The sequence below is a fragment of the Mustela erminea genome, chromosome 1, assembly GCF_009829155.1.
Source record: "Mustela erminea isolate mMusErm1 chromosome 1, mMusErm1.Pri, whole genome shotgun sequence".
In the NCBI taxonomy this organism is placed as follows: domain Eukaryota; kingdom Metazoa; phylum Chordata; class Mammalia; order Carnivora; family Mustelidae; genus Mustela; species Mustela erminea.
This window is the reverse complement of record NC_045614.1, coordinates 56,559,944-56,681,839: the sequence shown is the minus strand read 5'-3', so window position 1 is coordinate 56,681,839 and position 121,896 is coordinate 56,559,944. Positions and strand designations below refer to the sequence as shown.

Here is a 121,896-nt window from a genome sequence, read left to right as displayed (position 1 = left end):
GCGGGCAGCGCCAGAATTTGCTTGTGTGTTTCGAGGATGGGCTTTTGAGCCCTGGCCAGGACCTGGGAGGTAGCCGCTTGCCAGCTGCCTGCTCTGAGAAGGGTCTCCTAGCAGTCAGTCATAGACTCTAAGTTGGATACCCCCATTCTGCCTCAGCTGTGGGGATGACAGTCTCAGTAATTAAGAGTTTAGTTTACATTTGGCAGAGTGTTCACTATGTCTTGGGGCCTGTGCTGTGGGTAGGACGCCAGATTCTCCTTGGCTTCCCATTACCCATAGGGGTTAATCCATTCAAGACACGAGGAGGCTGGACTCACAGAGTTCAAGGGTTTTGGGTGAGGTCATACAGGGGTCACAGGCAACTAGCTGTATGCGCTGAGGAAAAGGACAAGCTTAGATTGCCCCAAAACTGGGGGCTGGGATCAGTCTGTCCAAGGACCAGTAGTAGCCCTGTGGGGCGCCAGAACGTCAGGTGGGGTGTGGGAGCCCCCAGGGTAGAAAGCAAGGGGGATGGAGAAGTCTGCCCTCTGATCCTGTCACACCGCCTGTCCCTTGGCACTGCGGTATGCAGACCCCTCGGGCCGTGCCCAGGGTTGTCGAGCCCAACTTTCAGGTGGGGACACTGAGGCCCGGGCTGGTCGAGGTGGCAGGCCCAGAGGCCCTGAGGCTGAAGGCAGCAGCGCGGGATCTGGAACTGAGTTTAGGCTGGGCGGGGCACGAGGGGTGCTGGACGGGTGAGGTGCTGGGGACTCCGCTGAGGACGCGCCTGGCGGCCGTCTCTGGGCGTCGGTTCTCGCAGCTCCGCTGGCGGCTAGAGGCGCGGGCTCGGTCCCCTCCCCCGCCTGCGGCGAGACCCCGCCCCGGAGGCGGAGTTAGGAGAGGGGGCCGGGGGCGGGCTAATGGCCGCCCCTCCGTGCCTTCGCCCCGCCCCGCGCCGCGCCGCGCCGCGCACAGCAGGGGCTCGGGGCTCGCGACTGTCGACGCGCGACGGACCGGCGGACTGAGCGACAGGCGGCTGGACGTGAGGAGCGCCCCGCGGTGAGTGCGCACTGATCCCCTTCCCGCGCGGGGTCCCCATCTCTCCTCCCGCGCCGCGCCCCTCCCGGGCCGCCGTTGCTAAGCTCGGCGTGGGGGCCCTCGGACGCCCCGACGGTTCGGCGGCCCCGCGGATGCACGCCCCAAGCCGCCGGGTGCCCACACCGCCGCGCAGCTGCGGGCTCGCCCTCCCGGCCTCGGTCCCATTGGACGGATACGGGCACTGAAGCCGGCGCGAGGGAGCGGGGGGGCCTCGGGGTCTGCAGGCGGGTCCCCCCACCCGCCGGCTCGAGCGCCCCCCATCGTCGAGCCCCCCATCGCCGGTGCTGCCGCCCTCTCCCTCCGCTGCATCCAACCGGTCACCGCCCCACCCCAGCCTTGCTGCACTCCTTCCCTACGCCCCCTTACCCCCCTCCCGCTGCCCCTCAGCTCCCTCCCCACCATCAAGCTCACATTCTCAGTTTCCCCCTCCTGCCACACTACCACACAGGCACACCAGTAGCCAAAAGAAGTTCCTGCACCCTCTCTGCTTGGGCGCACCCACCAACCCCTTACCCCATCCCCCATGCCCCCCAGTTGCAAAGTCCCATGCTCAGCGCTCCCCCCCTCAATCTCTCACACACATGCCTGGATCCCTTTTGCACACACGTGCCTCACACATGGGCGTGTCCCAGACAGGCACGCCTCTCTCTCAAACAGTTGTGTCTGTGTTACACGCGTGTGCCTCTGGCACGCATGCATGTCTGCCACACGTGTGTCTATCACACATGCATTTCTATCTCACATGTGTCACACACGTGTCTCTCGCATAACTGCAGTAACAGTGCCTCACACATTGAATCTTTCACCCAGAGTCACATCCACCAACTTCATAGTCCCATGCACCCCTGACCCTCCATCTCTATGGGCATAGCCCTGCCTGCCGTCCTGAGTTAGCTGGGAGCCAGAGGAGGGCTGTGGCAGGGGAAGCCTCCTGGCTGAGGCTCTCTTACTTACCATTGGCACTGGGAGGTTGTAGGAGCACAGGGAGGGGCATTCAGAGCTGGGCCTGACTCCGCCAGCCTCTCCACTCCTCATCACCCCTTGCATCCTCTCCCCTCCCCCCACTCTACTCTCCCAAGCAGCATTGCCATGTCTTGGCCCAATTACCAGCCCTGTTAGAAGGTGACTACACTAGGACACTGGTGTGAGCCAAAGCTGGTGTGAGCCAGCAGGTGTCACTATGACAGGCCAGAAAAAGAAAAAAAAAAAAGATTGGGGTGCTGATCATCACGCAGAGCCCCTTGGATAGCCCCTCTCAGAGCAAGCCCCCAAGAGCCGGCCAGGCTAGTGTTTGTAGCTGAATGACTGGGGCTTTGAGCTTCACCTTCCTCATGTGCAAAGGAGGGTGAAGATCCCCACCAGGAGGAGGGAGGGACCTGTAATTGTTGCTTCCTTGACTTCCACCCTCCCTTCCTGGATCCAGAGCTGTGAAACGGGGGAAGCGGGCAGGGGATGGGCGAAATCAAAGAATCTTACGCTGGCTATGCAAACCTGCCAGCCCTGGCTTTGACTGGCTCTGTGTGTTTTGCTTGGCTCTTACCATGTTGTTATTATTTTTAAATATTTAATTAGCTGCCAGCATTTGCAAATTGGCAAGTTTCACAGAAAAGTCCAGATTTTCACCTTTTACCTGAAAAATCATAAGACCTGAAAGCCCAGGATCCACGTTCCTTTGTGGTACCAACTGTCTAGTGCTGTCTGCCTCTGCCCCCCCGGGGATGGGACAGGAGCATCATTTGGCTATAGTCTCCACCCGGGACTCAGCTCCTACCTGGCCTGCATAGACCTCTATTGTTGACTGTGCCTGCCATATAAACTGGGCTCTTTTTGCACCTTGCCTACCCCAAAGGGGCCCAGGCTAGTCCCCCCACCCAGGACTGGGAAAGCCTTGAGGGAGCCTTACACCTCTTCACAGCACTTGGGCACACCAGAGGCCTGGACCACAAGGCATCTTTGTGATGATGGCAGGCGCTTTCTGCTGGACTGTGGGAACAGTGGCCTGGGAGCCCCATGGGAGGAAGGCCATGATATCAGAGCCAGCTTTGACAGTCAAATTTCTTACCAGATCCCATCAATGATTCTGCAAGGTCACATTCTTACCTTATTTGACAGATGGGGAAACTGAGGCTTGGAAAGAGTTTTCTAGCAAGCAAGTGGTAGAGCTGAAATTTCAACCCAGAGTTTGTTGGCCCTAAAGCCAAGCTCTTTGCCCTCTTTTAATGAATCCATGAGTGGAGGGACTTGGTTTCATCAACCCTGGGTGAAGTCCCTGAGCCAGGTCCATACCTGGCACACAGTAGGTGCTTAATAAATGCTTGTGGAATGACCAGGGAAGTGAAGTTGCATTCTCTACAGGGGTCAGGGTAGAGCTAAATTCAGGACCTAAAATGAAGATTTCACAATAAAGTGAAGATTTAAATGACCACCCAGGTTCCTTTTTTTTTTTTTTTTAAATTAAAGATTTCTTTAAATTTCTAAGTAATCTTTATACTCAACATGGGGCTTGAACTCACTGCCCTGAGATCAAGAGTCACAGGCTCCACCAGCCAAGCCAGCCAGGCCGTTTTCATCAGCCTGAAAGCTCAGCATGGTTTTCTGTTCGTCTTACAGTCATACCCACAATGACCCCTTGACCACCAGGATAAAGACTGCTGAGTCTCAAGTCTGTCTGGCCTCAGGAGCATCACAGTGTGCCCAGCTGGACCTCAGGTTTCATGCTAACCTTGCATTTTCCCTGTAAGTCCCTGGTCAGCCTTGGTGGACGAGATGCCTTACAAGGAGGGACTCAGGTGGAGAACAGGCTCCCAGGTCCCAGCTCGCATTCCCTTGGGTGGCCTCTCCATGGGTGGCAGAGGGTGGGGCAGTTGCTGTATTACTTTAAGTCCCAGCTTCTGTGACTCTGCTCTCTCTTGTGAGCACACTTCTGTGGCTGATGTCAGTGAAGTGCCCCCTGGTATGTGCAACATCCTGGAAGTTTGTTGTCTGACTGAATGAGGGCCAGCCCTTCTGTAGTGACTGGGGATGGTGGGCAGCCCTGACCTCTTCCTCAAGCTTCCTGGGGGTTTTCTTTTCCACTGGGGAGGAAGGTGCTGGGCTGTGTAAGATGGTGCAGAGGGCCCATCCATCCCTTCTCAGGTCCTCAGTCTTCCCTTCTGTAAAATGGGTACTGTGCTCTTGAGCTTTCTAGGGCTCATGGATCTGAAGGGGAGGGGAGAGGATGGAATCCTTGGGACCACTGTCGGGAGGCAGTTGGGTGTAGCCCTGCTCCCAGGCTTCTTGAATTCTGAAAGGCCTCCCCTAGCCGAAGACCTTGGCCTGGGATGCAGTTCCAGCTCGTGGCAGGATTCTGGGTGCTGGACTCCCACAGTCCCATAAGCTTTGTGAGGGCTGCCAGGAATAATTCTACCAGGTGGGAGCTGCTGCGGGAGCTTGGCTTTCCTGGGCTGGAGTGTGGGAGTCACATCCTAGAAGAGGCACTGTCCAGGTAGGTACTCAGGGTGAGCAATGCAGACACTCTCTTTGTTCCCATGCAGTCTATATTCTAGTTAGATAGGTGAGGTGGTATGATTCAGGGAACAAAGAAATTAATGACATTAATTATTCACGTTGATTTCAGATGCTGTAAAGGAGCTTAAGTCAACAGAACAGCTAAACAGAAAGGGCAGGGAGGGCCCCTTTGAGGAGGGAACTTCTGAGCTGAGACCAGAGTGGTGAGGGAGAATGCCAAGCAGGGGGCACAGCTAGTGCAAAGGGCCTGAGGTAGGATCCTGTTTGGTATGTGTGAGGAATGGAAAAGGAGGAGGCTGGAGTGAGTCAGGGAGAGGTGAGAGGGTGCCAAGGAAGTGAAGGAGGGTCAGCATAGGGAGTTTGAAAGCTACTGAAAGGTTTTGGTGGAAGAAGCAAGGAGATCGGATTTCCGTTTTATGACACCCTCTTGAGGAAGATTGGGAGGCTTGTGCTAGGCCCCATGCTGGGGTGCAGTTCTCACCCTTGAGAAGCTACTGGCAGAGGAGGGAGATAGGTCTGTGACTGGACATTTGAGATCCGGGGTGACAGATGCTGGGATGGCCTCACCTTGGAATATTATGCAGCTTTAAAAAATGAGGACACTCTTTGTGGAAAGGTCTTTCAAGATCTATTAAGAGAAGAAAATAGGTGCCACATTGCCGAATGGCTTGTAAACCGTGCTGCCTTTTGTGTCCAATAAGAAATCCAACTTCCTGTTAGCTTGTGTAAACATAAACAAGGCCTGGGAGGAAACACAAGGAACAAGTTGCAGTGTTCACCTGTGGTCACCTCGGGGTGGGTTGGGGTGGGCAGGAGGGGGACAAGGGTGCAAGGGTGAGGTGACATGTCCTAGTGCCTTTTTAAAAATTTTTTTTAATATTTTCTGCTTTTTTGAACCACACGACTGCATTGCCTGTTCAAAACATTAAATTAAAAAGCAGTTGGGCTGTTGGTGGGTGACCGTTCATTTGTGAGTTTTAAGTGGAAGTGTTTAAGGGTGGTTTTTAAATTCCCTGCTTCACTGACCTTGTTGTTGAACGGACTAACTTCTTCCTGGCATGGTACATAGAAGTTTCCACTGAGATTAAATTAGATGGTAACAAAGTCACTTTTTGCAAAGTTTGGCAAATGGACAAAAGAAAAAACCCACCCTTTCTCTCTCTCACTCCGTTTCTTACCCCTTTTTCCTGTGGGTGTTGTTTCCTTCTGGTGATTTGACCGCTGACTCCTCCTGGCTTGGGCACCCACAGCACTTACGGTTTTGCCCTGAGATTGTTTCCCCAGTCAGCCCTGCCAGCTGGTTGGGAGATGAGCTGCAGGTCCAGAGCCAGGGGAAGCCAGGGGTAAGAAATCCTTGCTTTGGCATCCTACAAGGTTTGGATTCCCGGCTCTGCCGCTCGCAGGCTGTGATCCCATCAGGCCAGTGACTTACACCTCTGAGCCTCAGTTTTTTTTAATCTGTAAAATGGGTGTCCTGTCTCTGTTAGGGTTAACTGAAGGAGGAAATGAGATCACTCGTTCCATTTATTGAGCATCTACTGGGTCCTGGATGCTGTTCTGAGTGCTGGGCATAGGACAGTGACCAAGGCAACATCCTCTGCCCCCACAGAGCCTGCTTTCTGGTGGGAGACACACACACAGGGGATGTGTGGGTGCTCACTGTGATGTCCTATGCTGGCTGTGGTTGCGATAAAGAGATGGCAGACCTGGTCTGGGGCTGGGAGTTGGGTCTGGATATTTTAGGTTGAGCATGAGAGGTGTCAATGGAGCAGACGCCTGGGTGGAGTAGGGCTGTTCAGGCAGAGGTCATGGCAGGTGCAAATGACCTGGGGCAGCTAGAAATCAGGACCCCTATGAGCAAGGAGAGCCACTGGAGGGTGGGCCACATCTGGGCGGCACAGGAGGGCTTTCATTTTTATTCTGGGTGGATACAGATTCAGTTCAGGGAGGGGCCAGCCCTGATTGAGATTTTAAAGTACCCCTATTCCTGAGCTGCTGGGGGAGAGCCACAGGGGCCTGGAACTGGGCCGTATGGGAGGCTGAGCATTGCTGGGAACACCTTACTTGCAGAGTCAGGGTTCCTGGACAGTGGCTCCCTGGACATCCATGCCAGGGATGTGTGCCCAAGGTTTTGGGGTGCTCACAGTAGCCTCTGGTGTGGGATGGCCTGTTGTCCCTTCCATGCCAATTCAGGGGCTCCAGGGAGGCACATAGGCAGTTCTGACCTGCTTCAGTCAGGGCTGTCCTGAAGGAGAGAGCACAGTGGTTCTGATAGCCAAGGAAGCATCTAGCTGAGTCTGGTGGTGGACAGGGTAGACCTCCCAGAGGAGGTGTACAGGCTCTGTGATGTGAAGGTAAAAAGGTGAGGGAGACACGAACAGGAGAAAACCCAATTTCTCTTGGAGAGGTGGGTTGGAGGAGAGGTGGGCCATAAAGTTGTGCTGGTGGACTGAACCCTGACAATGGAGAACCTCAAATCCTGGCCTGTGACCTGGAGATGGGCAGTCTTGGGGCATTTCTTAGAAGAGGATGGACATGGCCAGAGGGTTGGAGGGTCTGTCTGGCAATCAGTCCAGGCATGAGGGACTAGAGGGAGGCTTGTGAGAGTGACAGGGCAGGGAAACTGAGGCTGCGAGAGGGTCGTGTCTGCCTGTGGTCACATGGCAAGTCTGGAGGAAGAACTGGGGCAGGAGCCAGGTCTGTCTACCTTCAGGTCCTGCTCCGGATGGGCTGCCCCTTGATCACGGGCACCACTGGCACGCACGCCCTGCTAATTTACCTCCTCCGGCCTGGTCCCTTCCCAGGGCCCCTCTCAGGTCAAGCCCTGCGTCATTTTGCACCATTGTCCTCACGTTTATTGGAACTTGGAAGCATTGCAAAAATGCCTCTGTCTTCTCATATATGGAGATTGTTGCAAAGAAAGTGCTGGTTTGGGGAAAGGTTATTTCCTTCCTCCAGGGTGGGGAGCCTAGCTTTTCTGGTGGGGGGATGCTGCATTGTAGGCCAGAGTGACCCCGCCCAGGTCACATGCTGGTGAGGAAGTGGGGCTGCCTGCCTGCCCCGGGCTAGGAGACTTGGCCTGGCTGAGAGGGTGGGGGGCAGTGAGCACCCACATTCCAGGGGACTGGGATGGCTGCCTCTGACCACCAGAGGCCTTTCTGGCTGCAGGCAGGCCCTGACCTGCAAGAGCTTCAATCTTTCAATTTCCTCATTGCAAACTTGGGACAGCCCTCCTGGCTCTGCTATGGTTTGATGGCCAGGAATGGCCTGAAATGTGAGAAGAAGGCCTGGCCTGTGGAGTGCCAGTAGGGTGAGGACCCAGCCAGGCCAGGGAAGCCTGGAGGATGCTGGCACGCCTGCCTGGCCTGAGTCCTGGGAGCCCGCATAATGAGGGCTTTGTGTCCCAGCCTCAGCTTCTCCATCTGTAAAGTGGGCCTGGTGGTAGTGGCCTGCCTGCAGGGTTGGTGTGCAGGCTACAGGGGGCCCAGAGCACCATTTTTGACAGCTACACCGTGCTTCACTAACCTATGCGAGTTGGGTTTTTTCCGCTCTCCTGTCCTCCTTCTCATCATTGAGATGCCATCGTAGGGGCCAGCCCTTGGCCTTGTGGGCAGGACACACCATTTTTTAAAAAGATTTTTTATGTATTTATCAGAGAGAGAGCAGAACACAAGCAAGGGGGAGCATCGGGCAGGGGGAGAAGCAGGCTTCCCGCTGAGCAGGGACCCGATGCAGGACACGATCCCAGGACCCTGGGATCATGACTGAGCCACCCAGGTACCCCAGGTCACACTGGGTTTGATAAGCCTCCCAGAGTTCTTCTTTCCTCAGCCTGGGTCTCCCATCCTAGCCCTGAATTCCCAGCTGTGTCTTTGGTCACAAAGTGAGCATTCAGTGATCCAGATAATTCTGTTCTCGATGACTCCTTAAAATGAGAGCACAACATTAAAAACATTCTGGTAGAGAACTGTCAGGACCCCGGAGAAGAGCTCCCAAACCCCCAGCAAGTCTGTGGCCTCTTGTCTGAGCCAGAGGGAGCCAGGAAAGGGTTCTGAGCCCATTTGGGAATGAGTGGGACAGGCAGAGTGGGGCTGGACCTCTGTGGATCAGGGCCACCTCAGGGGATCTGGGCCCCTGGTGGTCTTCACACATGCCAACTCCTCAAAGGCGGTGGTTCAGAACTGTTATCTTCTTGACTCCCAGCACTCACAGGCATGTGTGTACACACATGCCCACAGACACACGGCCATAGCTCTTCCCTGTGGTTTCCGTGTCAGCCTCCTAGTTCTCGGGAGCTGAGAGATTAGCTGTCCTTGTGGTGGTTTGGTGCTGATCGAGCATCTCAGTGTTCATTATCTGTCCCCTGGCGTGTCCTCTAAGCAGAATAATTCAAATGTTGTCTGACCATGGACATCTCATGGTTTCTGCTGCTGGTCCCTGCCTATGGGGCTGATGAAGGGAGGCCCCATAGGGGTACTTGTGTCCTCTCTTGGGGAAAAAGCCAGTGGGTATCGGCTTCCTCTTCTGATAAAGTAATGCTTAGCATTACACCGTCACGTTTTCCGCCAGACCTCACGACCTGCCATGCCTTTACGTGACACATAGTATATTTTAAAAAATCCCTTTTCTGTTTTACTTGTCCTTATTTAAAAGGAGGCCTTTTGTCAGAGCTGTAGATAAAAATCAGATTTGCCCTAAATCAGCAATACCCATGAAAAAATAAAGATTAACAACAGCCAAGCAGGGCTTTGAACCCTCATGACTTCTTTTCCCTGCCTCAGCCTTGAGCCGAGGGACCTGCTCTCTCTTTGCTACAAAGGTTGGCAAGCAGCAGGGAGACGTGCAAGGCACACGAGTTTTCCACAGGGAGTTCTCTGTGATCCTGAGTGGTGGAAAGAGACTGGATGGGGCGGGGGGGAATTACTCTCCATGGGCTTCTGTTGCTTCTGCCTTGTCTCTGAGATCTGAGCTCATCCTGCACGGTCCTCTGTAGTCCCACTTGGGCAGACCCCTCTGGCTGGTCCTCCCACACCTCCCAGCTTCTTGAGAATCCCCCTTTCCATCTTTCTGGGCCCTCACTGGCATGTTTCCTGCTGGGCAGGGATGTAACAGGAGGCTGCAGTCCCTCCAGCAGGGATGTCTCCTCTGAGGCCAAGTCCCTGGTTCTCAGGCCAGGGGTTTGAGGCATTCTCTGAGGTGTCCGGTGCCCTGGGACCCATGCTAGGGGGTCGTGGGCCAGGGGCTTAGGACCAGGGCTCTAGTGCTGAGGAAGGAAGTTGATGGTAGCTGGCGAGGTGAGGCTGGGCCCAGTCTCTGGATGACATGGGGAATCTAGGCCTGGCTAGATGGGAAAGTGCCGTGTAAGCTATGAAGTCTGGTGAGCAGAGGTCATTAATGATACGTCTCATGGGTAATTCCAATCACACTCATGATAATGGCTGCTTGGGCCCTTAATTAACGACATGCCCCAGTGTGAGGAAAAGTTTGCCCTACTCCCATCACCCCTCATAACTCGTTTCCTTGAACTGAATGGCTGACCTTGCACTCTGACGAGTGAGAGAGACTCATGTAATGGAGTGCTGGCCGGGGAAAGGATATGGTGACGTCAGTTGCCTGTCCCTGAAATGCCCCACTGTGATCCCAAGGCAGGACGTGCCTGGGCCAGGTACGCCCCTTGGAATGGCTGTGGCTTCCTGTGCGTGGGGTAGGACTAGTGACCCTCCCTCTTGGCTCCAGATCTCAGGGGTCTCACGGGGAGGGTAGGGCCTCAGCATAGGGCACGGTGGCCCACCCATGCCCTGGGCTCTGTCCCACAGGGGATTTCCCCTGTGCTGGGCTTCAGATGGGGCCTGTCCACTGTGGGGTGAGTGATTTCTCCTTCACACGGGCTTCATTGGATGTCACTCAGGAGAAGCAGGGGGCTCCACTGCATCGTCAGGGGAGACTAGGCCCCGCTGGCCCAGAGAAAACTACAGTGAGGGTTTCTGATGCAGCCAAGACTGGCTTACACCCCGTCTTTATTTTGTCTCTGGTTTTCTCTGCAAGCTCTGCGATTTTCTCAAAATGACTTAAATGTGCCTTCAGCTTGGAGGCTGCCTGGCTCATAGTTCTTCCCCCCGGAGATGCTCTGTATGTTCTTTTAGGTCCAGTGCAGAATCCTGGGGAAGAGCTCTGTTTGGCCCATCGTGGGTGAAATGTCCATGCCGGGCCAATGGGCTGTGGCCGGGGGCAGGGTTGTGATAGTGACAGGGGCTCTGTAAGCTCTCCCCAGCTGGTCCCTGAGAATGGGCTCTACATAAAGCAGACTAGCAGTGCAGGAGGTCCTTGCTGCAGGGACCAAGTTTATGAACTCCAGAGACCAACAGTCTCAGAGTCGAATCAGCAACCAACACAACACAGTTGGCTACTCTTACTTTCATCACAAGTGTCAGGATTCTTTTGATCACAGGTTGAGAGAAAGTGTAACTTCAACAAAAAAGTCATGGAACGAAAAAGTACAGGGTGCAGTTTCAGGCATGGCTTTATCCAGGGGCTCTAAAGATGCCCTTGGGTCTGTGTCTCCATCAGGCAGTCACATGGCCCGGCAGCTCTGGGCTCACTCCTTTGAGCTCAGAAGCTGCAGTGTGGGCCCATGTGGTGGTCCCTATGGATGGGGGATGGCCATCCTGTGGTCCATGTAACCCAAGAGAGGGTGGCTCCCCAGAGGATGATTGGGTTTCTCTTGCTAGGAGAAGGAGGTGGAGATCCCCAGAGCATCACTGAGTTGCTCTGTATAATTGGTCTGCAGTTTCTTCCCTGTTCCCAGGTCACATGGTAAACCCATCCCAAAGGGAATGTTAGCATGTTCCAGGATGAAGAACAGCGGCTCTTCACCATCTGGGGTAGCCCTTACCCCTTCTCTTGACTCCCTATTGAGTCAAGAGAAGGGGTAGGGGCTCTGGGGTCTTGACCTCCACCCCAACCACACTTGCCCCAAGTGGCGAGGGTGTGGGCAGAATCTGTTACTCTGTGGGTTTGGTCTAACCCTCTTGCTTTTATATCTTTCTTGTCTGCAAACCCTGTGCAGAATCGGGGGCTCTGTGTACAGAGTGCAGGGAGATCGAGAGAGGCAGCTGTGAACTCTGAAGAAAGGTTTCTCAGAGGAGGAGATACTGAGCTGGGCTTTGAGGGATGAATAGGAGTTTGATAAGGGGAGACCATTTGGGCCTGGCAGAGGGAATCAAGGAACAGGTGGAGTCGAGGAGCTGTGAAAGATTTAGAGTAGCTGGGAATAGCAATTTCTTAAAATGTTGAACATGTATTGAGTGCCTTTTGTTTGCTAGGTGACATGCTAGGGTCTCTGCATCATCTCCTTGAGTCCCTACCTGGGTGTGGCTGGGAGGCTGCTCTGATTGGGCCCATAAGCCAATGGAACAGGCCTTCTCAGAACGTCATATGCTGGAGTGGCCCAGCAGCCTGGGGAGTCCAGAGCTTCGTCCTGATTACTGTCTGTCTCTGCTCTGGCAGGGGCGGGTTATGGCCTGGCGGGGGGTGGGGGGAGGTGGCGTTGGGGATGCCATAGCTGGGGCGAGACCTGGTAGGGTCTGCTGCACACAGGCCTCCCCACTGGAAGCCCTGAGAAAGTCCCTTTCTGCTCCACCCTTGCCCCCTGTGGAGCTGTGAGGCTAAATGGTGACACATGAGAAAAGGCTTCTGAGCACCTGTGTGCTTGGGGCTCCCAGCTCAGTCGGTGACTTGCCAGGTGACCTTAGGCAAGTTTTTGCTGATCTCAAAGGCCCTTCTGGGATGAGTGTAGGTGGCACTTACATTTATAATTCATCCCATGTCCTGTATTAGGACTTGCTGGGGCCATGCACACTAATTCATTCACCCACCCACCCAAAGCATTCTGAGTGCCCGCTGTGGCCCAGACCCCAGGTCAAGGCTGAGCAGGAGGGCAGAGTCCTTGCCTCAGAATCAAATGCAGCTGGGGAGACAAGCAGGCGGAGACATCAGTGTACGATGTTGGCTCCTAAGTGTAGGACATGACCCTGCCTGTCCTGGTCCCTGAGGGCCATCCCATCTGGCCAGGCAGAGGATGGGATCTCTGAGATGTGGTTGATGGCAGAAAGAGCCTCCCCAGGGCACTGACTGTGCCCCGAGTGTGGTGATGTCCGCGGGGCTGTTGACACAGGCTGGAGTGGTGGGGTGCCGGACGGGATGGCCTGTGTTGGAGCTCTGAGTGAGGTGGGGCTGAGGCGGGGAGCAGGACACCAGTCATGGGGGCATCAAGGAGAGAGCGTGGTCAGGGAAGAGGGGAAGGGACACAGGTAGAGAGAGGGGAAAGCTCAGGAGATTGGCAAGCAGTAACCCACTGGCTGGGGCTGCAGGAGGGGTGGGACCTGCCAGTGGGGGATGGCCTGGCATGTGTACATGCACACACATGTTTGTGTTATGTGCATATTCACACCTCCTCACACAGAATCATACACACTTAAATTTGCACACACCCCTACCAAAGGCACTCACATTATACACCCTTAAAAGTTCACAGACATGTGAATATGTTCACTCTCCCTCACATCAGAGTGTACACGTGGACACATTCATACATCTGACTTCCGTTCCCATGAACACTCGGGTGAGTCCATTTCCATAGAAGCCTGGAAGGTGGTCCTCTCTACCAAGAGGAGCTGACTTCTCTCCGAGATTTTGTTTTATTTTTTTAAATATTTTTATTTATTTATTTGACAGGGAGAGATCACAAGTAGGCAGAGAGGCAGGCAGAGAGAAAGGGGGAACCAGGCTCCCTTCTGAGCAGAGAGCCCAATGTGGGGCTTGATCCCAGGACCCTGGGATCATGACCTGAGCGGAGGACAGATGCTTAACCCACTGAGCTACCCAGCGCCCCTCTCTCTGAAATTTTAATCAGGATGTCATATTTTATGGAATTTTTTTTCCCCAGCATCTAGTGAGGTGACCCCTTCGATTTTTCTTTTTGGTGAATTGCATTGATTTTTTAAAATATTGAACTACCCTTGAATTCCTGAAGTAATGCTATTGTACAGAATGTATTATCCCCTTAACAGGCTGCTGGGTTCAATTTTCTGGTATTTTATTTAGGACCTGGCAGCTAGGATTTGTAAATGAAACTGGCCTCTACTTCTGTCTGCTTAGAGTATCCATGTCTGCTTTTGGCGTCAGGATTTTCCTTGTCTTACAAAATGTGAGGTGGCTGCCCTTTTCTTTTTCTAGGCCCCAGAACAATTTTTTTTTTTAATAGGATGGAAATTATTGTCAGCTCTGACTGTCCCATGTCTTGGGCTAGCCTCTGCAGAGAATTCTTTATTTCATCCCACAGTACCTTGTGAGGAAACCGTGATGGTTCCCATTTAACAGATGGGGAAAATGAGGCTCAGAGAGCCAGTCCCTGGTCTGTGGTCAAATAGTGGGAGTCTACTCTGTTGGGCTGTGAATGCAGGCCAGTGTGACTTGATGGCCATGCTTGAAGCTATTCAATGTGAATAGCCAAGAATTGTTTGGCCAAGAATTGTTTGAGATAATCAAGATAATAATAATAATAAGAGCCTTTGGCCTTATTCTAGGGCTTTCCAGGGGGTCTGGGAAGAGTCCTGATTGAGCACCAAGAGAACTTCCCTAGCTCCACCTGCCCATCTGCTGCTCACGCACCTATGTACCCACCTGCTATGCCTGCGTCCTTTTGTCCACTGACCCATTTCCTGCCTGGTCATTGAACTTCTCCTCAGCCATTCATTCCTGCAGTGATATGCCCACCCATTAACCCGCCTTCCCATCCATCCATCTTCTACCCTCTCACTTATGTACCCACCCATCTGCCCATCCATTGGACAGGCATCCACATGCTGGTTGCCCTTTCATCCACTGACCCACTTTCCCATCCATCTGTCCTCTATCTGCCATTTGTTCACTCACCCGTTTATCGTTTGCTCACCATCTGTCTATTCCTCTATCCTTCTCTTCATCAACTGTCCATCTGTATACCAGCTCACTTACTCATTGACCTTCTGCCTTCTCGGCCAGCCATCTTCCACCTGCTAACTGCTCATCCGCCACTAATCTATGCATCCATCCATCCATCCACTTGCCCATCCATCTACCCTTGGAGCTTAGCCTTAAAGTAGGAGCTGGGATTTGGGTCTTCAGAGATTCAGAAGGGAGGACTCTGGTTTGGGCTAGCAATATGAAGAAAACGGGGGTTGGGAATCTTCCAGTTTATCAGGAATTGGGTAAATGGAAGGCAGCGGAGAGAAAAGCGTTTGGGAAGATAGGTGGGAGTTAGGTAGTGATAGACTTTGAATGCCTCTTTTGGAGTTTCCACTATGTCCCTGGGCCAGGAGTCTTCAACCAGGGGTGTGTGAGTGAGCTCTAGGGAGTCTGTGAGACTCCTAAAATGATACACAACAGATTTTGGTGTATGCCCTTATCTCTGTTAAGATTCTCAATTGCAAGTGACAGAAAATCTGGTCCACGTTAGTTTAACACACTGTGGGTTCGTGTCATTGCAAAATTCAGTTTTGGATCCAGGAATAGGAAACACTGATGGTGGGGGTGGGGGGCAGATGGGTTGTGTGGACCCCAGAAGGAAGCTCCCGGGCTGCTCCTGAAAGGCAGGTAAATATATAATGTGATGGCCAGAAACCACCCCATATCCATTACCCTGCTTTGCTTGCATTTTCCCTTTTTTGATGGAGGGGTATATTACCCATAGCTTTTCTTGGATTCTCTAAGGCACCATTCAGGATTTTGAGCAGGAGTGAGAGATCAGCCAAAAAACCTCCTGTGGGTGGGACCAGGGCAGGCTGGATGGAGATGCCTGGCTCTTTAGAGAGACAGGGAGAGGTCAGGGGTGTGACGCTGCTCATCCGCCCCTCCATCTGGGGCCGGGTGGAGGCCCCTGGACGCCAGGTGGGGAGAGCAGTGAGCTCAGCGTGGCTGTGGGCAGGCCCGTTTCTCATCACTACTCCCTGGGAGTGTTTCCTCTTTCCAGAGTTTTGACTTGTGGGGAAGGAAAATAGCAGCTCCCTCCTGGTGCCAAAAGCAACATTTTCTTTGCTTAAAGGTTGATTATAAGTCATGGACATTCATCTTTGTAATTTTTCACCTGCTTATGCTGGTAATGAGATTAATGGTTATATACATGGGGTCAACTCTCACCCAAGCTTTAAGGAGCTTTTTACTCATTTCATTTTTTTTTTTCTTTTCTTCTGAGGGAGGAGAGGGCAGGGAGGGAAAAATACCCTGGCTGTTCTACTTGAAGAATGATTTTGCAAGTGTTTTCATGAGCTCACGCCTTTGGCAGTCCCCAGGGGCCAGTGAGCCTGTGAGGACACAAGGCTCCCAGCCCCTCTGTGTGTCCCACCTGGGTCCCCATGCTTGTTAGCACTCTGCACCCAGGATTGGCTCAGAGCCCCAGTGTCCCCCTGTACTTTGGACCCAGCTTCTCTCCTCCCCTTGGGGGTCTCAAGCCATCTACTTGTGCCTTCAGCCTTGCCTGGCTCTCCCAGCACCAAGGACCCAGACCCCATCTCCTAACACATCCCTGGTCTCCTAACCCTTCTCCTCATGGCCAGCCCTGTCTTCTTACAAACCATGCCAGCGATTACATAGACTTCTGCCTCAAGGAAATGAAGGGAAATAAGACTTTAAAGACAGAAGCCAAACGTGACCACTTTCTTTCAGTAATTTGTGACTATTTCTCTCATCCTTCCCCTCCTTCCCATTTCTTCGGCCAACACCATTTCTTGCTCTTGTTTTCTTTTCCTGGACGACTATAATTGGCTTTTCTTTTCTTTGTTCTTTAGAGAAATCTCTTTTATTGTGAAAAAGCACACATAAAAGAAAGTCTATAAACATCAGCATACCCTTGAGTGACCACTCCCTGGGGGTATCAGGAGGACAGCGCCCACACCCAGGAGCTCCCATCGAACTTACCTGTGTCCCTCCTCCCACCAGGTACTCATCACCAGACCTCTATGGTGGCCATTCCAGCTTGGCTTTTTAGTTCTGTCTCCTACATTTGTGATCCCTATATGATGTTGTTTAGGTTTTACCTGGTTCAGACTTTATGGACTGGAATCTTCCGTAGACTCCTTGGAAAGGATGTCTATAGTTCCTTCTTTTTTTCTTTTCTTTTTCTTTTTGGAGAGGGGTTGGGGGAGAGAGTGTGAGTTGGGGGAGGGGCAGAGAGAGTGGAAGAGAGAGAATGTCCAAATGCTGGGCCAGATCCCAGGACCCTGAGGTCATGGCCTGGGCTGAAATCAAGAATTGGATGCTCAACTGACTGAGCCACCTGGGCCCCATTTGTAGTTCCTTCTTGAATTCCCAGTGTGCTGGACCTTGTGGTGACCCCTACTACCCTGCTGGAACAGTTTATGCTAAATGTACTGGATGCTTTGTGGAGTTCCCTGGGGCACTGCACATGGGGGGACTGATGGACCTCCTCTTTGGAGCTTCTCTCTCTCCTTGATTTTCACATCTCTTCTTTCATTTTTTTCTCCTTTTGCTTCTCACCTCACCATCTTCTGCTCGCTTTGTTCCCTGCATACCAGCCACAATGTGTCAAGCTGGTCCCTGCCTCCGGGCCTTTGCACATGATCTTACCGCTGCCTGGATGCCACTCCCCAAATCTTCGCATGGCCACCACATTTTTCCCTGACAAGTATCAGCTGAGATGTCACCTGTTCCATGTGGTTGCTCTGACCATTCCTTTTTTTTTTTTTTTAAAGATTTATTGATTTATCTTAGAAGGAGAGAGCGCACAAGCAGGAAGGACAGAGGAAGTAGGAAAGAGAATCTCAAACAGACTTGCACTGAACATGGAACCTGCTGCAGGGCTCGATCCTAGGACCCTGAGATTGTGTCCTGAGCCGAAACCAGGAGTCAGATGCTTCACTGACGGCACCACCAAGGTGCCCTGCTCTGACCATTCTTGACAAAGAAGTGCTCCAATCCCCCTTATTCACAACATCTGTATTACCTTCTTATTCATTTGTTCCCTGTCTCTTCCCTCCACCAGTGTTGGCCCCATTGCCCCTTTGTTGGTTTTGTTCCCTGCCACATCCCAGCACCTATAAAAAGAGGTGTTAGGTAGCAGGTGTGTGATGAATATCTAGAAGCTGAAGGACTCTGGCTGTACTCCCTTGGCTAGACAGACCTGGGTTCAAATCTCCATGCCTCCTCTTACTGGTGATATGCCCTCTGTCTGGGCCTGAGGTTCCCTATCTGCAGACCATGGTTTATAAAATAAACCTTGGGATGTCTGGGTAGCTCAGTTGGTTAGGTGTCTGCCTTTGGCGTAGGTCATGATCTCAGGGTCCTGGGATCGAGCCCCACATCAGGCTCTCTGCTCAGTACGGAGCCTGCTTCTCCCTCTGCCTCTGCCGCTCACCTCTGCTTTTGTCCTCTTTCTCTCTCAAATAAATAAAATTGTAAAAAGAAAATAAACCTTCCTGGAAAGCCTGGGTCTGGTGTTTGGCATTCCCTTGGCACCAAGGAAGTGATCATTGAGCATGAACCTAACTAACAGCTAAAATTCCCACTCACATTTTGTGCCAAGAACAAGTTTATTTTTCCTGATGAACTAGATGACTTCCTCCGATCAGACAAGGAGTTCTGGGTCATCCTCTAATTTCCCTTCTGACTTTGGCTGCCAGGAAGCTTACGACCTAGGGGGAAGTATCTGGGGCAGCCCTTGTTTCCTGTGGAGCTTTCAGTGTGGGTCCTTCTTTCCTCCCCTCTCTGTGCTCTTCCTAGTATTCACTTCCGGCTCCGCAGTGCATGTGTTTTTACTCATTATTGTAGTAAAATACATGAAATAGAAGATGGACCATCTTGGCCACTTTTAAGTGGACAGTTTGGTGCCATCAAGCACATTCACGCTGTGGTACAGTCTTCCCCGCCGCCCATCTCCAGTACTTCCTCATCTTCCCAAACTTGAAACTCTCCCCAGGAAACAGCTCCCCACCTCCCAGCCCTTGGCACCCACCACCCTCCTTTCTGTCTCTATGAACTTGATGACTCCAAGGACCTCATGTAAGTGAGACCTACAGGATTTGTCCTGTGGTGCCTGCCTCGTGGCACTTAGTACATTGTCTGCAGTATCTGTCCACGCTGTAGCCTGTGTCAGAACTTCCTTTCTAAGGCTGAAGAATATTCCAGTGTAGGTATAGACTGTATTTTATTCATCTCCTCATTGCTGGGGGGAACACCTGGGTTGTTTCTGCCATTTGGCTATTGAGAATAATGCTGCCATGAGCATGGCTGTACAAATATTATTTTTAGTATATACTTTGTTACCTTTCTGAGCCTGGGGTGGTCTCAGACTGAATTATAAATTAAAGGTAGGTTTGGGGACATTTTTTAGGACTATACTGTTTCATTGGCTTCTGCATTTTGTATGTGTGCGTGTGTGTGTGCGCGCGCCTGTGTGGGAGAGACACTGTGGCCACTGCTGGTGTCCCATCTGGACCCTCTCATCCCCCAGATGCTCCAGGTGTTGGCTTCTAATGGCTCCCACCTGTGTCCTTCTGCAGCCGCTTGCCCTTGGCCAACAGGCATTGCCTCCCACTACATGCCTGGAAAGTAATCCTTACCTCTTCACCCCACTGTGGTCCTTGGCCAGTGACTGACGGAGGTCCCTAAGTGGGACAAGTCCTGGGGTACTGGTCACCCTGCAGGGCTCCCCAGGAATCAGGCCAATGCTGGGCTCTAGCCAATACCACCTCTTTGCCAAGTTTTGTCCCCCACTAAGTCACATATACGAGAACCCATGTCAGGTTCTGCTTCTGGGCATCACCATCTATGACAGTATGTAACTCCCATATTCCCTCCTGTGTTGTGTATCTTGTATGACTGTGGGATGCAGTTGGAATCGGATAGGACCAATACACTGTTGTCTACTAGGCCACTTGGGTAGTAGCAGGCACTTGCAGGGGGACAAAATTCCCACTGTCTGCCACTTAGAGAAAAGAGGGATCCTAACCCAGGAGACTAGGACATTCAGGAGGGGACGCGGGGCAGGAGGGAGCAGAAACTCCCACCTCCTCTGGGCCTCCCTCCTTTGGGCGTAGATAAGAGAAACCCAAGGCGCAAGTGGGTCCAAGGAGACAGTGAACCAGTGATGCCAGTGGGGAGTGAACGTGGACTCTCACCATGGACCAGAGGGGCTCTGCTGGCAGGCCCTATCCTCTGGTTTTCCTTGAGATGATGGGGTCTATTCAGTGCAAAGTGTTCAGATTTTAAATGTTACACCACTAAACTGATGCTACATTAATGACATTGGAAGGTTAGAATATCAGCAACTGATTTCAAGAGGACACGTGACCCCCAGATGTGCCCTGTGAGCAGCCTCTGGTTGGACTTGGGAACAGGGGGCAGCTGTTCTGGGCAGGCTTCTGGGAGGAGCAGGGCCCAGGTGGTCCTGATGACTCACATGTTTGTGACTGGTGTGTCTACAAGTGCCTTGTATGTTTATTTCTTCTTTCCTTCCCCTGCTGCTTGAAAGTCCCAGTGTTTTGTTATAGATGTGACTTGTTTAAAAGAGAGATCCCCTGCAAATATTTAGAAAGTATTGAAGTCATACCAGCATCAACCTGAGCTTTTCCTCTTGTCTGGGGTTGCCCTGTAAAAAATGTAGGATGCCCAGTTAAATTGGAATCTCAGATACATGATGTCTAAGTACATCCCCTGTATTGTGCAAGACGTACTTATGCTAAACATTTGCACATTGCTTATCTGAAGTTCCCCCATAACTGCGTGTCTTGTCTTTTTATTTGCTCTCTTTGGCAAGCCTGTTCTTGTCGGGATCAGAAGGATCAGAGGACTGGGGAAGGGAAGCATTTCCTTATCTTGTGGCTTGATGCTATGTGAAGCCAGACCCCACTTTCGATAACAGCACTGGTGATGAATCAGGGTCTCCTGGGGCCATGTGGGGAGGGGTTGCAGCATGGCCTTGCCAACCCAGAAAGTTCTCATCCTGCTCTGCTCTGGATGGCAGCTGTGGGAGGTGGTGGCACCTTCCTGTGGGGATACGTGTTTGAGTTTTGGGGCGGCAGTCCTGAGGGCGGTGGAGAGAGGAGCTTGTAGCCAGAGCAAGGGAGGGTCATTGAGGTTCGAGCAGCACCCCAAAGCACCTCTGACTTTGCTATGCCAGAGATCTCCTTACCTGACGAGGTCCACACCCCGCACCCTGGGGTGGGGAGTGGGGAGGAGAGTAGGCCCTGTCTCTGGGGGGATGCTTCCTGGGAAGAGACCCTTCCTGAGTGTGCACCCACCCCCACCCATGAGAACCTGAGCCCAGGCTACCACAGAATCCCCACTGCCCCCGCCCACAGCAGGTGTCCCATTAACAAAAGACCAAAGCTATTAGCAGCCTGGACGGTGACCTTGACCAGCCTGCTGGTCCTGCCTGGAGCCTGCTCCAGGACCTCCAGTTCTGGAATTCAGGGACTCACTCCATGGATCTGGATGCACTCCCAGATATGAGTGTCGGTGGCTCCCTGGCCTTCAGTCCCACCTCCACACCCGTAGTGGCTGCTTATTGTGAGGAGTGGCAGACGGAAACCCAGAATACCAGAAAGGACATCAGGCAGCCATCATCTAGATTCGACAGTTGCGAACATTTGGATGTTTTGCTTTTGACTGCTATCCATGCTGAAATATGTCAGGGCATCTCATAGGCATGATGGCTAAATAAAGGATTAATAAAAAAATGTGGAAGTATTCATCTTGAAAACACGCCAGCATTTGGTGGCCATCACACCTCACAGAATGATCGACTGGTCCTCAGGCCATCCTGGAACCCTTCAGTGAGCAGAGACAGCTAGCTGGCTTATTGGTTTGTTCACACTGGGGCCGATTAGGAGCCCCGCACGAACTGGGCTATTCTATCTCAGACCTGTGTGGGTCTAGAGCAGCCTCTCCTCTGTCTGCTTTTCCTATGTGCTGAAGCTGTGGGTGACATGTGTCCTGTGGAATGTCCCCCAGCCAGATTGTCTGTATTTCACTGCTTAGATCCCAGTGGTTTTGGTTACCTATCGCTCTGTGACCAACATCCCCGACCCCTGGCAGCTGAGAGCAACAACAGTCACAACAGTCAACAGAAGTTGGTCAGAAATTTAGGCAGGCCTTGGCTCCTTCAGTGGTGTTCACCTGGCCTTCCGGGTGGATGGGGGCCTCCAGAATGGACTCACAGGCCCAGGGTTGCAACCAGGAGGAATGGATGCTGGGCTCCTGTGGTCCCACCATCAGGGTGCTTACATGCCTTTCCTGGTGACTCTGTGCCCTCAGAGACCCAGGTGGAAGTTGCCAGGCCTCGTACAGGCAGCTCAGTATCCCCACTGCCAAATTCCGCTACTTGGAGCAGTTGGGAGTTCTGAGTCTCACTGGTTACATGACTCCCCAGGCCCATCCCTCAACCAGTTGCAGTGAAGGGGGGATGAGCTTTGTGGATGGGCTGGGAGTGGTCATGTGGCCATGCCCCCCTCACCATGGAGCTGGGTGCAGGAAGAACCCCCGCCCCGAATCCTCCCTCAGGCTGCTGGGGTTCCTGTTTCTAGAAGGGCCCTGTTAGGACATGGGATTCTTTTTTTCCTTCAGCTAGACCTCAGGCACTCATAGTTGAGTTAATTATACTCCTCAGCTAATAACACACTATTATCTTGGTCTCTGCGGGGTCCTGCTTTTATTTTATTGGTCGGTTTATTCCCATTATCTCTGTTCCCCGTGCCATTCCATTTGCCCACTATGGCAGACTTCCAGCTCTGCTCAGTGTGTATCTGTTTCCCTGTGTTTTGCAAATGGTGTGTTTTACTTTGGGCATGTGTATTTTTACTCCACATGAATGGTATTGGGCTAGCTTTTTCTATTTCTTACCTGTTCCACTTCGTGTTCTAGTTTCAAGGCCCATCCGTGTTGCTTTGTGCACAGCACATCATGGACTTAGCATTCTCTGGGGTCCTCACAGGGATGTGTCTGGCAGAGTCCCAGCAGGAAAGGGGATCGAGAGGAGTGGTTAATGAAGATACCTAGAAAAGAGATATGGGCAGAGTTGGGGGGAACTAGGGGACATGTTTGGAGTCATGGTTGTGGGTGGGGAGCCCTTAGCACCCTGGGCCTGCAGGGGCGGGGATGAAATCCTGAACACAGTAGGGTCATCCTACTGGAGTCCTAGCCATCGCTGGAGGGGGCAGCCATCACCAACCCCTGCCCTCGGGGGAAGGGGAGTGGGAGGCGGGGAATAGATACCACACCCTTTGATCTCCTATCAGTGGCTGGCATTGAGGGGTGCAGGATCCTCCGGGATGCAGGCTGGAGAGGTCAGCCTCCCAGGTGCAGAGCAGGGTGGAGGAGGAGGGCGGGGAGTGGATCTAGGACAGGGAACAGCATCAGGGCCTGCGCCTGCTAGGTCCCCACCTACCACTGGACGAGTACCCAGTGACCATTGTGGGCATGTGGATCTCTGTAGATTTCTTTGGATAGCTCACTTGGCAGGGGGGACGCAGCATGTGTGCATGGCATATGCTTGTGGACCTGCCTGTAGCCCTCTCCAAGGTGTCCACTCCCGTGGTCACATGGGGCAGTTGGCCTTGTCATAATCACAGTTTTGTTATTGTGAATGTACATACATTATTAGCCAGCTTGCCAGTGGGATGGGTGCAAGGCAGAAGCTGTGCAGGTTTAACTACCTTTCCCTGTTCCCTGGAAAGTTCCCACCTTGGGAATGTGTGACCCAGCCTGCCAGCACTGGGCAGCCTGGCAGGAGGTTCTTTGTTTGTGACCAGAGTCTGGCTGCTGGGGTTCCCCCCTGCAGGGAGGTCAGCCTCCATTTCTCAGCCCCTCCCCTTTGTGGCTCCTCTTTTTAGATTGCAAGGGGGGGATGTCTGCAGAAGCCAGATGTGAAGGGGGCCGCTTGCTGTGGGGGCCATGGGAAAATAGCAGCTGGAGTCTGAGAACCAGCGATGTTGAGATTGGGCCCTCCAACTTCTCACCTGTGTGTTTCCAGCCCCACTTGCTTATGTCCAATGACAGGGAGCTCACCTCTTCCCCCTAGCAGCCTGGTCTAATGCTTGACCTGGAGAGAGCTTTGCCCTTATGGAGCTCTGTGGAGATCTGTTCCCCTCAACCCTTCATACACACCTGTGGGTCCTGCCCTGCCCCGAGTGGCCATGGAGATGGACCCGGGCTTTCTGAATTGCTTTTCTCCAGGTGAGCCACCCTCAGAGGCCCAGGACCCTCCCCAGTGGGCCACCTTCTCTGAATATATCTGCGTTTGTCCCACCCTTCAGACAGCACCAGAAGGCTCTGGTGCAGTGTGTCATGCACCCTAGACTTCCATTTTTCTAGCTGGAGACCACAGTGGAGCTGGGGGGACCCTGAATTCAAGCACACCCAACCATGTGTAAGTCAGCGATAAGGCTACATAGGCTCTTGGGAGAGCAGGAGCCCATACCCCGTGTGATTATCTCAGTGTGGCTCAGGCTTGGTGGTTTTCAAGAGGAGTGAGAAATTTTCTCTTCTTTTTTAGAAACCTGAATTTTCATGTGAACATTTCCAGTTTGTAAAGGCTGGTTAACTAATTTAAGACTAAAACCCACTGTGTGGGACAAGCAAAACACAAGAGTTGGCTGACAAAACTCCAGAACCCGTAGGCCCTCTGTTGTGATCCGAGGTGTACCGGAGCCACTCCGTTGTACGCAAATGCAGAAACGAGGCTCAGAGAGGACAAGAGCCTTGTTCAGGGTTGCACAGCAGATGAGTACACAAAGCCAGGGCCCGATATTCTTTATGTTCCCCTGGGCCTCGGGTTAGGGTGATGGGTGAACCCAAGATCTAGAATCACCTAGATGCAGGCAGAATGTGATGCTTGGGGTGGGGAAGGTCCAAGGCCAGGGCACCCAGGGGGTTGAGAGGAACTAGGGGACCAACTTGTGGGAGAATGTGAGGTGGAATGGAGTGTGGCAGGGCTGACTGGGAACAAAGTTCCTCTGGGAGAAGGCTGCCAGCCTGTGGTGGGCATATTTGCATCTTGGGGATGCATTGTTAAAGGTTTGGCTCTTGGTTTGTAAAGGTTTCTTTTTCTTAAATGACACTATTTAGAGTGGACTCGGGCTGCTTTCGGGCCTTCATGTCCCACCATCTCCAAGTAGAGGGTCGTTGACCTGGTCAAGGGGGATCACAGGCCCCAATTCTCCTAGATGCCCACCAACCTACCTCCTGAGATGGCTTCTTAGCTGGGGGATGGGGAGGGTGTCCTTCCACATCTTTACGAAATTCATTTGGACTTTGCTTGGGCTTCTCAAATTTGACGTGTCCCAAACTGGGCTGCACATCCCTCTGATGAGGGAGCAGGAGGCTGACTGAGGACAAAGCAAAAGCTGGCACCTTGCACCCCCTCTCCACCCACTCCCCTCAGTAATATGTGTGACATTCCTCAGCCACCCCTGGCTGCCCTAAAGGAAAAGCAAATAGTTAACTTGCAGAGATCACAACCCTGCAAGCCAGGAGTCTCCCTTGGTTTACCAGTGTCCTAGAGATTTACAACAAAGAAGCTATCTAACAATAGCACAATTTCCAGAGGCAAATAACTCAAGCCCTAAATAAAGTTAAATTTCTTCTAAACCCAAATCTCACTAAAAAAGACGCTTGATAGCAGAAATGTGAATGGCTTGCCAAAAGACAACATTGATCTAGCAGCAAGACCTCCCGTCTCCCTGCACCTTGTAGGCCCTCTTTAGCATATGAAAGCTCCGTTGAAACCTCCCTTTTTCCTCACCTTCCCCCAACCGCAGGGTACATAACCTGCCATCCCTCACAACCCCGGGCAGCAGCTCTTTCTGCCCACGGGTCCTGTCCCTGTGCTTTAATAGACCACCATTTTGCACCAAAGATCTCTCAAGAATTCTTTCTTGGTCATCGGCTCTGGACCTTACCCCACCGAACCTCACCTAGGTTCTAGAACTTTAGCACCTCTGCAGGCCTTCCTTTGGCAGCCTCCCCTGCCTTGGGAAGCCAGAGCTCCATCCTTCCAGGTCCCTCGGCTCTCCCAGACTATGGTAGCCTTCTGCTGTTCCTCATCTCCCACCTGCTCATCCTGCCTCAGGCCTTTTACACTTGCTGTTCAGTGGCCTACAGATGGGCCTTTACCTCTAGATATTCACGTGGTTGTCTCCTTTGATTCACTCAGGTCTCAGATGAAGTGGCAGTTCCTTAGAGAAGCCTTGCTTGACCATCCTGGCTAAAATGGGCTTTCCCGCAGCCCTAGTCACTTCCTATTCCACTTCCTTGCTTTCTGTCATTTATTTCTCCATTGTCCTTGTTACTGCCGGGTATTCGTCATCTGCTGCTTTGCTGTGGGTGTATTACTTGCTTCCCCACATCAGAAACTCTGCACTGGTGGAATGGCCATGGAGCTGTCTTATTTTTGGAGGACCCCCCAATTCTAGAGGTGCATGGCACATAGGACCTGTTCAGTCCGTTCTGGTTGACTGGCTGGCAGAGGCCGACCTCCTTGTCTCGCTGTGCTGGGTGCTGAGTCACTGTCACTGCCCTCCTCGACTCAGGTCCCTTGCACTCCACTCCAGTCCTGTCTGCTAGCCCTGTCTGGGGCATTGCTTGGGCGAGGGGGTCGGGGCGGGGTGGATGCTTGAGCCTGAAGCCGCTTTCCTCTTGACACAGTGGTGACTCTGCTCCCTGCTCCCTCTCTCCTCTTCTCAGAAACTTTTATGAAGTTATTGTTACATTGTTTGAATGTTGAAATGTTTGAAATTATAATATTTATAGGTTTAAAATGACAAGTACTTAAAATGCTAGAGAAGCCACTTTATTGTTTTTTCTCCCCACCCCCACCCCCCTTTTTAGAAAGCCAGACAATTTTAGCAAAGCCACTGCAAACAATAGCTCAGCCTCACTGCGGTGGGTGGAGAAGTAGCCCGTGTCTGGGAAGGGAGGGCAGGGTGAGGGCGGTTCTCACTGGGATTGGGGCCCTTTCCCTGCTGGAGCAGGGAAGCCTCCACGGGGCTCGGGGCCATGGCGTGTTGGGGTCAGCTGCTCTCAGGTCCCATGGGCTTTGCAAAGGAAGAGCTGAGTGGGGTTGTGGAGGGCAGGGAGGGCATCTCCCAGGGCAGATGGGAGGTGAGGCTGGGTCTGGGGTGGGCCCAAAGAAACAAAGAGAAGGGGTAGAGAGTGGAGAGCTATTCCTGAGGGAGAGTGGACAGAACATGGGGGTGGGGTGTTAAGGAGAGCAGGTATCTAGAAAAGTTCTGGGAATGGTGGTAATGTTCATGGAGGGAGCTGAGGACATTAGCAGGAAGCCCCTTTGAGGCTAAGCTTGTAGTCCAAGGACGGGGGGTGTCTCCTGTCGGGCGGTGTTCCTGAGCCTTGCGGTCTGAGGGCTCCGGTGGGGGGCTTGGCTGGCTGCGCCGTGGCCTCAGATGGGGTTTGTTCCTGCCTATCATCTACCTGACCATATCCTCTGGCTGGCCGCCCAGCCTCTCAGTGGATGGCTGGGGATTGAGTGGGACTTCTGTGGGGAGAGAAATCGTTTGGGCGATCATGTGTGTGTGTGTGTGTGTGTGTGTGTGTGTGACTTCCTGTGGCGTCCTGGCATGTGGATGAGCCTATGTGTGAGACAGCGTGAGTAGCTGTGTATATGAGGGACCACGGTGTCTGTCACCAAGGGTGTGAGAGACCAGACATATGCCCTGAATGAGTGTGACTGAGTGAGGGTGCAAGGGTGCGTTTGGGGGTGCTGTGGGGCCGTGGGCAGGAGGCTTCCACTCAAAGGGCCTATGTCACAAGGCGGGGGGGTGGAGGGGTCAGCATCCCCAAGTTGGGGTCACATTAATGACTGTGCGCCAACACCTGGGGCACGTGAGCGATGGCGGTGCATCTGAGTGGACATATCCAGGAGCGTGCGCACGTACCGTCCAGTTGGGGGGGGCACTATCCTGCCACATGCGTGTGCTGTACTGGGGGCACTGTCCAGCTATGTGTGTGTACTGTACTGGGGGGGCTGTCCAGCCGCGTGTGTGGTGGCCCAGGGGCGCTGACAGCTGTTCTTTCCTGTTCCCGCAGAGCCTCGCAGCAGAGGAGGCGGTTCAACTGAAGGCAGCCCTTGAGCCGGCTGTGGGAGCATGGCGTGGCCCCGGGAGCCCGTGTTGGCCTGGCTGGCTGTGGTCTTGGCCATGGCCCTGGCCCTGGGCCCAAGGGCTGGCGCGGCGGCCCCGAGGCAGGACTGCACGGGCGTCGAGTGCCCACCGCTGGAGAACTGCATCGAGGAGGCACTGGAGCCGGGCGCCTGCTGCGCAGTGTGCGTGCAGCAGGGCTGTGCATGCGAGGGCTACCAGTACTATGACTGCCTGCAGGGTGGCTTCGTGCGCGGCCGCGTGCCCGCCGGCCAGTCCTACTTCGTGGACTTCGGCAGCACCGAGTGCTCCTGCCCACCGGGCGGTGGCAAGATTAGCTGCCAGTTCATGCTGTGTCCGGAGCTGCCCCCCAACTGCATTGAAGCTGTGGTGGCGGCCGACAGCTGCCCGCAGTGCGGCCAGGTGGGCTGCGTCCACGCTGGACGCAAGTATGCTGCCGGCCACACTGTCCACCTGCCGCCCTGCCGGGCCTGCCACTGTCCTGACACAGGAGGCGAGCTCATCTGCTACCAGCTCCCTGGCTGCCGTGGGGATGCTGGAGCTGTGCCTGCGGCTGCTGTGGGAAACTTCTCCGACACAGAAGAGGGGGACCCCGAGCGACACTATGAAGACCCCTACAGCTACGACCAGGAGGTGGTCGAGGCAGAAGCTGCAGCAGCCCTGGCGGCCGAGCTCCAGGCAGGTGCCGGGGGCCCGGCCGCTCTGGGAGGTGGCAGTCAGCCATCCTCTGCCCTCCAGGCCACCCCCTGGCCGGCCGCCCTCCCTAGGCCCACGGCAGCTGCTGCCCTAGGTCCCCCGGCCCCCATGCAAGCCAGGAGAGTGACAGAGGACAGCCATGGCGAAGGGCCGGAGAAGACCGAGGAATTGGTCATCAGGGAGCAGCCGGCAGCAAGTGGCCCCAGGGGGCTGGATGAACCACCCATTCCAGGCCCAACTGGGCCTGGTCTCCCTGTCCAAGAGGACAAGGCAGAGGCGAGGGCAGGGCCTGAAGAGAACTTAATCCCAGAAGCCCAGGCCACCCCTGACAGTGCTGGGCAGGAGGGAGCCGTGCCTGTTCTGGGGTCAAGCACGGCCAGTGTCCCCCCATCACAGGGCACACCGAACTCTCCTGGGGGCACGACGAAGCCCAGCATCCACACCATGCTGACCCTATCTCCCCAAGAGGCAGCCTGGGTCCCACCCACACAGGAAGTGCCCAAGCAGCCACCGGTTCTGCCCCATTCTCAGCCAGAGGAGGACACAGACCCCAACTCTGTTCATTCTATCCCCAGAGGTGACCATGAAGGTAAGAACCCATTCTAGTTCCTCCAGGGGCACTTAGCCCAGGGAAAGACAGCCGCAGGGCCCTGTTAGGGCCCCCAGCTCTGCAAAGTTGCCTGGGGCCAGGGAAGCTGGGTCTGTGGGGCCAGGCTACCCATGGTCAGCCCAACCCCCACACTATAAGGCAGAGGGCACTGAGATGGCGCTTTCTTCCCAGCTGCACTCCTGGGGACAGAACGGTGGGTAAGGGTGAGGTCCCTGTTGTGGTAGGTGCTGGGCTACCTGGTGGGGCTATGGTTGAAGGGCTCTTAGGTATACCTTCTCAGGGCTAGAGTTCCTCAAGGAAGGTTCCAGCTCGGGTATAGGTGGGGCCCACTGGGGTCCATGGGTGCCCTGGAAGGAAGTGAAAAGTTTCACAGACCTGGTCCAGCTCCATCCACCCCCTCCTGACAGTAGCCTCGGGTCATGGCTGTGTTCTTGGTCTCTGAGCTGATAGCAGAAGGGACATGGTCTCTCCTGGGGGCTCCCTGTGAGAGCCTAGGACCAGGGCTGCTATGCACGCCAGCCAGGGTTCCTGTTAACACACACGTCGTTCTTGTCCCTGCTCTGTGCTGCACCTGCCGGGGCTCCTACCTACTCAGAATAGAAGCCAAAGCTCTCTCCAGGATCACAGGCTCTGCCCTGGTCAGCCCGTGACCTCCTGGATCACCTCTCCATCACCCTTTTCTTAGTCTCTTCTGGCTTCTGTTAGAAAAATGCCAAAGACTGGGGGGCTTACCCCACAAGCATTTATTTCTTAAAGTTCTGGTGGCTGGGAAGGCCAAGATCAAGGTGCCGGCAGACCTGGTATCTGGTGAGAGCCCGCTTCCTGGTTTGCAGGTGGCCATCTGCTCATTGTGTCCTTGCATGAGAGATGAGGGCGCATCTCACTGAGATACACAGAGAGGGAGCAAGTTTTCTTGTGTCTCTGCTTGGAAGGGCACTGATCCCATCATGAGGGATCCACCCTCATGGCCTAATTATATCCCCAAAGGTTCATCTCCACATACCATCCCTATCAGGTTTTTTTTTTTTTTTTTTTAATTTTGTTTATTTATTTGAGAGAGAGCGCATGAGCAGGGCTGGGAGGGGCAGAAGGAGAGGGAGAAGATGAGTCTCCATTGAGCAGGGAGCCTGGTGCGGAGTTCCATCGCAGGTCCCCGGGATCATGACCTGAGCCAAAGGCAGATGCTTAACTGACTGCCTCCTGCCAATTTGGGTTTTAACATACAAAGTTGGAAGTGGGGCCTAAACACTCAGTCCCTATTGACCTGCTTAGCACTGGCTTCCTAGCCCCTTTCAGGTACCCTGAAGCTCCGGGGCCTTTGCACTTTACACCTCCTCTTGAAATGCTCTCTGAGGTGTCCATGTGGCTCATTCCTTCCCTCTATAAGCTCTCATTTCCAGGTCACCTCCCCAGAGAGTCCTTCTCTGAGCACCCAGTTAAAAGAGCACTCCACCTTCCTCTTATCCTGCTTTAATTCCTCCTAGCAATACCTCCTATGATAGCATGTAGTTGACTTGTTTAATGTTGTCACCCCTAGTAGAATGGTAGTGCCATGAATGGAGGGACCACATCTGTCATCTTCTCTGCTATACCTAAGGGCCTCTGGCAGGGCCTAGCAACACAGTTGGTGCTTGGTAAATAACAGGTAAATAAACGAGTGAATCAATGGGGGCTTATCCTTGGTCATCCTAGCTTCCTTGCCATCCTATGAACACCTTACACCGACATATCCCTTTTCTCCCACCTATTTGCTCACACTGTTCCCAGCCAGCTCAGGCAGCACCTCCTCTAGGAAGCCTTCCCTGAATCTTTATGCCTTGTCTGATGCCCTCACCACTAACCTTCTCCAGCTCCCTGCCTCACCTCTGAGGTACCCTAAGCAGTTGTCTGGTCGTCTAGACATCCCTCCCCATAGCTGAGAGTCTGTGTCTTGTTCAAGCTAATACCTAAACCTTCACTATAAACCTTCATTAGGCACTAACTGTGACTGGGCCCTAGTGGGCCCTGGGGAGGCAGAATTGGACCCCCATGGCCCATGTCTACAGACTGGGGGCTGTGAGGGAGGGATGTCTGGGTGGTGGGTGGGGAGGAGGGGATATGAGGGGGGTCCGGGATTTCTGCAGCATTCCCATATACCTACCTTGCTGCTGCCCACAGCTCTGTGGCCTTGGTCTCTTAACTGTCCTGGGCCCCGTTTTTCCCATCAGTCAAGTACTCCAGCCCTCATTGGACATAGACTGTGTGCAAAGCCTATACACATGTAGGGAGGGGTGAGACTGCAGGCTCCTCCCGACCTGGTGGGAGGATCAGCTCCCCCGACCCAGCCCAGGTGGTTCTCCTTCCAGCCCCATCATGGAGAGTGGGGCGCAGAACTCACCTTTGCCGAGTGAGCACCTCCTAGGTGCCAGACCCCATTTCTGATCCTTCCTACAAGCTGTGGAGGTGGGGGTTCTTCTTGAAAACCGAGCACATCAAGGTCAGAGAGGTGTGGCTTGTGTCCCCAGGTCACACAATGGGAGTTGGTGGGCTGGATCCAGGGCAGTGGGCTTCAGTGGAATCCTCCTTACCCAGCACTGAGCCTACAGGATGTGGGGAGGCTGCATGGGGTGTGGGGGGGTTAATGAAGTACATGTGTGCCCGGGGAGAGCTTGCAGGCCTGGCTTTGGAGTATGGCGCACGTAGTGTGTTTGGGTTGCTGCCTCTGAGGGGTTCCAAAATAGACACAACCCCCACCCCCCACCCCCGCCTCTCGCTCCAGAGGCCTCTCTGTGGTTCCAGGCCTTTGGAATCTTGGAGACTTACTTTGTTCTCAGGAGCCCTAGGTTTTTCTGTTTTGTTTTTGTTTTTTTCCCTCCTCTGCCCTGTGCTTTCTCAAATGGATCTTGGGGTGTGGCCTTTGATGAGGGCTGCCTTGGGGCAGGGGCCTCTGATGGGGTGTCCCCTCTCCCATCCAAGGGCTGTCCTGGCAGAGGGCCCAGCCCACGCAAATCCCGGAGATAATTAGCAGGGCACGGACAGGCAGCTGCATTTTTTGGTGTGCGAGGAAAGGAAGGTGTGGGAAGTTGGGAGCAGGGGGAACATGTCCTAGCCAGATAAACAAGGGCTGGCCTGCCACTGACCACCCCCGTCCATCTTTCCTCCCCTCCTCACCCTGGGACCAGCCATCCCCTGCCAGCTCATGAGCTCTGCTCCACTCCCTGCACAACTCAGGCTAGTGGCTTACCGTTCTGTGCCTCCTTTCCTCCATCCATCAGCAACGGGGAGGCTCCTGCTTCGTGGGGATGTCTTGAAGAGAGGAGCTGATTCATGTCCAGTGCTCGGCAGGAAGCTTAGCCCTTGCTGAGTAATTAAAAATGTTAGCTACTGGTTGTCACCCTCCACTCTTCATTCTACCTATTTATTTCCTCAACAGATGTCTGTGGCCTACCCTCTCTGCACTGGGGGCTGTGCCTGTGAATGAGGCCAGCACAGCCTCTCCCTTCCTGAGGTCTCCTGGGGGCAGGAGGGTGTTCAGTGGATAGGCACACACACACAGATTTCTTCGTGGCCATAAAGTAGTACACGCTGCCCAGGAAGTGTGGGTGGTGGGAAGCCTGATGGGTGGGGGCCAGGGGCCTGATGGAGCATCCTTTGGGAAGTGGGGACCTTCTGGGGGGGAGGGCAGGGGCATCTCAAGTGATAGAGGGGCCCTCAGTGCAGAGGAGCTGGGGAGGTAGCTCTGCCCTGCTTGCCAGTGGGGCCGGCGGAGAGGAGGACCGTGGAGCCGGAAATGACCCCCAGCTATGTTGCCATGGCAGCCCTGGGGCCTGAAGAAGGAGGTTTCCAGCCATTGCCCAGGACCGGCTGGGGTGGGGGTCTTGTCTCTGAGCCGGAGCTGTGCCAGGGATCCTGGCTGCCTCTGAGCATGTCCAGATGTGGCCTAATGGAAGCCATATGCCCGGCTCCCTGGGCTGGGGAGAAGGGGTCTGAAGTCTGTTGTCACTCGGGGGGCTTTGTGAGCATGCCCACCCCTTTTGCCACTGGACTGGCATGACCGAGGGAACCAGGGGACTGCTGGGCCCCAAGGGAGGGAGCCCTGGGGCAGGGTTGGCCCTCTGGAAGGCGGATTTTCTCCTTCCTGGGAAAGGCTCCAGCTGACCTCTGTGGGCCCCCCAGACCATGTGGCAGGTAAGGGGCCCCCTTCCTTGGGACCCATGTAACCAGGTTCTGCAGGGCAGGGGTCCTTGGATCCTCTGACATTCTGGCTAACAGAGAAACTTTAAAACTCAAGTAACTCTACCAAGTGCAGACATTGTCGTGCTTGCGTCTTGCGCGGGCACCATTATAAGCGTGCTGTGATAATTAACCCCTTTAATCCTCACCACCACCTCCTTGGTTTACAGCAGAGGAATCAGATCCTTTGTCTGAGAACACACGTGCGGGGAGTGGTGGATCCAGGTTTCCCTCGTATTTCTTCGTGTCTTCATCCCTGTCATTTCTGAGTGCCTGGTGTGTGTGGGCTATGACAGTGGCTGAATGTGCAGTGTGGAACAAAGCCTAGCCCAGTCCCTGCCCTCGGGGAGCTCACGGGTTAGTGGGGGACATAGCCCGGAGTCACGTGGGTGTGATGTTCTGAGCTGTGACCAGGGCTGAGAAAGGAGGTGGGTATGCTATCTAAACCTATCTCTCAGGGATCTGACTTCTGGGGATCAGGGAAGGCTTACTGGGGGAGGTGATGTTTGAGCATGAGGTCTTGTTGACTCCACGGCAGGTGGCAAGCAGAGAGGGAACAGTGCTCCGGGCAGAGGACACAGCACATGCAAGGGCCCTGTAGCTGGAGGGAGCGAATTAGATTGAAAGGAGGCTGTGCGGTTGGTATGAGGCTGGGGAGGGTATAGGGGCCACAGTGGTGTTGATCCTCAAGATGAAGATTTGGGTCTTTGTCCCAAAAGCAGTGGGGAGCCATTGAAGTTGTAAGGCAGGAGGCCAGTATGATCTTATCTGGTGACTCCCAGAGGGAGTGCTGCAGGAGAACAAAGGACTAGCAGTGGGCCTCTCCAACATCTGTGGGTTTCCAGCACCACTCCCAGTGCCTCCACCCCCCTTCCCAGAATCACCAGGCTGTGGCTGCTGGGACACAGGAGAGAGGGACTTGCCCAGATTCTCCTGTCCTCATTCCCCAGAGGATCCTTGCTCATCCTGCCCTCTCTTTTCCAGTCTTGGCCTGTGGGAGATTTTAACTTGTGTGGGGCCTAAGGGAACCAGGCTGGGATTCTGGACACCTGAGCCCCCAACCCATGCAACAGAATCACCTCCTACTAGAGCCCCAGGCTCCTGGAGCAGGCAGGGGATGGAGGCAGCCTGTGGAGGCTGTGGCAGGAGAGCTCACAGGAGGGCCTGGCCAGCCCTTCCTGGGCTCAACCCTAACCACAGGGGCTGGAAATGGGGTCTGTGACTGTTTCGGGCTGGGTGGGTCCTGTGGAGAGCAATAAGACAGGCAAACCGGGGGCCCTGGCTCCCCACATCCACAGTAAGACCCTGGTCTGAAGCCCCCCACTTGCTCGTTGTATGATCTGGGGCCCAGGACGTCACCCCTCTGAGCCTTCATTTCCTTCTTGGCCAGATGGCATGGTTGTGAGTGCCCAAGGCTGTAGTGCGAAGGAGCGTGTCAGGAGCGAGGCCTGCGTGGAGCGAGGACATGGGCCAGTGTCGCTTGCACTTGGGCCTGCTGTCCTGTTACGGCACACGTGGCTCTCCTCCTCCACCTGCGAGCTTCTTTCTGCAGAGCAGCGTTGTAAGCCGTAGAATTTTGCTGTGACTATTTTGAAATTAGAAGATTTCATGTAAATTTCAGCTCTCTGTCTTTCCTGGAAAATTGGCAGTTGTGGGCACAGCTGGCCCATGTGCTGCTGGCCATCGAGGTTGTTGAGCGGAGGCTCCCTGCCCTTTGGACTGCGTAGGTGCTCCGTGTTCTGTGGGGTTGGCTGTCCTCGGTTTCATCAGCGGTCTGGCCCTGGTTGGCAGCTGGGTTGGGTCCTATACTGGGGGTACCTGTCGGTGCATAGAGTTTTTACCCTGTGGTCTGTGTGGTCATTCTATTTTATGGAAGAGAAACTGGCTTTTCTGGAGGTCATCGGAGAGCCAGGCAGGGGGATGCAGGCTCCCAGTGGAGGGGTGGGCTCATGGCTCTCACAGGGGACCTGGAGCCATGAGTGGGTCTGAGTGGCCCTAGCTGGGCCCTCCCTGTGTTTACCTGCCCCAGACCATAGAGCACTTGGAAGAAATGGGGCAGGGGTCAAGGCTAGGCCTGTGGTAGTTTCTCTAAAACTATGTTATCTTTTTATTTTTCTTCTTCTCTTTTCTTTTCCCTCCCTCCCTCGCTGCTTCCCTCCTTCCCTTCCCTTCCGTCCGTCCGTCCTCCCTCCCTCCCTCTCTTTCCCTTTCAGAACAGGTGTACTGAGATACAGTCACCTACCATAAAGCCCCCCTTAAAGTGTATAATTCAGTAGCTTTTATCAGAGTTGTACCGACATCACTTGTGCCCAAGTTTAGAACGTTGTCATCACTCCCCAAAGAAACCCCACACCTGGTAGCAGCCACTTCCCCTTTCCTCCTTCTCCAGCCCCCAGCCACCACCAAGCTCCTCACTGTCTCTGTGGAGTCACATATTCTGGACATTCCCGGACACGAAGTCATGTAAGAGGTCGTCTTCAGGGACTGTCTTCTGTCACTTAGCATAATGCTTCCAAGGTTCGTCCGCATTGTGGCAGGCGTCACTACTTTGTGCCTTTCTCTGACTGAGTAGCTTTCCGTGTGGTGGTCGCACTTTGTTTTTCACCCATTCATCCACTGACGATTGAAGTGTTCGCACCTTCTGGCCCTCATGAGGACTGCTGACACTGACACTTGTGTACGTGCTTTCGTGCGGACAGAGGTTTCTGTTGCTCTTGGTAATATTCCCGGGAGTAGAGCTGCTGGGTCACCTGGTGACTGTATGTTTAATCACCAGATGAGCTGCCAGCCGGTTTCCCCAGCACCATTTGGCACTCCTGTCGACAGTGCATGAGGGTTCCGACTTTTCCACATCCTTGCCAACACTTGTTACTGTCTGCCTTTATGTTTTTTTTCCCCCCCAGGGGAGGGGAGGCGCAGAGGGCGAGAGTGAAGAGAATCGTAAGCAGACTCCATGCTTAGAGCTCCAGGGCAGAGCCCCATGCCTGGCTCCATCTCATGACCCTGAGATCCCGACCTGAGCCAAAATCAAGTCGGACGCTTAGCAGACTGAACCACTCAGGCACCCCTTGCTGCTGAGCCTTTTTGAGTATAGCCATCCTAGTGTCTGCGAAGTGGTTGGTATCCGACTTCAGTTCTGATTTGCATTTTTCTGACTTGTGATGTTGATCATCTGTCATGAGCTTCCTTTAAAAAATTCTAGAAAACACAAAACACACAAGCACACATTCCATTAGCCATTAAAGTGATGACATCGCCACAATGTCATGTTGTTTCTGGAAGATGCTGCCATATGCTCATGGGAGAAAAAGCATGAAGAAGGCAACTGATGTTGTTGTGTTGTTCTGAAAATAGTGCTGATCTCCTGGATGCCTGGAAAGACCTCAGGGATCCTCCAGGGCCTGGGACCACACTTGAGAACCACCAGTCAGTCCATAAATACTAGCATTTTATGCACACTATTCTGCCCTGTGCTTTTTTTCTCTGACAACATATCTTGGGACTCCTCCTTATCTTTATGCGGAGAGTTCCCTTACCAGCCAGCATGTCACTGTCCCCGTGTTCCGGCTTTTCTTTTTGGTCCCTACTGACAGATGTTCTAGTTGTTACTAGCCTTTTGCTGTTAAAAAGCAGTGTTCTAAGTGAATATCTTTATGCTGTGCCCTGGTACAGAGTGCTGGGTCAGTATGCATATGCATTTCTTTGTGTATTTTTTGTGAACTCATTGAAGTAAAATCAATAGAACTTACCAGAAGCATACGACTCAGTAACACATTTTCACAAATGGAACACACCCATGGGGCAGCCACTCGGATCACAAGCCAGGTCACCCCCTCAGTGCCTGTCCTGGGGAACCACTGCCCTGACTTCTAACAGCAGATGTTAGTTTTCTGTTCCTGGAGTTTTCTGAAGGGAACCAGAGGAGTCTGTTCTCTTTCACATCTGGCTTCTGAGGTTGGCCATGTTACCCACACTGGGGCTGGTCCTTTTGATTGCCAAGAGGTGCTCCGTCATATGGATGGACTCCAGTTTTGTTGTTTATTCTCCTGTGAAGGGGTGCTGGTGTTGTTTCCAGTCTAGGACCATCAGGAAGCATGTTTCTGTGCACCTGCTAGAACCAAGCTTTGGACGATCGCTGGCTCCAGTGTGCTCAGTGCTCAGCATGTTTATCCTCTCTGCAGACATCAGCTTGTCCTTTGAAAGCTGTGCCAGATTTTGGCCCATACCCGTAATACATGAGAATGCATTTCCTCATTATTGAACAAGTATTTATTGCATTATTCCAAGTGCTGGGGACAGAGCACCGTATCCAAAACCCATGGAATTCCCATCCCTTGTGGAGGGTCCACTCTGGCAGGCTTGGGAAGCACGCAGTCAGTCCCACGAATGTGTAAAATCTACGTGAGATGGTGCTGGGCGCTAAGGAGAAATTGAAGCAGGGTGCTATAAAATGTTCTCAGCATGGCGAGCCTTGGAGGGGGAAGATGGTGTCTCAGGGTGGTTTTTGTTAACACATGTGTTTAATTCTCCCCATCCCCGATTTTGGCCAAGGGTTCCCCAGCAAGTCTGGCCATGCTCCCACCAACACAGCATGGAGCTGCCACCTGGTCTTTCCGGCTCTCTTGCCAAACCTGTGCCAGTCCTTGTGCTTGGGACCCAACTTGGTCATGGCATGAATGATCTATTGCCATGGTAACATGAGCAGCAAGCCATCCCACAGTAAACTCTCATCACTGCCAAGTGCACGGGGCAGACAGGCTCTACTGTCCCGAGCTGGGATTGGGGGATGGCAGCTGGGCTCTTGCTTGTGAGTGTCTGTGGTCGGCTGGCAGCTCTGCCGGGGCTGGTGTGTGTGGGGCGGCCTCTTCCAGGATGGCTTATCTCTGCTCTCTGCTCTCTGACCTCTTCAAGCTGGTTTGCCCTGGCTTGTTCTCGCCCCAGAAACGGGGCTCTAGGTGAACGAAAAGAAGCACACAGGGTTCTTAGGCCTGGGTCCAGAACAACTAGCACTGTTTCTAATGCCCCATTTTGTAGCCGGACATTTGGGAGACCAGCCCAGGTTCAGAGGCTCCTCTTGCTGGGATTTGCTGGGAACTCATGTTGAAGGGTGTGCGTACAGGACGGGAGGAGAATTGGGACTGAGTCTGCTTCTGGTCCTGGGCTGGGTGCTCCATGGACCTCATTTCACTTAGGCCCCACACGACTTTACAGTGAGTCCCTTCCCACTGGGGTTGGGGGGTGGCTGAAATGCTGGCCTGGTCCGTGGCCCAGCAGCAAATAAGTGGTCTGAACCCGGGTCCGCTGATGCTTAGGGCATGTCTGGATTTCCTTCTTGCCTCCTTTGGTAGGCCTGGTACAGAACTCCCAAGGTTTGCACTGGCTCTGCCCCTCGATAGCTATGTAACCTTAGGCAAATCACGCTGTTGCTTGAGCCTCCGTTTTCTTGTCTGTAAAATGGGCTTTCTGAGGGCTCTTTTCTATAGCTCTGTTCTCAGTTTGAAGAAGGCTGGTGTTGGGCACCGGGTGCTGGGGTCTGTCTCCCAGCAAGTTTTGCTCACAGCTGGTGCCCTGGGTGCTGATTCCAGGCCTCGGGTCTCTGTCAGGAAGGCAATGGCCTTTGCGCTCTGGGCTGCCTCCTGTTTATACACTGAGCCCGAGACAGCAGATGAGACTGGCCTGAGGCCTAACCAAGCCCTTTGGCCTCCTGAGCCTTCCAGAATCCTTGGTGCCTCAGCGAACTGGAGCTGAGAGGTCTGTGCTCAGGGCTCTCCTGAGAGCAGTGTCAGCTTGTCTGCCTGCCAGTGCCTCCCCCAAGCCCGGCCAGGAGTTTGTGTCCTCTGTGTCCTTTGTCCCGCAGCATCTGGGGCCTTACAGAGGAAGCCTCTGTAGACCAAGGTTAGCATTATGTGGGCTGAGGTTCTTCTACAGGGCCCTCCTTGGGTCTACATACTGGGAAAATGGGCTCAGGGCCAGTGGCACTGAGGATAATAAGCCAGCTCAGTCCTCAGAGGGAAAATCCTTGGTGTGAATCCTGCCCCTCTATGTTGGCTGCGTGACCTCAGGCGGTTGACTCACTGAGCCTCAGTGTCCACATCTGTAAGATGGGAGAGTGACCTTACCACCGCAGGATTACGGAGAGGAGCAGCACTAGGAAGGTCAGCCACTTGGGACTGAGTTCCTGTCTTCCTGATGTCAGAGGGCCACTGCACCCTGGGGGCTGGGCCTGCAGACTTGCCTTTGTGCTTCAGTGAACAGATTGTGTCTTTTCTGTGGCCAGGAGCTGTCTCTGCTCGTGAAAAAGCCGAGGGGCCAGGCCTAGTTGGGTTGGGTGGGGGAATTCACATCCTGTGCCCCACCCCCGGCTGTCACTCTTAGCTGCCTCCAGATGGGCAGGACAGGGGTCCTCCCTGGCCCTTCCCTCCCCACTCCACACTTCTCTCCCAACACCTGCCAGCTGAGTCAGCAGACGCCCTGATCCTAAGGTCTTGTCTTCAGGGGCACAGCCTGACCGGGTGGCCGATATCCCAGAGACGGGGAGGAGGCGCCCTCCCTGGGTCTGCACATGGTCTCGTCTTTCACCCTCACGGGACTGGCCTGCGTCAGGAAGCGGTCATGATAAGGCAGTTGCTGTGCTGGTCACTTGACCTGTGTTGGTGTGTTGAGCCTCATGACACCCCCTCCCCGTCACTACAAGGGAGGTAACTGAGGCAGAGGGAAGTGAAGCGACTTGTCCAGGGTCACTGAGGGCGCTGATGAAGCCAGCAGACATTTGCCGACCACTGACTCTCAGCCTTTTGCTCTGACCACCCCGCTGGGTCTGCCCAGTTGCCTGGCATGAGCGTGTAGCTCCTGTGGCCAGCAGTCAGGGACTCCAGCACTGCCCGTGTCACAGATCCACATGGGGCACCAAGGACCCAGGGTGGGGTCTGCAGGCCCAAGCTCTGCCTGTGCCCTCAGCCCCAGGCACAGAGTTTTTGGAATCTCGGGTTCCCTGGGATACATGTGGGGAGGGTGGAGGAGGCTGAAGAGTGGAATCTGGTTGCAGGGAACTGCCCACCTGGGCGCAGAGAGCCCCTGGCTCCTGAGAGGGGGGTAGGAAGGGGGTGGAGAGTGACAGAAGATGTCTTGTTTCACTGGCAACCCCCCCCCCCCGCCATCTGCCCCACTCAGCCCCAACATGCTAATGGGCCCCGTGCTCGGAACCAGGAAGCAGAACACTCCCCATCCCCCAGCGTGGAGTGTGTGTACCTGCTGTCACAAGCAGACTTGTGGAACACACAGGATGGGGGAGCAAAGTCAGACGCTGGCAGTGGGGTAGCTGGAGGATAGGAGCCGCCGGCTGACGGGGCCACACAGGGGCTGTGCAGACCGTGGGACCAGGAAGGCGCCTGGAATGTGGGGGCAGCTGCTCCCCAGCTCTGATTGGTGCCCTGGGGCAGGGAGGCCCAGTGTGGCCTATAACTTCGGGTTTTCTAAAAGAAGCCAGGGATCTGGAATTTTCTATGAAATCTCCCAATTTGTAAATGTTGGCAGCTCATTCAGATACACTGAAGTACCAGTAAAGGAGGCAGGGAGTGCCAGTTCGCTGCCACAGTTCAGTCTCCCTACTCCTTCCCACCCCTAATTACCCAGCTGGGACCCGGAGGCCCAGAGGTGGGTGAGGGGCTGGCCAAAACCCCCGTGAGCTCAGAACATGGGCCCCCAGCCCTGACCTCCAGCCCAGTGTGCTTTTTTCCCAGACCTCCCTGCCCAGTGGAGTCAAAGCATCGGGAACAGATGGTCCTTGCAAAGGGTGACTGAAGAGTGTGTCGTGAAGAGGCCACAAGCACAGGTGTGGGCGGGGCTGGGGACCTGCAGAGACTGGTGTGGCGCTTGTGCTGGCAGCCATGGAAGGTGTTGCTCCTGGGCCTGGAGAGGAGCCTGGCAAGAGCTGGGGTTCAGGGGCTGTGGACTTTGGTCGAGGTGGCCACGCCTGCCTGGGGATCTGTGCTGCTGCCCCTTCTGCTCAGCTTCTGCCAGCAGAGAGCAGTGGGACGCAGGTGTGGGACAGATGGGGACAGGAGCAGGTTTTGTGGATGATGGCCATGTAGACTGTGGCTGGGGAGGGATTAGGATCTCTCCAGGATGCCTCACCTCCCAGGTTTGGTTTGGGGCTGTGCTTCCTGAGGGGGTGACCCCAAGTCTGTGGGCCAGGGCTACTCATGGTCTTTTTCTGGAGGGTTTGGAGCCGGTGGCTGATACTCAGGTAGAGACACAGCCTTGACAGTGACCATGAGCATCTGGCATGCCAGAGAGAGGTCTGGGCCAGAGGTGGAAACCTGATTAGAGGTCTGCTGGGTTTCTGTTTCTTCGCCCATTGAGTTTGCCCTGCTCAGCAGGTGGGCAGCAGGTGGGTGGGTGGGGAGGTGCCCAAGGAAGGCCTCATGATTCCCTGTCTGTCACCACATGACCCCTAAAGCCTGGATGTGGGACCAGATGGGCCAAGGGACTTGCCTGAGGTTGCTCTCCCATTGGAAGGACAGCAGGGTTCTGGTGGGGTTTTCTGGCTGGTACAGAGTGGCGGTGTCAGCCCACCTCTCTTGGGCCCCCGGGATGTGCTCATTGCCCACTGAATATTGAGTTATGGTGCAGGCTGCAGGGGACCAAGGACCAAGCTACTTGGGGGTTGGGGATAAATGTGGTAAAGGTCTGTGTGGGGTTGGGATCTGATGGGGCTGCAGTCCCACGTCACTTAAGAGAAATGCAAAGTCGCTGGGTGAAGTCACTGGAATTTGGCTCTGGAAGGGCCCCAGCCTGGTCCTGTGGTATCCCCCTTGGGAAAACTGAGAGCCTGAGGTCTCAGATTCCTGGCCCCTCCCCCTTGTCTGGTGACCCATCCCTGGGTACTCCCTGTCTCTTCCCTAGGCTGGACCTCTGTGTCAGCGTCACCACCTGGGGCTTTGCAGAAAACCTTGCTGGTGCCCTGTTCCTGTTTGCCTCAAAGAGGAGGAGGAAAAAAAAAATCCAATTTTTATGTGATGTTTTAATTTCTATAATTCTTTTTTTTTTTTAAGATTTTATTTATTTATTTGACAGAGAGAGATCACAAGTAGATGGAGAGGCAGGCAGAGAGAGAGAGAGGGAAGCAGGCTCCCTGCTGGGCAGAGAACCCGATGCGGGACTCGATCCCATGACCCTGAGATCATGACCTGAGCCGAAGGCGTGGTTTAACCCACTGAGCCACCCAGGCGCCCCTAATTTCTGTAATTCTTTAACCAATCCCTCTTTATTAAGGTGAAAAATAAATGTTTACATTTCTCTGGCCTGGGGAAACTAAAACTGCCTTATAGTTAAACATCTTCTCTTACTAAACTGTACATATATACGATAATTACTGGTAATTAAATTGAACTATCCAGAAAGACCAGGGAAGTAGAATGAAGTCACTGATAAGAATCATCTATAAAACAAAATGTTTTCCTGAGAACCAGAATTCCATCAAACCTCTTTTTGAGCAAAAAGTACAGTCTTGTAGGTGGCAGCAAGTTTCTTCAACTCATAATGAGGGAGTTACAATTCACAGTTCTTTTGAGGCAGAACAGAGCATGTCCCAAAGTGTCTTGATGAAGTTCTGATAGTCGGTGCCTTTGGATTGAGATTTGAGCGATACTGGAAGACCGCACTGGGCTTGGGGGCTGGGAGAGGCCCCCTCCCAGAGCACAGGGAGGGAGGAGTCTTGCTCAGGGACTGGGTGCCATCGTGAGCTTCAGCTGGCGGTGGACGTGGCCAGTAGCCTGGGGTGAGCCTGAGTGGAGGGAGGGACAACCCTCCTTTTAGATGAAGGTCACCTGTGGGTGAGGGGCCCTCATGGGCATCCGCTCTTGGTCACGGGCCCTGTTTTAGAAAGCTGTAGGCCATGATCTAACTCTGGAGTGATCTTCCAGGGACTGGTTCATTCTTAGAATGTGAGCTGTCCACTCTTGGGTTCCAGCGTTTGGATCTTGGTCCTGTCCTTTTTCTGGGAAGGGGGATGGTCCCGTTCAGTTTTTCAGAGTTTGCGTCCGGTTTCTGTGTGTCTGGTGACTCTCCCTAGGGTGGTTTCCTCTAAAAGTGAGGCCAGTTCCACACACTCTCTCTGAACAGAACTGAGCTTGTCAAGAGTTTTTGTGCTGTTCTTGATCAGGGCAGCCTGTTCTACTTTTCTCCTTTTTTCCATGGAGTCAACTTGTCATCAGCTGGAAAATTCTAAGCGGAAAAGTCTAGTTAAAATGCAGAGCACAGGTACACCCCCCCATCCGACCCTGGCTCCCTGGGAAACTGGGGACGGTAGGGCCCTCCTTTGCACGGGTTATCCTGCTGCTCACCTACCACCCCCCCAGAGCTTCCCAAAGATGATGCTGCAGCCACGTGCATGGGGCCTCGTAGCCCCTCTGTGTCGACTAAGCCCACCAGAGAGTCCCCATACCTGTGGCTCCACCAACCACAACACCCCCACACCCCAGGATTCCACCGGAACCCAGCACACTCCGGGCAGCCGGGATGGACCCTCGGTGGGGCTGCTGTAAGGGGCAGGGGCTCAGGGCCCATGACTGTTCAGGTCTTGCTCTTCTTTCTCATTCGAGATGCGGTGTGAGTGTGCGTGCACACGCGTGTGTGTGTGATGGAGACCTTTCAATCTTGACACTATATATATGGTACAACTCTAAAAAATAAAGGCCTTCTCTCATATTAGTACATACTGGGACTCTGCACTTAATACAGTTAGTAATCCCTAATGCCATCTGATTCTCAGACCATAGTCCTATTTATTTCCCCACCTGCCCCCAGAGTGCATTGCAGAGCTCGTTTTGTAAAGTCCCCTCTAATCAAGGCCGGTTAGACGTTATCTAGCTTATCTGTGTTGTTACATCGCCTGAGTTTTCTTCTCTCTAAAACTTTGTGCTGACGTATGCTGTAGATGCCATTTAAATCTTGATTAGTCTAACAGTACTCCCCTGACAACTTCTTATTTTTGTATTTTTATTTATTATACTCTTTATGGAGTGTAATTGATGTGAATCACATGGATCTTAATAGAACAGCTCAGTGGATTTTCACATATGAAGACGCCTAGGCAGCTCCACTGAGATCAAGATCTAAAACTCTTCAAGCATTCCAGAGTTTTCCTGGTGCCCCTTCTTAGCCATTTCTGCTCTCCCTCCCTCATGGAAACCATGATGCTGACTTTTTCCACCTTCTTGCCTACGCTTGAGGGCTTTTTTGTTTTGTTTTGTTTTTTGTTTGTTTGTTGTAAAATGGGAGCCATGTGGTATTTTGCATTTAACTTCTTTAGCTCAAGATAATATGTTTGACACCCATGCTGTTGCCTACAGTTGTTGCAGTGGTTCATTTAAAAAGACTGCTCTGTATTATTCCATTGTCAGAATAAATCATGGTGTATTAATCTATTCTAGCATGAGAGGACACTTGGGCTATTTTCAGTTTTTGGCTGTGATGAGGACAGTTGCTGTGAACGTTCTTAATGGAGTCTTTTGGATGATGTAGGCATTCATGTTGGGTATATACATGGGAGTGGAACGTGACATGGCCATTTTTCCAAAGTATACCACCAGTTTGCATCCCCACAGCAGTGAGTGAGTGTTCCAGTTGCCCCGCATCTTTGCCAACTGGATGTGGTTGTTCCTTTTCATTTTAGCCAATCTGGTGGATAGGTAGTGGTGTCTTGTTCTGATTTTAATTTGCATTTTCTCTTAACTTAGGATGTTGAGCACATTTTTTGTATTACTGTTGGACATTCCATTGTCATTTGCTCATTTTTAAATTGCCTTTCTTTGTCTAACTGGTTCTAGGAGTTCTTTATGTATTCCGTGTGTCTTTTGTTGGATCACACATTATCTTGTTTTATTGCATAACTTTTCTTCCCATTTTAAAACATTTTATTTTTTATTTTTTTTAAAGATTTCTTTTTTGAGAGAGAGACAGTGAGAGAGAGAGTATGAGCAGGGGAAAGGGTGGAGAGAGAAGCTGATGCCCTGCTGATCAAGGAGCCTGATGTGGACTTCGATACCAAGACCCTGGGATCATGATCTGAGCCCGGAGGCAGATGCTTAACCAACTGAGCCACCCAGGCAAACTTTTTATTTTAGAGAGAGAGAAAGAAAGAGAAAAAACACGTGCAAGTTGGGATGGGGGGCAGGGGAAGAAGGGGAAAAGAGTCTTAAGCAGACTGCTCTGAGCACAGAGGCCCACTCAGAGCTCGAACGCACGACCCTGAGATCATGACCTGAGCTGAAACAGAGAGCCGAAGCCTAACCAACAGAGCCACCCAGGCACCCCATCTTTCCACTTTCTTAATGATGATATGTGATGAGTACATTGCAAATGCTCTCTTGTGAGGAGCACAGAAATCCTTAATTTTAATGAAATGTAATTTCTTGATCTTTAATTTTATGTATTTTGTGTCCTTTTACAGAAATTTTTGTCTTCTCCAGATTCATGAAGTTATTTTCCTCTTTTAATGTGTTTCACCTTTCACATTCGATCGTATTTAGATCTGTTTCTTTAGCAGTGTGGATAGGAATCAAAATTCAGTCTTTTTTTCAAATGCATATTCAGCTCACCTAGCACCAGGTGTTGCAAAAGCCATCTTTCCCGCCACAGCCTTGTTGGCTTTGTCAGGAAGCAGGGGCTTTTGTGCCCATGGTGAGGATGGGAAAGGAGCCCTAGGAGTGGGGGGGCCCTGCTTCCCCTGGAGTAGCTGCTGCAGAGGAACTTGAACTCCCCCCTGCCTCCCTCCTCCTCACCCTCTCCTTTGCTTGCTTCGGTGCGCTGCTCAGGGGCTTGCCCTCTGGAGTGTGCGGCTGCCCCTGGCTGGGCTTGTGGTCTGGGGCAAGTGGGGCCTCCTCTTTGGGTGGCTGCCTGCTCATCTGTAAAATGGGGATGCATGTGGGACCCTCTTTCTGGAGCTGGAGGGGAGATGAAGTGGCTGCAAGCTGGGGTCCCCAGGGGGCTCGGCCAGGGCAGAGACCCAGCCTCCAGCCCGTCAACAAGAGCAGCCCAGCGCCACTGCCATTGGGCAGTGGTGGGCAGGGAGTAGACACCACCCCACGAGGAAACCAGGTGATGGGAGGTGCTGGAAAGAGCAACGGAGACTAGGGACTGCCCTTTCCGGTTGGGGTTGGGAGGAGAAAGGCATCTTGAAGGGGCTGAGTTGGGGGGCCGTGGTGGGTGGGCTCAGCCCAGGTTGGTTGTCACTATTGTGCCTGTGATCCTGGCTCAGGAAGATGAAGCTCGGGAACTCTTCTTGTTTGTCCACTTTACAGTCCCTGAAGGAGGACTCCAGGTGCTCCCAGGGCCTGCAGGTACCCACTCCCCGCCCCCAAGAACGCCAGGCTGCCGGGAGCAGAGAGCTGCAGCTCTGGGCTGTTTGCTCAGGCCTCTCAAACATCCTGACCAAACAGGGCGCTGGCGGAGATGGCCCACTCATCACCCTCCTGCCAGGTGCCCAGGTTTTTCTGCAGCATTTCCAAAGCCAACATTCTTTAGGACTTTGATGTCCAGGGAGAGGGGACTGTCCAAAGGGGTCGTGACCTCTGAGCTGGATTGTTTAGGGCACCCATTGTTCTGTGATCAAAGGTGACTACAATCTCTAGAATCTCAGAATCTTTTTATAACAGAATGTGTCTTGAATGGGCAATACCTGCATACGATAAGAAACGCATAAAAAATACAAAAGGGGCGAACAGTGAAATGTTAGTGGGCTTCCTCCCTCCCACGGTCAGGTCCTGCCCTGAGCCAACCACTGTTACCAGGGTCTTGGCTGTCCTTCCAGAAATAGTCCATGTATGTCCGTGTATCCCTTTAAAATGAAAAGGGATAACTTTTTTTAAAAAAATATTTTATTTATTTATTTATTTATTTATTTATTTTGTCAGAGAGGGAGCAAAAGAGCGAGCACAAGCAGGGGGAGTGGCAGGCAGAGGGAGAAGCAGGCTCCCTGCTTGGGAACCCGCCGTGGGGCTGGATCCCAGGACTCTGGGATCATGACCTGAGCCAAAGGCAGACCCTTACCTCACCGAGCCACCCAGGCGCCCCTGTTCTCAATTCTTCATAGTACATTCAGAAATCAGACCATATAAGTGCAGGAAGATCTACCTAATTCTTTTTAACATCTACATAAGAGTGGACAGAAATACATCAGATTATTTAATCACTGCCCTGTTGATGAGATTTTGGTTGTTCCTCACCTTTGCTCTCACAAATTCAGGGGTAGCAAACATTACTGTCCAACTTGTTTATGTCTGTGGGCGAGATTAGATTTCTGGATGGAGAAGTGCTGGGTCACTTTTTTTTTTTTTTTTTTTTTTTTTTACAATGCAATGCATTATTATTAGTTTTTTAAATTGCAGTGATATACACATAACATGATATTGGCCACGTTAACTAGTTGTAAGTCAGTGAGATATGTTCACATTGTGCAAGTATATTAATCCATCTCCAGAACTTAATTTTTGAGCTTTTATTTATCTATTTGATGAAGAGAGCACAAGCAGGGGGAGCAGCAGCGGGAGAGGGAGAAGCAGATCTCCCCTCCCCCTGCCCCGGGCAGGGAGACTGATGCAATGCCGGGCTTGATCATAAGACCCTGGGGTCATGACCTGAGCCAAAGGTAGATGCTTAACTGACTGAGCCGCCCAGGTGCCCCATTCCAGAACTTTTTCATCTTCCTGAACTGAAATCCTGTGCCCATCCAAGCTGACTTCCCATCCGTCCTCCTCCAGCCTCTGGTAACCTCTTTGCTACTAAGGAGCGTTTGAAGTGGGCCGCTGTTGGAGGTACCAGCTGTGGGGACAGAGGCTGTGGCCCGACTACCCTGCCCATCTCCTGCTCCATCATTCTGACCATCCTGACTTCCATGCACATGAGCTCCTTCCTTTTCTTTAGAGCTATACAGTTGTTTTGCTTTTCCCCATTTTTGAACTTCTTCTAAAAGGCAGTCTGCGGTCTTCTTCTGTGACTTGCTTCTCCCCCTGCCCAAGATCCTGTCTGTGATTCATCTGTGTTGTTGTGTATGGTTGTAATGAATTTGTGCACATCATGTGGTCCTGCCAGGGCCCATTTCCACCCTTTCCCTTGTTGAGGCGTCCTTGAGTTTTCTGCATTTTGGGGCTTATGTTTGTGGGGGTCCAGGTGGAGACCACGGACACCTGTTTCTCCTGGGCGTGTACCTGAAAATGAGATCACAGTGTCATTGGCTCTGGGTATTGTCCACCTTCCCAGACGAAGTTAATGGTTTCCCAGAGTGGGTCTGTTCTCCCTCTGTTGCTCAGGGATGTCGGAGGCGGCTTCCTGCCAGAGTCTGTGAGGCAGACGGCTGGCAGAGCCTTCGGAAGCCAGAGTGATGGGGGCCGTCCCATGTCACTGGAGGCCAGAGAGAGGGTCATGGCTGCAGCTGTCACAGCGGGAGAGGCCCCTCCCCTTCAGCCCTCACTTGCAAATAATCAGCAGGCGAGGGACACTGCACGCCCTCTGGCCCAGGGCTCAGGCCAGGTGGCAAAGTGGCCAGAAATGGGGGAGTCCGCGGAAACCCAGAGGCAAGCAGAAAAGGCCGGGGAAGGGATTGCCGAGAGCCCCGCCAGCTTCCTGCGCTCAGGGGGTTATTGTTTTGTCCATCCATTTACCGGTCAGTTCCTTTGTTCCTTGACTAATTCACTGGTGAGCATTCCACAAACACATGTGTGCCAGGGCCAGGGAGGTACTGGTTCCCAAGTGCCTGTTGTTGGCCAGGCACTGAATCGTCTCACTGCCCCATTTTGTGAAGCATGGCAGAGAGAGGTCATTTGCCCATTTTACAAGCAAGGAAATGGAGGCTCAGAGGGTGAGTGACATGTCTGTGTCCCCTTAGCCCGTGCTCCCCTCTGGCCCCCTTGCTGGAGAGGCGGTCTGGGCCAGGTGGATGGGCCACACTTGCATTCTTTTCCCGCATTTTCTAAGTCTGTGCACTGGGCTGTATATCTTAAACTCTATTTACACATCTGGAAAATCAAAATAATCATCCAACATCATGTTGTTGATGTAAGCTTTTCGTGAGATGGTCTACACTGAGGGCCTGGGCTGCTTGATTCAGCCCCAGGCCTTGGGAGCCTTAAGAGGACTCAGATCCATTCTTGATTCCTGAGACCTTCTGAGTCTGGTGGTTAAGACAAGCATGTCACCTGATAGCAGGGACATCACAGTGGAAGCCTGTATCAAGTGCTGGTGTGAATGAAGCCAGAAGTGGGAGCTTTTGGTCCCCCCAGTTTGGAGGTGGGTGCCAGTGGGAGCCCTGCAGATGGAGAGGCAGGGAGTCCCACGTGGATTGGCTGGTGAGTGGGACAACGCAGAGATAGGCGTTCCCAACCTGGACCAGCGTGCAGAGACAGAGTGGCAAAGAGAAGCATATAGGGCTAGGATTGAGGGTCAGAACTGGACGTGACTCTGGGCTGTGACTGTCCAACCAGGGAGGGGTGTTTCGTCCTGGAGGGCAGTGGCCTTCCGGTAGGGGTTTGTGGACCACAGGTTCCCTGAGCCGATTGGGACCAGGGAAGGCCGGGGAAGTAGGATGTGTGATGAGGGTTGGCATAGAGGTGAGTTTAGATCCAGAAGTCAGAGAGCTTCTCTCTGAGGAGGTGAGAACCCTGAAGGAGAAGGGCCAGCCATGTTGACAGTGCTGGTGGGAAAGGGCACAGGAAAAAGGCAGAGGATTCCAGGCAGAAAGCAGAGTCCACGGAAAGGATCTGGGGCAGGATTGAGCCCAGGGAGTTCAAGGAGTGGAGAGAATGTGTGGGAAAGAGGATCAGAGAAAGGAGATGAAGTGGAGCAGTCAACAGGTCTTTGTAAAGAAAGGGGAACTCTTGGGGGCCTATAGGCCAAGGAGAGACACAGTCTGATTTATTATGTGTGAACTCATTCTGGCGCCCTCTGGACAAGGGCCTGGAAGAGGACACCTGAAGGAACAGGGACCATGTTGGACCAAGAGGTGGTGGTGGAGTGAAGGGCCCGGTGGGTGGACTGGGATGCACTTTGGAGATGGCCTGCTGAGTGACGGAGGGAGATGGGAAATGGGGAATGGGTGCAGGAGGGTTCTGAGGTTGCCAGGGGCCCTTCACTGATGCAGGGGAGACCTTGGGAAGAGGTGGTTTGAGGGAAATCAGTTGCTGAATAGTTCTGGCAGTGAGAGCACTACGGAGCACCGTTGGTGGTTCCTTAGCCAGCTGTGGTGTGTGTGCACGAAACTACAGCTGAGACAAATGTGTGTGTGTGGGGGGGGGCGCGAGGTAGAGCAGGTACTTGGAGCTTGGCGCTGGATGAGATCAGCCAGGGCCAGGGTGGAGATGGAGAAGGGAAGAATCCTGGGACTGGACATCTGAATGGTGGTGCTTGGGAACTTAAAAAGAACCAGAGAGAAAGACAGAGGCTGGGGACCTCAGAGGGGCTGATCAAGGAAGGAGACCTGGAAGAGAGGGCCTTTGGGCTGAGTCTTCCAGCACTGGGATGGGGAAGGAAGGTGTGTCTTCTGGATGAGGAGACGGGGGTACACATCTTATGCAGCTTTGCCTGGCCCTTCCTCCCACATCTTGGACAGTACCAAGCAGCGCCAGGCTTGGTCCCTCCTGTTCCAAGTGGGTGGCCCTCCCAGCATATGGGTTCATGGCCTCTTGAGTTCCTTTGTCTGAAACAGAGGGAAGCCAGGGTGGGAAAGGCCAGTGGAGAATGGTGGGATGTCTGCCAAACGCAGGCTGAAACCTGGCTTCTGATCAAGGAGGGGGCAGGAAGAGAACACCATTCAATCCACAGGGAAGCAGAACCCGCTCTCAGGCTGATGCTGGTCAGATACTCAGACAGGGCCTTCAGGATCAGCTATATCAAGTCATCCATGCCATGGATGTGGGAAAGCTGAGGCCTGGAGAGGGGAAACTGAGGTTTGGGACTTCTGACTCACCACCTTATCTGTGAAGTGGGGAGACAAGAGTACTCACTCATCATAACTGTAAGGATGAAAGTGCTTGGACCCAAGGCTGGCACTAGCCTGTACTTCATTTCTGCTCTTACAGTTATTTCAGTAGGGCACCTATCTCAAGTCACTTGGCTAAGACCCAGGGATCCACTGTAATCTCCTGATCTCACTCAATAAGGCAGTCTTGGAGAAGGCTTATGGAGTAAGAGTTCAGTCCAGTACAAGAAAGACACGAACTATGCAGAGAAAGGACAAACTGCTGAGGTAGCTTGAGCTCCCCATCCACAGAAGTATTCAAGTGAGGCATGACTCCCACATGCCCAGAGTGTAATGAGAAAGGATTAAGCATGGAATAGTGGCATCACTTTTAGTGGCCACAGAGACTCTAGTGTCTTTGTAGAGAAAGAAGTGGGTTAAGGAGTAATTTCATAAATAATCAAGATTTCACACAGTGATAAATGCTATGAGGAGTCTTAAAAATGAGTGATGTGATGACAGTAACTGGGGCTGGTTGGATATGCTGTCTCTTGCCGTATAGGGATTTTACACTTTTATTGTATTTAGTTTTCTTTTTTACTTGTGGACACTCTGTTTAGTGTTGTCCTAGAGATACTAGCAGATGCAATAATTCAAGGAAAAAAAGAGACAGTTATGATGAGTGTGTATATATATGTATACACACACACATAGACTTATGTGTATGTATATGTATGCGTGTATATGTATATGTATGTATATATGTATATGTACACATAGGTATGTATGTATATGTACATATAGGTGTGTGTATGTATATATGCATACATATGTATATACATAATGGAATATTACTCAGCCATAAAAAGGGAGATCTTGCCATTTTTCAAGAACATGGATGGATCTAACAGGTATTATGCTAAGTGAACTTAGTCAGCCAGAGAAAGACACACACAGTATGATCTCACTTACATGTGGAATCAAAAAAGAGCCAAACTCAAAGAAACAGGAGTTGTTTGGGGGCTGCCAGGGAATTGGGGGGAAGTTCTGGGAAGATGGAGAGATGTTGGGCAAAGGGTACAAGCTTGCAACCAGTTATAAGATGACTAAATTCTGGTGATCTATGGCACAGGACGGTGACTAGTTACCAATACTGTATTGTGTACTTGAAAGTTGCTGTGAGACTAGATCTTAGCACGTTCTCACCACAAACAACAACAACAAAAAGGAAACTCTATGCGATGGTGGTTGTATCCCCTCACATTAGTGTAGCAATCCCCTCACATTGGTGTAGCAATCCCCTCTCAGTATTTATCTGTGTCTGTAGGCATTTTTATTACATTTCTGACTTTGGTGGGACAGGTGTCTAGTGTTTCATCGCTGAGCGTGACATTTGCCATTTGTTTCTGGTAGATAATTCTTTTCATTCCTCCTGGTACAGATCTCAGGTTGTTACTGAAACTTATTTCCCCTCTTCTACAGAAGGGCCTTGAAACCTAGAAAAGTTTAATAATTTGAAATGCCCACTCTGCAGATGAAGCTGGCGATTCTTACTAAGCTGTCACTCTTTTCCTGGAACCTTGCAGTCTGCTGACATCCACCGGCACATTTGTTCCTTGCTAGATGACGTGTACTGCTCAGGGATATTTAGAGTTCTTTCTAGGCTTTAGCACTTGTGCAGCTAAAGGTCCTCAAAGTAGAGGAGGACACTAAGACTTCAGAGAAAGGAAATAGCTATCCATGGTAGCATTAAGATGTGGGCTCAGGCTCAAAGTTATTCCGTTACACCCCTGTTGTTGCCCTAGCACGGATATAGGTATTCTAGATGGGCTTTACCTTTTGGTTTAAAATTTTTTATTTTAAATTTTATTTTAAATTTTAAAAGGATAATGGCATGCAATGTATTAGTTTCAGGTGTACTAGATCAATTTAACAATACAGTACATCGTTCAGTGCTCATCACAATGAATGTAGTCATCATATAATGTTAATTACAACATTATTGACTATATTCTCTAAGCTGTACTTTTCATCTCCATTTATTTCATAACTGGACGTGCTTCTATCTCGTAATCCTCTTTATCATTTCACCCATCCCCCCACCACCTCCCCTCTGGCAACCACCAGTCTGCTCTCTGTATTTAAGATTCTGTTTTCTTTCTTTCTTTCTTTTTATTTGCGGATTTGCTTTGTTTATTACTTTCCCCATGTAAATGAAATCATATGGTATTTGTTTTCCTCTGTCTGGCTTATTCCATTTAGCATAATACCCTCTAGCTCCACCCATGTTGTTGCAGATGGCAAGCTCTCATTCTTTTTTAGGGCTGAGTCATATTCCATTGTCTATCTGTACCACATCTTCTTTATCCATTCATCCACAGATGTACATTTTGGATGCTTCCCTATATTTTGGATGTTATAAATAATGTTGCAACAACAGAGGGGTGCAGTTATCTTTCAAATTAGTGTCTTGTTTCCTTTGGGTAAATACCCAGTAGTGGGATTACTGGATCATGGGGTATTTCTATTTTTAATTTTTAGAGGAATCTGCATACCTGTAATCTGACTGTATCAGTTTACATTCCCACCAGCATGCCCAAGGGTTTCCTTTTTGCCACATCCTTGTTTTTTGTTTCTGACAGGTGTAGGTGATATCTCATTATGGTTTTAATTTGCATTTGCCTCATCATTAGTGATGTTGAGCACCTTTTTAATGTATCTTTTGGCTTAGATGTGCTTTATCTTGGCATGTCATTTATTTTTAGACCTCAGAAGCAAATGGTTGCATTATTTATACTTATCCTCTGGCACCTCACACATTATTGTCTCTTTAACACTCTCCCTTGTTTTATTTATGTATTTATTCCCTTTTATCCCTTTTCCCCATTGCTGACTTCTGCCCCACCAGAGGCAACTGGTCCCCTCTGTTTAATTTGCACGTGTGTGTGTTTTTAATTAATGTGCAAAATGTGTGTTTTAATTTTGTTCTCAGTATTTTTCATTTGTGTAACAGATCTCACTTGGTTTCTTCCTTCCCCCCACCCCAGTGCTTTTTTTGGTACCACTCCATATTTTGTGGGTACATCTAATCTGTTATTCCTGACAGCTGTGGGGTCCTCCATGGAGGACATCCGTAAATTCTATCCAGCCACTCCTCCACTGATGAACACCCACTTCCACAAATGACACCAACATCTCGCATCCTTGTAGTGGTCACATTTTGGGTCTGGCTGAGGACTTCCCTGGAGTGCACAGCCACGAGTAGAACCTCTGGGTCCAGGATGATATGTGTACTTAATTGTGTCTGCGGTGCCTTATCTCCTTCCAGACTCGCCGCGCCAGGGTCCACTTCTACCCCCGGGCATGAGGGTTCTTACCTGTGCCTGGCATGTGGCACGCTTTCTGATTTTTCCATTTTTTTTTTAAAGATTTTATTTATTTATTTGACAGAGAGATAGAGAGACCACAAGTAGGCAGCACAGCAGGCAGAGGGAGAGGGAGAAGCAGGCTTCTCACTGAGCAAGGAGCCTGATGCAGGACTCAATCCCAGGACCCCGGGATCATGACCCGAGTTGAAGGCAGATGCTTAAGGACTGAGCCACCCAGATGCCCCTGTGCCTTTCAGTTTTAAGACATTTCCCTGCCCCTGCCTCCTCCTGCTCTCCTAGCTACACAAATATTTTCGCCACTAACTTCCCTAGATGAGGTGTTTTTTTTTGTTTTGTTTTTTTTTTTGTTTTTTTTTTTTAGAGAGCAAGCGTAAGTGTGGGGGGAGGGCAAAAGAAGAGAGAGAACCTTTTTTTTTTTTTTTAAGATTTTATTTATTTATTTGACAGACAGAGATCACAAGTAGGCAGAGAAGCAGGCAGAGAGAGAGAGAGAGGAGGAAGCAGGCTCCCCGCTGAGCAGAGAGCCCGATGCGGGGCTCCTTCCCAGGACCCTGGGACCATGACCTGAGCCAAAGGCAGAGGCTTTAACCCACTGAGCCACCCAGGTGCCCCGAAGAGAGAGAATCTTGAGCACACTCCCTGCTCAGCTGGATCTTGCTACCCTGAGATTATGACCTGATTGAAATCAAGAGTTGGATGCTCAGCCCACTGGGCCAACAGGCGGCCCTCCTAGATGAGTTTTGATCTTCTCTCGCTGCTGCTATTTCTTCTTATGCCTTATCCTATCTTGGTGTCTTAGGTCAGGTTCCTTAGAAGCAGATCCTGAGTGGCGGCTGGGTGGCTCAGTCATTTAGGCGGCTGCCTTCAGCTGAAGATCATGATTCTGGGGTCCTGGGATGGAGCCGTGTTGGGCTCCCTGCTCAGCAGGGGGTCGTCTTCTCCTTCTCCCTGTGCCCATACTTCCTGCTCGTGTGCCCTCTCTCTCTCCCTCTCTCTCTCAAAAGTAAATAAATAAAATCTTAAAAAAAAAAAAAAAAAGCCAACAGAGCCTGATTTGAGGGTTTTGTGCATGTAGTTGTTCATTTGGAGAACCGGCCTGGGGAGGGGGCAGGGAAGGAGCTAGCTGATGCCCTCCCGATCCCTTTGGGAGCTCTGGAGTGTGAGTGGCCCCCAACACTGTCCCCTTTGAGGCAGGGCTGGGTTTTTGTCAGTAGTAGTCAGTAGTCACTGATTGGCCATAGCTCTGCCAACCTCCTCCCCCGTCGGGGGTACTTAACCTCGCAGGCAGCTCTCCGAAGCAGGTTGTCCTTGGGAACTACCAGTGGCCACCAAGCAGAGCAGCCTTAGGGGGTGGGGGACAGAGTGAGTTACCTTCCCTGGGAATGGGGGTCCAGACAGCACCAGCAGCATCTCTGAACATCTTGGAACCAGGTGCCTCCTCTAGAGTGGTGACCTTGCCTGTGTTGCCCCTCCACTCCAGTGTCCACAAAGGATCTGATCGAGACGTGCTGTGCCGCTGGACAGCAGTGGGCCATCGACAATGACGAGTGCCTGGAAATCCCCGAGAGTGGCGCGGAGGGTGATGCCTGCAGGTAAGGTGGGCACCCCGGAACAGGCAGAGCTGCCCGTTTACCTTTTCCAGATTCTAGCTTGCTTCGGCCTGTGGGCCCTGGCAGTACAAGGGGAGCGCAGTCTCCACGTGTCTCCACGTGCATGTTGTGGCTGCTGTGAGCCCACCGGCCAGGCTTACCCCAGGAAAGAGAGCCTAAAGGCTGGCTGCGGGAATATACCAGCCACGCACATTTGTAGCCTGCCTGACAAGTGGGGTTAAGAAGGTATGCTTTGGAGCCCGTGTTCAAGGACTGGTACCACCTGGGAGTGGGGAGGGGCCTCACTCACTGTGTACTGCTCAGACCCCATGAGATTTTCTTCCTCAGCTTTGAACCGGGAGCCTTCAGCCCTCTTTTTTCCCCCCACTCTGCTATCCTGGGGTCTCCAGAAGTCTGGCCCCTCACTGTCCTCTGCTGTCTGTGTGGATTGTTTTTACTGACTCTCATGTTCTCCGCAAAGGAATAATTTGTACCTTTGCCCCTTTGGCACTAAGTGTGGAAAACGTCTCGTTCAGCCATTCACCTCTCCCTTTTTCCTAGGGAGGACTTCTTTCCCAGCCTACTTATTTTTCTCAATAAGGACAAGGTCCAGAGAGGTGATGTGATTCACCCAAAGCCGCACTGCTCCCTGGGAGCATGGCCAGAGTCAGAGCCCCTGTTTTCCCAATGTCTAGCCCTCTGTGCCTCTTTTAGAGACATTTAAATTCTAACCTTGTCCTTTTCCCTTCCCTTTTGTCATCCTACCAGTTTGGGGACGACTTAGGAGTTAGAGCGTGCCTTATCAAAGAATTTGGAGCTTAGCGGCCCTGACTTCTGCTTGTATTCCTCTTGTGATGGGAAGCTCACTACTTCATAGATAGGCATTTCTGTCACTGAATAGCTCCCACTGGGACATGTCCTTTCTCGATTGAGACTAAACTCCACCTCCCAGTGACCCCCATCTTTTTGTGCTGGCTCCCCAGAGCAGCCCTACAGATATGGGGCGTCATGGCCGGGGGACCTGGAGGCTGCTGTCTTCCAGACTGAGCTGCCCTGTGCTTCCTGGGGTTGAGTCTGCCTATCCTTCTCAGCCCTGTGGGGACCTGGAATGCTGACCCTTCCCACACTGGTCGGGGATAGACATCGTGGAGTCCCCTGGGCCCCAGGCCTGAGTGTTGTTGATGGACCTCAGACACAGAACCCTCGTTCTTTGGTGGGGGTAGGGGAAGTGCCACCAGCACAGGCCTTGCTTGCTGTGGACCTCTGGCAGGGGCTGCCTTCTCTGAGCTTCATTTTATTTTCTGGGAAATGGACCCGGTCATTCCTCCTGGAAGGGTCACTAGGAGGATGGGGTCCGGTGCTTCGGCAGAGCTGAGGGACCCCTCTGTTGCAGGACAGCCCAGAAGCACTGCTGCGTGTCCTACTTGAAGGAGAAGAGCTGCATGGCTGGCGTCATGGGGGCCAAGGAGGGCGAGGCCTGTGGGGCTGAGGACAATGACACGTGCGGCATCTCCTTGTACAAGGCAAGCCCGACCTGTGCATCTGTAGCCTGGGCCTGAGGCTCTTGCGGGCTGGGGTTCGGCTCCCTGTGGGACTCCTCCGTAGGAGGTTTGGGGGGGCCTCTTCATCTGGAGAGAAGCCGTCCTCAGCTCTCACTGTGGCCAGCTCACTCAGGAGCTACTCGTCAAACACCAGCCTGTCCTGGGCCGCGTTCGGCATTAAGGATATAGAAACGAACAGCCCATGACAAGTCCTGTCCTCACAGGGCTTTCTCTTTCTGTTTCTTCTTTTTGTATCCGACTTATTTCACTCTGCTTCACGTCCTCAAGGTCACCATGTTGTAGCGTGTGTTAGGCGCTTTTTCTCTTTCAAGGCTAGGTAACCATCCATTGCATGGCTGTGACATGTTCCTCTGACGGCTGTTGGGTTGCTTCTGCCTCTTGCCTCCTGTGAATAACGCTGCCCTGACTGTGGCGCTGAGAAGAGCCTTTCTCCTGAGGACAGACAGTGCTCCCCTTCCACCATTCTGGCTAGAACTTAGTCCGGGGTCTGCACTGCGCTTCTAGAGAGGCTGGGGAATACAGTCTTTCTTCTGGAGAGTTCACATGCGGCCCCAGGCTGCCTCCTGGGGACCCTGAGGGAGTCCCTTGGGCTTACAGTCCATGGGAAAGGCGGATGGGCTCTGAGGGGCCGGTGGGCTGTGGGCAGTGATGCGTGTCTCTCTCCAGCAATGCTGTGACTGCTGTGGCCTAGGACTCCGTGTGCGGGCCGAGGGCCACTCATGTGAGTCTAACCCCAACCTGGGCTACCCCTGCAACCACGTCATGCTCTCCTGCTGTGAAGGGGAAGACCCCCTCATTGTGCCCGAGGTGCGCCGGCCCCCAGAGCCCGAAGCCATTCCACGGAGAGGTGAGTGAGGGGCAGAGATAGCCGTTGGGGCTTCCAGCTAAGGCTGGGTGTCCTCTTGTTTTCTGGGGGACCCTGGGGTCTATTATCACCTGTGGCTGAAGTCCAGGCTCTGCTCTGGCTGGAGTTCTTCTGTGGCCTCCAATGGTGGCCTCTGCCCTGTTACTTCTGAGACGGTGGTCCCATCCAGCTAAGTACGTACCATCCGCTCCACCCCCCAAAACGCCAGCTTCCGGCCACCCTTCCCCTCCTCCCTCCCCTGCCCTCCCATGTCCACCAGCACCTCCACACATCTTCCTCTTTTACTCTTCTACCCATTTCGTGCTCTTCCAGCCACTCTTCTACCTATTTCCTGCTCACTGGCACGTCCTCCTTACCCTGGTTCATTTCTCCACCCATTCATCCTGCTACACTGTCTATTCCCGTACCCTCATCTGGCCACTCACACGTCCTTCCTTCTGTTCGTGTATCTACCCAGCCACCCATTCATCCACCCGTCCACTCACCCAGCCACTTACCCTTCTGCCCGTCCATCTGTCTGTCCATCCATCCATCCGTCCGTCCTTTATCTGTCTGCTCATGTATTCACCCACCCAGCCAGCAGAAACCTTTCACTTATTCATTTACCTTCATCCATCTGCCGTCTGTCCTTGTCAGCTAGGCCATCCCGTGTCTTCAGGGTACAGGACAGAACCCGTACAGAGAAGGCAGTCAGAAACTACCCCACCCACCTGATCAGCCCCTTCCGGGATAGCACTGTCGTTCTCCCTGAATCTTCAGCGCTTGGCCCTTTAAGTCACTAGCAAATGACTGATGAATGATGGGTTTGTTTGATGGCCTCCCCTTCACCACCATGAGCCCTTTGAGGGCTCCGTGGACCTGTGTCCTCTTCCTCTGTGCCCCTGCCCAGGGCCTGCCCCCACACCACCATTGACTGTGTGCATGGGAGCTTGGGTGACAGGGCAGAGCCTGGAGCCAGAGCCGTCTCAGACCTTCCAGCCTTCCGTGTCTCTGGGGTCTCCCTTTTCCTCTGACTTCCATGTGCTATGGTCCCTCTTATAGCCACCATGTCCAGCTTCTGTCACCCTAGCCAGGGATGTCAACTGGACTTGTGACTGTGAGCCAGCAGGAGCCTGATGAGGATGTCCCAGGGAACCCACAAGGACTCTCCTAAGAGGGACTGGGCAGCCTTACCAGTCTAGCGTGGACACAGATCCACATCCAGTCCTAGGAAATACCACTTGCCGGGGTTGGCTGTAGGGGCCTGGTTGAATGGGGCTGTGAAGGTCTGGTTAGTACCCAGAAGGGTTGGGTTCGAGGTCAAGTTTGGGAGGAAGTTTGGCCTTGAGAGTAACAGGATGGGGAAAGGGCCAGCCAGGGTCCAGAGTCAGAGGTGCATGTTCCTCTTGTCCAGTGGAGAACTGGTGGATAACCTAGGTCTCAGGAGACACAGATGGTAGGGTCAAACTGACCTGGGTTCCCATCCTGCTCAGGTGACCTTGGGCAAATCATTTTGCTCCTCTGAGCCTCAGTTTCCCTTCTGCCAGGAGCATTGTATGAAGAGCATGCTGGTGAGGGTGGGCTGAGTGTGAACCCTAGAAATGCTGCCTAGCCTGTGGCATGCTCGGCAGAGTCCTGAGCCCAGACCTGTCTGCTGCCTACCTGCAGTGCCTGATCTCTGGGCTGGACCACCAGCTGCCACAGCCCTGTCTGCATGCACCAGGCCAGGGCTGATTGGCCCGGAGCACAGTGTAAACACGCTCAATATGAAACATGTTTCTTAGACGTGACCTCATGGCAGTTGGTTTCTTGGATGGCTTGGCTGCCTGGGGCCAGGGAGCAAGGCTAAAGGCCCGTGCCTATTGGGGACATGGAGGCCTGTGGGTTCTGTTCCCTATTCTGCTACTGGCATATGAAGAGCCTTCAAGGCAGCTCAGCCCCAGGAGCCTTCTCTGCCACTCCCACCTGCTCCCCACTGCAGAGGGGACAGGAGAGACCAAGCACTGCCCAAGGGGACATGGCTGCGGAGTGCCCAAGTGAGAGTTCAGATCCCCATCTGACAGAACACATGTTTGGGTCCTTTCTGTTGCTAGGGGTGGGCCTCCCAGATGTCACTGAGATCAAGGATCTGGATCCAGTTCAACACTTTAGCCAAAGCTTTCTGGGGACTGTTATGGGCCTGGTCCTGTCATACTGCAGGCAATAAAGACTTGGATGTGGCTCTGATGGGTTTATTCTTCTTGCTAGAGGTCTGTTTCTTTGTCCATCCATCCATCCATCATTCACTCACCCCTCCTTCACCATCTGTCATCATCATCATGTATCCATGCTTTGTCCATCTGCGCTATCTTAGCTGGGCACACAGAAGATCCTCAGGAGGACCTACACTGATTTCCCAGGGGCCTATAGTGTCAGCCACCTGCTAGGGCCAACCTGTGTTCCATCACAAGGACTCACCCCCAGTCTGGTTGCAGAAGCAGAGCTGGCGAGCCGGGAGGCCCTGTCCCTGGGCACAGAAACTGAGCTGCCCAACAGCCTGCCTGGCGATGACCAGGATGAGTGCCTGCTCCTCCCAGGGGAGCTGTGCCAGCATCTCTGCATCAATACCGTGGGTTCCTACCACTGTGCCTGCTTTCCTGGCTTCTCACTGCAGGACGACGGCCGCACCTGCCGCCCAGGTAAGGGCCCAGACAGCTGGGGCAGGGCTTGACCTTGCCCATGGAACGTGGTGTTCCTGGGATGGGCACAAGGCTCCTTCCCCACCTGTCACCCTACACATTGGAACCCATGGGAACTGGAGGCCCCTAGCAAGGGGATTTGTAAGGCCACTTGGACAGGTTGAAACTCTCTGCTCCATCTGACGCTCCATTTGCATGGGCGGCCCCAGCGCCCCACCCTAGATCCCAGTGCAGGGCCAGGACCCAGACCACAGAGCCTCCCAGCAACCCAACTCAAGCTATGTCCCCAGTACTGGGCCTGAGGTGGTCAGGCTTCAATAGGAAGCCTCGAAGCCTGCCTCAGTCCCTGGTCTGGGGAGCTTTCTGCCTGTCGGCTCTCCAAGAATAGACGCATTTTTAGTCTAAAAACTCACTCCCCTCCTTCCTCTCCTCCTCTGCCTCAAATAGCTGTGAGATCCATCTTGCCTGGGGTACGTTGCTTTCTGAGCCTCAGTTTCCTCTCCTGTGAAATGACTAGGAGAAGATTAAACAAGGCAGTCTCTGTCCAATGCCTGGTGTGGTGCCCTGGTTGTGAGAAGAGCCTGAGGCCAGGCTGAAGGCATGAGCTGCCCCTTCCTGTCCCCCTTGCCCCTGACAGACGGTGACCCCCCAAAGCAAGAGGCCTCAGAGGAGTCTGCACCGAAACCAGATTCCTCCCAGCTGGCCTCCAACACCATCCTGCTACCAGTGCCACAACCTAACACCTGCAAAGGTAACCTGGGCCATGGAGTGGATCTGGGCCGTGCAGGGGGCAAGCTCCCCAGTGCCAGGCATGCGCAAGATGGTCTCTTGCCAAAGGGGGGTTTCTGCTTTGGGGCTTTGGTTGGTCTCGCCTGTCTGAGGTCCGGAGTTGAGAGTGAAGCCGAGGAGGTGAGGGTGGGTAGGGGTAGAGCGTCGGGCCAGGATGTGACCCTAAGCAAGTCAGTTAGTGACTTTTTGCCTCAGGTCCTATAATACGGAAAGAATAGAATCCTTGCTTGAAAAACTGTCTTGGAGACTGTTGTGGTACTGTGTGGAAAGTTCTCTTTGTTCTTCCTCTCTTCCCCTCTTCTTGATCCTTCTATCTCCACATCCTTTCTCTCCTTCCTTCCCTGTCTTCTCTGTCCCCTCCTCTCTGGCAGCATCATGACGCCAGGGAGGGGTTTGGTATCTGAGTGCCGGTGGTGATGGGAGATCCCAAACATCGTCCCCAGTACCACCCGGCGTACGAACCCGTTTACCAGGGGACCTCGTGGAGAGGACCGGAGTTGGGATTCCCTGGCTCCCAGGCCCTCCTTGAGCTGGAGGTGACAAGCCCGGTGGTCTCTGATCTGTTTGGTTTTTCCTCAGACAACGGGCCCTGTAAGCAGGTGTGCAGCGTCATTGGGGACACAGCCATGTGCTCCTGCTTTCCTGGCTATGCCATCATGGCGGATGGTGTGTCCTGTGAAGGTGAGTACACCCAGGGCCGCTCTCCTATGCACACCTGAGCTGGCCTGTGGCAGGGGCCCCAGAGTGAGGACAGGGCAAACGGCATGAGATGGAGGTGTTTTGGAGGTGAAACTCTCTGACTTAGTAAGGGAATAGGTCTGGCTGCTCTGACGGGAGCCCCAGATGGAGAAGCTGAAACAGCTCTTATCTCTCCTGTCACCATGCCCAGGTGTGTGCATGCCATCCAGGTGTAGGCACAGGTGTGTGCATGCCATCCAGGTGTAGGCACAGGTGTGCACACGATGTCCGGTGTATGCATAGGTATGCACATGCTGTCCAGGTGTAAGCACAGGTGTGCACCTACCATCCAGGTGTATGCACAGGTGTGTACCTGACGTCCAGGTGTAGGCAGAGGTGCGTGCCTGCCATCCACGTTATGCACAGGTGTGTACCTGACGTCCAGGTGTAGGCACAGGTGTGTTCTTGCCGTCCAGGTGTGCTCACTGGCTGGCCAGGGCTTCTGGCCTCTTCCACCTTGTTCTGCCATTCTCTAGAGCAGTGCTTCTCAAACTTCAGCATGCCACAGAGTCACCTGGAGGCCTGGTAACAGCACAGATCCTGAGAATTACACAGAGTCCCCAGACACCGTCACCCAGTAGGACTGGGTGGGTTCTGAGAGTTTGTGTTTCTGGACAAGGTCACTGGATAGCACTCTGATGAGCCTGGTCTGCTCTGCCGAGGTTGGATTGTGACCTCCTTGTCCTTTTTCCAGCCATGTGCGGAGAAAGAGAAGGAGGGGAACACGTGCTCCCCACTGTTGTAATGCAGGACTCAGAGGTGATGCTTGTCACCCCCTACTTGTCTCTCGGGGAGTTGGAGCCCCAGTGGATCTTGGTAACTCTGCATTCACCAAAGGGCCAAAGAGAGACCAAAATCATGTCCTGCTAGGACCAGGACCGGTGGGACTCTGGAAGACAAAGACCACCTGGTGTGAAACGGGGGCATTGGAACTGGCACCTGCTGGGATGCTCCCCACAGTGAATGACACCTTGAGAGTAACCCAAGAGATCTCGAGACGACACCTCTTCATGTCTGGAGGCAGTACAAGCAGGGAGCTTGGAGATAGTCTAGGAAATGCTTTCTTTAGTTCAGGGTCAAGTTTAGGAGATGTGACTTTGGTGGGTGTCCACCAGTGCCCATGTCCCTGTCAGAAGCTAAAACCTCACAACTAGCCCTTTGGTGTTGAGACTATTCTGATGTCGATGAAAACCATCCATGTGCCCAGAGAGGGCAGGAGGCTGGTCCAGGGTGCACAGCATTGGCAGTGACTGGCAGACCTTTCTCTCAGGTGGTGGGGAGCAGATCTCAGGTGGCTTCTGGGTTTCCGTCCCAATCCCTCAGGGTCCTGAAGACGTGAGGAATGCATCACTCCTGGGTCAGGACTCCTTTGGTCCCTGTCAGGCCTCAGGCCAGTGTCCGTGTCTGCAGGACCCCTGGCAGTAAAAGCTGCAGGGTCAAGGCCAGATGTTGTAGATGGCATTCTAAGGGGGCAGCCCGCCTGGCGGGGAGAGCCTGCTGGGCTCCACCCTGTTTAAAATAATCAAATAAGAGTTACCAACCATGAAAACCCAAGAATTTTTTTTTTTTTTTAATGACCAGATTTATGGTTTCTCGTCAAACTTCTGCCCACAAGGGGCTCACAGTCCTGGTCTCCCCATACACAGAGCACAGGGCCCAAAGTGCCCCAATGAGCTCCCCTTGTCCCCCAACCCCTTTTCCTATATGTGTCACCAGCTTGGTCCACTAGGCACTTAAGTTCCAAACCCCTGCCGTTGTGTGGCTCCCTTGGCTGCTGTAGAGGTGGAAAGTCTCCAGAGCTGGTTGGGAGACAGCCTCTACCTACTACCCCCCCACAGTGCTGTGTGCTCATGGGCAGGCTGCCTAGCCTCTCTGAGCCTCACCTTGCAACCTGTCCTCACTGGGGTTCTGGCTCTGAAGGCCTTTTTGACCGTACAATCTCAGACTTGGGCCCAAAGTCCAGGGGGAGGACTAATGCTCTAGGAGGCCCTGGGCGGGTCCTTGCCCCTATCTGGGTCTCAGTTTCCCCTTTCTGTCATGGAAAGCTCCGTGACAGGCCACATCCCTCTAATGGCCCTTCTGTTTTTCCTCCTGCGGCCGTCACTAGACCAAGACGAGTGCCTGATGGGCACTCATGATTGTAGCCTGCGACAGTTCTGTGTGAACACCTTGGGATCCTTCTACTGTGTCAGCCACACGGTGCTCTGTGCCGAGGGCTTTATCCTCAACATGCACAGGAAATGCGTGGGTAAGCGAGAGCACCCGCCTGCCGCCACCGTCACGGCTCTCTGCTCTGCACCACGCCACGCCGCCACACCGTGGCCACATGCTAAAGGGCCTGCCCTTTGCATATGAGCTCTCAGCACCGCCGGCACCCCCCTTCCCCTGCTCCGTGTCATGCCCTACGTGTCCTGGTGTCCTGTCCTGCTGCTTCACCGACGCCCCTGGGAGGCTGCTTTACCTAGGGACATGCGTGCCCGAGAGTCAGAAAACAAATTCATGTGTGATGTGACTGGGTCATTGGAACAAGGAGACCCCATGTGCAGGCAGCAGGATGGAGTCCATGGGTCTGGAGGTAGAGAGGCCCGAGTTTGAAGCAGGACCCCCCAGGAGCTCTGTGGCCTTGGACGATGTCTAGATCTCAGTTGCATTACCTGTAAAAAAGAAGGCATTGATCCTCCTTTGGAGATGATGGGACATGTGTGCAGCCTAGCACAGAGCTGGGGGCACAGTGAGCACTTGATATCAGCTGCTCCCTTGGGCAGGTGCCACTAGAATCCCCTCCAGAGGTGAATGGATGGAGTTGGGGTTGGGCAGACCTCGTACCTCAACTCAGTATTCATTTGCTGTGTGACACTGAGCAGAGGTTCTCCCTCTCTGATCCTGTTTTCCTCGTCTCTAACTTTGGGGCCAGAGAACGGGGCAAGGGCTGTTACCCATCGGTACCCAGCTCCTGGCCTGAGCGTGGATATGGCCGGTGCTCCAAATGGTCCTTCCCTCCTGCCTCTTGGTGTATGTGTGGGCCAGGGGCTGGGGCTTCAGATGTGCCCCTGGGGGCAGTGAGGAGAGCGGACTTGATGCTCTCCCATGGCTCAGGGGTCTGATGTTTTCATGGAGGAAACATGATGGCCCTTAACACAGAGTTAGACCCAAAGCAGTAGGGACTTGGGGCAGATGGTTGGAAATGCTCCAGCAGAGACGCAAGCAAAGGGAGAGGTCACTCTCACTTGTGGTATCGGGACATACTCTCATAGAAGGTGGCATTTGCACTGGTCTCCGAGGATGGATGGGACTTGGGACTCGGGAAGAGCATGCAGGGTGGAAGGGACAGCTTGAATAAAAGCACGGAGATAGACGCAGTGCAGAGTGTGTCCAGAGCACGCGATCAGAGCCCCGTCTGTCTTCTCTGTGCTTGGGGACCATGTCCAGCCCGGACATGTTCTCTTCCTCACCCTCTGCCGCTGGGCAGATGGGCCCACGGCACTGGGCTGAGGGGCGGCTGCAGACATATTTGCCCCTGGCCTCCCGCTGATGGCACAACATGCACCCTTCCGAACCCGCTTCTCAGTGGCTGGGCATCTCTTCCTGTCTGGGTCATGTCTGTGTGTGGATGTCTGGGAAGGTGGATCCTGCCCGGGCCTGCAAGCACCCTTCACAGGGTGCCCTGGTCATGCCCGGGGGTGTGGGCTCCCCCAGTGGCCTGGACAGAAGACCTCGTACTAGAAGGGGTCATTGGGGTGCTAGAAAACAGATTCTGGGATTAAAAGAGCAAAGGTATATTTCATTCAGCAAAATTTATGAGCTCATATTCTCGTTCTTTCCTGTCTCCCTCCTTGTTCATTCTGCCCTGACGCCCCAGTGTCCCCTTCCTTCCTCCAGCTCCGTTGACATGCTCACTTCAGCATCTGTTGCCAGTGTTCTCCCCATCTCTTCATGCTCAGACGAGTACCGATGTCTTCTGCAGTTCACCTGTTAGCTCCAGGCATCAGCTGGTGTGATGGGAGACCCACACCGGGGTGAAGCGTGTGCCCTCTGCGGCCAGACTGCCTGGATTCAAATCTTGGCTCTGCTGCTTTCTAGTTGCAAGAGCTCAGACGAGTCCATTAACCTCTCAGCCTCAGTTTCCCAGTCTGTGAAATGACATCACACCTGCCTTTGACATCACGGAGATTGAGTTAGTCCACTTAAAGAATAGTACTTGGAAAAAAAAAAAAGAATAGTATTTGATTTCATTGTTATGACTTAACAAATGGGTTACACTGAGGCAGCCCGCATAAGTAGTGAGCTCCCCATCACTGAAGGTGTGTAAGCTGAAGTGGGATAGGGTGGAGCCAAGTCCAAAAGACTTCTAATGGATGAGTGACTTCTGCAGTTTGTCGTTTGTGCCCTGCCCTTTGAGGACCACCTTGGCCCCTGGGAAAAGTGTTCCAGGTGAGCTTTTCCACTAGATGATGGGAAGGAAGGGCCCATCCTGCAGCAGTGTGGAAAGGGCACAGCTCTGGGTTGGGTGTCTGGGTTCCCTTCTTGCTGCTGCCATGTGCAGGCTGTGTGATTTCGGTACGGTCATGTCACTTAGTTTGTGAAACTGCATCTGTAAACCACCAGACCCCTAGCAAACCTCGGTTTCAGCTGCTATTCTTTATTACCGTGGGTCCTCCCAGTCTACAGAGGCTGTGGACTTGTTGGCCCTTCTGGGGTTGTGGGAACATCTCTCCTATAACCCCATCCTGGGAATCAGAAGTCTTTATGTTGCTCAGCCAAGCCTTCCCAGGAAACTGCTGGCCCGAAGCTCTCCCTGTCCCACCTCCCAAACTCCTCCATCTCCAGAGTCAGGGTGAGCCTGGACTGCGTGCCGGTTGGTCACCTGTGAGTTCGGGAGGGTGTCTTCCCCGAAGCCCTGTACCCCACGTCTCCACCTGGTCTCCGTCATCCTCATAGGCACAGGTCCAGGGTCACTGCTCCTGAGAAGCAGCTCTGATGGGCCGGGGCTCCGAGGCTGCAGCTTTTCTCCGCAGCATCTCTACTTTCCCTGTCCTGTCCCCATGCCGGGAGGGCAGTTCCTGAAGGGTGGGCACTGTGGCCGACACCCCTGCTTGGCCAGCTGGGCCAGGCACAGAATAGGTGCTGGGGAATGTGTGTCCAAGGGATGCCAGGTGGGGTGAGGAAGTGGCCAGCACGGAGCTGGCCATTCGCTCATACTCGTCCTTAGCACCAGGCCTGGGGCGAGCTCTGGTGAATTCTCCAGTTCTCCTGCGCTCTCTTCTGTCACTTTTGGGGGGTTCTCCCCTTCCCAGTTGCTCATCCCAAGTTGGCTCTTGGCCTCTTCTCTCTGTGCTCTGTCCCCCCAGGGGACCTCAGCCACTGACCTAGACCTCTCCCAGGAAATCCCGTGCATGCCTGGTCCCTCTGGACACTCAGACTTCACGCGTCCACAGGCTTCCCAGCCAGCCTCATCGCAGCCGTCCCCATCCCAGGCTGGCACCCCTGCCTGTCCAGCCACTCAGCCAGGAAGCTCTGTGCACCTCCTAGCTCCTCTTTCTTGCTCACCTCTGGCTCATCCCTCAGGGGATCCTGTCTGCTCTACTTTCACAGCATTTCCAGAACTGGCTTGCTGCTCCTCCCCTGCATGGGTGGTGATCCGAGCCTTGTCAAACATCTCCTGTTCTAACAGCCTCCATGCTAACTCCTAGAGAATTATACCAGCCAGGGGACCCTGTTACAGATGAGTCCAACCACTTCTGTCCTCTGCTGGAAGCTTCTATGGCTCCCACCTCCACCTGTATCCACGAACACACTCTTCTCTTCTCTCCCCTGCAATGGCACCTTCTCCTGGCCAGTTCTGAGTCGGCCTGGCCGGCTCCCCGCTCAGGACGCTGGCACCCACTGTCCCCTCTGCCTGGGATACCTGCGTGACTCATTCCATTAGCCCTTCACATGCTGGCTCGAATGGCCTGCCTGAGGATTCCCCCCGGACCTCCCTGCTGCTCCCTCTGTTTCTCACCCCCTTCACCCTGCTCTGGCTTTTCCACTGCACTCATGACCACCACTCTCCCTACCTGTTGCTTGTTTATTTATCTGCCGGGGCCCCTAGCAGCGATCTGTCTTGTTCACCGTCAGATGTACCCAGGGCTGAGAACCATGCTCGTGGGTACAGCAGATGCTTGATAAATCTTTGTTGAATGAATGGCTGCATAGACAGGTGGACAGCAACTGCATGTGGCTCTCTGGGTGGCAAGGACCTTGAGGCCTTGAGGGCAGGGCTGGCTGTGCGGGCCCTGAGGTCCTGGCACCCCTCGCCCCGCCAGCCCCTGCCACTCCCACCCCCGCCCCAGTACCTAATGGCTGCGCTCTCCCTGCAGACATCAACGAGTGTGTGGCGGACCTGCACACGTGCAGCCGGGGCGAGCACTGCGTGAACACCGTAGGTTCCTTCCGCTGCTACAAGGCTCTCACCTGTGAGCCTGGCTACTCCCTCCAGGATGGAGAGTGCGAAGGTGAGGAGGGCCCTGAGGTGGGCTGCTAGAGCCCCCGCCCCTGATGGGCCCTGCCTCTTGCTCCGCCCCATCCCTCCCTCTCCCAGCCCCTGTCTCCTCCCTCACCCCGCCTACCATCATACCGTGACCTATCCTGTCCTGCCCCCGCCCCTTGACCCGCCCCTGCCTGCTCAGAGCCTTCTCCCTCTGGCAAGCTCCAAGCACTTGGGTTTCTTGCCAAGCACTTGGGCAGAGCAGGGCATCTGAGGCTGGTGGGGGGAGGCCAGAGTGTGCTTCCGGCTTTGCTACGTTTGCTGGCATTTGGGGGGTCAAGTTATTCCCTCACCATGCCTTGGTTCCCCTGTCTCCACGCTGCGGTGAAGCTCTGTGGAGCAATCATATATGTGCCTTTCACTGGAAAATTCTAGCCTCCTAAGAAGAGGGAAAATTTTCATGAAACCATTTCAACAGATGCTTCCTGGGCTGCTTTTGATGTGCCTGGCAGTGTTTTGGGTGGCGGGCTATGGGCTGGGGTGTGGTGTCCTTGTCCTTGAGCTCCTGATGAGGGAGAATAAGCAAACCTGGAGGGCAGGAGTGGCAGTGGGCTGGGTGTTACTTTAGGTGGGGCGCCAAAGAGGCCCTCCTTGGAGGTGACATCCCAGAAATCCAGATCTGCAGGATGAGAAATTCTGGGAGGGGCTCCAGGCAGAGGGAACTGCAAACGGGAGGGCTTCTGGGGAAAAGAGAGATCTTGGCATGGTCAAAGACCAGAAAGTCTCGGGTATGAGCAGGCTGGGAATGTGCGAGGAGGAGGACAGGGCCGGCAGGCTCCGTCCGGGAAGACGTCTGCAGTCTTCCCTTTCTTAACTAAAAATACCCAGAAGAATGTCCCTGAAGAGGTGAGCCCTACAGACGTGCTGGAAGCTGGATGAGAAGTGGCCCAGAGGTTGGGCGTGAGCTCAGGGAGGTGGATTAGCAAGCCCTACTTGGGGCCCTGAGCTGGGCGTGGAGGGAGCTGGGAGGAGAGGTGAGCCCGGTCCCCTTTGCACACATGTGTGCACACACAGACCTGGGGCCAGCCCCCTCCTGAGGACCCTGCCGGGGTGGGGGGGCGCCAGCTCTATGGACCTGTCCCACGCCCTCTGCCCCTCTGTCATCAGGGGCGGGCCGCCACCTCTTTAGACCAGAGGGGCTGCCTCCTCAGGCATTGTCTCTGGACGGGGGCCACAACCGGTCCATGGTTGGGTGCTTGGAACCCAGCACGGGGCCTCGCAGAGGCTGGGCTGCTGTGAAACAGTGGTGGAAGCCTTGGAAACCGACAGGGGAGGGATGGAGGGAAGGACAGGTGGAAGGACTGCAGACAGACTCACATGCCTTGGTCTGGCAGTCAGAGACACTGAGTGAGTCTCCGCCCTGCCGTGGACTCTCCATGTGTCACCTTTCTACCTCCTGCCTCTGTTTCCCCGTCTGTCGGGAAGGCCAGGTGTGCAGCTTCAGGAGCCTGAGGGAAGGTGCAGGGCCTGCACTTTGTAAACTCTGGGGTACTGCACAGAGGTCAGGGGCCATCAGGGACTTGCTCTGCACCACAGAGCAGGTAGGGGACAGCGGTGCCTTCTCGATCTGGCAGCCTCCACCCTCCGTGCCACCTCCTGAGAAGGCTAGACATAGGCCCCTGGGGACTTGGGCCCTTGTCCTCATTTCTACCTGCCCTGGGAGCCCAGATGCTGGAGAAGGCTCTGGCCTGTGCCCTGAGCCGCCAACCATGTTCGTGCCTCCATCCCCCCAGTTTAAGATGGCATTTGTCGTGGTCCCTACTTCCTGGGGTCGTTGGGAGCATTAGGTAAAGACAGTCACGTCAGGGTGCTGGGGACAGTGCTGGTACTGCAGAGGAGCTGAGGCGCTGTGGCAACGGCATCATTGCTACTGGCCCAGGTCCCAGCAGTGATGTGCTCTGCCACCCCCCCAATGATGGAGGAGACCAGCCCACTGGCCCCTGACACCCTGTCTCTGTGTGGCAGACATAGACGAGTGCGAGCTGGCCACGCACAACTGCCAGGCGGGCTTCATGTGCCAGAATACCAAGGGCTCATTCTACTGCCAGGCACGCCAGCGCTGCATGGAGGGCTTCCTGCAGGACCCCGAGGGCAACTGCGTGGGTGAGCGGGCTCTGCAGGGGCTGTGGCAGGGGGGTGGGTGTGGGGTGGTGGGGGGGGGCTTGGGGAGGGCTGGTCAGGGCCTGGCCCCGGGAGGCACTTGTGAAACAGAACTCTTGCTCTCCTGAGCTGCTTGACCCTGGCTGAGTCCCTGCTCTTGTGGCCTCAGTTTACCCTTCCATGGGATTAGACCACATGAATGTACATCAGAGGTTTTTAACTAGCTAGCAGTAAGGATTATTTTTCTCTTTTGACATGGCGCGCGCGCACACACACACACACACACACACACACACAGCTAGAACAGAGAGTCCACAAAATGTTATCCTACTGCACATGATACTTGCTGACATTTCTGTTTGTAAAAGAACATTAGTGGGACCTAGGGGTCAATCTCATGCTGCACTCAAAGGGCAAAGACCTGCTGTTTGCAGATGGTGGCCTAGTTGTCCTCACGTGGTCTGAGATCTCACACTCTCCCCACCTTTCTTCACCTCTGTCCACACGCTGCTGGCCTGCAGCCTCCCCTTCCCTGGGGCTGCTGACAGCGTCGGGCCCAGAGGCAGGACCCATGGCGTCTGCAGCCGGCATGGTCAAGGCTGTGCTCAACTCTGTGTGTGGGGGTGGGCGGGGAGTGAAGGATGCAGAAGGAGAGGTAGAAAGGCGGGCATGTGTGCAAGGCCAGTCCCTGGGTGTGAACAGAACCCTGGGGTGTGTTAGAGCACAGCTTCCTGCCCACACCCTTCCCTGAGTGGGACAGCTGGTGGGACAGGCATTGCCTTCTTACAGGGAAGACACTTAGGGACAAGAGGAGTGTTGGCTTGATCTGAAGCCTTTCTCAACACTGCAGGGGTCCCTTTACCATTCTGGAGCTGGAGCTGTTTCTGGGGTACCCCCTTAACAGCTCCTCACTCTGTGCCTCTGGCAGTGTCACAGGGATCCCCAGGGTTGTGGGCACGAGAGGGTCCCTACGATCCTCACTGGGGTCGGGGCAATGTGGGGTGTGGTCTGCCGAACTGCCCACAGTTCCTCAGTGAGTCTTTGATGGACAGTGTTATCAGAGCAGCTACTATGTGCCTGGTTTAGATGTCAGGGAGTTATAGCACCTCAATGAAATGTCTTAGAGAAGGGACTAAATAAAAGCACATTTAAGGAAGTGGCAATTATTCAAAGGTGCTTTGATAAATAATAAAACAAGGAGGGGATTAAATCTTAAAGGGAACGGCTATACACTAGAATGGTTGGGGGCCTCCTTGAAGAGTTGACATTAGGGCAGGGACCTGAGTGAGAGAGGGACCCAGCCATGCAAATATCAGAGGGCAGTGTGTTTGTGTGTGAGAGAAGTGGGGGGACAACAGGTGCCAAGGCCCTGTGGTGGGCTGGGGGCATCTCGAGTTGATGAGGAGGCCAGTGAAGCTGGGGCAAAGGGTGAGGGAGAGATGGAGGATGAACTTGACAGGTTGGTGGGAAGAGCCAGAGCAGGGGTGTCATTTCTTGTAGTTAACCTACAACTCAGCTCTCAGGTCTGTGGAAGCCACTGCCTTCAGCCGCCGCATCAGGGCAGCTGTGAGAAGAATGTCCGAAGAGCTCTGTGGGTGCTTAGGTTCTTGAAGGAGAAGGCCCTGGGATCAGAGGAGACCGCGATGGGACCATCTAATTGTGCAGCCCTGTCCTAGGCTGGTCTGAATCCCCAAACTGACCCCCTCCCGGTGTGTCCCTGGACTCAGACACCAGGACCCGGGGAGGGGTTGTGCCAGGCTCCCTGTTACTTCCGTCCCTTCTGCAGACATCAACGAGTGCACGTCGCTGGCCGAGCCGTGTAGGCCGGGCTTCAGCTGCATCAACACTGTGGGCTCCTACACGTGCCAGAGGAACCCGCTGCTCTGTGGGCGCGGCTACCACGCCAACCAGGATGGGACCAAGTGTGTGGGTGAGGCCAACCACCTCCCTGCCCACCTTCTGCCCAGCCGGGGGCTTCCTGGGTTCCTTGGCCCACAGGTGGCCCTGGCTGAGGGAGAGCCCTGGCCTCAGGGTGCCCTGCTCACCTTCCCTGGCAGACGTGAATGAGTGTGAGACGGGTGTGCACCAGTGCAGCGAGGGCCAGGTGTGCCACAACCTCCCTGGCTCCTACCGCTGTGACTGTAAAGCTGGCTTCCAGCGGGACGCCTTCGGCCGGGCCTGCGTCGGTAGGTGGGCGCTGGTGGCCGGGAACCCCTCTGTGGGGTCCGCCTGTCCCGGGCCAGCCCTCAAGCTTCCTCCTCCTTCCTGCTGGCCCTGCCCTCTGCCTTGCTCTGCTATTCCTCTTTGCTCTGGTCTCCTCTGCTTCTCTTGGCCATGGTCCCATCACCATGCTTTCTTGCCTCTTACTGTGTCTGTCCATCCTTCTGTCTCTGCCTCAGCCTCTTTCCGACCCACTTGCTGCCTTTTTCTTTGGCGCCTGCTCTTGTTGCCTCTCCTATTCCCTGTCTAGGTTCCTCCCTTAATCTCCTTCTGGGTCTCTGTGTCCCTGTCCTCACCCAGCCCCCTCTTTTCTACCCCGGGGGTGGAGGGAGCTGGCCCCCAGGCCCCTTCTGCCATCCCTATGGGCCACGCACCCTCTGCCTGCCGCCCGCCCGCAGATGTGAACGAGTGCTGGACCTCGCCGGGCCGCCTGTGCCAGCACACGTGTGAGAACACGCCGGGCTCCTACCGCTGTTCCTGTGCCACTGGCTTCGTGCTGGCTGCGGATGGCAAGCGCTGTGAAGGTACCACTGACCCTGACCTCTGACCCTGCACAGAGGTCCTCACCATGTAAAAAGCCCAAAGCCCTGCCAGCCCCTAGCTTCATACCTTCACTGACCCCATCTCTACCTCATACCACTTCTCTACCTCTCCATCTGGGCAAACCTGGCCTTGGCTGCTCTGCCTGTATCCTGCCAGGGGTCCTTCCAGAGGGCCCAGGGCCCAGCCATCTTACACCAGAGGGGCTGGATCTCTGTGTCCTCTGCACCCCAGACAGGAGCTCCTTTCTGGCAGGGATGGCAGCCCAACTTTGGCCCCTTAGTAGCTTCTGATCCTGGTCGTGGCTGCTCAGCCTGGGGGTCCAGGCAAGGAATAGAAGTGAGTGAAACATGAGATCAGGCTTCTGGGCAGCTGGAGAGCCCAGTGGCCATCAGGAGGGGGCAGCAGCCACACGGCCCTGGAGATGGTGCTGCCCAGCAGTGACAGTGACAGTCCAGGGTGACCCGATCTTCTTGGTTTTCCAGATGCTAGAAATGGAGCTATCTATGTAAAATTTGCTGGTTTTTATATGTTATGATAGATTTAAACTTAAAAAAAAAAAAACAACAAAAAAACGCTGTATGAGTAAAACCAAGAATATAAATGGGCTGGTCCCTGCCCACGGATCTGGGGTCAAGAGAGGGAAGGGGATGTGAGTCTCCAACCATTCCCGGCCTGGAGGCGCTTTCCTTACTTCCCTCCTGGGGAGGGGAGTTTGTGGGGACCCCTGAGCTGGCCCTTCTGTGGGATAGCACCAGCCTTGAGGGGAGGGCAGTGTGACCAGGCCTGGATGCCTCTGAGGGCTTTTGGAGGGCCCCATGGAACAGACCTGGTCACATGCATTCCTTTTTCTGTGTTTTGATCACCTGTGAGCCCCTACTCCAGGCCAGGGTGGGTGCAGCCAGCAGCAGGCATGGGCCTTGCATCCCAGGCACTACTGCGTGGCGTGGCTTATTCCCTCGTTTCGTGGCCCTTCTGCCTTTACTGCCACCATCCCTGTTTCACATGGCTTCTCTAGGCCATCTGTGCCTGGATGCCAGGGACCAGAGATGGAACCAGTATGGCCCCTGGCACCAGAAGCTCGGAGCCCAGGAGAGGAGATGATGGCTTGTTCTCTGTGGACACAGTGTGTGTTGGGATGTCCTGAGGATCTGGATGTGGGTCAGACGGCCGCCCACTGGGCCCTGTATGACTGACTGCCCCTGCTCCTCTCTCCTGGCCCCCTCTGCTCTTAATACACCGGCCTCCTTGCTGCCCCTTGAGGGCACGAGGCACACTCTTACCACAGTGCCTTTGCTCTTGCTATGCCTTCTGCACGGAACACTTCCCTTGGAGGCCCACATGGCTGCAGAGCTGCAGCCTCCCAGCCACGTCCCCGTCTCTTTCTCTCCTCTTGCCTCACAGCGCTAGCACCTTGGATGTAGTAGTTACTTGACTCATTCAGTTAGCCCCTCCCCCTACTTTCCCAGCACATGCGGGAACGCCAGCTCCACGAGATGGAGATTTTGTCTGTCTTGTTCATGGCTGAGTTCCCAGACTCGGCACTGGTACAGCATATTGTAGTGGCTCAGCAGTTCTTGGATGGGTGAGGGAAAGCCAAGGCTCTGCCCTCAGGGAGCTCAGAGTCCAGTGGCTGGTCCATCTGAGCCAGGAGCTGACCTTTCACTTGCTCACTCCCACACTGTTTAGCTCATATGCCCACACGTGCAGCTCTTCCCCTTGCCGCCCTCCAGCCCCATGCAGAGCCAGGCTTGGGGATCAGGGCAGGAAGGTGAGGCCCCAGGGTTGAGGGGCTCCTTGTTAGCACCTAGGTGATGCCTCCAGAGCCATCCCTACCAGCTGTTACAGACTCTCAATAGGGCAGCATCAAGCTCCCCGTGGGGGAAATCTGAGCCCGATCTGTGGAGCCCAATCCTCTGGGCAGCAGGCTGAGACCCTACTAGCAAGCTCCAGCCCTGCCCCTACCTCAGCTGCACGGCCCAGCTCCTTGCCTTTTTCCAGGTCTCTAATTCCCCACCGGCCCTTAAGAGAGGCTGGAACGAATGGTCTGCCAACATAAGGCTCTAGGTAAGCTGAGACCTTGGTCCTCGCCATCCGGCTGGGGGGACTCTGCCCTGACCACAGGCCAGTCTCCCCACAGATGTGAATGAGTGTGAGGCCCAGCGCTGCAGCCAGGAGTGCACCAACATCTATGGGTCCTACCAGTGCTACTGTCGCCAAGGCTACCAGCTGGCAGAGGACGGGCACACCTGCACAGGTATCTCTCCTCTGGCCAGGGGCACCCTTCCTGAGAGGCAACCCCTCCTCGTGTGCCAGGCTGGGCTGGGGACACATGGGATACACAAAGGCGTCTCAGTGTCAAGTTAGACCTGGATTCCCAGCCCCGCGATCTCCTGGGCTAGGAGGACCTTAGGCTCCTGCTCTGTAAAGTGGAGGCAATGGTCCTGGCCTCAGTGAGATGAAGGATGAGATCACAGACCTCGTCCAGGCCCGTGTCTGGTACCTCACTGGCCCTGCACTGATAGCAGTAATCATGGAGCAGCCCCAGGGATTGAGCACTGTGTGTCCATTGACAACTCTCTTCCCTTCTCTGAACGCTTTGGTTTTCATCAGTAAAATGGGCCCCTAGGCTCCAGGGCTGTAGCACGGCCAGGATAACTGTCCACGGCTGGGCCCTGCGGGTACAAGGGGTTCACTGGGGGCCAAAACTTTCTCTGACAGACATTGATGAGTGTGCTCAGGGTGCTGGCATCCTCTGCACCTTCCGCTGCGTCAACGTGCCAGGGAGCTACCAGTGTGCGTGCCCGGAGCGGGGCTACACCATGACAGCCAATGGGAGGTCCTGCAAGGGTAAGCAAGGGGGTCCCTGCCCCACCAGAGTTTTGGGCAGGCTCTGAGGAGCTTGCTGTGTGATTGGAGCTCTGACACCTAGTATATAAACACAGAACGGCTGATGCAACTGGTGGCTGTATTAACCGAGGTCTATGCCTGGGTTGAGGGAGGAGACAGTGTTTCTGCTGTTTGACTCAGCTTGGGCTAGCCTTCCAGGCTTGGGCTCAGCCATGAGCCCTCTCCTAGAAAACGGACAAGGATCCCAAGGGGTGGTCCTAAAAGGCAGAAGACCTGTCCAGCAGCTCCAGTGGGGAGCAGCTCCAGTGGGGAGTGGCCTCAGGGGTCCCAGCATCTGTCTCTAAGCATCTGATCTGCTAACCTTGCATGCAGAAGGACGTTGTCACAGCCAGAGCTGTGCAGACCTGGGTAGGGCCCCATGTGGCTTCCCATCACCAAGGATGTACAAACTGCTGGGCAGTCTCCTGTTTTTGCAGTTTTGCAACTACTTCCTTGGATGGGGACCAGGTTCTGTGACATCTAATCTTCCTTCTGTGTTGGGGACATGATACTGAGTTCAGATGCATTGGGACTTACTGAGGCCACCAAATTCTAGGCCTGGCGAGCCACCCTGGCAAGGTGGAGGGGGGCTAGAATTCCCTTGAGTGGGACACAGGAGTATCCCCCCCGCCAGCCCCTGCTCAAGAAGCAACCACTCAGGGCTTCATAGCCCAGCCCGCCTACCCTCCACTTGTCTGTGTGGCTGACTCTTCCCCGGACCGCAGGGCTAGGAGCCCAGAGTCTCCTGGGTTGCAGCTTTGGTCCCCAAGGCAGGCCCTGGCGTTCCTGCAGGCCCAGGGGTTAGAGTCGGTGCCCGGCAGGGTGTAGAGTTAGAATGGTGATCATTTTGGTGGATCTCAGCTAGCTGGTTTTTGTTGGTTTATTTTAATTAATGAATAACAAAATAGAGGATAGGGTAGGTGGCAGTGAACATGGAGTAGACCAGGGTGCGCCATGACTATACAGACTGTTCTAGCCCGTGTGTGTATACTTAATCCAGTGCAAAAGGATTCCTTACCATAGACTGATGCAAAGAAAAAAATAAATGAAAAGATCCCGAGTGAGTGCTGGTAAACCGCAGTCTTGGAGGCCTGGTAGACTCACAGAGGCTGACCCAGGGCTCCCTGGCCCCAAAGCCATCTCTCTGCTTTTTAGTTTAAAATAGAATAAACATGGGCTCCATCGAAGGTAAGGATTTTGCCCATCAAAGGGGTTGTGTGGGACACAAGGCTCTATGTTCCTAGACTAGGATTTCATTTTGGAGAACCAGGCTGTTCCACCTGATGGCAGAACACAGGTGGGGTCCCTTCTTAGAGGTCCAGTCAGACCCTTGCAGTGACTTTGCTCTTGAAAACCTCTCCCTGGCCCTCATCTGCTGGGTCTGTGGGCTGCCTGGTCTGTGTCTGCTGCTGCCAGAGAGGGCTCCCTGGGCCCGGGTGCATGGCTGCTCTGCCCCCGCCGCGGGTGCACCTGACCCCTAGCACCCATCTCTGGCTCCGGTCCCCACAGCTGGTTGTGTTTGCCCCCATCCCAGGTCACTGCATTCCCCCTGGAAAGGCCCAGATTCCCCTGCCTCAGCTCCTGCTGCAGCCCCCACCAGGTTAGGCAAGAGGGAGGCCCCACTGTATGTGTGATGCCTTTGCTGGAAAAGTCTCCATGCTGTCACAGGGTGGACAAGGCCAGAGTGTGGGAGGGTGGTTCTGCCTGGTCGTATCCACTTCCTCAGGCACGCATGGGGCTGACGTCTGCAGCCGCCTACCTTCAGAGCAAAGAGGCAGCCCTCTTCGTGCTCTGTGGTCCTGTTCTAACTCAGGCCAAGCGTGGAGGTCCTGTGGCTCCAACGGAAGGATGGGAACACAGCCGTGGAAGAGCAGAGCATGCCGGTTAATATCTCAGTAAATCCTGCCCTTCTTCAGTGGTTAAAAAAAAAAAAAAAAAAAAAGTGGGGATAGAAAGATGTGAAGGAGTTGAGACTCGGCAGTGTTGCCTAGAATACGCACTCGGTGCAGGCAGGGCGTCAGCCCGCAGGGCAGTGCCCAGCATGTAGTAGCTGCTTATTGAACGTTCAACCCCTGGAGGGAATGGAGCAGCAAGTTCTGCAGATACTTGGATGCATGTTTTCCAGTCTCGTTATGCCGATATACATGCACGTATGTATATATGCAAGACGAGTTAAGATCGTGCTGAGAATAACCTTGAATTCTGCCTCTGTTCTGTTTTGAGTGTATATAAAGCCCTTATCAGCGGTCTGCTTGTGAAGGGACTTAAGCATAGCTCTTAGCAATGTTGTTAGTCTTGGCACTGACTTTGTCCCCCATCCCTGCCCATTTGGGCTGCTGCTGCATTAGTCTGTCTCAGCGGAGGCTGCAGTGACACCCCTGAGGATGTGGCCTTGTCCAGCTCTCCCTTTGGCCTGACCTTCTCCAAGAGAGGGTCCAGGGTTGAAGACCCCGCAGACACGAGGGACGAAGACGCTGGAGTCTTCGTCCTAGGGAAGTCCTGTGATGGCTTCCTGTGAGCACGGGGAAGCCAGGCTGGAGGGCTGCTGACCCTGGGCGCTCCTCCCTCCTACTTCTGGTCATCTCCATCAGCACTGGGCTGGCAGACAGCAAGAAGCAGCTCCCTCCACATTCCTGCCACAGCCCTGCCCAGGGTCAGGGGCAGGGCTTCCTGCTCACCAGTGTGGGCAGCCTGAGCATAGCTGGGGCCAGAGCGGGGAAGAGCAGGAGGCCCCCCCCAATTCACGTGGATTCAGTTAATGAACCATTAGGACAACAACCGCGCCCAACCTGGCTCCACTGGCTCCTGCTCTGTTTTCTTCCACTCGCCTCTGTGCCACCCTGGGAAATTGGGATCATGACCCAGTTTGCAGAGGAGGAGAGGGAGGGAGGCTTGGAGAGGTGAATGGATGTCAGCTAGTCTGTCGCCACAGAGGGTGGTAGCCAAAAGCCTGGAGTCAGCATGTGAGGATGGGAAGTGACACCATTCCTGCCTTGTGGGCTTGTGAGGACAAATGAGTTAATGAGTGCAGAGGGCCCCGAGTAGTGGATGGACACCAGGCCTTAGACTCAGGATGCAGTTGGCTGCTATGGTTACGACCATCCTGTTGTTCCTGTCATGGTCTGTGTAGCATCGTGATTGGATCCCTGGCTTCCAGCTCCAGCTGCCTGCTGTGTGACCTTGAGGGAACCCGTGCCCCTCTCTGAGCTTCCGTTCTCCCCATGTCCGGAGAGGCCTGTGACTCTCACCCTATAGGCCTGGCATGAGGATCAAGTGAGGAGAAATCCCTAAACTGAATCAGTGTGGCAGATTGGAGCAAGAAACCAGAAGCCTCCCTGGGAAGATCCTGACAGGCTCTGCCCCCCCAACACCAGCGAACTCTTCTGGGGCCTCTGGAGGCTACCCTCTCTCAGCTAGTAGCTAGTCTTCACGGAGGGGGTCTCTGGGGCCCACTTATTTAATGTTTCTTGTCTCGCAGGTTGCCTGTGTGCACGCAGGCACACGCATCGGCTTCTCTGAGTGCTTGTCAGATATTTACCTATATGTGTGTATGTGTGTGCGTGTGTCAGCATCATGAAAGGGCCCTCCTTGGATGTTTGTATCTGTGACTCTGTGTATCTAGGGGAGTCTGCTCGAGCATGTGGGCATGCCTCAACACATGTCTGTTCGTGTGAGTGTGCACAGGAGGCATGAGCATGTCTGTGCAGTTGGGGGACCATTTGTAGCCGTGGCTCTCAGAGTCTGTATTTACAAGTGGTGAGTCTGACCCTTCCCTCCAGCAATATGTGTGGAGTGCCTGCTCTGTTCCAGGCACTCTGGTAGGTGCTGGGGACACCACAGGACCAAGAAAGACACACACCCCTGTCCTCCTGAATCTCACACTGAGGAAGGGGAGGTGGGACACAGAACAGACATAAAAAGTAGTGTGTGTTTCCAAGCAGGCTGGGCAGTAGAAGGAGAATCAAATGGGAGTAGGGCCATCAGGGAGGGTGCCCTGCTGGGGGTGACCCTGAGCTGCGACCTAAAAGATGGGAAGATGTGGGGAAAGTGTTTCAGTAGCAGAAACAGCATGTGCAAAGTCCCTGGGGTGGGGGAGGTACCAGGGCATTGGAGCAACATGGAGATGTCCAACAGGCTGCAGCCCCAAGTGGAAGGAGAGAAGCTCACAGAAGGGCCCTATAATGTATAAGAAGGGACCTGCTTTTTATTCTGGGAACATGAAAAGACCTCAGGGGACACAGATGCTTTATTTGAAAGCGAGGCCCTCGGCTGCTGTGTGTGGAGGGGACAAAGTGGGTGTGTGTGGAATAGGGCAGAGTGGGAGCTGCGTGCTTGCAGGAATGAACTGCCCTGGGACCCAGGCCTCCAGGGTGGGTCGCGGTGGTTTGGACGAATGCCCCCCAGCCGGGGGGGGGTCCCCATCCTCACCTTCCTCTTCTTCCCCCAGACCTGGACGAGTGTGCGCTCGGCACTCACAACTGCTCTGAGGCCGAGACCTGCCATAATATCCGGGGTGGCTTCCGCTGCCTGCGCTTCGAGTGCCCTCCAAACTACGTCCGTGTCTCCGAAACGTGAGTGTCCCTGCCTGGCTTTGGGCCGGGGATCCCCCCGTGCCCCTCTCAGGCTGCCCGCCTTCACCCCTCCTCTTCACAGGTCCTGATGGTTGGGTCTGTGGTCTAACTGACCACACAGGGTATGTATAAAAGCACCTCGTAGAGAGCTCAGAGTATAGAGAACAAAGGGAAGACAACTCAGAAAATCTCAATCCTCTAACCCCCCAACATGTGTATGTGCACACATAGACAATGTACTAATTAGTGGTTACTGTGTAACAGGTTATCCCAACACACAGCATCTTTCCATGACGAACAGTTACAGTTATTATCTCACATGGTTTGGAGGCTCAGGAAGCCCGCCGGAGCAGCTCGGCTGGGTGCTTCTGGCTTCAGGTCTCCTGGAGAGTGTCATCTGAAGGCTCTGTTGGGTTTGCAGGGCCCTGTCACTCATTCACTGTGACTCTGGGCGGCAGGCTCCTTGCTGTAGGGCCCTCTCTTTGAGACCACTTGTGATGTGACTTCCTTGGAATGAGTCCTCAGAAGAGCAGGTGACAGTCCTTCGTAACCTGACCTAATGCTAGAAGGTATACACCGTGGTGTGGACCACACAGTCCAGCACTGTGAAAGGTGGGGGTACCCTAAGGATACCCTGAACACACAAAATGTGGCCACCAGGAGGTAGGACACCCAGCAGCACTGTGCAGACCGGAGAGCACACTTCTTACAGTTCTTTACATTTTCATGAAGTACTTTGGTGTTTCCTATAATTCGGCTATCTCCCACTTTATTTTGCCGTGTAAGGTATTTTCCAGACTCACATTTTTATAATTGCAAATGTGATACCTGCTTATAAAAGTATTTCCACCACAGAAGTGGTTCAAGCAAAAGCCTTTCCCCTGCCCCCAGCTGGATCTCATGGCCGTGGAGGGCGCCTGCCTTCCCTCTTCTTACGCCAACACGAAGTGCCTGGGACTCTGCAGTCACTCATGTGTGTGCAGCTGGGCCCGGCTTGCTGCTTCTACCTCACGGCTGTCCTCCACGTCTGCACACACAGCCTGCCACTAGCCGTGTTTCCTAGTGTGGATGCATGTCCACACACCGCTGTCCCGCGGCCCTTTGCAGTGTTTCACTGTCACAAACAGCCTAACGTCCATGTGCATGGGTGTCGGGAGCTTTAGGGGAGTGTGTCTGAGTGACCCTGGACAGGTAACCTCCCTTCTCTGGGTCTTAGCCGTCTTGCCTGGAACATGGGGGTGAGAGCAGAGCCAGCCTGGGCCGGGTGTGAGCACGACAGGAGTGAAGGGGTGCCATGGGCTTGGCAGGGGTCGTGGTGTGGCACAAGTGCGGAGTCATTGCCATTCGTTGCTGGCGGTGTGGCTGTGGTTGTGGCGCCCGTGTGGCTGTGTGCTGTGGTACGCCAGGTGGAGAGCTCTGCTCAGGGGATCCTTGGGAGCTGCCGAGCCCTGGAGGCTGAGCAGCGTCCCCTGTTGGAAGCAGTGAGCATGTGGAGAGTGATTTAATGATGGAGGGGCGACCTTGGCTCCGAGAGCCAAGAAGGGACAGATTGGTGCTATGCTTGGCAGTCAAGCCCTTAGACCCCCTCTGGGGTTTGGTGGAGGTTCCCTCCTCGTTGTCATTGTCATGGAGAATGACTGAGTCTTGAGGCTTCCTAGGGAGTGGGTGACTTGGAGCTCCAGGTGAGCCAACAGCCCTGGTCCTCAGAGAGGCTTCCCCTGGGAAAAGGCAGGCCATCCCAACTCAGAAGAGGGGATGGCTCCCAAGGAGAGTCAGTTATGGAAGAAAAGAAATTTGGAAAATGACAAAAACAATCAAAACACTGTGCCCAGGGAGTCTGTGCAGAGGGGAAGTGCACAAGCGAAAACCAAACGGAGGAAGGCAGGTCAGAATGAAGGGAGGAAAGAAGACAGGGAGGAACGTGTGGCTGACTCAGGGCTGCTCACGTACCGTCCCAGGCCCGTGGGAGGCCCTGCCTGCTCGTTAACTAACCCCATCCCACCAGCGAGACCACAGGCCATCATCCCACCTTACAGATAAGGAAACTGAGACCAAGGGAAGATAGGCGACTTAGCAGAAGCTGCTAAGGGTAGAGCTGGCAACGGAGCCAGGCCGCTGAGGCCGGCACCATGTCCTGGATGGGTGGATGTCAGGGACAGGAGTGCCCCTGGGCCCGCTGACCAACGCGCCCCCCTCCCCGTGCCTCCTGCAGGAAGTGTGAGCGTACCACGTGCCACGACTTCATGGAGTGTCAGAACTCGCCAGCACGCATCACCTACTACCAGCTGAACTTCCAGACGGGTCTCCTGGTGCCAGCACACATCTTCCGCATCAGCCCGGTGCCCGTCTTCGCGGGTGACACCATCTCCCTGACCATCACCAAGGGCAACGAGGAGGGCTACTTTGGCACACGGCCGCTCAATGCCTACACGGGCGTGGTCTACCTGCAGCGGTTGGTACGGGAGCCCCGGGACTTCGCCCTGGACGTGGAGATGAAGCTCTGGCGACAGGGCTCCGTTACCACCTTCCTGGCCAAGATGCACATCTTCTTCACCACCTTCGCGCTGTGAGGCACCAACACCCGCCTGAGCACCCTGCCGGGGCCACGGAACCCCTGGGATCCTTCCTCAGTGACCCTGGCGCCAACCTCTGTGCCACCCACCAGCACACGCTGTTCTGCGGTTGCTGAACGCTGCATATGTGGGGCCAGGTTATGGTGGCGGTTTTTACTATATAACTCTGTAAATTAACTTAATTTTGCTGACCTGATTCCTCCTGGATTCCTGGGCTTCCCCTGTGTCCTGCCCTGCGGGAGGGAGCTTGGCCACAGGAAGCGTGCCTAAACATGGAGGGCAGTTCAAGGTCATGGTAGGTGCTCCGTGGGTGGAGTCAGAGGGCTCAAGACTGGAAACACAGCGAACCCATTGGGGTGTTTGGACTTAACTCAGTGACCTGACCCCAGAGCTGATACTCCACTTCATATTCCACTGTGATTAGTTCCTTACTTTTTTCTTTTTTAAATCATTTTAAGTGTTTTTGTTTAATTATAAAAGTAGTATGCACATATTGCAAAAAATATATTCAAATAGTACCAAAGGATTATAAAGTAAAAAATGAAAAAAGAAAAAAAAAAACCCTTATTTTGTAGTGTTTGTGTTTGACAATGATTTCTACGTGTCCCAGCAGGGTCCCTGGCTGGACCAATGTGTCCTTTTGTAGATCAAGACTGTCCTTGATGTCTTTTTTTTTTTTTTTTTAAGATTTTATTTATTTGACAGAGATCACAAGTAGGCAGAGAGGCAGGCAGAGGGGGAAGCAGGCTCCCCACCGAGCAGAGAGCCCGATGCGGGGCTCAATCCCAGGACCCTGAGACCATGACCTGAGCCAAAGGCAGAGGCTTTAACCCATTGAGCCACCAGGCGCTCTTGTCCTTGGTGTCTTAATTCACGGAATTCGCTCCTACCAGGAACTCTCCTCTTGGGGTGAAGGGATCCCAGTGTAAACTGCTAGCTTCAGGATCCTTTCCTCCTCTTTCACCACTCCTTTTCCTCCTCCTCCTTTCCCAGTGGTGGATTTCTCACTCTGGGTATCATCCAGAGCCTCCAGTACTAGTCCTGGTTACTGGGGCCTGAAAACAGGTCAGACAGAGGAAGGCTGAAAGAATTCATCTTTCCTTCCCCGTGTAGGTTTCTAGGGCTTTGAGTCTGCAGCACACGAGGAGGGCTGAGAAGGGAAGGGACAAGTTCGCATGGGCGTCCGGGCCCCGGTCTGAGTCCCCTCAGACATGCACATTGCCACTCCCCTTGGCTCTTTTGCTAAGCCAGTGGATTTCCGATGCAGGCAGGGTGCCACCTTGGGGGTCTTGAACTATATGTGATGGGTGGCAGTGGCCATTGAAAACCAGACTAGAATGGACATTCTCACTGCGCTGCACACCTGTGGGGGGTCGAGAGAGACGTGTATCAGGATACAACAGTGTGTGTACATCCCCGTGTGCCACCAGCTCTGGCAGGTGGCAGTGGGACATGGAGAGGCGCAGTGAGTGGGGGACGGTGGTGAACCGGTAGTGCATGCCCTGGGAGGAAGAGGAGGCAGGACACAGCTCCAGACCTGCCGCCTTCTGGAAACCCACACCCCCAATGCCGGGATGCTCTCATTCTTCCAGACAATCGCCCGGACTACCTTTTGATGTAAGATCTTCCAGTTCAAGATGTGGAGATTATTTAAAACTTCTTAGCATCAGGAATGAGCCAGCCTCAGAGCTTCCTGCCAGAAGCCTGCCATGGAGGGCTCACCATCTTGTGGCCTTTTCTTCCTTCCCTGCCCCTCCCTGGCTCTGTCTCCAAGGCCATGTGGCAGGAGCCAGGATTTCCTTCTCGCTGCCTTACTATCTCTCTTCCTTCTGTTTCCTGGGTTGTTGGGAAAACCAGAGCTAGCCACGACGCCTGGCATCGGCGCTCACCAGGCAGGGACCAGTGGGGACCGGGTCTCCTCCATTCCATGAGCAGGTTAGGGACGCCAGCAGGGGACTGAGCCGCACCTAGCCTATACAGGCTCAGCTTCTTCCTCCGAGCCGAGTTCCTCCCTGTGGGACCTCAAGTGAGTGACGCCACCTCCCTGGATTTCATTTGTCTCCTCACGGGATGGCGGTGCTCACCATTTTTCCCTCCTGGGGCTCTGTACCACTAGAATGAGCAACACACAAACAGCATCGAGCTTAGTGGCTCTTGGAACACTTCTTTCTGACTTCAGAGGCGCTAAGCTTCTGTAATTCTGGAGTTCCACATCTGCAACAATTTGACAAGCCACAGTTTGAGGGACTAGTCCCTACAAGACTACCCTCACTCTGGATGCCAGACACAAACTCGGGGGCCCCCAACGAGCACCCTCAGGTCCATGAGCTCACCTGAACCACCCCCGGGGATGCCAAACTGAGGAGGACAGTTTTGTTAGGGTGGAAACGTACAAACAAATCATCCAAGGGGCATGATGCACAGGGCAGAATCCAGGAGGAACCCATGTCCCCAGGATGCGTCCCCTTGCTGGCATGATGGATGACGGTCCATGCAGAGTGTGGCCAACCAGGAAGCCTTCAGTACCAGCACTTCTATTCCAGCTTTGCTCGTACCGCAGCATGGCCGACCCATGGTGTCTGGTCCCTCCGGGAGGTCAGACTTGATAGGGCATGTCCCAAAGCCCCATCCTTAGTCACATTAAAAGACTGTCCCTGCCCCATGTCCCCAGGCAAAGCCAGTCCTGTCAGGACCTCCCAGGGGCCTAGAGCTCACCTCCTGGAAGCTGAGGGCAAAGGCCAGCTCTGCCATTAGGTAGGCTGAATTCTAGCCCCCCTGGGCCCTGGCCTAGGCCTTCCGACAGTGGAGTGATCATGTTTGGGCATCTGTGTTTAACATCACTTGCTTCCACCGCCTGATCTGCGGCTGTGAACTTTCTGATAAACGTGGGCAGAACTAGTGAGCGTAGAAATGAGCTAGTGGTTAGCCAAATCCTGTTCTTTCTCAGGCCGGCTCTTTTTCAGCAGCGTTGCCTCCTAAGGAGGCTGGAACTCAGTGTTGTGACTTTCTCAAGGCCATGGCCATCGGTGTCAGCGTGGAAAGCCACTCACAATGTGGCAGAAGGTGGGTGTCACTTGAAGAAGACTGGGTCCCATGTTGTCATCAGCCTTTTTGCCAGCCCACTGTCCCTTGGACGACTAAATGTCTCCCAGAGTGGCTGGTCCAGGTTTGCACCTTCCGCTCAACCTGGTCGGGTTCTCATTACATAAGCCACTCCTTCACTCTCAGCAGCAGCTCCCTCTCAGTCTGTGCTCCATTTCTTCCACCTCCGGAAGGGATGTTAGCTTTGGCACTGTGCCCGTCTACACCGCCAGCACTTATTGGATCAGCCTGCTGCAAACTCCGAGATCCCGTGACTACCCTCAGGTTCGGTCATTCTTAGAATGACTCAACTGAAGCAGGTGTCTTACTTACTCTTACAGTTTTATTATAGCAAAGGATACACATCAAAATCAGCCAAGGGAAGAAACATGTAGGGTCTAGATGTGGTTTCTGGTTATGCTCTCACTGTAGAGTCCCTGATGGCGTTACCTCCTCCCAGTCTCGATGTGTGATAATCCCCACAGAGGATCACCCAGCAGGGAGGCTTGCCATGCCTTTGGAGTCCAGAGTCTGTATTGGAGCTGGTGGGGGTTGGGGCGTGCACGGGCCTGAGGTGGCAGCAGAATGGACAAGGGTTTCACCTGCAGCGGGCTGTCCCAGTGGAAGGGATGCTAGAGCAGGGGCGGTGATGCACGCATTTGATAAACACAAGCAACCAAAGCTTACAAAGCTTACTGCTACATTGTGCTGGTTTGCAGAGGGACAGTGAGAACTCTGGGCTTATTAACAGGTAGTGGCTGGGGTAAGACAGTGACACCTACCTCCTGCAGGGTAAGGGCGGATGCCCCTTGAGGGAGGCGGTCGGAAGACCTGCTTGATTGTGGAAGTCACGGAGCGCCAGGGACATTTGCTGCTCAGCCAGAGTCAGTCATGGGAACAAGGGCCCCAGGGGAAGACACCTGAGACCATGAAAATGGAAGGGGAACATCTGGAGAGGCAGAGAAAGCTTGCCAGTTCCCTGCAGGGCACCAAATGCCCCTCGGGAGTCGCCAGGCCAATAACTAGGGTTAAAGCCCAGCACAGCCTGGTAAACAGTGTGCTGGGCTTGATAAAGAAGGGAAGAGATTCTGCACCCAAGAATTGCAAAAGTGATCTGGCAGGTGATGACGAGAGCCAGGGGAACTCCCCTGAGATGGATTTTGAGGGTGCTGGCCCAGCTGAGCCAGAATGAGAGTCTGGATAAACATGACTTCACTGACTCGGGGGCACTTTCTGCAGTGGGGCTGGAACTGGAAAGGGACCCGCAGAAGGTGCAGGTAGCGATGAGGGCAGCCTTGCTCCTTGGGCCAGAGACACACACACCCATGGCAAATGCCAGGGAGGCGGGATTCACAGTGCAGGCCCCGGGGACTCTAGAGCAAGGCCATGCCATCCACTGCTTGAGAAACAGCATGTGGTGTGCTCCTGAGCCTTCATGGAGACCACACACTTGACCACAGGGGCCACATGGCCATGAACCTGCAGACACCCACTACAAGCTATGTCTGTCAGACACATCAAGCCATGAAGTCGGACGAGTCCATCACGGGCCATCGTAAAATGGAAACAGGTCCAGGATCGAGCCTGAGCAGGACCAGAGGCATGAGGGGGCTTCGGGAGCAGGTGGGACACACTCCTGTGTCACCCAGAGCTGTTGTATCTTTTGCCAGGTGCAAAAGAACCAGCTGAAAGAGGAGGATGATGCTGGAGCTTGGTTAATGAAGGGTCAGCTCTGGACAGGTGCAGGCTGGACAGGAACGGCACCTGTGTGACAGCCACATCCAGCAATGACCTTGAAAGACAGTGGAGAGGGAACAGCTTCCCAGTGGCTGGTGCTGTGGACAGTGGGTCCCTGTCATCCTCTTTGTGTGGAAGGAGAAGTGGCTTGAGGTGGGACTGTAGGGGGAGTGGCCATTGACGGGCCATCTGGCCAGAGGCCTAGAAAGAAAAGAATGGGTGGCTAGAGACAAGGGTTCTGGGCAGAGGCCTGCAGGCTGAGAGGTGGAGGGAGTGGGTCCGAGTGTGAAGATCTCTGTGTGACGCATCAAGGGCAATGAGTGAGTGTCTACCAGGGAAGGGAGGCCAGGATAACTGACCAAGGGGATAAAAGGCTCAACCAGGTGATGTTAGCCAGTCTTCATGTCTGGACACTCCAGATGAGTGCACGAATAGAGGTCATGGAGCCTCTGAATGCAACGGGGAGGGACACTGAACCCTAGTACGTCTTTCTTCCTTGGGGAGACCAGCAGACCACTTGGCAGCAAGGTGACTCCATGGGCCTCCTTCGGTTCTGGAATAGATGCCTACTTGGCAAGAACTGCTGTGAGGAGGCTCAGAGTGTCTGGCCCTCCGGCGCACCGTGGGCTCTGACTGAGGTCCCACTGCGCAGAAGAGAGCCGAGACCTGGGGCCGTGGCCACGGGAACCCATACCATGTGACCCAGAGGCAGCCAGCCTCACAGAACAGGGAAACAGCTCTCTAAAGGCACAACTGGAGGGAAGCGTGCTAGAACAATGGGGAGCCACCTGTGAGGATGTGGGATATTAAATCCGAGACCCCATACAAAGCTGTGTCCCAAAGGAAGAATCCAAGGAATGGCCGCAGAAGGGGCCTCGCTTGTCATCCCTCCAGTGGTCACTGAGTGGTTTTGTCTTCCTGTCCTTGCAATGTTGGACTCCTTTCTGTGTAAGCTGGTTTAGGTTGGTTTCTCTCACTTTCCACTCCACAGCCAATGTAGAAACAGGGAACGGGAGTGAGGTGTTAGAAAGGGAAAACTCTCACTGTGGCGGAGTGGTAGGGAGAAGGGGCACCCTGCTCTCGTCCGGAAGCTAGTACTTCTTGTTACCTAGAGGCAACGAAGGCACTGGTCAGTCCACCTGCTGGACCATCCAAGGTCTTGGGGGGAAAAATAAGGAGGTTAGATAGCATTGGCCACCTCTTTCTGCTGCCCTTGTGATCCTACAACAAAGGAGACAAGCTGAACTTGAACTTGATCACATCAGAAAGCCAAGGGTACTGATGCGATGGGATCTATTGTGGCTGTTCTCTGCCCTGCTTTTACTGTGGACATTGGCCATGTGGGGTGACTTACCTGTGAGGAGCTACACCTATATTTCACGGCCACCAGGGAGCCGAGTCTTAGGCAGGGCAATGCTTGGCTTTGTGTGCTTTTGATCGATGTGTGAGCGTGTTTAGAAGTTCACCGTGGGAGGAAGAGGCATATGGAAGCTGGGAGGCCAAAGGGGTGGGCTTTGTGGGACATCTGCCTTTGCCAGTGCGGCACCAAACCCCCTGCTTTGCGCACAGCACCTCAGATTTGTTTGGGGCTCCCTGCCCAAACCTCGGAGTCCATCTGTGTGGGGCCTCTGCCCATTAGTGCCCGTGTTCCTGCTCCTGTGCTTGGCTCCAGGGTGGGTCCCTGGTGCAGTCTGAGGCAATGAAGTGCTCTGAGAACTTTGCTGGGAATATCGGGCTGACCTTGAACCTGAGGGGCCATCAGGTCTGGAGCCGCTGCCCGCATGTCACTGTAGGTGAAACTGAGGCTGAAGCCAGTACTGTTAAAGGTGACCAACAGCCCCAAAGGCTGCGTTTGGGCCCCAAGCCCTGCCAGGCCTGTGGTCACAGTGGTGTTTGAATTCTGTCATTACTTTCTTTTCTTTGTAAGCTAGTTTGGTTGTGTTTTCTGTCAAATGCAACAGGACAACCCAACAGGAGGCAGTGAAGAGTGGGGAAGGGTGTTCCGGGGAAGGGAAGGGCACATGCAAAGCTCCCGGGATGGGGATGAAGGCGGACATGCCCAGAGACTCGGTGAGGAGTGCAGGGCGCGGCCAGAAGGTGGACAGGGAGGCCTGGGACAGGACTCTGATCTGATCCTTGCGGGGGCTGCTGAAGCCTGGCCGGCTGCCTTTCACCAGTGTCCCTCTGGCGGCAGTCTGGAGAATGGATTCCAGGGGGTGAAGGCAGGTCCCTACGGGAGTGGATCCCTTGGAGGGTGTGAGCGACTTGCTGGGTTAAGGCCCTTGGACCTGGTCTTGTCACTCCAGTCTATCTCCTGTCCAGGCCCCTCTCTTCCTTATCCCTTTATCCCCTTATTGGGAACGAGCCAATGACTCACTCATCAGGCTGGACAAGCCTGCTGGCACTGTCTTAACCCACACTGGTGAATTCATGCTAATGTGTATGCGTTCTGCACTTTCTGCATGCATTCTGCTCTCCAGACCCTGGGGATCGGCAGAAGTTTATGGCCATGGGTGAGGGGGAGCCCAACCACTGTGCAAACACACACACACATGCACACACGCACACACCCGTGCACATGTGTGTGCACACTTAGTTCCACGTCTTACAGCAGGACCCAGCCTGCCCGCTGGTCTCCCTGCTGAGGCTTCCTGGTGCCTCTGGGGCTCAGCTTCGTGGGTTTGCCTGCCCTCTCTAGGCTGAGTCAACTAGGGACAAGGCCCCCTGCACTGGCAAGGGACAGGGGGGTGTCTGTGCCAATATGCACCATCACAGCACTCAGGCCTCCCTCCTGGGACTCGCGAGGGATGGCCAGTGTGTCTGTGCCCAGGGGGCTGTGCAGGAAGCCCCTGGTGCTGCCGGCTTTTCTGTTGTATTTGTTTTTAGAACCTGGGGTAGAGGGCTGCCAGTCACCCCCACAACTCCCCATGGGGTCTGGGTCAGCATCTGTCCTGCCCTCCCCCCCGCCCCCAGCCTCCAACTAGACACCTTGTTGTGTATCTCTGTGTTAGGAGGAGCTTTAGAAAATGAGTACTGTGACTGGGTGTGTATGTAGTGTTTTGGTTTTTTTTTTAAAGATTTTATTTATTTGACAGAGAGAGAGAGAGAGAAAGCATAACTAGGCAGAGCAGCAGGGAGGGAGAGGGAGAAGCAGGCTCCCCACTGAGCAGGGAGCCCTATGTGGGGCTTGATCCGAGCTAAAGGCAGACGCTTAACCGACTGAGCCATCCAGGCACCATGTATTTAATTTTTAATTAAGCCTTCTATTTTAGAATAGCTTTAGATTTGTAGAAAAAGCGCAAGGTAATGCAGGGAGTTCTGCACCCCCCACTCCCAGTTTTCTCTCTTGTTAGCACCTTACACGACTCTATGCATTCATCACAATGACTGAGCCAATATGGATACGCTAGTATTCACTAGTCTACCACCTGTTCAGATTGTCTTGGTTTTTAACCTGTGTCCTACTTCATCCAGGGACACTATCCAGGATACATCCAGGATACCCTGTTACCATTAGTCATGGCTCCTTTTGACCTTGATAGCTTGTCAGACATCCCTTGTCTGTGATGACGTTGACAGGTTGAGGAGTGTTTTTCAGGTTTACCGTAAGTCCCCCGCCCCTGGAGCTTGTCTGGTGTTTTTCTCATGATTGGACTGGGATCATGGTCTGTGGGCAGGAAGACCCCAGAGATGTCACACCATATCAAGGCTGTAAGCTGTCAGTGTGACAGATCACTGTCACACACAGATCAACCCTCGGCGTTGAACTTGACCAGCTGGCTGAGGTCGTGTCCATCACGTTTCTCTGATTGTAACGTTACTCTTTTCCCCCTGTTCCCCTACTGCCTTCTTTGTGCTATTTTAAAAAAGATTTTATTTATTTGCTTGACAGAGACAGCGAGAGAGGGAACACAAGCATAGGGGAGAGGAAGAAGCAGGCTTGCCGCTGAGCAGGGAACCCAGCATGGGGCTTGATCACCGCACCCCGGGATCATGACGTGAGCTGAAGGCAGACACTTAACTACTGAGCCACCCAGGCACCCCCGTGCTCCTATTTTTAATTCCTCAGCGGTCCCGTGTTACAGTTATCATCCAGTTTCTTCACTGCTTTGCACTCGACACTGTTTTAAACTATTACCATTGTTGCTATGTGGGTCTGGTCTGTTGCTGTGGAGTCCTCCAGGGGCACCCCCCACGATTTACCCCCTAATGATTCCCAGGTTGTCCCCAGGTACCAACCCCCTCGGACCCTGGCACAAGGAAATGTCCACATCCTTGTGCCTTTGAGGCCTGTTTCAGGACTCCTCTGGACATGAAACCAGGAGCAAACTACAGGTCGTGGGGCACCTGTACCCCTATTTTGACAACATTTTTTTAATGCTGTCCTCCAGAAAGGCAGCATTTCAGCCTCCTGTAACTTCTGTCCCCACGATGACCTCACTTTCCCACACAAGCCACACTGCGGGGACGAGTAGTTCCATTGCCCCCTGTGCAGGTTGGCGGGGGGGTGTCTAAACACCCCACTGGGTACCCAAGGCTTGGTTTTTCTGAGTCACTGAGCTACACCACAAACCAGGGCCCCAGCCAGTGAGCCGAGGACCCTGGTGCTCCATCGCTTGGCTGGCACAATATTCAGAAAAGTTTTGAGCCAACACTTCACATCAACTTACAGTTTCCTATGGAAAAGTGGTTCTCTTAAGGTATTTTGATTTGGTAGCCTCAGTGGTCCCTGAAGACCTCATGGCATCTGAAAAACAGACTTTTCTCACAGGAAGAGAGCCATTCTGCCATGGGCCAGGCAGCTCGGCCATAGGAATTAAGTGCCCCGTCACAGGAGGGATGCAAGGTGGGCCAGGAAGGCCAGGACATGGGATAGAGCCCTTAAAGTTCTGTCTTGTCCAGATTCCATGGTTTTCTTAGGCACATGTTCTCCCCTTCCCTTGCTCTGCAGCCTGTGGGATGGAGGCCACTCCGCCCTCATTTTGGGGCTGAGTTCTGGCAGCTCTGTGGGGCAATGGTGCCCCCTTGTGGCTGCAGCCTCAGCCCAAGCCCGGCCCACCACCAAAGGAGAGGGATGGATTTAGACAGGTGGGTAAGAGGGAAAGGTGTTGTTGTTTTAATTTCAAGTTCTTATTTAAATTCTAGTTAGTTAACACATAGTGCAATCTTAGTCTCAGGAGTAGAATTTAGCGATTCATCCCTTAGAACACGTAACACGCAGTGATCATCACAAGTGCTATCCTCAATCCCCATCACCCGCCTAGCTCACCGCCCCCCCATCTCCCCTCCAGCTGTCTTCAGGTGGTTCTCCATCATTAAGAGTCTCTTACGCTTCGCCTCTCTCTCTCTTTTTCCTTCCCCTATGTTCTTCTGTTCCGTTTCTTAAATTCCACATATGAGTGAAGTCATTCGTCTTTCTGACTTATTTCACTTAGCATAATACACTCTAGCTCCAACGATGTCATTGCAAATGGCAAGATTTCATTCTTTTTAATGGTGGGGAAGTATTTTACTTTATTTTTTTTTAAATATTTTATTTATTTATTTGACAGAGATCACAAGTAGGCAGAGAGGCAGGCAGAGAGAGAGGGAGGGAGCAGGCTCCCTGCTGAACAGAGAGCCCGATTCGGGTCTCGATCCCAGGACCCTGAGATCATGACCTGAGCTGAAGGCAGAGGCTTTAACCCACTGAGCCACCCGTGTGCCCTGGGGAAGTATTTTAAATACACACACACACACACACACAGCCCACCTCTTCTTTATCCGTTCATCAGTGGATGGACACCTGGACTCTTCCCATAGCTCGGCTATTGTCGATAATGCTGCTATAAACATTGAGGGCTACATGCCCCTTTGAATCCATATTTTTGTATCATTTGGGTAAATACATAGTAGTACAATTGCTGGGTCATAGGGTTGATTGCACTTTTAACTTTGTGAGGAATTTCCATACTGTTTTCCACAGTGACTGCACCAATTTGCATTCCCACCAACCGTGTAACAGGGTTCCCCTTTCTCCTTATTCACATCATTAGTGACAACACCTGTTGTTAATTTTAGCCATCCTGGCAGGTGTGAGGTGGTATGTCACTGTGGTTTGATTTGTATTTGAGGGAAAGGGGTGTGTTTGTGTGTGTGTGTGTGTGTGTGTGTGTGTGTGTGTTTTAAGATTAGTTATTTGACAGAGACTCAGTGAGAGAGGGAACACAAGTAGGGGGAGCACCAGAGGGAGAAGCACGCTTCCCACTGAGCAGGGAGCCCAACACAAGGCTCAATCCCAGGACCCTGGGATCATGACCTGAGCTGAAGGCAGATGCTTAATGACTGAGCCACCAAGGCGCCCAGGGAAAGGTGTTTTTGATGGCAACGAGGACCACGGTACCTCAGGGGGCACACTGGAGCCCCTTGTGGCTGGAGGGAAGGGGATACCAGGAACAGAGGCTGGAGATCTGGGGGACGTCGGATGGGAAAAGCATTGGATGCTGAGTGAGGGGTGGTCCTCAAGGTGATGTGGCCTTGGTGGTGCCCTGACTTTGGCCGAGTGATCAACCCTCCCTTTGACAGCAGGTGCGTCCCTCTAAGGCTGTGGTCTCCCTGGGGTCTGCTCCGTTGCCCGACCTATGGGACCACGAATTCCCATCCGTAAGAATCTATGTGGCAAATGGACTTACTGACCTGGCCTGACCTGTGCTGCCATGTGACCACCATTTGTGGCCAGGTGTCTTAATGGTGGTGGAACTGTGCGCCAAGCCCACCAGCCAGGGAACCGACATGACTTGCTTCCACCGGCATCCGCCTGGCAGCACCCACTGGGTTTCAGCCTCTGTGCTTGCAGGCTGCTCATTGCTAAGATTTCACTCTGCCTCTCTCCAACTAGAAGGGCGGGCTTCTGTTCCTGTTTTACAAAAGTGGAAACTGAGGCTTAGAGCACGTGACTCACCTAACGTCACCTAGATATTCACACCCAGGTGTGCCTGACTGGAAAAGCTCAGGGTTGGGGAGAATGAGTCAAGTGACAGGCTCGGAGAAAAACATTTGCCGAAGACATCACTGATAAAGGACTGTTACCCAGAAAATACAAAGAACTCTTAAAACTCAATAAGAAAATGAATAATCTGGTTTTAAAATGGGCAAAGGGCCTCAACAGACACCTCACCAAGGAAGATAAACAGATGACAAGTGTATGAAGAGAGTAGGGTGGCCAGAATCTGAACACTGACAATACCAAATGCAGCTGAGGATGCAGAGTAATGGTTTTACTTGCACTCATTGCTGGAGGGAATGCAGAATGGTATAGCAACTTTGGAAGACAGCTTGGCAATTTCTTACAACACTGAACAAAAAAACCCTCATGGCCTTGTCCTACCCGGGCTGCAGAAGCTCATAGTCTGGTCAGAAGTTGGACATAGAAACAGGTACAACCATTTAGAGAGTCACTGCAGTGATGAGGAAGCCACATTTGTGGCTGTGGGCTCTTAGAAGGGCTATTACAAGGGCATCAGAGAAGGCGTCCTGTGGACCCCCTGGTGGGTTTTAACCCCCTCCAGCAAGTTACCCCGGTAGAGGAACAGGGCGGACATTCCAGGTTGCCTCGAAGTGCAACGTATTGGGAGAGCAGCGGAAGTTCTCAGGTTTATAGTGGGCATACCCAAGAGCAGAGGTAAGTCGCAAGAGGCGGGTCCGTGGACCCTGGGCTCCGCTCCCTGGAGCCTTGATCCCATCAGGGTTGAAGCAAGGTCTTGGCTCGCAGAGTCTGCTGCCGGCTAAAGGTGCTTATGGTGACACCTGGCGGTGGTGTTAGGGTACTGCAAGCGGCCGCGCAGGCGCCGACAGGGGGCGTCTGTGCCGGCCTGGGCTGGGTGGGGCTCTGCATCCCAGGGCAGAAAGGCACGAGACGACATTTTTTGCTTATCACTAACCTCTAATGGAACTGCAGTGTTTCCTTTCATGATTCACACAGACAACAAACCACGGGAGCCTTAGCTGTGTTCACACTACATTTCGAATATCTCCAAATGTCATTTCTGCTCATCAGTAGAAATTGGAAGTGACCGTGGCAGTTAGACCTGCCTCCAGACCGTGTTCTTCATCGTGTTAAGACAGAAGCCCACGTAGTGCCAGCGTACAGATTTCGTTCTAGTATTTGGATAACTAGAATTTTGGAGTCATGGGCATTTAAAAACTCACCCAGACTGCCAAAGATGTTTGTGGCTCACACACACACCCACACACATGTGTGCATGCACATACACAAACATGCATATAGGTGCACACGAACACGTGCACACATGCACCTACAAACGCGCATGCGTACACACACACACACGTGTACATGAATAGGCCGGTGTACACACACACTTGGTTGAGAAACCCTTTGAAGAAGAAAGGTGTTGGTGGTGAGAGCCCTGTATGAGGCATCTGTCCATATAATTTATCATCTAGATCTGTACACTTGAGGGAGAAAGACACCACTAATAGGCTGGGATGGCAGGTGTCCACGGACTCTTGTAAGCACACCAGCTCAAGGACTACCCTACATATGGGGCCTCCAGGGCACCCATGGTTGTGTCTGTGCTCGTGTTTCTGTGAGTGGGCGAACGTGAGTGTGCAGCGACCTGGCGGGGTGCATCTGATGGGGGCGGTGGCACCGCTGTGCTGGTGGCAGAGGTGTGAGTGTGTGAATGGAGGATTCTGATCTCCGGTGCCTGCCAGACCTACAGCCTGACTTACAGCCCCTTGTTCAGCCTGGTCATTCTGGTCCCCAGAGGAGATACTACACAGGTATTCTCAGTGGTCTGGGGGGCGGGCTTGCCCTGCCTCCTCTGAGAGAGATAGGGTGGGCTGCAACGGTAGCCTTCTTGACCCACCAAACTCATCCTCCTTTCAGTGACCACTCTCGTTTTACAGATGTAGAAACTGAGGCCCCAGAGAAGTCAAATATTTTGCCTAGAGCCACATAGGCTGTCCAGCCATAGATGAATGAGGGGTAGGATGCCTGAATCTTTCTGAGCCTCACTATTTTCACCTGCCATGTCAGGAGGTGACAATGAGATGCCTGAGGCTGACCTAGCAGAGGAGAACCTCAACTTGGGTCTCTCCAGTGTAACTCCCACCATGACTCCCCATTCCCCACAGCTTCAGATCCAAGTTCCCCAGTCCTGCATTGTGGACCCTCTCCTCTCCGACCTTATCGCCTATCACTCCCTGTCTGTTCCCTGTGCACCAGCTACCCCAGCTGCTAGCTCTTCTGAGCGCCCTCCAAGCACCTTCGCAACCCCATGCCTCTGCTATTCTGTTTCCTGTGCTGGGAATGCTGGGCGAACTCCTATGCATCTGGTAGCACCCCATTCTGATTGCCCACACAGAGTTGGCATCTCCTTGCTCTGGCCCCCATTGCCTTCACACATCCTTGTGGGGTAGCCCGTAAATCTCAGGATTTATGCAGATAAACATCATCTCTGTGTCTCCAGCACTTAGCACCAGGGGCAGCATAAAGTAGGCACTAATAGATGTTTGTTGAATGAATAAAAAAACTTATTTGTGCACAGCCCCCTGCCCCCCACCACCCCCTATGAGCTGGTTGAGAAGGAGACTGGGGCCTTTCCAGCTATTCAGATAGTAATCCGAGTTTGTCCAATGGTCCAGGCTGAAGGGAGGAGCACGTGGTGACAGCGGCTGGGGTGACTCAGGGTGGGGAGTCCTAGGCTGGGGCTTGTGTGTGAGCTGCACTGCTCCCCAGTTTGTCTGCCTTAGGCTCCTCTCTGTATGCACCTGGGGGAGAGAGTGCTTTGCTATTGCTTCCACGTAGGCCCCCAAGGCTCCTCAGTGGGGCTCAGCCCTCCGTGGCTCTCTCTCTCTCTCTGTCCTCAAAGTTCAGTGCTGGGCTAGGTCTCATCTGTTCCTCTGTCCATGTATCGGGTTGGAAACTCAAGGCTGCTCTGGCCTGACCCGGGCCAAGGTTTATGAGCTCGTCCTCCCCACCCCAGCCACTCTGACCCTGTGAAACACACCAGGAAGGGTGGGGACAGGAAGAGGACAGTGGGTCTCTGAGCCTGCCCCGGAGCACTGTCAGCCGTGTCAGGATTTATGCCTTGATGTTCCCACCCTGAGAGCTGGTCACCAGGGCCGGTGCTGAGCCACCCCTTCTGGGGACCGGGGAGGGCTCGAGGACCAGGCGCTGCTTAAGAAGGGCGCAGGAGGAGCAGAGGCGTCCTGAGACAACAGCCCCCCTGTTGTCCCAAAGTGAACACAAGTCACCCTGTCACTGCTGTGGGATGAGAACTCACCGGCCACACCCACCCACCAGCCAGGTGAAGGGGAAGTACCCCACGGTTGGGGCCTGAGGCCAGCCCAGCCTTGGTCCAGCTGAGGCACACTGGCTAGGACTTCCCCTAGCATGGGCCTGTTTCCTCAAGTGTGAATTGCGTAATGGAGCAGGCCCCCACTGGCCTCCTCAGGCAGAGTGTATCTTGGGTGCACCTGCAGGGGGCATCACTTGTTGTGACTGCCTGGTGGGCCCTTCCCTTCTTGTCCTATCAGACACCCTGACCCTCCGTTTACTTTGGGAGAGCTCCCTACCCCTATCCCCATGGTCTTAGCTGGACTGTCTCCCTGCACACTTTCCCACCTGTCCCTCCAGGCACTGGGAGTTGCAGATGAAGCCTCCTCACGAGTGAGTGACAGCTCAGATGGGCAAAAACTAAGAGAAGAGGCGGTGTTAGGGGTTTTGCCGGTCTCAAACTGAGGTCCAGAAGTCATAGTGAGAAGGGTGGAGGTCGGGGAGGGGCAGGCAAACCTGAGTTGGATCAGAGATGTGGGGAGGTGACACCACAGGTCACGTAGTTGCTCCTTCAGAAGCCTGTGGCCAGATTCCTCTCTCTTACCACCTGCCCTCCCACATCCAAACTATCAGCGAGTCTGGCTTCCTGGACCCTTAGAACATTCTAGAACCCAGCCTCTTCTCTAGTCTCTACTTCTCACTAACTCCACACATCCAGCCATTGGCAATTCGTTCATAATCAGCCTCAGAACACTTCAGAGCCTAACCACTTCCCCTGGCTTTGTTGCTACCAGCCTGGATCCAGCCAGCATGTCGCACCTGGAACACTGAGATTGCCACCTCCCTTATCTGCGCCCCTCCTGTCCTCACAGCCCTTTCTCCTCAAAGCTGCCTGAACATTTACTGTAAATAAACTTGGCCCACTCTCAATTCCTCCCACCCCCCATGGTTTCCCACCACACCCACTATAAACTTCAATTCCTCTCTGTGGTCTGTAAGACCTCTGAGTTCTGGCCTCTGCTCACCTCTCTGACCTCCTCTCCATCCCTCTTTCCACACCCACTGTGGTGCTCCTCACTGTTTTGGGGCTTACCTGGAATGTTCCCACCTCAGGGCCTTTGTCTTTACTGTCCTCTCTCTCTAGAACATTGTTTCCCGGATATTCATAAGACTCCTTTCCTCCTCTTATCGGGTCTTTTCCTCCCTGACCTCATATCTACAATAAGCCCTTGCTCCCCCCATCATTCCCCATCTCCGTATCCTTTTACAATTCCTTCAAAGCACGTTCACTGGTGTTATTTTATATATTTAGTTGTACAGTTATTCTCTGGGGCTTGCTGGTAGACAGACACGGTGGTGTGATGAGTCTTGGGATGGCGAAGATACTGCGGTCTGCAGGGGACTCAGAGCATGGTCCTGCCTCAGTGTCTCCCCGAGGCTTGGGCTCTCTCTCCTCAGCAGCCTGCTAATGTGATGTGGGTAATTCTGAGTCCTCGCTTTGTCCTGGAAGAGAGGTTGCCATGGAAACAGAGGCGCTGGGTTCCAGCAGAGGGAGCATTAACCTCCCTTTGTTAGATCCTGGAGGACTGCCTTCTGGGGGCTACCCCACCTGCTGCCAGGCTTTGGGAGAGAACACAGCTTGGGGTCTGTGCTATTTGAGGGGCGAGTGACCAAGACTGGGGACGTACAGTCTGACCATCCTTCTTACCCTTGAGCCTATGTTTTGTCTTTCTAGTGAGGCAGATGCTGAAAGGGCCAAGTTAAAGGACGGAGTTCACTGCGGAGTAGTGGAGGATGGTGCACACAGGAACCTAGGGTATCTGGGCCACCGACTGGTCGGCGCCCCTCTGTGTCTAGATGTCCTATGGCCCTGCCCTTCTCCATGCCCCTAGCGCCGGCATTTCCATCTGCACACAGTTCTGCTTTAAGAAAATCAATGGGGAGCCCACCTCCCTGCTCCGGTGCCCACTAGGGCATAATGTGGGTTCCGCTGGGGAGGGCCGCTGGGCACAGTGACGCTGTCAGCGTAGTTGCAACTGAGGACATCCCCTGGGTTCCCGTTGTCCCCTTGGGCGCTGCAGGAAGGGAGGGCCCGCCTGTTGGGCACAACTGGGTGGTAGGGAGTTTGAACCCCTCCCTGTGCCTCCCCAGGACAGAGCTGCAGCCGGAAGGTCCGAGACCTCCGGGCTCAGGGGTGTGGTTGCTCTCTTCCGGTCCGCGGGGCTGCTGCCCCGGCCTGGTGGGGGTGGGGTTACGAAATGGGGAGAGGGCAGGAAGCCCAGGCCTCCCTTGAAGGGTCATCCCTCTCCAGCAGGTGGTGAGGCCCAGCCCTGCAGGGAGCCGCTCTCTCCCGCCAGCTGCCCTGGCCCTGAGCGGCTCCCAGCCGGGCCTTGAGCGCCTCTTCCCTTCCCGGGGCGTGCCCCTGCCCTGCCACCGCCCAGGGCATCCCCGCTCCCGGCTTCCCGCTCCGCAGGAAGGGCGCGGGCGCCCAAGGCCAGAGCCGGGCGCCGTCGGAGCAGGACGCCGCCAGAGGGCGCTGCGGCGCCTTGGGAAGCCCGTGCTGGCGCCCAGGGCCAGTGAGTGGCAAGCCTGGCCCTGAGGGTCTCCCAGCAGTTCTCCATCGCCTGGGTCACGTGGGGCCCCACCTTACCCTTGGTCTGACCACTCACCACTGTCCCTGGGGAAGTGCACGGGGTTGGTTCATACTGCCCCTTAGTAGGGCCCATGTGAGCGGAGCCGGGGTCAGGCCCCAAGCCCGTCCTGGGATCCCCCCTGTCAAGGAAGCAGCTGCCCAGAGGTAAGAGAATTTGGAGCATCTTGGGCCACTTCTCTGAAGGGCATGGGCACCCGGAGATTTCTGGACACCACCGTTTTTCCAGAGAGCAAAGGCAGAGACCGTGGGGACCCTGGATTAAGGAGGTTATACTCTCTGGTGTCTGATAACGCACTTTCCAACTTTCAGCATCCGAATTCTGGCCTGGATGTGCTCTGAATCTTAGCCAGCCTAGAGAGGTGTGGCGTGCGGACGCTGACACTGGGTCCTGGGTTCCAATCCCGACACTGCCAGTTACCAGCTCTTTGCAGGCCGTTGCCTTAACTTCTCTGTGCCGCGGTTTCCTGGCTGGTGAGATGGGGTTAATGACAGTCCTTGCCTCGCGGGGTTGTGTGAGGATTGAAGGAGGCATTGGCTGTTCCGCCTCTCTGCAGTGGTCATTATTATTACTCATCATTGCCTCGTGGGCTTAGAAACCCAGACATTCACAAGTGGTGGAGCAGAGCACCAGGAAGGGCAGAAACGTAGCTGGGGGAACCCTCACGGCTGGGAGCATCCAGGAGACATTGGGCCCAGACTTTCCTTTCTGGGAAGAAAAGGAAAATGAGAGGCCCCAGAAAGTTGAACCGCAGAGGATAGAGTCTGTGCTAGGTAGTGACCATGACCGTGGGTGGTATGGGCGAGCAGCTGAACACTCCAAGCCCCAGTTTCCCCACCTGTAAAATGGGATGCCTCCCCTAGCTTCATCACATGAGGGAGGCTTGTAGACAGGGGAACCTGAGACAGGCATCCCCCACCTGCAGGGGACAGTGACAGCCACCATCAGGCCATCTTGGAAGGGTGTTGGGTGGGTGGACGTTAGTTCAGTAGCTCTCAATGCCACTGGCTGACCCTTTGAGCCTGGGTATAGCCCCTCTCCCAGCCATACATCATCCCTCTTCCCTGCTGAGGCTGCCATTCCCTGAGCAGCAGGGGAAGGCTGGCAGTAGCCGCCGCAGCAGGAAGCCTACTAGACGTGGTGCTTCAGGTGCGGAGAGGCAACAGGCTTGGCAGAATGACATGGGGGCTCCCAAGGTGCTGGGGAACTTCGTGGCCATTCTCATTAGCCCCTCACTGTACCTAAGAGAAACTGAAGTCAAAGAGGCCAAGAGACTTGCCCCAGATCACATGGCTAGACAGAGGTGGGTGGGACAATTGTGGCTGAGTCTAAATGTCTCTTCTATGATCAATATCCAGGCCAGATTAATTTCTAGAGTTCTCTGTACCAGCATGTAACAGCACAAAGACATGTTTATGGAGTGAATAACTGTGTCTATCAGGCCACATTACCAAAGATCTGTGCTTGCAATGAGGGAGGGGATATTCTGCTCAATTTTGCTCTTCTCTGAGCTCCTTGGTTCTTGTGCTCAGATCCAGACCCTTCAGGGGACTGACATATACAGTGACTCTTGGAAACTCCATCCTGTGGGGAGTGGCCCAGACAGGATGAGTGCAGCCTCAGGGGTTCCAGCGACTGTCCCTAATTTTCTGCATGATTGTCCTGGGGCAGGAGGGATGGAAAGGGGCAGTAGGTTTGTGGGCAGTGCTGGGACCCTTAGGAAGATGTAAGCTTGTGAGTAAGTGCTCCCATTTTAGTTCCAGCTGCCCTGTACTAGGGGTGAGCAAGTTGGAATGGCTATTGGATGGCCACTGGATGGGAATGTTCATGCAGTCATTTGTTCAAGTCATTACTGAGCACCTACTGTGTGCCAGACACTGGAGCTGACATTATTTTGCTGGAGAAATGGACAGTCAGCAGATAAACAGATTTAGGATGTGAGGGCATGGGGTAGCAAGTGGGAAGACGGACAGTAGAGCAGAGTAAGGGCAAAACCACAGTGGGAGCCCAGGTTAGACAGAGGCAGCATTGCAGGGCCAGAAACCTGAATGATGCGGAGGTGGCTGTCCCCTGAAGGGCAGGGTAAGAGTTTCCCCAGCAGAGGGGCCTGTGGGGCAAAGGCCAGGGAGTGAATGTGCTGGAGTGGCTGAAGTGGTGCAAGAGAGACTCAAGATGACTGTGCTCCATGCCCTAGGCTCCCCTTGCCTTCTTCCCAGTCCCGCCAATCCTTCATTCAAGCCTGCTCCCAGGAACCCCAAGTTGCCCAGCTGGGAAAGGCTGCATCAGCTCTCTTGGCCACACAGGGGCAGCAGAGGACACACCTGGGAGGGAGTGGGGGAGGTTGAGGGCTGACCCTGAGCCCTGGGGCTCTCTGACAGCTGGGGGTGGGGACCGGACCTTCCCACTCTGCTCCTCTGTACTCATCCTTGCAGCTTTCCTGGGCTCCTCCCGCCAGAACAGCGCCTGCTAAAATCCTGATGCTTGCATCTGTGGCCTGGGGACACTCACAGCTCCATCTCTCTGGGACCCATCGTAGGTCTCAGTAAAGGTGGTTTGCAGTCATGGGTGCCTCGGCTGATTACTTGCTTTGGGCAACTTGCTTATATTTTGAGCCTCAGTTTCCCCATATGGGAGATGGGGATGATGGTAGGGCTAGGGCGTGGGAATCCCGTGCAAGGAAATGGATAGAACACATAAGGCACGCCAGGTACTCAGCACAGTGCTGAGTGGGCACATAGTAACTGCTCAGTGAAGATCATGTGTAATGACAACGATTGATGACTTGGGGGCGTAAAGCAGAGAGAGAGAGAGAGAGAGAGAGAGAGACAGGCTGTTCATAGAAGGGGAGGGGTTTGTCTAACTTGAACCCACCAAGAATGAGTCTGGGAGCCCCTCCCCAAGATACCCTGTCCATTTGCCAGATGGGGAAACTGGAAAGAGTTGTCAGCCTGGCCAGGGTCCCCTATGGCAGACATAGGGTTAGAATCTGAAATGCCAGGCTCCTGGCCACAGCCTACCTGTCCCCAGCCTCTCACCCAGCACAGGGCATTCCTGGACCATGTAGGCCCTGTTTGCACAGCACCCCCCACCCAAGAGGTGACCTCCTTCCCTGATGACAAGTCAGCTCAGACAGAGGGAGGAAGGAGTGGCAAGGGTGGGAGCTTTCCAGGCTGTGGCTCCCAATGCCCCTTTTCTTCTTGGGCACACGCCCTGTGCCCAAGTGTGTGAGAGGAGAGAGCTACAAATGTTGGAATGCTACTTGCTTGGAAACCTGGTCCTTTAGTCTTTGAATTCTTAGATTTCCCATTGGATGGGGGCCCCCTCGTTTCTGACAGAGCTCGGAAGGGAGCCCCTTGATTTTAATGTCCTTCGGGGAGGACAGGAGGTGTTTCTGGAGGGTGGGCAGCCAAGGGCAGGGAGTTGGTGGTGGGGGTGGGAGCTGGGCGCGGAGAGGAGGCGGGGGTGTTGGGGAATATCGTGTGACCCCCCTCCCGGTGGGGTAAAAACCTCTTGTCAGATGGTGTCCTTTTTCCCTTGGTGCAGAGGGAAAGATACGCTTCTGTGCCCCTCTCTTTCCACGTCCTTGTGAAACACCCACAGCCCTCTTGGAGTAATTCCTCTGAAACCTCGAATACCTCCAGCGTCTCCCAGGGTATTTTTCTTGTGGTTAAGGTGGTATTTACAGTGAAAACAGCCATTGAAGCAAATCGCAAAAATAATGTCAGTGTTTCCACTTTTGACAAAAATGGGAAGGCAGGTGGTTTCTTGTCTACGATAAGCACATCTGCTCCTGCAATAATTACTATTTGAGATAATTATGAAAAAGAATTTAAATACTGAAGGCATGCACAGAGGCCAGGACAACTTTCTTTTGCCTTATTCATAATTTCTCCTGCAAGTTGGAGTCTTGTCTTGACGTGGGCCGAGGAAGGGCCCCAGGAGGGGCACTGGAGGCAGTGGACCAGTACCTGGACCCTGGGGCCTGGGGCCTGCTCCGGGGTTGAGAGGTGGGGTGGATCCCAGAGGGAGCACAGGTCTTGGGGGCCGGCACACCTGGGTTGACTCTGGACTTGGTAGGGGCGCAACCGCGGACAATGTGCTCTGCACCTCAGTTTCCTCACCTGTGAAATGGGCTTCAGGATTGGGTACACCTTAGAGAACTATTAGGAAAACCAAAGCAGATCAGCTGGGGGAAGCAGTCAGTGCCCCTGGTGAACAGCCCAGGCTTGGCATGCGGAGCCTGGTGTGGCTCGTGCAGCCCCGTGTGTGTATATATATGTGTGTGTGTGTGTGTGTGTGTGTGTGTAAATAGGAGCTGGCAGGTGCTCAAGGAGAACCCTGGTGAGTTTGCATTCTCTTCTCTTCATTCTCCTCCTGCCTGAACTTCTGGGGAGACAGGATGCAGAGGGCAGGAGGGTGGCCTCTGAGCATGGAGAGGAGCAGCCTTGGGCCCTGGCTCTTGACCCCAGGTCAGCTCAGGAGGTAGGGTCAGGACTGATGGCTGGGAGCCTGGGTGTCCCATTCAGAGCTCAGCAGGGCAGGAGTGGATGGTCCAGGAGAGAGTGTTCCTGCTGGCACCTGGGGGGCCCAAGCAGCTCCTGGATGTAGGGGATGGGCCCTTCTCATCTACCAGGGAAGCCAGGGAAGGAACAGGGGTTGGGTTAGGGGAAACTCTGAAGACCTCTGTCTGGTCTTGAGATTTAAGGGCAGATCAGAACCCCAGAATCCTGGGTCCTGGGGGAGGCTAGGGAAGGAAGACATGGAGGAAGGTGACTGGGGCTGATGAAGCACACACAAGGCCCAGAGATGGGGGAGGGCCTTGCTCAAGCTCACACAGATGCTTCTGATAGAGCCCAGGCCTCAGATTACCTCCACCCATGGCTGCATAAGTGGAAATGAGGCAGAGTGCTGGTGTGTATGACCTTGAGCGAAGAGGGTTCTGTGACCCATTCAAGCAGAAACGAGGAGCCCACCCAGGGGATCACAGGAAGACAAGGCATGTGCCTCAGTTCTGTGCTGGTGTCCTGCTCTGAGCCATTGTCTGGTGTTGCAGAGGTCTGTCTGTCTGTGCCTGACTTGGGCTTCACTTGCCTCATCTCTACAACAAGGGGTTGGACTGTAAATGAAAACTCTAAAGAGTGATGGGTTAAATGAGAGAGAAATCTCTATTTTTTTTTTTTTTAATACTTAAGCCTAGAGGTAGTTGGTACAGTGCTGATATGGAGACCGGCATACTAACAAACCAAGGAGATCTGGTTCTCATGGTCCAAGATGGCTGCTGGAGTTCCAGCCATCACGTCTGAGTTCTAAGCAGAAAAGGAAGGATGGAAGAAGAAAAAGAGACAAAGTATGGGTAGTAGATTTCTCCTAAAACCGGCCTCTGGAGGTTGACACTGGGCACTCTTTCATGCATCTCAATGGCTAGAGCTTGGTTACATGATCAGTTCTAAATAAGAGAGACGCTGGGAATGAGGTCTTTATTCTGGGAGCCCAGCTGAAAATCAGAGAAAAAAAAAAGGGGAGGATGGTGCTGGGGTCTAACACTTCCTCAGAATGATCTTAGGGCCTTTCTGCTTTGATTACTGAGGGGTCTGAGGGTCTGGATTATTTACAATTTGCCATGTCCCAGACTTTAAGGAATCAATGCGGGCTAAATGGGAATAAACAAGATTTTGTGGGAATAAACAAGCTTTCAAAATCCCAAGATTGTGAGATTGCAGAATTTCTAAATACAGTGGCACATGCGTGTGTGTGCCCGCCTGTGTGCCAAGAAGCAGGGCACCCCTCTCAGGTAGCAGATCTGGGGCTCTTCAGGGGCAGGGGTAGATGGTGCCCCACGGTGGACAGCCTCTCTGGGCCCGGCAGGCTGCTCCCTTGGCTCCTGGAATCCACTCGCGCGGCCTGTCGGCACACGTGCCTGCGTGCGCGGGAGGCCCCGGGGCCAGGGGCGGCGGGAGGGGGGCGCCCAGGAATGCCTGCTCTTTTCAAGTCCGAGTCATCTGTGTCTGCAGAGGCGGGGCGCCGAGGGCCGGCTCGGGCAGTGGGGGGCGCCCGAGAGCAGGCTCCGGGCCCGGATGGGGATGGGAGGGCGGGGTCTGAGCGCTGGGGCTCCCAGCCCTCCGCCTCCAGGTTGGGATTCAGGTGTGTTTCCGGCTGTACTGGTAAGATAGTGCTCTAGGCACCGGGCGTGCATTAGAGAGAGTCCCTGCCCTGGGGGAGGCACAGTCAATTAACAAAAGATATTAGTGAATAAATGGTCTAGGGAGCCACTTAGGCTGGAACTGCGGTGGCAAGTGATGTCTGGTGGTCAAGGAAGGACTCCCCAGGAGGGTGACACTTGGGCTGAGACTTGAAAGAGAGGGAGGAGTGAGACCAGTGAGCATCTGAGAGAGGGTGAGCCAGGCAGAGGCAGGGCAAAGGCCCTGAGGCAGGCGTGGGCTGGTGTGGCCAAGTTCCAGAACAGGGCCAGATGGGGCAGAGCCTTGTAGCCATAGGAAGGACTTAGCCCTGCTGGGGATGGGGTGGGAGCCCCAGGTGGTCTGAGCAGAGGAGGCTTATGATCTGATCCAGGTTTTCATGGGATGCCTCTGGCTGCCGAGGGGGGAATGTATATAAGATGCTGGTGGCTCAGTGTCCCCACAGGCTGTCCTCCCTTCCTCAGTGACACGGAGCTTCTGTCTTCCCCATTCTGGCCCCTCTGCTTTCTCCACAGTCATTGTTGGGAGTCGGGCCTCAGCTCTCACTGGTCATTCTCTTACTTCTTGTCTTCCCTGGGCTTTAACTCCTTCAAGATGGCAAAGGGGCTGTTGTAGTTCCAGACCTCACTCCCAGCATTCCTAGCTGAGGCAGGGGAGGTTCTGGCCTTTGCTGGGATTGGGCTATTTCTGCACCAGCTCCTGAGAGAGGAGGACGCCGTGCTCCTGTTGGCCTTGCCCTGGGTTATCTGAATCAGTGGTTAATGTGAGATGGGTGAGGAGCCACAGACCAGCTTGGCTTGGGAGAGGCCGGGCCACTCTCTGTGAGTGCACTCTCGGGACTGTACTCCAGAGAGGCATGTGGCCTTTCTGGGGGATAGGGTGCTGTTCGGGGGATGCATGCCCGGGTCTGGGGCTGTAATTGCTGTCCCCCTCCCCTCTTCTAGCAGACGTGGCGTCTGTGTCATTTGCTACTATTCTGTGACCACTCGCTACATACACTGTGGCTTAACACACTCAGTATCCTAATAGTTCCTCGGGTCAGAAATCCAAAATGGGTCTCATGGGGATAGACTCCTAAGTGTCCGCAGGGCTGTGATCCTTTTGGAAACACCAGCGGGGAAGCATTTCCTTGTCTTTCCTGGCTTCAGTTGGCCACCTGCCTTCCTTGACTTGTGGCCTCACCCCTCATCTTCAGAGCCAGCAGCCTCGGGTTTCTCTGTGACTCTGACCTTCCGCCTCCCCTCTTCCAACTTTTAGGGCCCCGTAGGATGATGTTGGGCCCACCTGGAGAAGCAGAACATTCTCCCACCTCATATCCTTCATTACCAGATCGGCAAAGTCTCTTCAGTTGTGTGAGATAACACAGTCAGAGGTATCAGGGATTCAGATGGAGACATTGGGGGGCACATTATTTGCCTACCACGCGGCCAACACGGCAGCCCCCACTCACCAGGGTCCTCTGGTGGAGTCCAGAGCCGTGAGTGGCTGTGCCCCGAATAAAAGGGAGGGGACAGTTTGCTTTCACTGCCTCCACCCCCAGGGCAGAGCACATTCCAGGCTGTCCCATTTCTCACCCCTCAGCAGACCCTCTTTCTCTCCTTTCTTGGTTGGGAGAGCAGAGACACGAGGAATGGTCTCAAACCCACAGCCACCACCTCATATCCAGCATGGCTTATGGGGGGCTCCTGAATCTCAGGGTGCTGGGGAGGTTCCCTGTCCTACAGGGCTGCCTCCTGACCCAAATACCATCCTGCAGCGTGCAGGCTGGGCCACTTGGGGTGGGTGGGTGGGGGACTCCTCCCCTCTAGCAGTCGGAGGAAGGCAATGGTGAAACTGGTCCCATGGAGTTCTGGAGAGCCCAGGAAGCAAGTATACCATCGCCCAGGGAAATTGGGACTGGGGTCCCATGGGGAGACCAAAACAGACCCCAAGTTCCCTGCTGGCCTCCCCCAATGGGGCAGTCTACTTTGCTGCTTCCTAGATGCCTTCGTGTGCATTGTGCTTACTTCTGTGTCCCCTTAGCACCCACCCCACCCCCCGCCCACTCTGCAGGGCCCTCCTTCAGCCACCATCTGCATTCAGTCCGAGACTATGTTTTCAGGGTTTCAAAGAGGAGCTCTTAATTAAAATCTGTATTTATTGCTTTTCTTGACAACACTCTAACAACAACCCAGAAGTCCCTAAGACCCACATTTCCACATGGCAATGACTGGAAGTCCACCTCCCTTTGGATGGGGCACGTGCTGTCCCACTCACCGCAGTCCCCACCACTCCCTGCAGTCTGCCCAGCCAGAACGGTTCTCTCATCTCTGCTCTTGCTGTGGGACCTGGGCCTTGATTTTGTAGCCATGTCTCATCAGGTCCTTCCTACTACCTGCCCCTCTCACCCTGTCCCACTGCTCCGAAGCTGGTGGGGCCTGGGCAGCAGGGACCCGCCCCACAGAAGCCACCATTTCCTGGTAAAGCATGACGCAGGGAGATGGGTTTCCCATGGGCCCAGTGAGCGTGGCACTGGCTGAAGGTCACACGTGAGGGCCCTTCCTTGCCATGGTACCCTCTAGTCCTGGGACCCGAAGACGTCCCATCCGGACTGGCCTGGAAGGGTAGACACTAAGCCCCTGTCTGCCTCTGCCTTTGACTTGGTCCATGAACTTGAGCTTGCCTTCACTTTTCTTGGCCATGGTGGGTTTTCCCACCTGTGAATAGAGAGCAGGCTGGGGGACATGTTGTCTGAGGGGCCTTTCCAGCCCAGGGCCTGAGCTGCAGCGTGGAGCCGCATTTTGATATTATACAGTGCTGGGTTCTAAACCCGTTTCCGCCTGACCCTCCCCGGATGTCCACTTTACAGATGGGAAGGTCCCTACCCAGCCCCTTAGGCCCTGCCCCAGCCTTCTGTGCCTGGTTGCTCTTATGTATGATAATGGCTCTGAAGGTGCATTTGTAAGTATCCAGACTAAAGGAGGAGGGATTTAACATTTATTTTTTTTATTTTTTAAAGATTTACTTATCTGAGAAAGAGAGTGCATGTGCGCGTGCCTGCGCACAACTGGGGGGAGGAGCAGAGGGAGGAGAAGAGAGAAACTCAAGCCGACTCCCCCCTCAACATTGCTGAGCTCGGAGGGAGGCAAAGCTCCATCTCAGGACCCTGAGGTCATGAATTGAGCCAAACCAAGAGTCAGACACTTAGCTGACTAAGCCACCCACGTGCCCTGGGACTTAGCATTTATTAAGCACCTACTGTCTGCTAGGTACTGTGTTTGCTGGTGGAAGCCCAAGGCCACTCTGTAAAGTGGATCCATCACCCTCTCATCATAATAAGAAACTGCAGCTCAAGGAGGCCTTGCCAGCTGTCCCCCTGGGGCAGGGAGTCTGGGGAGGCGTTTGGATTTGAATGCTTTTCCCACTTGTGGTGACACAGCCCAGGTGAGCCTGGAGGAGAGAACCAGCCTGAGCTCCTTGAAGATTCCGGGGCTCACTTCCAGCCCATGGTGAGTGGCGACAGGCAGCTACGACTGGACTTTGTCTGGGAGTGGGAGGCAGGCAGTGGGTCGATGTGCGGCTGGGCAGGGCTGCCTGGGAGGGGTGGGCAGGAAGACAAGGGGGCCTTGGGCCCTGCCAAGAGGTATTGATTCCAGGCACCAGGCGCTGCGCTGGGGCCCAGCCAAGAGATGAGGTCATGAAGGACGGGGACGGTGACTCCGGGGGCCGCGGCGTCCCGGCCGATGACGTGATTGCCAGACGTGAGGAATCTCTCTCTGCCTGGAAGATGCAGGCTCTCTCCTTCCTTCTCCTTGACAACCCCTGTACTCTTGCCCAGAGTACCAGGAGGAGGGAAGTCTGTGGGCCCTGCCTCGCTGTTGTGCTGTGTGACCTTGGGCAAGTCACCACCCCTCTCTGGGCTTCCTTGTGGGACTCCATAGCTCTGGGGGCACCTCTGGGAATACTTTGATCAGTCCCCACCCCAAATCTTTAGTTTCTGGAGGGTAAGGCAGGAAGGCTGCAGTGCCTGGGAAGGGAGTCATCAGCAGGTCCCAGCAACCACCCACAACTGCCTCAGTTTCCCCACCTAGTCCTTAGGGATGGGGATGGCGTTCTTTCTGGCTCTCTCTGAAATTACTGCTTGTGGAAGCTGGAGGATCTAGTGGGGAGTTGGAGCCTTAGCCTCTGCCACCTGCAGGATATGTGGCTGCAGGTAAGCTGCTTACCCTCTCTGTGCCTAGTTGCCCACCATGAGGCTGTGGCGAGGACATGCACCAAACTGCCCTGTGCAGGGCCTGGCATAGGGTAAGAGTTGAGAGATGCTGAGTGTGTGCATGTGGACTCCTGGCCATACCATGTCCCCTGGAGTCCTCCTGGCTTGAGTTTCGGTCCTGGCTTTAGTACTGCCTAGGCATGAGAACTTGGGTGGGTTGGACCCCTTCGCTGAGTCTCAGTTTCCTCATCTGTAAAGCAGGGACAGCAGTATTTCCCAGAGTGGGTTGCTGGAGACAGGAAAGAAAGCCGTATGGGGCAGGACTCCGATGGTACAGCCCTATGCATTGTGGCTGCCTATGCATTTTGTCCTTTTCCTGACCTGTATCTCCCCACCCCTCCCCTTGGCTCAGCCCAGGGTAGTGTGGGCTCCCCCAGGCCCTAGAGAATGGCCTATTAGAGCACTCGTATGGGGGTCCGCCTGTCACCAGAGGGCTGTGGATGGCCGAGGTGACCACCGTATCTTCCACTTCCCCCAGAGCCACAGGCCAGCACCCACCAGCCCAGGAGGCCAACTTGGCTACAGGACCACAGAGCCATGAGTCTCTTTAAAATTTCCCTTCTAACTCAGGGAACTTGAAGTCACCTTGGGAAAAAAACCCAGATGAACAGAAGGAAGATGAGAAAACTTGCCTGCAATTTCCTCCCACAGAACTGGCCGTTTAGAATTTAGATGATCCATAAGATGGTCGTTTCATTTCTAGCCTCTTTCACTGTGGCTGTGCAAATTTATACTTAGAGAGGAGGGACCACATCATTTTTCACTCTAATGGTACAGAGTACACATCTTCCCATGTTGGTGAATGTTTCTCTACATCATGTCATGGCCACATCATACCTTGAGGCCTTGACATGATATAGCAACACACATAGCCCAGCCCTCCACTGACATTGAGGTGTTGTCTAGATATTCCTGGCTGTGATGAATATGCCCCATCACTCTTGTGGCTGAAACTGCCTGGTCAAAGGATGTACGTTTTTAATGTTTGATTCTGGATACCAGTTCATATTCCCAGCAGTGGTGTGTTTGTTTATGTGCAAAGTGTTCTAGGCTTGAAAATGATCTGTGCCATGTTTGTTTCCTTTTCAAGCATGCTTTGGAAGAGCTGATATACCACCCACAGAGGCAGACTGCTTTCTTGGGCATCCTTAATATTAGCCTCGTCTCCTCCCTCTCTGTGCCTCTTTGTGTGCTTTCTAGCCGTGCTGGTGACCTTGCTTTTCTCAAACATGTCCAACATCTCTGCCTCAGGGCCTTTGCACCTGCTGTTTCTGCTCTCTGGAATCTATTCCTTTGGATAGGCATGATCTATCTTTTTCTTAAGAACTCATACTCTATTTCCTGAGAGGTCTCCCCTGGTCATCCTTGTTCATATATACCTGCCCACCCTCATCTTTTCGCTGTCCTGCTTGTCTTTACCATAGAACTGGCACTTTTGCAATCTGTCTGTTCTGTACATATTTTTTTTTACTTGCTTAAGGTCCAGATCTTTCAGGGGAATGTGGGGTATCAAGGGAAAGTAGCAATGACACAGGCTGAAGGCCAGCCTCAGTCTCTCTCAACGGGAAAAAATGTGCCTCCTCTGTGCCATTCCCTGCAGTCTCCTTCAGGCCCAGTCTGGCACACCTGGAAATCAGGATTAGAATAACCACGAACTTGGAAGCAAGTGTGCAGTGACCCAAGAGTAGAACACGCACTGGGTAGTCTGAGGGTAAGCAGTGCTGCAGACTTGCCTTTGTTCTCCAAGTCTCGGTTTCCCTAACTGTAAAATGGGAATAGTGTGTATAATAATAAGCAGCATGTATATTGTGAAGAAAAAGGCAACGATGTATCACCTGGCTCATGATGGTGAAAGCATGCAGAGTTCTTGCTGTTTCTGTGCCTGGGGCACTGGTCATGCACTTGACACAGACTATTTCATTTACTCCACAGAACACCTGTGTAGTGTGGAATAAGTCCTGAACTATCCCCACTTTACAACTGGGCAAACTGAGCCCAGAGAGGTCATTGTCTGAGGTTGCTTGGCTTTTGGAGGCTGGAGCTGGGATTTCACCCTGGAAACTGGTCCCCTTGCCCAGCATGGCACAGCCCTGCACGGGAAGTGGTGGCAGTACGTCAACAGAGGTGGAATCCAATATGGCTCCTGATGCCCTGGGAGACCTTGGGCAAGGTGCATCTTCTCTATAGGCCTCAGTTTACCCATCTGTACCATAAAAACATGCTTGTGTTTCATGTATTTGTCAGTGATTCTTGGGGGGAAAGTAGGATTGAGTCTTTGGGAAGCTTCTGGCCGGAGGGGGACTGCAGTACAAAGGTCAGGATAAGGGGGAAAGTGAAGGATGGAAAAGAAAATGCTTGGAGCAGAGTTGAAGGTCAGAGTCTGACTCAGGTACTCACTGCAAGTACAGTGTGCTTCTCTCCTCTCACTAATCCCCCTCCTCCTCTGCCATGGCTTTTTCATAGGAAATGCCACCATGTCCTGCCTTTGGCTGCTTAAAGAATGGAACCTGGGCCAAGATGGAGATGGCCCAAAGCTGTGGACAAACCATAGACTGACTCAGAAATCAGAATGGCCTTGTCACACTGTTCAGATTCACGCAAAATGAATCTGACTAGAAATTAACATGAATCCCAGGACCTGGGTCCAAGAAGCAAGCTATGTGTGGCCAGGACCAGAAGGTATGGCTTAGCACTGTCCGTGGTGGCCAGGAGTTCAGTCCCTGTGGTACAGACAAGCAAATGTGCTCCAGGCCATATTACTTAAGGCATAGAGCCTAGAAGGAGGAAGATGATTGCTGCATCCATCCTTCAGAATTCCCTAAGTGCTATAGCTGAGATCCTTGAGAGAAGAACAGGTATAGGCTGAGGTGTGTCTTGAGCAGGCCACCAGGCACTAGAGACTCCACTTCAGGGGGAGCAATTAGAAAAGCTGGGCCACTCGACTTAGAGTGGCAGCCCCAGGAGTCCCAGCTACTACCTCCCCCAGTGTATGCAGGGCTGTCCTGAAATGATGACGAGGGTGGGACATTTCAGGCAAGTCTGTGGATCAGAGGGCAAGGGACAGGACACTCTCTGTATCTCTGTATATATGCATGGCACTGCAAGAAGCTGGTGGCTTTGTTGGAATGAATGCTTTTCTTTAGTCCTAGTTTCTTGGAAAGAGGTGGGTTATCTCAGTATATGTATTCCATCCATCCATCCATCCATCCATCCATCCATCTGTCCATGTATCCATTCACCTGCCCATCTATCCATCCAGCCCCCACACACCCACTCATCCATCCAACCACCCACACACTCACCCATCCACTGACTCATGTACCCATCCACCCACCCATCCATCCATCCACCTATCCATTCACCTACCCACCCATCCATCCACCCATCCATCCACCATCCACCCACTCACCCGTCCATCTGTCCATCCATCCACTCATCTATCCATCTACCCACCCATCCCCCCACTCATCCATGCATCCATGCATCCATCCATTTGTCCATCTATCCATTCACCCATCCATCTATTCATTCACCCACCTACTTATCCATTCAGTATTTACCAAGCCTTCTTGCACTAGGCTGGGGCCACAACATTGAAAAAAGACACTACTTTTGCCCTTGCAAAGCTCACAGGCCAGAGTAAAGCCTGAACAGACAATAGCACCTAGTGGAATAAGTCCCAGGGGAGTGAGGGCCCTCACCAGGGAGGCGTGAAGGAGGGTGGAGAGATTGCTTTTTGAAGAGGGATTTAGGTGTCAGATGGGAGGTTAGGCAAGATGACCTCAGGGTCTGTCAACAGGAAGGGACAGTTTGGCACAGTGTCCCTGATCTCAGGCTGTCATTGGCAGTACGGACCATGATTTCCTGCCTCCAAAGGCCCTCAGAACATTTCTTCGAGGGAGATGGATGGGTCCTCCAACATCCCATCTGGGATCCACAGAGAGAGGAAAGGCAGTGTGTGAATGGGGTTTTGGATGACCCAATTCCTTCAACAAAACAATGTGCACTTTCTTCTGCATTAGGAAGTGGGTGTTGCAACAGATCTAGTTTGAGCTGGAGACTCTTGTGAATTTGGCCTTCCCCACTCAGTTGGCCTCCTTAGGGGGAATTTATTATTATCTTTTGGGGGATAATATGGGTTGGAAGGGGAGTGGATTATCACTCTAGGTTTCAGACAGGAGCATATGACCCAGGCATGGCCAATCAGACAAAATATTATGTCCTCACCACAGTGAGTGTGGGGTCACATGACCTTTGGCAGGCCAACTAGCTTCAGTCCTGAGATTCTGCTCAGACGGGTGCCTTCTTGCTTTCTAGGAGCTTGGAGCCACAGTGCCAGGCATTTTTAATGTAATTTTTAAGCATTTTAAATTATTTATTTTTCCCAGCTTTATTGAGGTATAATTGACACAATACACAACACACCGGGAGTGTGTGGTATGATGACTCGATATACTTGTACATGGTGGAAGGGTTCTTCTCTTCTAGTTGATTAGCATTATTCACCACCTCACATATTGTGTGTGTGTGTGGGGGGGTGAGAACATTTCAGTTCTATTCTTTTAGTGAATTTCACTTTATACAATACAGTGTTATCAACTCTGTCACCATGTTGTACATTAGATCCTCAGGCCTCACCCACCTTGCGCCGTCTTGTCATCCTCTCCCTATTTCCTCCACCCCCAGCCCCTGGCAACTACTTTTCTATTCTCTGTTTCTATAAGTTTGAATTTTTTTTTTAGACTCCACAGATAAGTGATACCATGAAATATGTGTTTTTCTTTGTAGGGTTTATTAGGATTACACCCTTGAGGTCCATCAAGTTGTTGCTAACAGCGGGTTTCCTTCTTTTTCCTGGATGCATAGTATTCCATTGTGTATATACACCACCTCTTTATCTGGACATCCGCTGATGGGCACTTAGGCTGTTCCCTGTCTTGGCTCTTGTGAATGATTCTGCAGTGAACAAAGGAGTGCAGGTATCTCTTTAATATCTTGCTTTCATTTCTTTTGGGTATGTCCCTAGAAGTGGGATGACCAGGTGACTCAGTCGGTTAAGCATCTGCCTTTGGCTCAGGTCATGGTCTCAGGGTCCTGGGATCAAGCCCCACATCAGGCTCTCTGCTCAGCGGGGACTCTGCTTCTCCTTTTGCCCTTTGCCTTGTTTGTGCTCTCTCTCTCTCACTATCTCACTCTCTCTCTCAAACAAATAGATAAAATCTTTATAAAATTAAAAAAAGAAGGGGGATGGCTGAATTCTAAAAAGCTCTATTTTTAAACTTTTTCAGTAATCTCCATACTGTTTTCCATAATGACGGTACCAATCTACACTCCTACCAACAGTGCACAAGGTTTCCCACTTTTCTAGTTTTGGAAGCCAGTTTGGGTTGGTTGATATTTGCATCTAAAATAATTCTGACCAATATATTCTCTGGTGTTGCACCTGTAGGGAACACTGAGACCCAGAGAGGGAAATGACTTGCCCATGATCACCCAGCGAGCTGGTAACAGACATAGGACCTAACCAAAGGTCTCCCTGGCTGCCAGCCAGCATTCTGGTTCTCAAGGCTTCCTATGCTTTACCCTGGTTAGAATGGCCCCTGGAGAAAGGTAAGCTGGGTGGGGGCTCAGCGCCCCCAGAATCAGGCAAGGCAGACTTGTTCTGTCACTTCCCAGCAGGGTCCCTTCAGGCAGCAAGGGCCCATCTGTGCACTGGGGAGCCCTGTGTGGGGTGGAGCTGGAGTGAGGGGAGGAAGGGCCCTGCTGTTGCTGAGGGCCAACATGGTCAAATTCAGTTCGAGGCTGAAAGAAGAGCTCCCTCAACTGCAGAACCCAGAATTCCACGTTGGAAGTATCTCAGTGTTCAGCTCCTGCCTGAAATTCAAGATTTTGTGGACACCACAGACTTCCGGGGGTCCTTTGGCATCTAGGTTTTCTAGGAAGAAAGCAATTACATTTTTCATTTTTTAAAATATACCTTTTGGGGATTCCTTGAATGGTTTTGCTTAAAGAATCAACAGGAGTTCAACGACTTAAAAAAAAAATTGTTTGAAATACACTGGGCTCATGTCCATGGCCATTTTATAGATGAGAAAACTGAGGGTACAAGCAGAGTCGGGACTTTGCCAAGGACCTTCAGGAGGCCAAAGCACTGGCCTCTGGGCTCTGGTTTCCTCCACCTCCCATGGTGTTGGTGCATGGCCTTGCTGTGTGACCACAGGTGGGCCTTGTGCCCCATCTGAGCCTCCGTGGGACATGCAGGGGTCGCTGAGAGCTCTCCAGCTTCCTACTCTTCATCCTCGGCCACCTCCTGTGTCCTCCTGTCCTCATGGCCACTTTCAATTTAAGTGAGAAGTCATTTCTGTCGGTCCCAAAAGGACAGATGAATCAGAGGTTTGATCAGCGAAGGGAGTCAGGCAGCTCCTCAGTCAGCTTCGTCATTCCTTTGTGCCTTGAATGAAATTCTTCTTCAGTACGTGCCTTTCAGGAAAAAGAATGGAAAAAGAAAAAAGAAAAAAGAAGAACATGGGGTAAAGAATCCAGAGAGATGGATTGACCCTGATAATATCAAAGAGTTAATTTCTGAGCTCATTCCTGAGCTGTCAGGGGTCTGGAAGACTTTCTGGAAGCCATAAATAACACATTTTAATAATGGGGACTTTGATTCCTCTCTGGGGGCTGAAACCATATTGTGATTCGGGTGGCGGCTTGTCAGGGCGCCAACATAGGGTTTCTCCGGCACTTATTAAGGGATTACATATTTTGGGTATGTTCAGGTCTTCATGGTCTACTGCAAAACCATCCTGTTGAAAATGCTTTTGACCCAAGGAAATGGGCTTTTAGTTGAAAACAATTTTTTTTCTACCACTCAAGTTCATTATTTACTGGTTTCACCCTGAATTGGGCTGCAAGTTATTATTAATTATTTTTTTTTATTCTCCTGACCCTACAGCAGCTGTTTGACTCACAGGGTCCCAGATCAAAGGACCCATGTCTAACCCAACCATAGGTAATGCAATTTCAGTATCTTGGGGGAAATGCAGAAATCTTGTTTTAGACAACCTTCAGGGCTGAGTTCTGTCCAGGCCAGTTTCCACCTGAACCCTATCTCCAAATACCCGGCCTGCAGGCTTTGCCATGACCTTGTGGTAGGATCTTGGACAAGTCATTTAATATCTCTGGACCACATCTCCTCCCCTACAGAAAAAGAACCTCAAGTCCAATGGCTGCATGGTTTGATGTTCATCAAGGTCTGAAGAAGATCTGTTTCCCCTCCTATAAAATGGGAATAAAGACATGTCCATGGGAGAGATGTCTTGGTCACTTGGTTCTTTTTTAAGGGACTGAAGACAAAACCATGGATTAGACAGACACAGTGTTTATGGTTACCTGGAAAAACGGTTGGGCTTTTACGCTCCATTGCAATGTTTGTATGTTTCTTTCTTCTATAAAGGACGGAAGAGAAAAATCTAGGTAACTGTGATAGATACTGCTGTCTACCTAACCAATATCCATCTCCCCCTTTTCTCAGTAATAGAACTCTTTTTGTCCGGAGCTGTACCACACCTGGGTAAAGAACTACATTTCTCAGCTTCCCTGGAGGTACGAGTGGGCATGGGAACCGGTCCTAGCCTACAAATTCTAAGCAGAACTTGTTAGGGGGAGCTTTTAGGCAACTCATTTTACTGTTTATCCTCTGGATGTTGTTTTCTCTTCTGCCTGGGATTTGGATTTGAGGCTGGAGCTCTGCAGCTACCTTGTAAGCACGAGGACAAGAAGCATGCCTGAAGGGATGTGGAGTAGAGTGAGGTGGGATGCAGGCCCCTGAGGGTAGTATGGAGTGTGGGCCTAGGCCTGATCTGTATACTTCCTGGCTTCCGGTTATGAGAGAGAAAAACAAACAACTATTTTGTTAGTTACATTTCCTATGAATTGCAGCCCCACAAACATGCAGTGACAAGCAAAAACTTCCAGGCAAGACAAGATAGAAATCCAACTAGCCATCAAGCCAGGGAAGGAAGTCAGAGTGGGGCTACATGGGCCACACAATTCTCCACCTAGTTTTAAAAGCTGCCCTTCAGGTTCGGCTTTGAGCTTCCTAGTAGCCAAGTAAAGGAAGAAACACCAACATTGACAAGATTCTCATTATCCCTAAAGAGGGAGTGTTGCAAAGAGAGACTCAGATTCTCCTGGTATTTAGTTGTAGCTCCAGGCAGATTTTCTCCAGGGCCTGGCCACAAGTAGGCATCTGATAAATATCACATGTTACTATGAACTCTCCTGCTTATTCCCATTATGGGGACCACTTTCAGAGGGATGGGGAAAAAACAACAACAACAAACAGACTTCCTACACCCAACCTTAGTTCCCCTTCCTGCCAGTACAGCGGTCCAAGGCTCTGGGGCCCTCTGCAACCCACCTCCACTGGCCAGCCTCTCCACTGTGACTTGAGTTCCCCCTTCTCTCCTGGCTCCTTCCATCAGCATCTAAACTTGCGCCAAATGCCTGTACCTGGAGAAGAAAGGCCTCCTCGCTTCCTTCTCCACGCTGCCCTTGTCCTGCTTCTTTTCTCCCTTCACTGGTGATTCGTCCCTACCTGCTGCCTCGACTTCCTTACCTTCCACTCTCTGGTGTCATCGGCAAGCTCAGAAGGACGGTTGGTCGTCTTTATTCTCCTGGATTCTCATGCATTCATTGGCTCTATGAATTTTCCTCCACTGCTCCTCTAGGCCAGGTCTTCTTCTGAGCCCTGGGGGTACAGCTGCCAACAGAAGACACACAAAGCCCTGTGCCCGAGGAGCTCATTTGAGCTGTTAAATATGGAAGAATCCATAGTACAGTCAACACCCTGAACAACACCATGGGTTTGAACAGCTCAGGTCCAATGGTAAGTGGATCTTTCTTTTCTTTTCTTTTTTTTTTTTAATAAATACAGAACCGTACTATAAATGTATTTTCTCTTAGTAGTGTTTTCTCTTTTCTAGCTTACTGTATCGTAAGAATACAGCATATAATACCTAGAACAGACAGAAAAGGTGTTAATGGGCTGCTTATGTTATCCATAAGGCTTCTGATCTGCAGTTGACTCTTAGGAGTTAAGTGCCTGGGGCAGTCAAAAGTTACACATGGATTTTTGACTGCACAGGGAGTTAGCACCCCTAATTGCCATATGGTTCAGGGTCAACTATATATACACGCAAAGTGTACTACAGCTAGAGCCTCTGGAGAATGATACGGCAGAGAGGGCGTATCAGAGAGCACTGTGAGACGGGGCCGTGTTGTATCAGGTAGCCAGGGAGGACCTCCCAGAGGAGCTGAGGGAATGGATCTGGCAAAGATCCAGAGGAAGTGTGTTCCACGCAGTGGGCACAGCAAGCACCAAGTCATGGAGGTGAGAATAAGCTTGACTTGTTCTGTGAATAGGGAGGAGGCCAGTGTGGCTGAAATGGCAAGGAGACAGTGGTGGAAGACGGGGTT

At 53.5% G+C, this 121,896-nt stretch overlaps 1 protein-coding gene across 3 annotated transcripts; it reads left to right on the top strand.

Annotated features, from left to right (window-relative positions):
- The first annotated feature begins 911 nt into the window (after positions 1–911).
- Positions 912–84,729, top strand: FBLN2 (fibulin 2). Of its 3 annotated transcripts, XM_032331848.1 has the most exons (19): positions 912–1,038; positions 3,688–3,813; positions 27,676–29,031; positions 56,084–56,195; positions 57,586–57,715; positions 58,421–58,601; positions 61,073–61,276; positions 61,914–62,027; positions 62,645–62,746; positions 64,911–65,051; positions 69,163–69,297; positions 71,295–71,432; positions 73,216–73,359; positions 73,487–73,615; positions 74,048–74,173; positions 76,330–76,446; positions 76,911–77,039; positions 81,526–81,649; positions 83,862–84,729. In XM_032331848.1, the coding sequence occupies exons 3-19, from the start codon at positions 27,735–27,737 to the stop codon at positions 84,217–84,219; spliced, it is 3,681 nt and encodes a 1,226-aa protein (XP_032187739.1). In that variant the 5' UTR covers positions 912–1,038; positions 3,688–3,813; positions 27,676–27,734; the 3' UTR covers positions 84,220–84,729. The 3 variants fall into 3 exon arrangements, with proteins under 3 accessions (XP_032187739.1, XP_032187115.1, XP_032187943.1); XM_032331224.1 differs by lacking the exon at positions 3,688–3,813; XM_032332052.1 differs by lacking the exons at positions 3,688–3,813; positions 64,911–65,051 and having other exon boundaries at positions 83,862–84,219.
- The last annotated feature ends 37,167 nt before the right edge of the window (positions 84,730–121,896 follow it).

Bases quoted from the DNA above. Each gene is read 5' to 3' on its own strand.
- FBLN2 (XM_032331224.1), top strand. From the start codon at position 27,735: ATGGCGTGGCCCCGGGAGCCCGTGTTGGCCTGGCTGGCTGTGGTCTTG. The intron at 56,196-57,585 runs GTAAGGTGGGCA...CCTCTGTTGCAG, and splicing joins GCGGAGGGTGATGCCTGCAG to GACAGCCCAGAAGCACTGCT. The intron at 73,616-74,047 runs GTAGGTGGGCGC...GCCCGCCCGCAG, and splicing joins CTTCGGCCGGGCCTGCGTCG to ATGTGAACGAGTGCTGGACC.